Source organism: Thermobia domestica, chromosome 5 (genome assembly GCF_964235325.1).
Source record: "Thermobia domestica chromosome 5, izTheDome1.hap1.1, whole genome shotgun sequence".
Taxonomy (NCBI): domain Eukaryota; kingdom Metazoa; phylum Arthropoda; class Insecta; order Zygentoma; family Lepismatidae; genus Thermobia; species Thermobia domestica.
Genome location: NC_137458.1, coordinates 114,741,916 through 114,874,653, shown reverse-complemented (window position 1 = coordinate 114,874,653; position 132,738 = coordinate 114,741,916). Strand labels below are relative to the sequence as shown.

The window sequence follows — 132,738 nt, the reverse complement described above, 5'->3', positions numbered from 1 at the left end:
AAAGTAGGTATATACCCCTGCATTGATCAAGTATAACATTTTAGCTTATAAGTTTATTTGCTTTGGCTGTTCCGAGTGTAAAATATAAGTAAAAAGACATTAAGACCAAATAATAAAGAGGCAAAGTCTATCTAATGAATAGCAATAAGAAATGATATAAAAAACGGTGAGTTGATCAGTATGGGACTGTATACCTACTTTTGTGCCACCCTGTACATTTGCTATTCAAAAATTATAACTGTTTTATATTGGTGGCTTTGACATGTAGAGATGTATTTTTTGTCCAAATCTAACTGCTTTAGCGAACAGAATGGACTCGTAATATATCTGGTTTCATGGGACCTCATTCCTTATCAGACTTCAACACTTGTGAACCACAACGTAAGATATGCGTTAAGAATTTTGGTAGTGGGTGTGATAAGATAGATTATTGCAACCCAAAATTTACGTCACTGGCTTGATAACAAAATCAGTATATGATATTGAATATCAAACTAAAAACTAAAATTTTGTGTTGCGGTTACTCAAACCGCTATGGAACAAGCCTATGAACTCTGAATTCGAGCACGACTTGGTATTTGATTTGCTTGTGTTCGGTTTTCAGAAACAGATCGACACCTGCTTGTGGAAACAAGACCATACGTTATATAATATCCGTGATCTACGGAAGAAAGAGCATGGACATCGTGTCCTTTTCATAAGAACAACGGATTAGAAAGCAGCCTTTCTACATTGCCCACCCTCACGCTGTATTCGTTTTTGTGCTGAGAGTCATGAATTCGAATTCTTACAACTGAGTCCGAATTCAAAAGTATGTGCTCTATTCGCTGCGCGTGCCACAATTTTCTTTCAACGGTTCTGAATTCGTTTGGGACAGTACAGTTATTTTCTTTCTTATATCGTGTAAAGGCAAGACTACAGACCAGGTGAAAATACATATAGGGGTCAATCCATGCAAAGTGATCGAGAAAAAAGAAAAATTGCCGCTCCGCCTTCTCAAAAGAATCTAATTCTTTTATGAATGTTTATCCTATATCAGGGTACTTCAAAACCGCAATTAATTATTTTTTTACATCCCATCCCCATGCCGTAAACGTCGCCAACATCTAGTGGCCCACTTGCGGGTAAATGTCGATCGTCGATATAGCGACGCGTCGAAGGATTACCGCTAGTGTCCCACTGCCGGCAGGGTTTCGTCAAGTCGAAACAGATATCTCGAGTCGGGGTGTTGAAGTTACCACTGCGTAGCAGCGAGAACTTCGTTTTGGTCCGCGCTTCTTCGATACGTCGCGGAGAATCGCGAAGGGACCAACACGAACTATCGCCAGACATGTGCATTCGATTATTATTATGTATTATTTTTTCCTGACGAATTGTTTCTAAAGTGAGCTCCGGGGTCAAGAATAACATCTACCTCAACATCATGAAGTGAAAAATCTTGAGATACGTGCGACAATTGTATGAATTTAGATGGCAACTGTCGTCGATCATTAGAAAGAGAGTATGGGAGAACTATGAAATAAAGTAAATAGACACGAGTAATTTTGTAATAAAATTACATGGCGAACGCATTTTGTCTTTTCCTAAACAGTTACCGTCTAATATACATGGTTAAAGGAGCACTCTGATTGACCAAATTAAAAAGATCTCAACGATTTATCCCTTTACAAACGACGTTTCCTTCATCGCCTCCGTGGCGAAGTCGGAAGAACACCCACCTAGTAAAAGTTGCTGGTTCGAGCCCCGTTGGTACTTTTTTGAAGTGTTTTTTAGACTCACCTTAATGTAAACAAATCACACATATAGGCGATTTAACATATTTTGGGGGAGTAATTTTGTGGTTCATTGGCGTTCTGTTGCGTCTCTGCCGCTGGTGGTATAATTTTCAAAACGGAAGAGGGACCACCGCGGATCATCGCTGCGGGGCCGCCAATTTTTGGCGAGATATCGCTAGTTGCCCATCGGTGGTCCACTAACGCTTACGGCATGGAGATGGCGACGCAACGGTTCCCGCCATTTTGTGTTTTTTCTATTTTAGGCGTTTACGTTGTTTTGAGTATCTCATCATGTATTTGTCCTAACAAATTAAAAATTGCTGAACGTCTCCAATTCGTGCAGAGCTAAAACTTTGATCTCTTAACATTATTGCCTAAAACCATTTGAAGGGGGTGAAACAACTCATGTAAAGGTCTGAATTTGTGTGTGCATGTAGTCCGGGGACATAAGTTAATACACAAAAATTTACACACCTGTAGCTGCATCTCCAATGGGCCTGGATAAAAAAATCTGAAACTTTGAGAATAGTTAGTCCTTTAGTATACCATAACACAAAACAAAGCGCGTTTTGTGTTTTTGAGCAGAAGGGAGTCAAAGTATTAAGTAATGACGTCATACTTTAAAAGGTGTTTTGTTCATAAAATCTTTTTTGAACATTGAAAACATGTTTGGGAAGAGTCTGAATTTGTGAGCGCATGTAGTCTGGGGTCATAGGTTAATACACAAAAATTTACATACCTGTAGCTGCTCCCAAAGGCCTGAAAAAAGTTGTAAAGGGTGCATTTTGACTTTCCTCGCCTTCTGATGATAGCGGCATTCTTCACCAGTGCTGCTGTGGGTCTGATAAGACAGTGTTACAACTAGAGAAAAGAAACGAGCTTGAGAGCCTTGACTGGACTAACCATTCTCCTACTTTATTTTTCTTCACAACAAATTTCCAGTTGATTTTATGAACAAAACACCTAGAGTATGACGTCATTACTTAGCACTTCGACCCCCTTCTGCTCAAAAGCACAAAACACTCTTTGTTGTGTGTTATGGTATACTAAAGGACTAACTATTCCCAAACTTTCAGATTTTCTATCCAGGCCCATTGGAGATATGGGACAGTGAAATACGCTAAATTGGCATAATTCCCCAAATTTACGATTTTTTCCCCAGAACTTTGGGTGCAGCTACAGGTCTGTAAATTTTTGTATATTAACTTATGACCCCGGACTATACGCACTCACAAATTCAGACCTCTACCTAAGTTGTTTCCTCTTCCCAAACATGTTGTCAACGTCCAAAAAAGATTTTATGAACAAAACACCTAAAGTATGACGTTATTACTTAATACATTGACCCCCTTCTGCTCAAAAACACAAAACGCGCTTTGTTGTGTGTTATGGTATACTAAAGGACTAACTATTCCCAAAATTTCAGATTTATTTTACCCAGGCCCATTTTAGATATTGGACAGTGAAATATGCTAAATTGGCATAATTCCCCTGTAATGCCCCACCTTCGGTGATGTCATTACATATCTTAGATGCTCATTGGTTGTTAATAGTTATTTATTGTTATTATTATGTTTGAAAGTTGAATTACATAGTCTGAACGTATTTTACAAAATTACTGCTTGCCGACATATTCTAGATCTGCACGAAACGAAACATTCGATTTATTGGCAACAACAACCTTATTTTCTACGCCTGAAAGCAAAATTCTTAAGAAGAAAAAGAAGAAAAATACATAATTTGACTTATAACAAAATGTATTGAAGTGTAAGATCTAAATATGAGAGTTAATAATATGGAAGGTTAATCCAATAAACCCACTCTGGGTTCTCAAATGCTTGCCCATCCTTCCGATTTTAAGATTATGTTCTGATTTTGATTTCATCCACGTCAAAATTACAAGTGAATATGATGGATTATCTGTATGTATGCTGTTTAACGTTTGTCCATAGAACATCAACATGGCTGTGACTCCTGGTTATTGCTCACAAATAGGTAGTAAGAAGTTATTGAAAGTTGTGGATGCTCATTCATGTCCAGATTTACTTATCAGCTATTAGTGGAATATGTATGTATTATATTGAAGTTTATAGAAATGAACACTGGTACATGTTAATTTGAAATCAGCGTTGAGATTGGATATTCCCATTTGTTGATGCTACGGTTGAGGTATGGTTTCATTGATAAATATAATAAAGAATAATTATAATGAAATACAAAGGTAATTTAAAATACGAGTAATAATAATAATAATAAGAAAGATTAATGTCGAATTGTAAGTAATGCTACGGGAATAAAATAATAGATAAAATGAAATATTAAGTTATAAAATAAAGTTATAAAAATAAAGATATATGCAACTGTATACTCACCGAACATCCAACATAATTAATCATAACTGATTATAATATCCAAGTACTAGTATTCATTCTTATAGTCTAAATATAAATACATTCCGTTGAATTCAAATGCTCCAAATACAAATATGGAAAAAATATGCAATAACAGGAAGACATCAATCCACTACTATCTGTAATAACAACAGACTTACTTACTTTGGAAATATAATAAGGAAAGTACTAATCTGAAGACCAAGATACATCATCACCTCTGGAATGTCGAACTCGAGGATGAGAGAAAATAATATAAAATGTTATTTGATTATGTACAGATAATTTATTTATGTATGTTATAGTATATTATTTATTACCCTGTTTCATTTTTCAGTTTTGGGTCTATTAATATTTTAAATGCCAATTAACACCTTGTTTACTTTTATGATTATAGTAATTAGTTAAACTACCGTCCTCCATAAATATCGATTCCTTGAGTAGAATGTTTTTCCACTCCGAATCTGGAAAGCGTTATCTGTTTTGTGTTAATGTTTCTGGAGCTGCTCTCCAGATGGCGACCCATATATAGTACCGCGCAGAAGAAGAAAGAGATATAAAAGGGCTGTCTCAAAATGGCGAAACCCAGAAACCAGGATGTATGGTTAGAACATAAGTTATGAATAGAAAACTGACTGACTGTTGAAATGAAAAGAATTGTATCAACCTAGAGTGCTTAGACATTTGATACGAGGAATCGATAGGAGCTAAAAATAGAAAAGTTAAAATTTATTAGTCACAATGATAGTATTCTAAGAAAATTTGTTTGAATACATCGGAAGTTCATTGCAATTGAGAACCTAAATGGGTTTTATGATAAGTGGTATAATGACACGTGTGAAAATTACTGGACACTGAGAGTGAAAAGAAAAGAGAGAAGGAAAAGTGTAAATGCGGTGTCGATACAGAAAAGTGTACTGTCTTCAAAGTGTGTTTTGAAGGGAATGAATTCCCAGAAAAAGAGAAGCAGGCTAATTCGCCGACAGTGATGAAAGCTCTCGATAAATATGATTATCCAGTATTAGGAGAAGATCAGATAAAGCAAGCAGAAGAAGCCAAGACCAAACAATCCGAAGAAATAGATTTTAGAGACTTCTTTGAAATACTGTTGAAGGAATTCCAGCAAGTGACGGTGGATATAAAAAGATCAACAGAGGAAATGAAACAAGAATTCCGTAAATTTATCAACTACACAGACGAAGGGAACGGAAATGCTAGGAAGAGAATTAACATCGAAACTAGGGTTGATAGGACGATGGAAATCCTCGACAATTCTGAAACCGAAATCGAAACATCGGTAAAAGAAAATCATATTCGAAAAGATGACTTGGTTGATAATGAAGCAGATATCGACGAAATTAATAGAACTATGGTTGGTGTAGCAGGAAAATTAACAGAAGAAAACAAACTATTGTACGAAACTTCAATTCTTCATCGATGTGTAAAAGTGAAGAGTTCAGATACAGAGACGGAAGATATAGAGCATCAGTGCGAATAGAAGAATGTTTGGAAAGTAGTAAAACCAGACAATTCAGCTCCGAATGTTCAAAAGTATAACCAGTCAAAATGCATAAAATTCAAATCATATTGCAAAATGAGAATTGAATACTGTAGAGTATGTGGTGCAAAGCGAAAAGGACGCCATCGATGTTTTCCTAGACGAAGGGTAGACACGAAAGTACACAAGAAGATTAGAAATGTGCACCAAGAAGCATCTGTTGATAAACTGATTGAAAAGGAGTTAAGAAAGTTTGTATTAGAAGGGAAGAAAAAAAGAAGATCAGTAGGGACTGAAAATCAGAAGAAATTAATAAACAATCAATTTTACGAAGACACTATGGTCAATGAGAAAGTAGAATCTGAACCCCATCACGAGAAATCCTGGAGAGTAAATTCCACAAAAGAAGGTGATGATGTAAGGAAAAGTATTGTTAGCCTTCGTAAAGACGTTCTAACGATATTAGCAAATCGATTTCTCTATAGTCAATATATATTCTGGAAAAGAAGAAAAAAGAAACTTTTTGTGACATTGCCCCATGGAAAAGAGTCAACAGGACTAGGACCACATAAATATAGGACGAAGAAATCTAAACTCTGTTGGAAAAGAACGAGACGAAAAACAAGGGATCATGGAACAACAGTGAGTCTCCAAGAAGTGAAGACATTAAAAATATATGTGTATGGTAGAAAAAGAACTAAAGGACACAGAAAGAAAACAAGAAGAAAATTTGATATTGACCACAAGAACAAGGAATCAGAAATTGAGCAAAAAAATCACTGAGTCGATTCGAAATTGAAAAAAAAAAGAAAAAAATACTTAGAGATACAAGGTAATAATAAATTCAGTGTTCTGTTGTTAAAATAACGTTCGAGTTTATATATTGTTATCGCTGAAGTTATTTTACTGTTTATGTTATCACATCAGTGAAACAATACGTTGGTAAAGTTCTGAGATGGTTAAAAAAAATAGAGGCCCGTAGTTGGGACCCTATATTGTTAAAAAGTTCTAAAGAATTGTGTAGTGTGTGAATGTGCTCAAGTAATGTTTTAAAATTTTATCTTGCGATAAAATTTTCGCCACCACCGGCAAATTGTAATGCCCCACCTTCGGTGATGTCATTACATATCTTAGATGCTCATTGGTTGTTAATAGTTATTTATTGTTATTATTATGTTTGAAAGTTGAATTACATAGTCTGAACGTATTTTACAAAATTACTGCTTGCCGACATATTCTAGATCTGCACGAAACGAAACATTCGATTTATTGGCAACAACAACCTTATTTTCTACGCCTGAAAGCAAAATTCTTAAGAAGAAAAAGAAGAAAAATACATAATTTGACATAACAAAATGTATTGAAGTGTAAGATCTAAATATGAGAGTTAATAATATGGAAGGTTAATCCAATAAACCCACTCTGGGTTCTCAAATGCTTGCCCATCCTTCCGATTTTAAGATTATGTTCTGATTTTGATTTCATCCACGTCAAAATTACAAGTAAATATGATGGATTATCTGTATGTATGCTGTTTAACGTTTGTCCATAGAACATCAACATGGCTGTGACTCCTGGTTATTGCTCACAAATAGGTAGTAAGAAGTTATTGAAAGTTGTGGATGCTCATTCATGTCCAGATTTACTTATCAGCTATTAGTGGAATATGTATGTATTATATTGAAGTTTATAGAAATGAACACTGGTACATGTTAATTTGAAATCAGCGTTGAGATTGGATATTCCCATTTGTTGATGCTACGGTTGAGGTATGGTTTCATTGATAAATATAATAAAGAATAATTATAATGAAATACAAAGGTAATTTAAAATACGAGTAATAATAATAATAAGAAGAAAGATTAATGTCGAATTGTAAGTAATGCTACGGGAATAAAATAATAGATAAAATGAAATATTAAGTTATAAAATAAAGTTATAAAAATAAAGATATATGCAACTGTATACTCACCGAACATCCAACATAATTAATCATAACTGATTATAATATCCAAGTACTAGTATTCATTCTTATAGTCTAAATAAATACATTCCGTTGAATTCAAATGCTCCAAATACAAATATGGAAAAAATATGCAATAACAGGAAGACATCAATCCACTACTATCTCTAATAACAACAGACTTACTTACTTTGGAAATATAATAAGGAAAGTACTAATCTGAAGACCAAGATACATCATCACCTCTGGAATGTCGAACTCGAGGATGAGAGAAAATAATATAAAATGTTATTTGATTATGTATAGATAATTTATTTATGTATGTTATAGTATATTATTTATTACCCTGTTTCATTTTTCAGTTTTGGGTCTATTAATATTTTAAATGCCAATTAACACCTTGTTTACTTTTATGATTATAGTAATTAGTTAAACTACCGTCCTCCATAAATATCGATTCCTTGAGTAGAATGTTTTTCCACTCCGAATCTGGAAAGCGTTATCTGTTTTGTGTTAATGTTTCTGGAGCTGCTCTCCAGATGGCAACCCATATATAGTACCGCGCAGAAGAAGAAAGAGATATAAAAGGGCTGTCTCACCCCAACTTGACGATTTTTTTATTTCAGGCCTTTGGGAGCAGCTACAGATCTGTAAATTTTTGTATTAACTTATGTCCCCGGACTACATGTACAGACAAATTCAGACCTCTATTGTGTGTTTTAGATGTAAAGCATCACGGGCAGTAGCCAATGGTGCGCGATATTTTGCGCGGTGTTGCCGGATTGTGGACTCCCCTTTCCCTTCTCGCTCTTCCTCCAGTTGAAATTATGACACATACATTGTCAGCATTATCCACAATGTAAATATACTATTCCAGCAAACTCAAAAATTTTGACTGTGCATCTTAGAGGTAGGCTATATATAGCAATTAAATTACTTACCTGTTAACTTATTCCAGTTGAATGCTAAACGCTTGTCTTCAACACTAGTTTCACTATCGTCTATGTCAATTAATATTTCGTAATTGCCTGAATCTGAGTCTTGTAAATTTATTATTATGAGTTCCAAAAATTGTAAACACAAAAAATAATTCTTCGAGCTTGATTTCGTAGCCTAAAAAAAAAGAAAAAAAGAAAAAAAGAAAATTTCACACTTGTACTCGGTTTGCTTAAAGACATCGTCAACTATAATTTTGGAGAACAAACGAACTACCACGAAAGAAAGCAACCCAGACACTGATGAATTCTGTTTATGCTAGAAGAGAAGTTGGGTTCCTACACAACTAGCCCCTTTGTTTCCTTATCAGTTTTCATAAATAATTCTTGCGATTGGTCTAGGTCTCACAAAAACAACCCATCTGATTCCTAAGCAACTCGATATGATCAACTTTGTTTTGGGTTACGGTAATTTATGACACCTTACAGACGCCTGGTGCTTTTGAATCCCTTGTAGAGAAGAAAGGAAGAAATAAGTGGTCGCACATCATAAGGTAGTCAAGCGTGAAAGAAAAAATAGAAAACACTGCGTTTCTTCTGTCGAATAAGTAAGAATCTGTCATGAATTTCAAAACAATATTACAAACTTACCATACTTTCTGTTCTTAACGATGCTAGGCGTATATATACAATCTGATATATATATTAAATTGCAAAGGGTGTATGTAGCCACGGGGGAAAAGGGGTCCCTCTCTTTACAAACTATTTCCAGTCCCGAAATGAGGTTCGTCTAGTATATGTTTAATAAACTTAATGCAAATAAGATACATTTATAATAAAATATGAAAATTTTTAAAAAATCAAACATCATCAATACAGTTTCTGTACCTAATTAAAACAACTAAAATTAATATACTTTATATTCTCATTTCCCTAACTGGGCGCACACCGTGTGAACTCACTAGTATATTATTGCTTAACAATATCTGAGTTTATATTTTTTCAAGTTTTTTTTATCCTTTACTATTTTGACCCACATAAACACAAAGTCAGATAAACAGACTGCTATAAACAGCATTTGTTTTCTTATGAATAGGTTGTTAATTTATCTCTTACAATCCGGTTTTCAACTTTAGTACTATCAAGATCCGTCTTTTGATAAGGTAGCATCGTGAAAATATATGTGTATAGCATGTATGTATCTATGTATATATGTATGGTGAGTTAAAATGCTTTCATATTCTGAAAGAGATCTTTGTTCTGTTTTTAATGTGTGAAAAGCTTGCTTCCCCCTGAAAGTAATGATCTCCTAGAACAACCTGCTGGCTACACCCCTGATTATCCTATAATAAAAGTTGAGATCTATTTCCAAATTGAAGAAAAATTACTGAAAATTAGACGCAGGCTCAACGCCAGTTTTACTAATTGTTTTATATAGAAACCTTTAAAAGCGAGTATCATGACAACCAATTGACATAAAAAATGTAGTTTTCACGTATGTGTTCGTGATTCTTTTCTCTACTTCGTAAAGTAAACAGTTAATGTGCTAATTCAATATTTCTAAGTAGCACCTCTGGTATTGTCAAGATTCGCAGTAGCGCGAGAAGTCAGCGTGCAGAACTGCTTGTCGCGAATTGTCAACACCGCTCAAAGCCAATTGGACGTCGTGTGAAGCCAACTCAATGTCATGCCACTTGTCATCTGAAACGCACAGTACGTTAGTTCTTTCCTATTCCCAAACATGTTTACAATCAGGAGCGGTCTGGCATTTCTGGGGGCCCTCGGCTGCGGGAAGCTAGAGGTGCCCACCTTTTTTTTTAAATGTCCACTTGCGTATGTTACTAAATTCTATTATTATTGGCACATTTAAGTAAAGTTACCTACCGCATTTTTTATATAGGACTTTATTTTAATAGCAAATCTCTACAGTATGCTCACATGTTCTAATTACATAAATTTTACCATAATATTCTTTAAAAACAAATTTCCAATATCTTGATCAATGATATAAGGTAAGTAACCAATAAATACTACCAGGAATACTTTATTTTTTTCGTATTTTATTACATGAAGCTTACAATACGTAGGCTACTTCAAACTTCAAAATAGTGATTTTGCATAGGCGTATAAAAATCTACATAAAAATCCAATAAAATCAAAGAAATATATACAAATTGTGTACGTATTGTACTTAGATTCAGTGATAAAAAGAAAATTTCAAACTATCAACCTGTAAAATTATGTTTGAATATTAATGTTGTATTCTGTTGATAAAGAAGAATACGAGAATTGACATTTTATGAATACAATATTTACTAACAGAGAATCTCCTTCTACCTAGATTAGGTCTATAGGCCTAACGCCTAAATGCTTCATTAATAACTTTTTCCTAAGTTTTTCACTCGTTATTGCTGCTTCATCTATAATCAAATTTTTATCTACATTTAAAAACAATTCTCGTTCTATATTTGTAAAAAGTACCTTCGACATTAAATCTTGGTTTAGCGCAGAAATTCTATTCTAACCTATTCTTAACAATTTTAAGTTTTGAAAAGGTCCTTCCGTAGGTTAGCTGCGTTCAAAGCAGAGTTAATATAAACTTATAAACCGTATATAGACTGGTAAAAATTCCAGATTGTGACAGCACGAAAACAATGTTAAAGGTACATGCTATGTATCTTCACACTGAGCAGTTGATGTAGTTCTCTTCGCCTTTTTCTGACTGAACCGTCATTCGTCTTCATTTAAGTTATTCACATCAATTTCACCACTTTGATCCCACTGAGTCTAAGATCAACGTTGGTTAGGTGACGAATGGTGCGTAAGACCTCTGTTGGAAATTCTTCAATGCTATTTCAGGGATTTTTTTTTCTTTGAATGAAGCCATGAACTATCTTTCAAAATATCTGTTTGGATTAAATCTTTTTTCAATACTTGAAGTAGCACAATCGATAATACGGAAATAGATTTGTTTGAATTTCTGAACTGGAGCAACTTCTAAAACTTCATCTTTAGGTTTTTCACTAGGCATTTTTCTTTGAAATTCTCTTCTCATCGAAGTCCAGTGATACTTCTACATAATTCACATCCTCTAAGATACTATTCATGGCAATTGTACACTATGTTGATTTGTCAAGCAGAAATTCAAAGTGCTCTGAACTAATTTTAGCAGTTATTTCTTGTAACAAAGTTTGCACCAATTTCCAAGCTGTACAGCAATCCATTTCTTAGAGTACTTTGAAACGGGAGTTGTGATCAGAAAAATATCGAGCATGACAAAAGACATGAGAACATATTCGAATTTGGACTATTGCTTTATCATATGGAATTTGGACTATGGCCGCGAACTTTGATTTGCAATTCAAGCTTCCACTCAATATTTTATTTAAAACATTCAGCAAATGGGTCAACTTTGCTGAATTGGTATCACTTATCAAAAACTGTTTGTCAATAATTGATGAAAGTGCCGTATGCTTACTCCACCATTTTGTGGCACCAATTTTTTGGAGTCTATATAGTTTGGTGCTGGCACTGTTTCTTTTTAGTCTCTTTCTCCCAGACAGTCATTCTCTTGTAACAAGAACTTAAGAAAACAGCCGATTACTCTACTAAACCAAATAAATTTTCTGCTTTGAGCAAGTTTACTGTAGAATCAGCTATAGCCAAATTTAGTACGTGTCCCACGCAGTGTAAATTAAATACGGATTCTTCCTTTTGACCGTTGTAACAGCCCCTCATGTTACTCGCCCCATCAAAAGAACACGCAATAATATTGGAAATTTTAATACCATATCCAACTAGCTCTGACTTTATACATTCGTACAAAGGAAGTCCACTTGAATCATCAACAACTGTTAGATTTAACTTAGATTAGATAAAATTATTGACATAGGCCTATTCAGCAAGTCGTCGCAGATGCGCTACAGTTTGTGTCCAGCAAGTAATTTGTAAATGCAATGTGGCAGAACCTTGTCAGATGGATGCAAGAACAGCATAAAAAATGGTGTTGTAATATTAGACCAATATTTTACCAATTATTATTTTATATGTACTTCTTTGATTAGATTTTTTATGTTTACGGACGTTCAAGTATTGTAGGCCTCTTTTATATTCATATTATGTTTGAGACGCACGGAAGATGTTAACGATTTTGTGAACAATAAAAATATACTAATATACTGTAAAAAGCAACTCAAGATCTTTAATAAATGCTAAAGTTTGTTGATGCGTATTAAATTTACACGATAGTCAGTTGAAATTATATTGAAGTTTATTAGTCTAGTATAGGCTGTAATGTTTCTTAAACTATGTAGAATATTACATTTTAACGCAAAAATATGTCTTGAGAGCGGAGAGCCTGTGTTCAGCTTAGGTAACCTCATGGAAGTAATGTCACTTTTTTTTAAGGATAGTTACTGTATTACCTATTACCTATTACTTACTATATTATTTGTAACTATTTTCTCAAGCTACAAAGTATATAAAGGTACAAGGCAAAAATGTACAGTATATACAGGGTGTTTCAAAACAACACCGACAACGTTTGGGAGGTGATTCCTAACATGAAGATAAGACAAAAAGTATAGACCAACCTAGGTGCACAAATGCTTCCTTTCGGAGTAATAGGCTGCGGAAAATGATTTTCAAGGTCCATAGCTCAAAAACTATGCGACCTACCGTAGTTGGTTCAAGACGACTTAGGAACTAGTATGTGCTCTAACCAAATATCCAAGTTTCAAAATCCTGCGGTACTTCCCTTTTTATAGAGGGAGTTTGGCTACGTGCATATAATCTGAAGTACTCACGAACTACCTCTATAAAAATTGTTGTGGAAGTAACACGGGATTCTGAAACTTGGTCATATAGTAGTTCCTAAGTGAAGTCTTGACCCGACTACGGTAGCTCCCATAGTATTGGAGCTATGGACCTTCAAAGTTCCCTTTTTTCATGTTTTCGGCAGCCTATAACTCCGAAAGAAAGCATTTGTGCACCCAGGTTGGTCTATACTTTTTGTCTTATCTTGGTGTCAGGAATCACCTCCCAAACGTTGTCGGTGCTGTTTTGAAACACCCTGTATAAATCAATCAAAAAGTATTTATATGAAGTACTGCGTTTTTTAATTTTCTAATTGGATGTCCTTGCATAAGTAAACAACACTATTAATACATAGTTTTTAAATTATTGATCATTATCGCATTTCGTAGGAGAGGTTCGCTTTTCTCTTCTATCCCCCGAAAGAATAGTTAAAGTTTAATTTAAAACAACTTATTGGTGAGTTCTCCATATGATGTTTTCATGTTGATTAGCCGCGGTTGCCGCGCCACCCGATTCAGCGAATTATCGTGAGTACACAATATATTACACACACACACACACACACACACACACACACACACACACATATATATATATATATATATATATATATATATATATATATATATATATATATATATATATATATGGCTTATTTCATTTGCAAATATGGCCCCCGCAAACTCAGAACTCCCTACGTCCCTGAACAAGGTACTTCAAAATCACAATTATTTTTTACATCCCATGGTGACACAGGGGCTGGCGCCATTTTGCGTTTTTTTCGATTTTAGGCGTTTACGTTGTTTTGAATATCTCAGCATTAGTGCTCTCAACGGGTCGGGTCGGGTCCGGTTGAAGACCGACCCGACCCGACCAGTGATCCGATCCGATTGACCTGACCCGAATAACCCGACCCGAGCTGACCCGATTGACCCGACCCGAGTAGCCTGACCCGACAACCCGACCCGACCCGATCTGTAACCCGACCCGTTTGAGAGCACTATGGTCACGACACTGGGTGAACGCCAAAATGCACTCCCATTGGGAATTAAACCCGGACCACGTGTACCGAAGTCTTACACGTTAACCACTAGCTAGATCAAGCGGGGGATTTGTATATGCATCTTAATGAATATTTGGCACTTTTGAGGTTTGGTTATTTCTTTTTATAACTGATACCAGACCCGACGTGGGAGAAATTTATTTTTATGTTTTATTTATTTATTTGCTTTAGTTCTATGTGACGAAATTTTAATTCAAGGTCAGGGTTCTCACCTGCTCGGACGGCAGGGGATCTTCTCGGAAGGCAGTAGCAAGAGTCTTTTGGCGGAAACAAAAGGAAATCATTTAACTACAATGACAAGGGTTGAGGAAACGAAGGAACACCTGTGATTTTTTCCAACCCTTCAACTTTCATTCCAAAATAGGTTCTTATGATTCCGGGACCCGCGCCACTTTGATCTTTCTTTCTCGGTAATTAAAACGTATTTTACAGTATATATAGTTGCAAGTAAGAAGATACATAATATGAATTTTGTAATTTAAAATTTAAAAATACAGTATGATAATTAATTATAAAGTACTAATTTTATTTCATCACTTTCAGCCCAACAAATGAAATTCAAACAATTCACACCCTGGTCTTGGTCATCAATACTGCGTCTTATTCTTTGTCTTGCACAGTCAAGTCTTGGACCTGCATTTCATAGTATTGGTAGTCTTTCATGCTATACAAGAGCCAAGAATACTCGCCTTATCGGTACAAATGAAGACCAAGTGTGATTTTGATTATGGTCTTTCATACTATACGGAAAGCAAGAAAATATGCTCATCGCTACTTCGTGATCACCAAAACAAGGCCAAGAGCAAGATTACTGTGCACTTCGTCTTGCATATCCAATCTTTATCTTATTCCTGTATCGATGTTCTTGGGCTTGGTGAAATAAAGTGAAATATTCAGTTTAAGGTCCCTCGATTCTGCACCGAGGCTAAGGGATATGGTGACCATGAGAAATGAATGCAATGGTGGAATGAAGAAAGTGGGAGGAAACAGGAGAACCTCGAGAAAACCCACTACACGGCGTTTCTCCACCACAAAGCCCACTTTGCACAAGCTGGGATCGAACCATGGACATCATACACCAGAGATGAATTATCTACTACTGAGCTATCGCGGCCCTGCTTGGGCTTGGTCGTCCATATCCAATCCTTTCTTTTGGCCTTGCGTAAGCTGGATCGCTAGTCACCTTTAGGGTAAAACTTTCTCACTAGATGGCAGAGCTCATTGCGATACATGCGATGTTGCCACATGAGTTACGGATAGAAAAGTGTTTAGACACGGCCGCATTTTATACATGATTTATAACAAAGAGAAATGAGAGCTTTCATTTCGATTTTACTCAATACTGCCTGCGTTAAAATTTGAATTAATTATATTCTTTAATCAAAAGTGATTATTAACTTATGAAACGTTATGTGTATCTCTCAAACTAGATGTCTTTACGGTCCAGATTAAGAATGCCTATACTAATACAAAATCATTACATAAATTTCATCTTTTGGATAAAACAAACTCTCAGTACGCTCAAAAATGGTGTTTTATAAACCTAGTTATAATCCTTGGTGTAAAACTTATCTCTACTTTAGAAATTTAATATAGCATGGCTAAAATCCCTTGTTTTTTGGTCAAAGAGCAACTCAATTTGCATTTAGGGGGAATTATATCATTTCTATGGTAATAGTTTCTTAGAAAACGGCAGTTAAACGTTATACATTTATTTATAATTAGATGCCTCTACGGTGCAGGTTAAGGATACGTGAGTAGGTGGGGGATACCTGACACCCGGTAGCTGAAAAATCGCCTTTTTTTCCATGGTCTCCTGAGATCAAGGACTCAATTTTCCACTGTCTCACGATACGCTATGACCCACGCCCCGTCCACCCATGGTCTTTTACGACCTCCATGTTAGGGGTGAATTTGTTCCCTTTTATGAGCACTTTTAAGGGGGTGTACTCGTTCCCTTTTATGAGCATATTTTTCAACCCCACATAGCAGAGACAATGAACACACAGCAGAGCAGATAATACAAAACACAAGAGCATGGCTTATTTTCCAACCCCAGCAGAGACTATGAACACAGGGGTGTACTCGTTTCAACCCCTACGAACACATAGCAAGGTACGAACACATAGCAGAGCAGATAATAAACACAACCACCTCCCGTTTAGGGGTGTATTCATTCCCTTTTATGAGCATATTTTCCAACCCCTATTAAAACACAACACAGATTACATAGCAGATCTAATACGACTTATTTTCCAACCTTTATTAGAGACGGACATAGCACAGGGGGTGTATTCATTTTCTCCACCCCTAATTGAACATAAGATTCATTCCCTTTTTCAACCCCTACGAACATCAGACTACGTAACACACAGCAGAGCAGATAACAGATAAGAATACGTAACATAATAAGGGTGTATTCATTCTCTTTTATGAGCATATTTTCCACCCCTTATTTTAACATAGCAGGAGTGTACTCGTTATTTGAACATAGCATAAGTACTCGTTCTGTTAGAACCTTCCCTCCTCCTTTCTCATCCAGGGCTTGGGACCGGCAATGGCGGAGTTAAAAGGTTAGGTTATTCATTTTGTAGACATTTTAGCAGAGTTTAAAAAAAATAACGACGTCTGGTTATTCACACACATATAATCTCATGTCAACCACCATCACGCATACATGGTTTACGGAGAACTTAATCTCGCGCCAGTGACCATCACACATACATGGTTTACGGAGAACTTAATCTCGCGCCAGTGACCAAGGTTTACGGAGAACTTAATCTCGCGCCAGGGACCATCACACACTCGGTTTACGGAGAACTTAATCTCGCGCCAGTGACCATCTCATAAATGAATAGAGCATAATATCATTAGCATCAATAGTGGTAAGTGAAAATTTGTTTAAGAAATTGCGTAGTGAATAACCAGACGCACGGCATGTTAGATACAAAAAACAATAATGTCCACAAAATTGAGATAAATCACCTTGAATTCGTCTTTTATTCCATGTATAATACAGACAGTTTCGTTTTAAAAACCTTATATGATGATGTACATAAGGTGGAATACCATAGCTATCGAAATACTCCCCCACACGCATATTAGTTATATAAACAGCAACCCAATGTTCACCAGGCTTATCGCTAGAATCAGTGTTTATAATTATGGCTGCTGGAAATGTATGAATAAACAGTGGTAGCTCATCTGCAGCATATACTCCAATAAAATGGTTTTTAGGCAGATTTTGTTGTAGCGCCTCATAAAGTTCAAGTGTATTTAACATTTTTTTTTTGTTTAATTAATATATACTTTTCTCTGGAAATCAATTTCTAATTCTGAAGAGAATTCAGCATAAATAATTGTTGTTACAGGAGATGGCAGTGCTTCTTTAAAATGAACCTCTAGGCGTACACTTCCTTGCCGTTGTGGGCTAGTATGAAATCCAGCACTAGCACTAGAATCGGGAGTTAAATCAAACACCAGTAGAGTATAACCACTAGGATATTCGGCGAGTGAAATATTATTACCTTGATTAGAATAATAAATACCTGAACCTGTAAATAACGTGGAATATGCTTGTATATATAGCTTATTATCAAAATCAGGTTGTAGTGGTTTGGAAGGCACAGGCGTTCCATCAACATACAATGTAAAAAATGACATATTAAAATGTTGAAAATTGAACGGATTTGTCTGATAAGTACCATTAAAAGCAGTATTAGTAACAAAACCAATAATAATACGTTTAGGCACTAGGCCTGAAAATAGATCTGGAAGTGTACTATCCATAATTCCTTGTGGCAGCGTTTCAGTCTTCACTTGCACTTTTGTTATAGGATATTTTACTCTAAATTTAGGATTTTGTAATACTTTATTTTGCGCTATTTTAACGGCCGGTGATACATCAACCTTTTTCACAAGCAATGTTGCATCTGTAATTACAACTTTTCCATCAGCATCTGCGTCACCCATTAGACAGAATGTAGGTTTAGCTGGAATTAGTTTAATGCGCAGTTGTACACCATTCAGTAAAAATTTCTCCTGATTAAATATATCAGCATGAATATAACCCAATAATTCAAATGACTGACTTAAAGTAGTGAGAAGAAAACGTTGTTTAAATCCTACATTACTATCGGCCACACTGTCCATATGTCCTGCAGTATCTTTAAACCACATTGATGTTTGAAGATGCGTTGATTTAGCTTCAGCATTATAATTTAGTAGTTTTTCAATATACGCCCGATATGGATATGTGTGTGAAGAGTAGGAAATAAGTTGATTATTTAAATATAATTGCAATTCACTGAACATTGCATTGAGAAAATCATTTACAGGGCCGATTTTCTTATCGGCAGAAGTTAAATTAGAACCATCTGATTTAGTAATTTTACCTTTAATATAAAACATTGTGTGCGATAAGTCAATATAGTCATCCCCATGACCGGGGACAACAAATTCTATTGGTGCATTATCAGCTATCGAAGCCACAGGCTTATATGGAACTATTTTATTACCTATAATACTGGTTTGAGTGGGTAAACCAGCAAATAAATCTAATTCTGATTTCATACACTCACACTGCATTTTTCTCTCTATTATATTCACACATGGTAAAATTTATAATACCGTATTACGTTTGCGAAAATGTAATTTTACACATACACTGCCATGTTGGAAAGGAAGTGGATTACCTGTACTATCTCTTAAATCAATAATAATTTGATCAAATTGTTTACGTTGCACGGAGACATAGTGAGGATTGTCAAAAATATGTACATTATTAATACCATACTCTGTAATATTTGTATTTATAATACGTAACAATGGAGCTACTGTGTCACCCACCATTTGCGGTTCTACAATATCACTGTAAATATACATAAGTGTAGGTAGCGATTTTTGTAAATCAGGTGGATAACGAGCATGATGCACAACGGCAATATCTTCTTGTTGTATGTGATCAAAACCTAGTATTCTGGCTAGTTCAGGAGATAGACGTACTTCTATACGCCTCTCTTGATCTTTTATTACTCTACTGACTTCAATTCGTTTTACTGATGCTTTAACTTTTAATTGTAAATTTAATATATCACTTTTATGATTAATTTGAGATAGAATATCATCAACATTATAATAGTGTCCTGGTAAGATTTTAGTTATGTTCCAGCTTTCTGTATTCACGAGACGGTAATAAATATTATTAGTATATTTGGAGACATTCTGAAATGAATTTGTATAATGTACTTCAACAACTGCCGTCTCCCACTGACCTTTCTCTAGCACCAATGGATGATATAATTTGGTAGTATAACATGACAAAGTATTTTGTGGAAAATACTCCATAGAACTGTTACTCGGTAGTGTAAGATAAAAGCTAGTCTGTTCCATATTAATCGAAAATATCACTCTTCCTTTTCTTTTTACCACCAGTCGTCTTTGCAAAATGAACTTTTCTCCGTTTTCTTCTTCCAGATCCTACCAACACTTGATTTATTTTATTTTGAGCTTTAGTTTTTAAATTATTTTTAGCTTCTTGCCAACGTGATGTTAAAGCTTCGTCAATAGGTCTATTATCACCTAATACATCTCCAGCTACATTAATTCCTGTACGTAACAATTCTTTACCAACAGTTTTTGCTCCTTGTTTAATTAACGGAAATACACTTCGAAATAAACCACCTAAAAAACTTCCAATACCATAACCTTCTTGATATGGTGCACCTCTATACACGTTATAACCACCTCCTGCTTGGTGAGTATAGTATTTAAAGTATGGATCATTCATTTTCCTATATACACAAATATAACAGTCGTTTATAATATTGTATTGTGGCTAAATGTTTTTTAAATGTGACACAGGAATCCATGAATTAAACGAAGGGGGATATCCCCGCCAACGAACAAGTACACGTTTACCTTTAACTTCTAAAATATCGTCTATTTCATAAACTTTAGGCAGAGGCACTCCTTGTAATTCCTCCTCGTAAAATGTACCATCAATTACTTCCCCATTTAAGTCCTCCAACACATAAACCACTTTCTTTTCCTTATGTATCACCTGTTTTATTTTAAATATTTCTACAGTCCACTTTTCCTTGTACCCTTTTTCAAAATGCCGTTTTGCTTTAGTAATGCGCACAGTATCACCTTTTTTATATTTTGCAATGTTAGTATGTGGCATTGGTTTTATTAATTTATTCCAAACTTGTTGAAAAGTGTCCTGGTTCACACTGGCGGGTGGTAATTGATGAGCTCTATGTGGTCTAGAATTATATGCCTGAACAAGTTTCGATAGCACATCTATGTATCGGTAAGTCTTCTTGGCTGTAAAATATTTCCACATTCGTTCTTTAAGAGTTCGATTAAAACGTTCCACCACACTTGCTTTAATATCGGCGTTCTGTGTTGTGAAGAATTTAATATTTTGCTTTTTTAAGTATAACTGAAATGGTCTATTAACAAACTCTGTACCTTTATCTGTTTGTAGACGTAAGGGTCTACGATGTGTAGATGCAAATATTTGCTTAAATGCTTTTATAATGTTTTCACCAGTTTTTGTACGTACAGGCACAGCCCAGGCGTAACGACTAAACAAATCAATCACTGTTAAAATATACCTATTACCATCATTATACTTCTGCAGACTGTGCATATCGTTTAAATCAGCTTGCCACTGATCGTCGATATTGAACACTAAATAGGGATTACGTGGAAACTTTTTACGTACTGGCTTATGCAGAGTATAAGTCGACTGTTCTTTTACCCACTGTTGCACTTTGTGTAAAGGAATAGATTTCTTCACAGCTCTCCATAATGACGTTGCGGTTGAAAACGAGGCAGGGTGTGAAGGGTTATAATAAATATCGGCCAGCTTCTTCATATTTTATAATCACACCATCTGTTGACAACTTTACGTTTACGTGGTGGCTCCTCCTCCTCCTCTTCTTCTTCTTCCTGTTTTGGATCAGCAGCAGCGGCAGATGATGATGTCAGCTTACGAATATATTCTATACGCTGTGGGTTGCCTATATACTCTAAAGGTATATTGGATTTTGCTAACAGTTCAGCGAAGGGTTCCCAACCTGTAGGGGGAATATTTTTCTTGCGATACCTGACAAAATCTGCTATTAGATCTACTATATTAGCTCCAGGAATTAATTTATTATAAATATTAACATTACCATTGTCATCCCAATGAATGTTGGAATTTTGTTTTAATCTACGTAATAAAGGTCTTGCTTTACGCAGACAATTTTCGGGGAGAGTAGATAGTATTTCATCCTCTTCCTCCCCGTCCTCATCCTCCTCCTCCTTCCTAGTACCAACACTAGTTGATGTTGTTGCAGTAGGTTTTTGCACAATGTGTAAATATTTTTGTAACACCTCTTTATAGCGTATCCATTTTTCTTCAACACTCATATTTTTATTATTTAAAATATTTTTCATCTCATCGTCTAAATTAGATATAGTTTGATATTGGTGCAATTTTTCTGGTGCAATTAAAACAAGCTTTTGTGCATGCTGCATAATTATTTAATTAAAGTAGATAGTATACCTCCAATAATAGGTGCAAGCAAAGCAGTAAGAAACCCACCTTTTTGTACAATTATTCGTTTTTTCTTTTGTTTTAACGATGGCCCCTTTTTCGCTAAATACCTCAATTCCTTTCTATACCTTTTTAATCTATTTTTCTCTTTTTTATTTAACGGAACATTTCCTTGTAATACGTTATAGGAACATTCACAAATAGAACGAATTAATTCGGGATCAGCATTTTGTAAAATTGCTTGGCGTACTTTGGGTTTTGCCTTTGCTAAAAGTTTTAGTAAATGTGCACTCTCTTTGCTAATCATTTTTTTTCTTTTTGTAGCTATTATATTAAAATTGAGTATTAAAATATATCAGTTATTGAGATTATTTTTTTACCGGTACATAAACATAATTGTAAGAATCTGAGGGGAAAATTTTTGTTCGAACACGATGTTCGTCGGGAGTGTCCTGTTTTAAATCAAAAACCAAATAACTATGAGGATCTTGTGTTGCGTCCTGATAGGCTTCCTGTACAAATTTTGTGTTACCAGGATATAATTGGCGTGCTAGATAATTAATTTGAGCCTGGTCTCTGGGGTTTTTAAAACATATTATATAATGGCAATTTAATGATATGTCTCGCATACCTTTAGCTTGATGAAACATATTTTGTGTTATAAAAATAACACTTAAATCTCGGTGGTGGCTACCTTTAGTAAAAAAGTCAACAATTCGTGTATCACATTCTCGCATTAAATCGTCAATAATTACCAGATGGGGGCCAGCTTGTGCTGGAAAATCATCTATTTTGGGGAGCCCTTCTTTAAATGTACAACCTGAGGATAGAGTTTCATACAGAGGTTGCCACTCACCATAACACCATACTATATTTTTCCATTTTTCGGCATAATGTTTTAAAAACTCTTTTACAAAATATGATTTACCACACCCAGTGGGACCAGCTATAATACAAGTAAATGGGTGTTGAAACTCCATATTCTGTTACACCACAAAATAATTATGAATATAATAACATATTATTATTACGATTCAGACGGTAGATTGGTAGCAGTAGTAGTAGTAGTAAATTCAGGCATGTTTACAACTTTACATAATTGAGAACAAGTAATTATGCTCCGCTGAATGCACGGCAAATGAAGCTGGAGTTCTCGCCATGTACAAACACTGAAATTTACCTGACCATTACTATCGTCATCTGACGATTGAATAAAACACTGACGAATACCGTTAAGAGTATCTGACAATGATATTTTATAATTTTCACTAATGAAAAATTGTGTAGGCAATGAAGAATTTGTATCAGCATTAAAGTAGTTTTCAATATATGAATAATATGATAGAAAAGTATACCACTCATCAAGTGAAAGACGAATACGATCATAGTAATTATGTAAAATGATAATAACAGAAAATTCTCCCTCACCATCGTATGCTAGACCAACACATATCTCGATTTCATCGAAATAATAATAATAACGATTTAAAAATTGATTATCCATTTTTTTTTACTCTCTACTTAATTAAAAACTATCGTTTCTACTAATACTGTATTTACCCTATTCGTATAACACCATACTATATTTTTCCATTTTTCGGCATAATGTTTTAAAAAATCTTTTACAAAATATGATTTACCACACCCAGTGGGGCCTGCAATAATGCAAGTGAAAGGATGTCGAAACTCCATTTTCTCTCTCTTTTATATTTCTTCAAAAAAATAAAATATTTATCAATCACCCAATAACATAGAAACTAATTCTAGTTGAATACGATTTGCTGTGACAGTATCTTCAACAAAAGTAACTTTAGAAAATTTACCCTTCACAACACATTCATATAGATATTTACTTATTAGAGGAGCAAGTGTAGAACATGAAGAAATTGCTTCATCAATACATGGGAAATAGTAACATATTTTTTTCCATGTAGAAAAATCTATTTCAACTCTACTATTATCATCATTTGCACAAATATACATTAAATTATCATCGTCATTATTAGCGTCAAGTATTACTTTCGTTTTCTCACTTAGTGCGTATTCAGTTGCATTCTCACCTTCTCTAAAATAATCATTTATATACATGGAATATGATAAAAACCTGGACCATTCATTAATTGATAACACAATACATTCATTAACAATGCGTAATTTTACAAACACATAAAATTTATAATCACTACTATATTTCAAATATACACAAAGATCTGTGGAATTATCAATGAAGTAAAAAGAACTTAAAAGTTGTTTTTTATCCATTATTATCTATTTACACAACTTATTCTTTTTTACAATAGTCTATTTCTCTTAAAGCCATAAGGCACTGTATCATAACTTCCTTCAACTCTTTTGCGTTTTGTGTGTACCAATTGATAGGTTTTCGTTTCCTCTTTGCTGATAATTTTGATGTCTTTTGTGCGAGCAATTTTGCAAGGGTTTGACACACTTACAGGAGGGGCATCCTTCAGAACCATATTTCTAATTTGTTCGAAATTCACAATTTTCATTGTTTCACTATTTAGAGTAATTCCCCTCACCTTACAACAGGTCTTTGTTGTATCTCCGCTGAATACCTCGTACGCATAATTTTTGGTCCCGCCGCTACAAAATTCATTAATATATGCATTGGGACCTACATTATCTATTTCATTTTTTAACTCGCCGAAATAATCCCCAAGAGGTAATTTTATGCCTCCAGCTCTTACTATATAAATGAGACTATCCGTATCCATATATAACACATCTTTATCTAGCTTCTCTAAATAACTGTATAATTCTAAGCGACCATGCATAGTAGTATACGCAGCCAATATTACATTAGTATTTTTTAACGGAATAATTGCATCATCCAAAATCTTGTAATTTAATAATAATGCATCTTCATCAATTGGAATTACCTGTGTTACCTCAGCATTACTGTCGGTTAATTTATCATAAAATATGGCAGGTTCTCGAATAATTTGTGTGTGCGTCATATTATCATTCTGAGCAAATTTGCCCCATAAACAATTCAGTGCTAATTTGCAAATACTTTTTCGTGCTTTGTTTTTATTACCAATTTTCCCTTTGTCTAGTTGTACTCCTTCTCTTTCATAATAATCCTCAATATATTTACTTTTCTGTTCTTCACTTTTACACCATTTAGGCCAACCATGAGCTTCTGTTTTCATTTTCATGAACAAATTTATATAATTTGTAAATAAGCCACCTTCTTTTTTAACAGGATCATATTGCACTACTTTATATTCCCATACCTCATGCATTTCTAATATTTTATAACCTTTCTCTTGGGCTTTACGTACTTCGTCCACCACCCACGTCCCAGTGAGGGCCCTCTCCGCATCACTATGCTCACAGTCCTCTGTATTTAGAGTGTCCGCGCATCTGCGACACAGAGGGAACAGAAGTTTATGATTGCTGCGATACGGTAGGACGGGATGATACAAATCCCGGGGAGGAAGTACTGTACATTTTACGATACCCTCAAATTTATCTATTGCAGGACAATCGGCACCCACATAGATTTTTGGGTGCCCTATGGGATATTTTTTCACCTTGCAACAGTAGGGGTATAACGAAATGACGTCCACGTAGTGCACCTCCTCCCCGGGGGCAGTCTTATAGTAATATTTAACAGCGGAACATCGCCCCCCATATAGAGCATCTCTAGGTTTGATAGGATCTTTTCTACATAGGGGGTGATGTGCCACCAATTCTGCAATTTGCGGATTTTTACGTAGTTCATTCTTCCATTCACACCCCCACATTTCATGAACTACGTAGCCCAAGTTTTTTAAATGATTAATTTTTCTAATGGTGTTTTCATAGCGTATTTCAAGAGTGGTATGCGGATCATTATATATAGGTTTATCACGCCCTACTTTAAAACATTTAACACATCCATGATAGAAACAACCTTCATATTCCCATACATGGATCTGTTCATCTATACGTGCATAACCATCTACTTTTAAAACACCATTTAGAACCATTTCCTTTCCATTTGCTGCGTGCTTGATTGTAATACCTAATCTTTCTTGTTCGTAAACCAACCATTGAATCGCTTCGATGGACTGTTGATCTGACCAACGATAACCATTATGAGGAATAATACCTATAGTCTGTTCTTTGAGAAACTTGCGTCGAAATACCAGATTACAAGCCGAGGCTATACTAATTGCTTCGACTAGTGGATTAACATCAGTTATTTGCTGGAATTCTACTACGAATTTAATACATGCCTTCCGTAGAAGGTTAACATCCATGCGACAATAACGAATTAATTCTTCTTTAAAATTAAATGTCTGATTTGAGGATTTTTCATACCATTCCATAAACTGTTTTTGTTCTTTTTCCTTCATATACTGAAAACCATAGAATTTAGGGTCGGGCATAGGCCCTTCATAACTTTGATTATCTTTCGTATTAAAATAGTGTGGGAAATAACCTTTTGTTTCTTCTATGTCAAATGCATCAGATAATTTTGATAGAGCCATCGGAAAGAAATTAATACTATCAATAAATTTTAAATATTTACAATCAATACTCATTATTTTACACCCCTTCATTATGACGCTTGGAGTCCATCGTTTCGCTGATATCATTGCACGCAGGATAAAATGTGCATCATATCCTTTTGCATTATGTGCAATGCATATAACTTTATTAATATTGGATGGTTTACTGCATAAATACTCCAGAAAATCAGTAACACACTCTTCACCATAAAAAATGTTTTCTTTTCTGTTGCAAATAGTACATGAATTACCCTCGCTATTCTCAAGACAATGATAACATACTTGCTGTGTGATTACCAAATTAGGCACATGTTCACGGAATATTTCATCTTGCCTACACTCAATGTCATATAATATCATCATCCATTTCCCTACGTTTGAATATTTTCGTGATTGCATGTAACATAAATGACGGTGAGGCATCATATTGTCACAGTTTATACAGAATGTTTCCCCACACTGGTGAGGATTTCTATTTTTCTTGATAACATACGCTTTAAGACATATTTTACATACTTTTAACTGTGAGCACAAACCTGATTTTATATGATACGCCATATATTCGTTACCGTAAAAACATCTGTTACAATTATTACAATTTAATACTTCATCTGTCTTCTTACATGGAGGATTTTTTCTACATTTATTGCATAATGCCTTACAGTGCCCTATATGCTTTTCTTTCATATTATATCTCTTATGGCATGTTTCGCAAAAGTACCCACAGCTAAATGCAGCACATAAATTGGTAATAACATTGTAATGATTATTTATCAGGAGTAAATTAATTTTCTTCTCACCACCGATGCCCTCGAAAAATGTTTTCTCCCCCGTCAAATCGTCGTACACTGTAATCGTATAATCAGTTAAATATGATTGAATTAGTTTTAATTCAGGTATGCCACCACCATGCATCAAATTAACGCCAGAACTCTTACACAATAATTTAGCTTCTAAAGTCATAAAGTTCTTTTTTTGATTATAATAGGGTTGAGACGCATTTTTATTCCCTTTGTTATCAATGAGCCCTTTAGCAACTACAAGGGCGTGAGCAAGGCAACTACTATCTTTATTTTTAATAACGACTATACCATTGCATTTTTTCATATATTCTTCATCAGAGGAAAAATTTTGACTTTTCCTCCCTTCGCCTATAGGTAAAGCCACATGATGAAAATCAATAACAAAACGATCTTGTTCCATAAATTTTGCATTTGACTGAATGACTCGATTCAGAGCCTCCCAGACGAAGTCTTCACCGACATTCGCTGCTTCTCGAAATGAAAACCAAAACGATCTATCTGGATTATTCTGATTCCATAATGTCAGCCCTACCTGATGGTGGGAATCTACATCCTCCATCAACATATTCAATAGTTGAGCAATTCCACTTCGCAACCAGGTAATTGGGTTTTCCCCTTCAGGGGTTCTCGCAAGTTGTGCAGTTATCATTGTACCATTCATTCGGAATTTTTTGTACTTTCTAGTTATTTTGTTAATGATTGTAATTTTACTAGAACTTTCCATTTTTTTATTGCTTTATTCCGCTGTTTGATGCTTTTACTGTAATTGGGGCTGTTCCCACTATAGAACACCAAGAAGTGTTTTTTCCAATAACGTTTTAGTGATATTTTCTAAACCTGAAAATAGTATTCTACCAACTAGCAATTATTTACGAAAACCTATATCTCACGTATTTCTGCTGTTTGATGCTTTTACTGTAATTTGGGCTGTTCCCACTATAGTACACCAAGAAGTGTTTTTTCCAATAACGTATTCTTCCTAACGGTTTTGTGATATTTTCTAAACCTGAAAATAGAGAAAAGTATTTTGACCTTTGACCTCGGTGGACATTATTTTGGGACATGTGGTACCTGATGACCAATTACTAGATTTGGAAACAGCACCTGAGTATGTGGATCCATTTTCGAGTTATTAGGTTTTAAGTATGTTGACCTTTGACCTCGGTGGACATTATTTTGGGACATGTGGTACCTGATGACCAATTACTAGATTTGGAAACAGCACCTCAATATATGGCTCTAGTTTTGAGTTATTAGGTTCTAAGTATTTTGACCTTTGACCTCGATGACCACTATTTTTGGAACTTGTAGTAGTTGATGACCAATTACTAGATTTGGAAACTGCACCTCAATATGTGGCTCAGTTTTCGTGTTATTAGGTTTTAAGTATGTTGACCTTTGACCTCGATGATCATTATTTTGGAACTTGTAGTACCTGATGACCAATTACTAGATTTGGAAACAGCACTTCAATATGTGTCTCAGTTGTCGAGTTATCTGGTTTTAGGTATGTTGACCTTTGACCTCGATGGTCATTATTTTGGAACTTGTAGTACCTGATGACCTATTGCTAAATTTGGAAACAGCACCTGAGTATATGGATCCATTTTCGAGTAATTAGGTTTTAAGTATGTTGACCTTTGACCTCGATGGTCATTATTTTGGGGCATGTAGTACCTGATGACCAATTACTAGATTTGGAAACAACATCTCAATATGTGGCCCCGTTTTCGAGTGATTAGGTTTTAAGTATGTTGACCTTTGACCTTGATGGTCATTATTTTTGAACTTGTAGTACCTGATGACCAATTACTAGATTTGGAAACTACACCTCAATATGTGGCTCAGTTTTCGCGTTATTAGGTTTTAAGTATGTTGACCTTTGACCTCGATGATCATTATTTTGGAACTTGTAATAGTTGATGACCAGTTAATAGATTTGGAAACAGCACTTCAATATGTGTCTCAGTTGTCGAGTTATTTGGTTTTAAGTACGTTGACCTTTGACCTCGATGGTCATTATTTTGGAACTTGTAGTACCTGATGACCAATTGCTAGATTTGTAAACACCATCTCAATAAGTGGATCCGTTTACGAGTGATTGGGTTTTAATTGTCATAGAAAGGGCGTATGCCACATAAACTATAGGACCCAGGTAAAAATAAGTATGATATTTGTAATCAGAATGGTCGAAAACCCCCATAAGCCGAGTTTCATCCAAATTGGATAAAATTGTCATAGGAAGGGCGTATCCCACATAAACTATAAGACCTAGGTAAAAATAGGTATGATATTCGTAATCCGCATGTCAGAAAACCCACATATGCCGAGTTTCATCCAAATCGGTTAGAATTGACATAGAAAGGGCGTATCCCACATAAACTATAAAACCAAGGTAAAAATAAGTATGATATTCGTAATCAGCATGCTCGAAAACCCCCATATGCCGAGTTTCATCCAAATCGGTTAAAATTGTCATAGAAAGGGCGTATGCCACATAAACTATAGGACCCAGATAAAAATAAGTATGATATTTGTAATCAGCATGCTCGAAAACCCCCATATGCCGAGTTTCATCCAAATCGGTTAAAATTGTCATAGAAAGGGCGTATGCCACATAAACTATAGGACCCAGGTAAAAATAAGTATGATATTTGTAATCAGAATGGTCGAAAACCCCCATAAGCCGAGTTTCATCCAAATTGGATAAAATTGTCATAGGAAGGGCGTATCCCACATAAACTATAAGACCTAGGTAAAAATAGGTATGATATTCGTAATCCGCATGTCAGAAAACCCACATATGCCGAGTTTCATCCAAATCGGTTAGGTTGTTGTGTTTATTATCTGCTCTGCTATGTGTTCATAGTCTCAGTGTAATTTCTGGTATGTTAAAATAGGGGTTGGAAAATAAGCCATGCTCTTTTATTAGCTGTGCTATGTATTATCTGTTCTACTGTGTTAAAATAACACCTCTGCTTTGTGTTCGTAAGGGTTGGAAAATATGCTCATAAAAGAGAACGAGTCCACCCCTAAAATGGAGGTTGTTATGTGTTATGTAGTCTTATGCTCTGCTGTGTGTTCATAGTCTCAGTGTAATTTCTGCTATGTTAAAATAAGGGTTGAAAAAATATGCTCATAAAAGGGAACGAGTACACCCTTGCTATGTTACGTAGTCTTATGTTCTGCTATGTTAAAATAGTGCTATGTGTTATCAACTCTTCTATGTGTTCGTAATCGTATGTGTTATCTCCTATGTTAAAATAGGGGTTGAAAAATATGCTCATAAAAGAGAACGAGTACACCCTTGTTATGTTATGTGTTATCTGATCTGCTGTGTGTTACGTACTCTTATGTGTTATCTGTTCTTCTATGTGTTCGTAATCGTATGTATTATCTGCTATGTTAAAATAGGGGTTCAAAAATATGCTCATAAAAAGGGAACGAGTACACCCTTGTTATGTTACGTACTCTTATCTGTTATCTGCTCTGCTGTGTGTTACGTAGGGGTTGGAAAAGTGATCATAAAAGGGAACGAGTACACCCCCTAAAATGTGCTCATAAAAGGGAACGAGTACACCCCCTTAAAAGTGCTCATAAAAGGGAACAAATACACCCCTAACATGGAGGTCGTAAAAGATCATGGGTGGACGGGGCGTGGGTCATAGCGTATCGTGAGACAGTGGAAAATTGAGTCCTTGCTCTCAGGAGACCATGAAAAAAAAGGCGATTTTTCAGCTACCGGGTGTCAGGTATCCCCCACCTACTTACGTGTACAAATACAAAATCATTACCTAGGTAGATAGGACAAAACATATTCTTAGTAGGTTCAAAAATGTTATTTTATAGGCGAAGTTGCAATCCTTGGAGCTGCTTTACTTTAGGGGCTTAAATATCATGGCTAACATACCAGCGTTTTTTGGGCAAAATTCGACTCAAACTGCATTTAGGGGTAACGAAAACTACTTACATGGTAAAATTTTCTTTGCAAATTACAGATATACGTTTATCTATAACTAGATATCCAAATACAATAATAAGTATCCAAATACAAAACCATTAAACAAATCCGATCTTTTCAACAAAACAGACTTAGTTCCTTCAAGCGTGGTATTCTGTCAGTTGTATTCCCTTGCAGGTATTTTGTAAGTTGTGTTCCCCAGTGCATATATTTTGTAAGTTGAATGCCTTAGTGTAACTTTACTTTAGATGGCATAATCATCAGGCCCGTATCCAGGGGGTCTAGGTGGGCCGGCCCCCCCTAAATTTTTCACCGTGGGCTTGCAAATGAACTATAATATTGTTGGATCGAGCCCCCTCTAACTTCAGCCGAGCCCTCTTACAATTTTGGAGTGGCTACCGGGATGATAATCATTGGCTAAAATTCCAGAGTTTTCTGGACCAAACATGGCTACGTTAAATGAAAACTATCACCAACTTTTACTAGGTTGCTTACTTACATACAGATTTGTTTCACAATCCAGGTGGAATGAGAAAATTGAGATAGGGCTTTATGCAGAGTCGTTTTGACGTATGATTAGCGTCATACTAAAGACCTGACTACTGCAGGAAACATGTGTTAGTCGAACTCTTTAGTAATCACGCGTCAGAATGACTCTGCATAAGTTCTCGCAGCGAGTAAAACTACGCGATTAGCACCCATGTTAAGGTGCCGAAGGCGCTATTTGAAATTTTCCAGTTTAATATTCTACGATTATAGTCTGAATCTAAAAGGAGCAGTGATGATGATTATCGAAATGGTGGACTGGATGAAGTGGGAAAACACCGAGAAAATCCACGCACACTATGGGTCCTACAGAAAGTCTTCCTAGAGAAAAGTGGGATCGAACCAGCGATCTCGTGCGCCAGAGGTGATCTACCTACAAAGCTATTTACAGCTAATTTTATTAAAATCTACTAGTATATTTAACCTACTTCATTTCTCCATGTGTTTTGCAAGTATATGCTTTTGAACCTTGATTGTACTTCATATATCACATGATCTTCAACAATAATAAGCTCAAGTATGAATTCTGTGATTCTTGTTTATAGTGGCATATATTCAAAACAATTTCACGCTATCTTTTAGTACTGGTTCATACTTGATACTATGCACACCTGAAGATAATAACAGTTCCGAATAAGAACACTTTTATCCAGAAACACCCGCAGGATTTTCCCAAGGCCGGGGAAGGGGCAAAAGCCCGACATACATTGATGCGCATAACGCATGATGCAAAACAGTTATTATTCAGGCATATTGCATATCTTTGTGGACTACATTAAATAGGTCTATATTAAACATTCTAGTAGGTGTAACCAAATATAATGTTCCTTCATGTGTGTTTCTGGATAAAAGCGTTTTGAAACAACCAAACACCTTTCGAAAATGCAGGGTAAAGCGGTTGTCCCCTTGCCTCCACTGCATACGCCCATAGTCTGATCGTTGACAGAGCATACAGGTCTATTGTTTTACTCAATGGTGTCATTCACCTAGTTCGCCCGAACCGGTTGTTAAAATCGCATCTCCACTTCCATATCCGGTACTTACGGAAACAATTTTCTAGTGTTACGAGGTGTCAAAAAATCTTTAAAACTTAAAAAAAGGGAAATATTGAGAGAGCATGGAACAAATGAATTTCATTTTTCTACATAATCCACTCTACGCTCAATATGTTTCCCATTACTTCCAAAGTGTCCCAATGCCTCTAAAGATCTTTTTTATTTATTTATTTATTTTTATTTTTATTGGATACGAAATCAGTCATACACCATTCGCTGCACCTCTTCATCAGATTGCAACTTCTTTATCTTTAGTGCCTTTCACCACTGAGGCGAGATTTGGTACGAAAGGAGGATGAAATGAAGATTTTCAATGATCGCAGTCATTGCACAGGCAGTAGTATGAGGGCGAGTAGTGTTATGTTTGTTTTGTTTTCAGAAGTCCGTATTACTTCGTATAGTGAGTTTAGGACCTTTTTGGAGATCGGAATACAAGATATTATTGACTATGAAAATGAAATGAAATCTTTGAGTTTTACGTCCCACGGTTATGCCGGTTAGGCTAAAGGAGACGGTGATAATGAGAGATGAGTGAAATGGTGGAATGAAGAAAGTGGGAGGAAACGGGAGAACTCCGAGAAAACCCACGAGCACGGTGTTTGTCCACCACAAAGTTCACTTGGCGGGGGCTGGGATCGAACCCGGGACCCCAAGCACCAGAGGTGAACGCTCTACCACTGAGCCACCGCGCCCCCCATTATTGACTATGCGTTCCCTGTAACGCTCCGAATGTCACCCTTTTGGTCCCAGAAGAAACTACTAACTTCCCTGTAGATGGTTGTGTCCGATAATGGATACTGCCATTGCATGCTCGCTTTCTTACTTCCGGAATGTAGTAGTGCACCCATGTTTCATACCCAGTAACGAATCTCTTCTGAAACTCACTACCTTCTCGTTTACGGCGTAGCAAAATCTCGTGACACATCAACACATCGCTGCTTCAGTTCGTCTATCAACTGTCGTGATACCATTCTGGCACGCACATTCCGAAATCTGAGTACAGCGTGGATAATATTACAGATTGAACTGTGACTTATGCCAATGATTGTAGCTACTTCATCCAGTCATTCTGCATTGCTCCTTATCACACTTCCAATTTACATAGAGCAAAACGGTAAGCGATAACAAGAAATTATTTGTTGATATAGATTCAGCGTCCCAAGCATGGGTTCCATCTCCGCTCCTTATTCTTATGTTGAAACCGCAAGCGGTAAACGTATCACTTACAAATCGGAATTCACGGACAATATTCGTCAGAATATTGGATCAAGAAGAGCTAGACATAGATCACTCCCTTCTGGTGGGTCAGGTTTTTGGCTGGATCCCAGCTCGCGCTAAGTGAGCTTTGAGGTGAACAAACCATGAGTAGAGTTTCTTCCGGGTCCGTCCCTTTCTTTCATTCAACTATTTCAGTCGTTGTCATCATCACCTTCTATCTTTCCTTCGACGCACAATGATAGGACTTACAGAAAAAAAAAAAAAACATTCATGTCTCTCAGTTATGCCATATAGGTTAAACGAGACGGTGATGATAAGAATGAATTAAATGGTAGAATGAGAAAGTAGGAGCACGAAGAGAAACTCTGAGAAAATTCACACACACGCATGGTATGTGTCCACCAAAAAGCTCACCTGGCTAAACTGGGATCGAACCAGTGACCCCGCATACAAGATGTCAATGCTCTACCACGGAGTCACTGCAGCTCCGGAGTAGAAGAAGGATTTCTACATGAGTGGTTGCGTTTCTCAAGTGAAGCTATAAGGTCTGAATACTTTCTTTTCATCATAGAAAAAAAAATCAATTCAAGCTTTACAGTTTTATGAATTTTTAAGTACTAACTAGAGAAGGTCGCGGGATATTACTCTGACTTCGTTTCGATATTATGCTCAGTCGACGCCTTTTTACATATGAAACAGTTAGGCAACCGGAGAAATCCTCGATCGCAAGCGTGTTCGAATTATGAGCGTTAAAAGTTCAAAATTGAACAGATTTTGCAGGAAGTTTGAAGAACCATTTCTTGAGATAGACTCTTCAGTTTTGATATCAGGGAGTTCTCCTGGATACCCAACACAGTAGTAAGTTCAAAACGTATGTATTTTGCAAGGTAAAGGCAATTATTTGGAATGGTGTGAAGGATAATGGTGTCTTACACCATGCAAATTGCCTCCCATTTGACATACTGGGCCAACCAGTGGTAAAAGTAGATCTGAAAGGATGGGAGGACGGTAGGTAGCGGCATGACGCCACGCCGTTCCCCTGCCTATCTATACCCATTATAGTTTTCTCGGAACTGGGGGATGCCTTAACTTTTTTTTTCGAGGTGGGGGTACGACGTCCGCGCATTCTCCTTCACTTTTACCCCTGGGGCCAGTAGGCTAATAAAATGTATTTCATACTCCTATTCGCAAGGTTGAAAAAAACATTTTTTTAAAAAATAAGCGTTTTTTATGTTTAAAACATGTTTTGTTGTTTAAAACGTTTTTAACGTTTAAAACAAAGTACTTTGTTTTAAACAAAAGAAACATGTTTAAAATGTTTATTTTGTTTAAAACAATAATCTAAATAGGCATTTATATTACATTTTTGCACTCTTAGGTATTGCTTGCCATCTATATTCAACAGCTAGATCAAATTTCGGGAACTTCCCTAATCTCGATCCGCCCAAATGTTCAATTCCGAAGAAAGAAATCGGAATTTTCCTGATCTCCGTTCACAAAATATGTAGTTTAGTTTCTTTGTGTTATGTCTGCATTCTTAATCTTTAAACGCCCATTGACGTAACTGCTGTTTCATGGCTTTAAACATCAATGGCTCAGTCTCAAACCTCAAATTAAGGCTAGAAGATGGCTTTAGTACTAATTCATTCCTGAAAGATGCAGCTTTGTTGGTGTCCATTTTATGTATCTGGGAGAAGGGTAAATATCGTGTTTTTTATCAAGTTTTTTTTTTGGGGGGGGCATTCCCCCTCTTGGGGGATAGATTCAAAAAAATTGTTAAGTGAAACGATGAAGTAGGCCACTACATGGTAATATCGTGTATTTGTACTTCTTGCTTATATGGGGGAGCAGGGAGGGGGCAAAGTTAGCCAATTTTTGGAGTTTAAGTATTTTGACGTAAATTACATTTATTTTTACAACAAACATCAATAGCTCAGTCCTTAGTTAAGCTAGAAAGATGATTTGGTACCAAAGTATTTTTGAGGGATGAAGCTTTCCGTCAGTTGCACTTTTATGTATATAGGAGGTACGTGTGTACGGACGAGAGAGGGAGGATGAAGTTGTATTTTTTAAAACTTTTTTCATCAAGTTTTGGCGGTATTCCTCCCCCTTTGTGGTACATCCATAAAAATTGGTATGTGAAGCAATGAAGTAGTCTCCTACATTATAGTAACCTGTATGTGTACTTGTTGTTTATAGAGGAAAAGGGGGTCAAATTTGGTTAAGGCGGCAGACTACTAAATATTTTTGAAAAACTAATAATTTTTCTTTTGCCCGTTTTTCGTAAGTGGAAAGAGGTAATAAAATGTAACTTACCACAATAATAGATAATGTTATTCTACACCCGAAAATACGAATCGGAAGAATTTTCAGTGTTGCCATCCATAGAAATTACAGTGTGACCAAAATTTGAATTACTCAAAAATCTAGGTAAAGGCAGCGACTAGAATAATGAACTCAATGGTAATTGATGACTTATAATGCTTTCTTGTTTACTACTTTTTAAATAATATTTCTGCTTATTTTATAAAACATACATAAATTATTACAAAATAAATAGGTTATTACAAAATAAATAGAAACATTATTTAAAAAGTAGTAAACAAGGAACGTAGACAGTATGATAAGTCATCAATTACCGTTGAGCTCATTTTTCTGGTCGCTCCCTTTACCTAGATTTTTGAGTAATTCAAATTCTGGTCACACTGTAATTTCTATGGATGGCAACACTGAAAATTCTTCCGATTCATATTTTCGGGTGTAGAATAACATTATCTATTATTGTGGTAAGTTACATTTTATTACCTCTTTCCACTTACGAAAAACGGGCAAAAGAAAAATTATTAGTTTTTCAAAAATATTCAGTAGTCTGCCCCCTTAATTTACATTTTTTTTTCGGAACGGTCCCATATAACACAAGATCCATTTCACTGAAGTGGTCTAGAAGCATAATTCTTGTTTGTGTACATGATGTGTGCACCAAAAATGATCTGCATATGGACGTGGTACTATAGTGGGGGAGGAGAGAGAGAATGTCTAATTGAATGAATGTTTTTCTGTGCATATTTTTTAAAAAATATTTCCTACATAAAACAATATTTCCTTCTAGTTTTGTTCTAAATCCAGACTCCATATTGGCGTAGATATTAATATTACAGTCGATTGGTAAAATCAATCTTCCACACTTTAAAATTAAAGCACACACAAGTACAAAAATAAGCATTTACCATAAAAACACTAGCTGCAAGTGTTCAAAATAGATTTATGGCTTCTATAAAATCAATTGAAAATTGCTATTTTTAATTAGGCAGCTAGTGAAAAACAGCAGCTTTCGACTCCAGCCGAGTTTAAGCTCAACCTAAACTCAGTTGACCAAAGTGAACTGACCCGAGTCGAGTTGACCCAATTGACCCGAGTCGAGCTGACCCAATTGACCCGACCCGAATAACCCGATCCAAGCTGACCCGACCCGAGTAGCCTGACCCGACAACCCCACCCGAGCTGACCCGACAACCCGATCCGACCCGTAACCCTACTCGAGCTGACCCGACCCCAGTTGACCCGACCCGTAACCCGACAATTTTACTGTCCTTCCCGTTTTATAATTCCGTTTTTCACATTGGAAGCGATATTGCTTGCTGTTTGTGATTGCATCACTGGAAAACGGTTGGACATTTTGAAATGAGTTTCTGAACATAGTTAATACGAGGGGGAGTCAAATGAAAACCATAATTATTTTTTAAAATATTATTTATTGGTCACACAGGGTACAGAAGTAAATCACTTTTCAACATAGTCCCCTCCTCGTTCAATGCAAGTCCGCCAGCGCTTCGGAAGAGCCTGAATACCTGCAGAAAAAGTCTTTTCGGCGACGGCGCAACCACTCGTGCACCGCGTTGCGTACCTCTTCATCGGAGTGGAACTTCCTGCCGCCCATTGCTTCTTTGAGCGGACCAAACAGATGGAAATCGCTCGGTGCGAGGTCTGATGGTAATGCACCCATGTTTCGTCACCAGTGACGATTCGTGACAGGAAGGCATTACCGTCACGTTCAGCACGCCACAAAAGGTCTTCGCACGCATCAACACGTCGCTGTTTCAGTTCAGGCGTCAGTTGTCGGGGCACCCATCTTGCAGACACCTTATGAAACTGGAGAACATCATTCACAATATGATGTGCCGATCCATGACTCATGTGTACACATGCTGCAATTTCGTCTATTGTCACACGTCGGTTTTCCAAAACGATGGCTTCAACGGCTGCAATGGTCTCTGGAGTCACTATGCGCCTGGCCGGGGCGTGAAGCATCGGCCACAGACGTAACACCATTTGCAAATTTCCGGCACCATTCATAGATTTGTGGCTGTGACAAACACGCATCTCCATCCTGAACCTTCATTCGCCTAAAAATGTCAATCGGTTTCACACCTTCACTTCGCAAAAACCGAATCACAGAACGCCGCTCCTCGCTGGTGCATGTGGCTAGTGGGGCTGCCATTTTGGAACTGTTCTTGTACCGGTGTTTGTGCATCTGCCGGCTGCTGCCACCTAGGAGACATCCGCCTGAAGATGATAATTAATCAATATGGTCAAAAACTTCAATTACATTAAATTGATTTTTTTAAATATATGTATTTGTTTTTTTATTTTGTCACCTAGGAACGTATCCCCTATAATTCCATATAAATTACCATTCCGTATTCACGATTTCTGTATTCGCGGCATATTTATGGAACATGTACCCCGCGAATAAAGAGCTTTTATTGTAATTTACGTGCACAAATTGCATTTCAGACAAGAGAAATTTCTCTCTTGGACTTGATGATCAAATGACTAAAAACTAATTGACTAAGTCAAGGCAAAGGAGAGATCATTCAGGGTGGCCACTCAAGGAGCAAAATAAAATTCACGCATATTTCCAGGTTTTCGAGCATCATCATAACACTTTTCAAGGACTTTTGTACGGAAGTTATTTCATAAATTCCACAGTACTCTAGAGTCTGAACAGGTATATCTATCTATCTGTTTGCTGACGATGCAAGTCTACCCATTACTGAATACACCGACAGTAAAATGCAAGTTAGTATCAAACCAGGGGCAGATCCAGGACCGACTTCTGGGGGGCGGTGGGTTGTCATACTGCTACTTTTAAGGGCTCCAAACTTTGGTATGGGTTTTATTTATATATATAAAATAAGAAAGTTTCGTCCTCTGGGGGGGGGGACAATCGCCCCCTGTATCGAACAAACAGAAGAATTAAACTCATGGCCTGAAAATAATAAATTAAAATTAAATACTGATAAAACTACAGTAATAAACTTCCATCACTCTCGAAATACAAGTGTAAATAACCGAATCATATCTATTAAAAATAAAGTATAGATAACTTTAAAGCAACGAAATTTCTAGACTCTGAGTAAGTGATACACTAACGTGGGATAGGCACGTATCTGTACTACAAAATAAACTTTGTAAGGTGCATTATGCCTTAAAAAGTGTGAGAACTTCATTTTAGGGATGGCCTTTTTCGAAAACTCTGTTTTTCGATTTTCGGAAATTTCATTTTTCGTTTTTTCGTTTTTCGCTTTTTAGAAAAAAATTTTCGTTTTTCGTTTTCCGTTTTCCGAAAAAAAATATCGTTTTTCGTTTTTTAGAAAAAAAATTTCGTTTTTCGTTTTTTCGAAAGATTTTTCGTTTTTCGAAAAAAATTCGTTTTTCGTTTTATCGAAAAAATCGTTTTCCGTTTTATCGAAAAAATCGTTTTCCGTTTTTCGATGATTTTTCGTTTCTCGAAAAGCTTTCGGAATTCGTGAAATGATAATGTGGGAGGAAATGGGAGTACCCCTGGAAAACACATGGACAGGATGTTGTCTGCCACGAACTTACTTGACCTGGGATCCCATGCACAAAAGGTAAGCGTTCTAACACAGCTACCGTGCCCCCTTGGATTTGGATTTAATGAAAGGATAACGTATAATGCCTAGGGGAAGTGCTTAAATATGGAATACCGTTCCATTTTTGGGCAACTGTAGCTCACCTTACATGATTCTACATATGATAAAATGTGTGTGCATTCTGTACACACATGGTAATAACTTCTTGCATTTAAAGTCATTCAATAACAAAAAAGAGACCCCAGAAATAAATGAAAATCAAAACAAAACAAAATTGGTACTCGAAAAAAGTGCTCTAAATATGGAATACCTAAACAGCTCTCATGAAATATACCAGAATGATTTACATGCTTCGAATATAGGTATGCTAAGTAAAACAAAGGAAGTTGCCAATACAAATATTTTAATTACATGATATAAAGATGTAAATATTCCGAAGATTGTTTGAAAAATGCAAAACTGTAGTAAATGAGCTGTAAAGTTACAAAAAGAAACATAGAAGCAAAGAAGCAAAATATGCAAGGAGACATTTATATCTTAGAGTTGTAAAGTTAGGTAAAAGAAAAATTATTAGATATGCTGTCTAATATTAGATATGCTGCAAAATGTCCAATGAGAAATCTATGTCTATTCACAGAACTCACAGATATAAACACCTTTGTCATATCCAGCACATTCATTGTGAACCCAGAATTGGCAAATCATACACATCGCCCACTTTTTACCGCCTTTATCTTCAGAAAATTTTGAGCAGAAGAGGCACTCAGCATCTTCTCCTGTCTCTGGTTGATCATTATCGGGAATGTTACTAAACGTTGATGATTGATCATCATATGCGCTAATAGACATAGATGTTTCGGAATCTGAAGTTTCACTTTGGGGACGACTGTCATCACATTTGTTTCGTATTTTCGAGCATTTCTTAGTTAATTTTACCTTTTCTTCTGTTGCATTCTTCTGTTTCTTATCCTTGTTTTTTGCACTGTTCTTCATTTTTAATGGTTTTCCACTACCGACAGCTTTCACAAACTTCTCTAACTGATTTTTGTAAGGTGATGAAGTAATTATGACTGCAGAGGCAGCCCTCTTCTTCACTGCGGGCATTGGTGATATTTGCCTTGGAGTTATACTGCTGCCAGATGATCCACTTGCTGAAGCTTCAATGGCGATTGGACAAGCAGAGATAAAAGAAAGGTTGTCTGAAGTATATGGGAGAGAATTGTTTGAGGGAAAGAGAAATCTAGTGAAGGTTCAAAGAACAGGTACTGATCTATATTGTTGTGCGTGCTTTGCTTGAAGAAAGTCACTATCATTGAAAATGTGGGGATTGAGGGGCCAAATTCCCGTCACTCTAAAACCATTAATGGCATTTGAAGCAGTTTGTGCTTCCACGTACGCTTCTCCAAAGAGTTCTGCTACCTCAAATGCAGAGAGAGGCCGCACACAACCGTCTTCTGTCCTAACAGTTCTCATCCAAATCCTGATCTCTTCACTGTAGTACGTTTTTAAGGAACTCATGAAGGTTCTGCCAAGAGGCTGTAGTTTGTGCGACGAATGTGGAGGAATACAAAATATGGAGACATTATTGCTTCTCTCCAAGTATAAAACTTCTCAATTCCTTGAGTGGGCATAATGGCCATCAAGAATGAGCAACAATACAGATTCTTCAAATGGCCTTGTGTATTTAACAAAATGTCTGAAGCATTCAGTGAAGAGATTACTCTGTATCCACCCAGAAGGATGACACGCTCCAATAGATCCTTCAGGAGCACTGTGTATGAGGTGATTTGACCACTTTTTCCTTGGAAATATTAGCATGGGAGGAACATAAGTACCCGTGGTACTCATACACGTTATTACGGTCACTAAAGAGCCTCGTTTTGCAGAACTAATTGCGCCTACTTGACGTTTTCCTTTGTGTACAAGAACTTAAGGAACTTTTGATTGAACGACAGTCAGGCCTGTCTCATCAATGTTAAATATGCGGTCATCAGAAATGATCTTATTATCAATCTCCGATCGCAAAAGGTCAAAGAAGTGAGTCACTTTTTCTTTACAAAAGCCAACGGTTCGATTGTATGGCGTTTGTGTCGGTTTTCTGAAAGGTTTTCCCTTGTGTCTCTTCATAAACAATTTCAGCCAGGTCTTTCTTGTAAACTCATAGCACTTTGAAAACGAGTGTGTAAGTCCATTTTGTTTGGTCAATTGATATGCCATTATTCGCACATCACTCCGAGTAAGACCAAAAAATCTGTCTTCCATAATTAACAGGTACTGGACCAGTTCCTCTTCCATTTCCGGTGTTAGAATTGGTTTTCTTCCTAGATTCTTCACAACAGCTTCTTCAGGACTCAATTTAGATGTCGCCAAGCGAAAAAGTATTGTCCGAGGTACATTATATATTTTGGCCGCCTTCAAAAATCCTATTTTCTTCTTCCTCACATCGTGAATTGCACTCCTCATTGCGTTGCGGCCCCAAGTCTTCCGCTGTTGATTCATCTGGGAAACGAAACAAAAAGATTGCTTAAGACTCTAAATATGGAATACTATTCCATATTTAAAACCTTATGGTATTCATATTGCAAGCCTCGCCATTTGTTTTCATAACTACAAAAATGGTACTTAGCCTAGGTACAAAATAATCTAACTTGCATAGTCTATAGCTAGAAAACACCAACTTTCCGCGTGATTCACTGTCAATAATTTCAAATTACAATGTGACTAAGAAAATTACTTCTGAAACACTCACCTCCGATAATCAACAATTGCGAACATCCACTCCTTGAAGTATTACGTGCAACAAACTGCTTACTTCACCACAAACTGACCAGAAACGCATGACAGGGTACATAGTCAAGCGTCTCCGGGCACCTTCACGAGAGTGCACTTAGTATGGTTATGGACTGCGATGTAGGCTATTTAGTACACACATTAAATATTATGGTGTTTGGGACTTTGGTTCTAGAGTTATTGCTAATCAAATTTGTGTTTTGTTAATGATATCAAGAAATTTCGCTAAGACGTATTTGATTAAACTCAAATGATCTTGACGAAAGTTGGTAGGATCGTAAATATTGACAAGCTTGGTATGGATGGAAGCTCAGTATAAAATATTATGGTGTACAGACTTTTTGTTCCTCAGTTATTAGCTATCAATGTTGGGTTTGGAATCAGTGAAATCAAGAAATTTCATTAAAGCGCGAAAGATGGAACTCATCCAATTTTTACCAAACTTGGCAAGGTGGTAGATCTCTACGAGCTTAGTAACTATAAAGGTAAACAAGAAAGATCTGTCTTTTTCACCCAACACTTTCAAACATCAATATGTATACTCTGTTCGCTATCCTCTTATACAGTTTCAGAAACTCAAAGGCATGGTTCCTTTCCCCCAAAAAAAACCGCAAGGCAGCACTCAAATAACGTCAACGGACAACTCTCCCGCTGGTAAAACCGATCCATCAATGTTTGTACGACGTTGCCATATGTCTTTTTAAATTGTCAAGAAAGGGATGGTCAGTGACTATTTTTCCTTCTTCCTTTTTTCGGTATTTTTTTTTTTTTTTTTAATTCACAACACACCTTTCTTTTACTTTCCCGTAACCTCAGATAAAGTAAACATTTTCCTGGAAACTAGAGCAATGTAACACAATAAGCATAAACATCCCTCTTGAACACTGATTAAATACTATAGTAATAGAATATAAGCGTCATATAAATAGTAACTATTGACTGTAGAAAACCTAAGGAACGTACTGTAATAGACGCACTCTCGAATTTTGATAAACACTAAAGTCTATTGTATAACATAGGTCGAATACTATTACCAATATAATAATAAATGCGTCTGATATAGTGGTGTTCACGAGTCGACACGAGAAATAGGGTTTCCTTATATAAATTTTGTAAGTCACATCTCGTCTCTCTTCTCGAAGATTTTTTTTTCCTCTAGTTTCGATTATCGAAAAAGATGTCCTCGTCTCGTTTAATTTTGTAAATTCACATACAAAATTTATGACCTGATTTTTTAGATTTTCAAACTATGCTATGCATAAGTGTCGGAAGTCTTACAGAACGGGTTTGTCCGTCCGTTCGTCTGTCGTCAGTTATCACAGCCAAAACAATAGGAGATATCGACATGCGGATTTTGCAATCGATTCAGCACCCCAGAAACAGGTTCTGTCTTCTCCATTAACCCTCTATTCAAACCAGAAGTAATTAAAAATAATCATTTCGGGTTTCAATATTTATCGCCATAGAACAAAAATAGTATATATATATATATATATATATATATATATATATATATATATATATATATATATATATATATATATATATATATAATCACAACCTGCAACACTCTATCGAAACCGGAAGTAGTTCAATCTATAGTATTTCTGGTTTCAATACTGATTTTCATAGAGCAAGAACTGGAAAATATATTGAGAAGCACTTCTTTTGCAATCTATTCAGCGTCCCAAGAATAGATTTTATACCCTCCTTTAATCCTCTATTCAAACTGGAAATGATCCAAATTAACGATTTTTGGTTTCAACATTTCGCCACTGAACAAAACCAGTAAGGAATAGTGATAAATGTTTTATATATATGGACTCAGGAACAGGTTCTTTCTTTGATATTATTCCTCTATTGCATGTAGTAGTTGTAGATGTAGCCGACTACTTCGAAGTTTTAAGTAATGTATTCAGATGGTTTGGAAGTATTACATATTTGGTCTAGGAATTAATTCGTGCGGTTAATACGCACACATTGAAGCTGTAGTACAAACACAAAATACATAAATACCTTAAGAAAAATATTGTCCATCGCTAGCCACCACTTTCGCCCATCTGTCAGGCAATGTACGGATTCCGTGGCGAAAGAAGTCCTCATCCTTGGAAGCGATCCAGTCAGAGACCCATGTTTCGATATCTTCTGAAGAAGTAAACCGCTGTCCAATCAAATCGTTGTTCATGCAATCGAACAAGTGGTAGTCCGAAGGAGCAACGTCTGGTGAATACGGCGGGTGGGGTAAAACTTCCCATCCGACATTTTCTAAATAGGTTTTGACCGGTTTTGCGACATGTGGGCGAGCGTTATCATGTTGAACAATAAGTTTATCATGTCTTTTCTCCCATTCTGGTCGTGTTCTGGCCAGAGCTTGCTTCAAACGCATTAATTGTCGTCGATAACGTTCTCCATTCATAGTTTCACCCGGTTGCAGCAGCTCATAGTACACCACACCTTTCATATCCCACCATATGCACAGCATAACCTTTGCACAGTGAATATCTCGTTTTGGTTGTGATGGACCTGGTTCACCTGGTTTCACCCAGGCCTTTTTTCGTTTAGGGTTCTCGTAATGGATCCACTTCTCATCACCCGTAATAATTCGATGCAGAAACCCCTTTCTGCTCTGTCGTTGAAGCAGCAATTCGCAAATGGTTTTTCGTCTTTCAACGTCTCTGTCTTTCAATTCATGTGGAACCCAATGTGACATCTTTTGAATCATTCCCATGGCTTTCAAGCGTTTGGAGACTGTTGTTTGATCAACGCCTAATGCTGCTGCAAGTTGTTCCTGCGTTTGACACGAATCCTGCTCGAGCAATGCTGTCAATTCTTCGTCTTGAAATTTTTTTGGCTGTCCAGCTCGCTCTTGGTCTGCCAAGCCGAAATCACCACTTCTAAACCGTGCAAACCACTTCTGACACGTTCGCTCAGCTAGAGCATGGTCACCATACACTTCCACCAAAATACGATGACTTTCAGTCGCACTTTTCTGCATGCTAAAGTAATGCAGCAGGACACCCCGCAAAAACACTTTATCAGGCACAAATTGCGCCATGTTCACTTAACTACAAACTGGTGTTGTTGACGCTTTAATCCACTGCCCTATACTACGAACGATACGCGATGACAGGGGTTTGCAACACATGTGTGGATACACGGAACTGTGGGGCGCTCCGTTCGTTGCGCCATCTCTTGTCCACCCGCACGAATTAATTCCTAGACCAAATAGTTTCAACTGTGAAACAACATTTACTTGTCTTAATTTCGTCTAGAAGTTACCAGAATCCTTAAGCGTAACGAGAGGTTCATGAAGGGAGTGATATAACACTTACACCATATTTATCATTGGAGTATATGGCGTAAGACTTGCGTATCTTTATAAAAATTATAAATGTTCTTCACTGTGTTCGTACAATCATTCTATCAACTTATGATTTTATGTTATGATTCATGTATCAATAAAACAAAGTTTGAGAACTAAGATTGAGATAAACTAGAGTTGCCCGCCAGACTCGTGAAATTTATCGTCTCGTCTCGATTCTAGTCTCGAAAATCAGACAAGAATGGTCATTTTTCTAATCTCGTCTCAAATTTAAAAGATATTTCTCATCTCGGGAGCAATACTAGTCTAATACTATATATCCTAACAATAAATTACACTTAATTACCCGTGTAGGAACGACGTAGAATTAAAGCAACACTAGGAAAAACTCTAGGAACTAGTGAAAAAATATAAAATAGAAAAGTTCCAATAGCCTAAGACATACCTGGAAGATCAAAAATAGTCTCCAACAGCATCGACGACCTTCTGTCAACATTCTGGAAAGCCATAGATTCCATCGCGGTAGAACTTCGTGGGCCGTGAAGCGAAGAAGGTATCAAGTGCATTTTGCACCTCTACTAAGGATCTGAACTGGCGTCCTCTAAGCTGATTGTCCAAGGAATGGAACAGGTGATAATCGGACGGTGCAATATCTGGGGAGTATGGCGGATGCAATAGTGTTTCCCATCCAAAGTGTAGAATGGTGTTCCGGGTCATCCTAGCCACGTGGGGCTTAGCGTTGTCCTGTAACAGGAGGAATCCTTTGCGATTCAGAAGTGTTGGCTCCAGAGACTTGAGTTTTTTCTTGAATACGGCTCAACTGCTGACAGTACACAGTTGCATTGATGCTCTGACTAGCTGGTAGCAGTACTTTTTTTCTCAAAATACTATCCAGAAAATTTGGACTTGAACTTAGTAAAATCAAGAAATTTCATTAAAACGCGTTAAACTCATCCGATATTGGCCAAAATTGATATAGTCATAGACTTTAACGAGTCTAGTACGCGTGCGAGCTCAGCACAAAATATTATGATGCACAGACCTTTGGTTTTCGGTTCATGAGGGATATAAATTAGAAATAATAATTCACAAAGGTAAACAGTGTAAAATGTATATATTACAAAATATTTAAAGTAACTATTTACTAATAGTGATTATTAATGTGTTATCGACAATATGGCATTACTGCTGCATCACCGGACCAATTTGAATATCGTAAAAATGGAGCAAAATATACTGCATTAGTACTGTAAAATATACTGTACTGTATACTATAAAATATACTGTAAAATATATCCAACCAAATATAACTAACAGTAAAATATACTGTTAGTTATATTTGGTTGGATTACATTAAGTTACGTTAGATTATGTTATTAGGTGCGCAGTTTTACTATACGGATCCATAGTATAAGTAGTAGTAGTAGGAGGAGTAGGGGTAATAGTAGAAGTAGTAGTAGTAGGAACGGGTTATTGCTACAAGTATTTTAAAAGTTTACTCACCTACATACCTATCGAACTGTTACTATCATTTTTTTTTCTTAGTTGTTGTTACCGGATGTTAAATTTTATAAAACCTGGTATGTACGTCAGATGTCTCCTTTAAAATACACGATTTCTTTCATACATTTTTGAATACTATTCAACTAAGGATTTAGGGGTAGCTTTCTGTCTGCTTTGGAAACGTCGAACTAGAGTACAAATGGTCAGCCATCCTGGCTGAGGCTCTTACTGGAGTTCCTCAGTCTCGCCAGGCGATTGCCGGGATGATACCATCTGTAAGGCCAGGGCCGCTGCCTTTCTACGTCACTGCCCATTCCCTATCTTAGCCTCGAGTTAGTTCTTTAAACGCATATATTTTATTTTTTCATAACTTCATCTATGTCTTTCGTAACAAATGGAGCATGAAAGGTATTGTTTTCGAATTGTCTGGCATAAATAATACTTCTATGTGTAATTAGCAAAACTGCATTTATCTTTGTATAGGAATAACACTACAGGTAAGTGCATTGTCAATATTTTTACAGGTTACATTTCGTCAAATTTGAGGATGGGTAAAGTGGAAGAGAAGGAGATGGAGAGAAAATCAACCAAGTATCGTCAGCAAAAACACTTAGCAGCGGAACGCCAAAGAAAAAGAAGGACAAGAATGACGGTGGAAGAATGGGAAAATAAGAGGAAGAAAGACAGAGAACTGTATCGTAGAAGAAAACGGGAAAACAAAGTAAAATCAATTGATCAGCTAACTCCGAGGGGACAAAGGAAAAAGAGTGGAGAACTGCTAGTAAAAAATACAGACAGAAGCGACGACAGTTGCATAACATAATGAACATCTCACCTCCCCGGTCAGACGAAGAAGTACAGCCTGCATCACATCAATCACAGTAGCGTAACTAGAATTTTTCTCAGGGGGGGCCAATGAAGGGCCCAAGAAAATTTTGAGGGGGCCATCTCCAATAAATGAATTTTTTCATATATATATATATATATATATATATATATATATATATATATATATATATATATATATATATGCGTGTGTGTGTTGTTCAAGGTGAATGTTTTCATCTTTGTTGTTCATAATTTTACTCTTTTACGGTGAAAATGTATGAATGTACTACTTCAAACAACTAGGATACATTGATTACCAATATAAGTAAGTAGTAATTTAATCGCAGCATTTAAAATGTGTATGGCTGGTTGATTTAAGTGGAAGTAGAGAAATACACTTTTACAGATCAAGAAAATAACTTAGAGGGTCATGCCTCTACTTAAAAGAGGATATTTCTATTCTTGTGGGCAGCAGCAAACTTATCAACAACTTCTTCTAGATCTGATTTAGCAATTTTCTTCAATATAAAGTTATTCTAAGTTTTTCAACCTATCATCAGTCATTGAATTGCCTATATGTCTTTAATCTTTTCAAAGATGAGAATGACCTTTCACAAGTAGTACTAGAAACTGATAAAGTCACAGAGATGATATCTATTTTGTAGGTTTCAAGGAACGCGTTTTTGTAGACGCAAAGATCAACGAAATTCACCAAGGAATCAAATTTGTTTTTCTCTCGTCTTCATACAACTTAATTGTGTTTGGGACGATTTTGAGTTTACATTTAAATATTTCCAGATCACTTTCATAATACTGGGCCATATGCTCCACAATGTTGTAATTTAGAAAGTTTTCACCTTTTGGATGTAGAGTGGTGATTGATCTAATGATTTTGCTACATGATCCAAAGCGTTTTTCCGTCTCAGTGATTGTTTTATCAATAGTAGGAAGAAAAATATCTCTTAGTATATTATCTTTAGAAAATTCGTTTTCTGTCTCCAATGAAGGAAGAGATTTATCCAAAATGAATTTGTGATATTTCGATGGCAAATGTCTAGTTCATTTCCACGAGGAACCCCTATATTCTATCTGTTTCCGGCTCTGGAATTTCAGGACCATTTTCTTTGCATATCCACAAATATTCTTGATAAATTTGTTCGAATGTTGTTCCTTGAGAGTCATATCCTCCAGACCACATTTTCGACAGCGTTGGAACTAGTGAATCTACAAGAATCAAACCTTCCGACATGTCTGCATCTACTTAAACTAAGGCGAAGCTCAAAGTTACAACATGGCAGCAGTCATATTAAATTTTACCCGAAAACATTCCATCTCGTATAGATCACATTTATTTCCCGGATGGAGTAATGGAAATAAATAAATATCACAAGTTCCAGATTTGGTTTAATACCGCATAATAATATAAATGGTTGTTTGGTAGATAAACTGTATTATTATTATTAGTAGTAGTAGTAAAATGTGATGTACGAGGACAAAAGTGCTTACGAGACAAACGTCGCACAAAAACAGGAACTGAACTCTAACAGGACAGTGATTTTCCGTTCCACCCCACTTTAAATTATAAGCCTTGCTCTTGAAGCTTAAGTTTCACTTTAAAGTAAACTGCCAATAATTATCATGTATTCTTAATATTTCAGAAAAATGTCAAAATTTCACGCTCTAAAAAATGGTAGCCTAATCAGTGACGAAACTAAACATTTGGTGCCCAAGGCAAATTTTGCGATTAGTACCCCTTTCATCTATGTACTACCATGAGCAAAATAAATGACGCGTCTCTTTATTTTGAAGTTTTTTTGAAAATATCTCCGTTTTCTTTATATGTTCGAAATTTCGGAAGGTTTCCCCAGCAGGACAGGTTAATAACAAACCCGTTTTTAATATTTGTGTTAGATATTAGCTTAAAATAAAGAAATTAGAAGCAAAAAACATTAAATCGACAGAAATCTCGAGAATTACCAACTCTGCTAAAGTGGGAAATTTTCAAGAACACGAGGGAATTCTGCATTTCAACACGAAGCAGCGACATCTATGTCATTGAGAGAAATGTGGATTAAATCTACAAACTAAACTTTTAACGAATATTTCTAGTATGTCTTATTATATGCATTATCTGCAAACTCCAAATATATGAATATATGCTAAGTATTAACATAAAGATAGAGCAAATAGTGGAAATTATCTATGGAAAAGGACGAATTGGTAGGGCGATCGTAATGAAATACCGTCTTTACCGGAACAGGCTCAGTTCACGTAAAAAAACAAATAGCTCAGTTAGTTAAAGCAATGAGTCTGTATGCTGAAGGTAGCGGGTTCGATCCCATGGAAGTGCCGTTGTCATTTTTATCTCTACACTACGGTTATTTTATTTATTTTTTTATGTGGGAAAGAATTAAATTGTAACGTATGTGTAAAATTCATGACGATACCAAAAAAAGAAAAAATGCCGTTGTCGCACTTGCATTAGCGTCCCTAATTTTGTTTGCAAACAGTTTCGTAATTATTTCCCCTGTGCTCACTGTTCACCATATGCTCGCTGGCGCATAAGGAATGTTTCCCAGTAAATGTTAATTCTAATTTGGATAATTTTATAAAGTTTTACAATATTTCTCACTAGATACTCTTCTATCTACGTGTTTGGATATTTTGATAACAGATGTCCCTATTAAATGTTTAATTTTCCCTAGATGTTTAATTACGGAAAAGTTTTACAATGTATTTGTATTGAATTGAAATTGTTTTGAATTTACTACATAAGGTAAGTAGACCGAAGGAGGAGAACTCAAGTAATTGATATTCTACGTAAAAGCAACCTATTGTAGAATGATGATGCTTCTTACCTTCAGCACATAATCTTTACGTTAGAGAGTCAGACAGAGAAAAATCCTGGTTTTTCCTCCTCTATGACCACCCATCTTAAACCTCTACATATCATTGTTCGTCTCACAAAATTTCGGTGCTCCAAAAACATTCAAATAATAATAATAATAATAATAATAATAATAATAATAATAATAATAATAATAATAATAATAATAATAATAATAATAATAATAATAATAATCCTGAATATGCCATCCTTACATAATGTAAGGATATCTTAGTTTCCTAGTTTAAATCTTAAATATCTTAGTTTAAAATGCTTTCTTTAGTACTTATTTAAGCAACCATGTAGGAGGGGGTACGACTTTTTATTTTGCCCCTCTCATTTCAGTACCCTTCCAACAGAAAGTAATTTTTGATAAGCAGGACAGACAAAATGAATAAGAAATATATTTACAGCATCCTCTCCCCTTTCATGATTGGAATATCACGTAATATTTTTTATTCTACGAAAGATGGCCCTGTGCGGTTAGGGGTAGGTAACTAAAAAAATACCTAATATATAGCGCCCCTTGATTGTAATATTACCGCTTCTTTATTTGTACGAGGGAGCCCCTACACAATCAAGGGTGACAAAAAGAATAGGAAGAGTGTCTATTGATTCCAGTGGTGGATCCAGCACGAACTCCTGGGGGAGGGAAGTTGAAGTGAAACATTCTTTTGATGATGTGAAGCTGTCACAAATTACCACTTAACTAAACTAAACAATAGTGGGGGGAACCGGAACCCAGTCAGTTTAAATTGATGTAAAAGTTTAATTTTTGGCTTCATATTAAAAGTTGTGGTTTCAAATGAGAATTTCAGTCCAAGTGGTCAATCATCAAATCTCGTGGGGCTCTTCAGTGTAGGCTAATACGGCCCCCTTATGAGAAAAGGCAAAATTATTAACATGTTTATAACTTTCGAATTTTTCGTCTATTTTAAAGAAATATTTTGCTTCGTATTAAAGTGTTGGTTCCAAATGACAAATTCAGTCCGAGTGGACAATGATCAAATCTCCGGGGGGGGGGGGCTCTTCAGTATAGGGGGCTACGGCTCCCTTATAAGAAAAGGCAAAAATATGAAAATGCTTATAACTTCCGAATTTTCCGTCTATTTTAAAGAAATTATTGGCTTCATATTAAAGCCTTGGCTTCAAATGACAATTTCAGTCCGTGTGGACAATGATCAAATCTCGGAGGGCTCTTCGGTGTAGGGGTTTCGGCTTCTTTATGGGACAAGATTCACGTAGTTGATATTGCAAAATTGTTTTGTATATATAAGTGGAAACTTGCACCATTTGGTTAATTTTACCTCTTATGTTTTGCAGATTCATATTCCAAGCAATAGTTACTTCGCAGAGCTAAAAGAAGGCACTTACTAGTTTCATTAAAATGAAATGTCTTTTATGAGAAGTTCTCATGGAGCCGACGAACGAATAGGCATCCAAACGTTGGTTAAGTCGAACGGTTGAAACCCGTTGAGCTCGCTACAATTATTATTATTATTATTATTATTATTATTATTATTATTATTATTATTATTAATAATAATAATAATAATAATAATAATAATAATAATAATAGAGCATTCACCTTTGGTGCATGGGGTCCGTGGCTCGATTCCACTTCGCGCCAAGTGAAATTTGAGGTGGACAAATACCGTGTGCATGGGTATGTGTTTTCTTGAGATTTTCCATTTTCCTCCCACTTTCTTCATTTCACCATTTCATTCATCATCATTCTCCCTTAGCGTAGGTGCACAATCGACCAACGTTAAACTAGATATTGCAATTTCAATAATAATAATAATAAAAATTAATTCAACTGAAAGGACTGTAATTTATGTGGACAGCAATTATCATAAATATGCAACCATTATAAAAATAATGCTTTGAGTAGAAAGATAATCCTTTCCAAGTGTTAACGAATGCGCACAAGATAAGACATGTCTCGAGAAAGAGACAAGACGCGCTTTGTGACATCCAAGATAATACGAGGCAAATGTTTTGGACACGAGATAGCTTGTAAAATGTCTCGTCTTGTCTGGAATGTCTCGAAAACAAAAGTCTAAGTTTTAATATTATCTTTCAAGATCTATTCTCTCAGAAGTAGTTCTCTGCCTTAAAATTAATAACGACATTTGTGATTTAAAAAAAGATAAACAATGCCTAAAGTTAATAGTTAACTTTTCGAAAAGAAGCTTCATTAAGGGTGAACCTGAAAGATGTCCACAAACTTCGGGAGGTGATTCGTGACATCAAAAGGAGACAAATGGTCCTCTTGCAGTTTTCGAATTCAGCTTCGTTGTCGAGATACAGGGTTGCCAACTGGTCGTGTTTGAGAAACTCACTGAGAATAAATTCAAGTCCAAGAATAAACTACTACTCATATATTTTTCAGGTCAATTGACTTATACCATGTTGTAAGGTCAAATATTTATTTATGAAGTGTGTACAAAATTCGCCAGGGTCTTTTCTGAGAAAATCGTCGAGAAAAAGTCACCTCCAAGAATAAACTACCCCTTGTAAATTTTTCTAAGAGAAATATCTGATACTGCAATATAGGGTTGTTAATTAAATATTGATTAATGAAAAATAAACAAAATTGTTAAAACCATTTTTGAGAAAATAGCGTTTTTCGATTTTCGGCTGTTTGTAAACCACACTTATTTTAGGTGGTAGGAAAAAATGGAAAAGCTCCTGTAAGAATACTAAGTAAACCCTAAGTTTAAAATTTGGTGTAGATAAGTTGAACGGTATGGCCTCTAGGCGAGTGCATATAAAAGTGTGCCGAACGGACGGACCGGAAGGACGGGTGTCGAAAAGTCACATTTTCGGTATGTAGACGCCATGAAACATGTAAATCCGTTGAAATCTGAATTTGATATTATTTTCACAATCACTATATTTTCTTCTCTCTTTTGTCGCTCGAAAAAGAAAAGCCTAAGTTTACCACAAAAAGCTAGGGAGTTTCTCAAAAAATATTCAATTACAGGGCCACTGCACTAAACTTTTTCAATTCAATTTCTTAACTGTGTTAGGCCGCAGTTGTTACTGAAGTGTGTATTTGGATAATACGAATAAAGTTATCGTATTATTCAAATACATCGAATGTCAGATTATCGAATAAAAAACTTCGATTGAAGAAAATCCACACTACAAAACTAACTCACACTTTGAGCACATTTTCATTAGACATATAATAGACCAATTAATGCAATCATTGTTTATGAAATATGAAAAAAATCAAATGAGTCACTTTGGGAAAGTCGTTCAAAAAGAACACGTCAAGAGTAACCTACCTCTTGTGAATTGTTTCGAACAATGAGTTAAGATATACTTTTGGTTATTAATGAAATATTTATTTGCGAAATTTGAACAAACTCGCCTGTCGTTCGAGAAAATTGTCGGGGAAATAACCTTGACCCCAAAAATAAACTATCCGTTGTAATTGTTTTTCATAGAAATGACTTATACTAAAATATAGGGTTATTAATGAAATACTTATTTATGAATTATAAATAAAATTGTCCGAGTAATTTTTGAGAAAATCGTGAGGGAAAAATAACTCCCGGAATAAACTATCTCTTGAGGATTCTTTCAGGGTAAGCGAGTTATTCCATATTACTAGGTTTTTAATGAAATATTTATTTCTGAGTACGAACAAAATTGCTTGACTCATTTTTGAGAAAACCGTGGAGGAAAAACACCCTCAAGAGTAAACTACCCCTCGCATATTTTTTCAGGACAAATGAGTTTTGCCATATTGTTCGGTTATTAACGAAATATTTATTTTTGAAATATGAATAAACTCTTTTGAGTCGTTTTTGAGAAAATCGCCCAGACAACACTCCACCAAGAATAAACTACCCCTCGCATTTTTTTAGGACAAACGAGTTATGCCATATTGATAAGTTATTAATGAAATCTTTATTTATGAAATATGAACGAAAACATTTGAGTCTATTTTGAGAAAATCACTGAGAAAAAACTCACCCCCTTAGTATAAACTACCCCTTGTAGATTTTTCTCAGATAAATGCCTTATACCACAAAATAGGGTTGCTAATTAAATATTGATTTATAAAAAAAGAAAGAAAACAAGATCGTTAGAGCCAGTTATGAGAAAATATCTTTTTTCTATTTTCATCGTACAGGAAACTACCCTTGTTTTGGGAGTAGGAGGGAAATAAAAAAAACTATAGGAAATACTATGAAAATCTTAAACTAAAATTTGGTGCAGATAAGTTGAACGGTATGGCCTCTAGGCGAGTGCACAGAAAAGTGTAGCGAACGGACGGACGAACAGATAGACATGTATCGAAAAATAACTTTTTCGGTGTTAGGGGCTATAATACGTGTAAATTCGTTGAAATCTCAAATTTGATTTTTTTTCCGAACACCATACTTTCTTCTCTCATTTGTCACTTCAAAGTAAAAGGAACTCAGAACTACAGATAAAAGACACCTACTTTTACACATAGGCATTATTTATTGATTTAAAACTGTTTTAGTTTGTGTCATTTCACTTCCAATTGAAAGGTTTTACAATGATTAACGGCATACCAATGACGAGACGGAAGTTTTCAGGAAGTAAATGCATTCAGAAGTCTAGATTGCATTACAACTATCAGTCTGTTTTTATTTCTGCAATTGTTAACAGCTGTAATTTCGTCCAAACGCTACATGAAATAATTTTTGGTTGACGTCATTGTGTTACTATTTTAGTATTGTTCTCTTCAGACTTGGTTGAAGTTTTGACTTAACGGTTATACATTTTTTTCTTATTTCATCGTTACACATAAGAATAAAATGTTGTGGTGACTGGATAGATTCGAACCTACGAACATTGAGTTTTTATTCTTCAAACAATTTACCAATGGACCAAGCTTTGTCCTCACGTTAACGTACGGTTACAGGGTTTATTACGATTTAAATAAAATGGCTGGCTGTTAGAGTTTCCTGCCCAAATATTTCGATAAAAAATTTTCATTGCTTCGTACATTGTTTAGATACACATTTTAGGAGAGTGAATTTTGGTGTATATAATAATTTCATGCCAGATAAAAGCTGGATAAGTTTTAATAACATGTTTCATATGTAGTTCTCAATAATAGACTTGTTCGGGATGACGTTCCAAGGTTTAGCATTGACTAGCAGTTTTTGCTATTAATATCCCTTCTAGCAATATTGGCAGTAGACAAAAGTTAGCCCGTGTTAAAGCTTTTTGCTCCTAATTTAGTTATTTTACTTTATTATTTAACGAATATATTGAAAATTGTCAGAGACACGTATGCAGTAATTTATTTCGGGAAGGGTCCGACTTCAATATTAGGATAAATTATAATAAAATTTTAAAAGATAATCCCCAAAATTAGGCTAAATTTACAGAAAAGTTGGGTTTCAGAGGGGGTCCGGACCCCCTAGACCCACCCCTAAATGCGTTCTTGTTTGTCAGTAACATTTCCTCATTTTGAAACCCTCAAAAACTTCGGATAGACTATATAAAGGAAAACGAGTTATTTTCGATGAAATATCACTTCAAGGAGACGCGTCAGTTTTATTGCACAGTGTGGTATCCCACGTTCACAAGGGCAAGAATTCATTAATTTTGATTCTCTGTCATTGTGCTCTATCGAAAGGTTAGGTTTGTAACATATTACTCCTACGAACAAGCATGACTGGCAGATAGGAATACTGAACACAACTCCAGAGAAATGAATGCTGGAACTTACGTTTATAGCTACGCTTTGGTGATTTGCCCTCAAGGTCAATCGAGTGGTAATTCAGTTCCGTCTCTGTTCTTAAGCCATGTTCGTATTACTTCGAACAGTTTTGATAATGAAAAGCATGCCTCTTAATATAACAGACTTCTTTCGCGTAAGAAATCGAAACTCAGTTGGTCAGAGCAACTAGTCTGTAAGAATTAGGTTGTTAGTTAGTTAGGAGCCCAGTACGAGTAAGGGTTTTTATTACTATTGTTTTTATCTTTTTTATGTGAGGAAAAATCAAATTGTGACATCGCGATGTGTATTTGATTAGGTAGCTTTGTCTTACCTAAACTTTAAACATCAGTAACCGTCGAAATTATTTCACTAACCGATCACTTACTGAACATTTCAAACACGTCAAACCAGTGGCATAACATGAAGGTTAACCTCTCCTCTGCAGTCCTTAGTTATGCGTCCGTACTTTCAAGGGCGGACTAAGGGCCGGCCGACTGCCCGGGGTGCCAGAGAAAGAGGGGCACCAAAACGAGCCTCAAAAAGTAAATTTTACAATGTGCTTTCTACTGACGTTTTTGGTTTATATTCTTGTAAAGTAGTGGCAATTATATGATCTTTTTACATTTCACTATGGAAGAAGAGAGTTTCATAGTACTAAGGGGGCTGTATCGAAAAATTGAGAGATGGCATGTAGAATAAAGAGTGCCGGGAATTAAGTATTGTTTGTTTGTTTGCTTGAGTTTAGCGTTCCACGGTTATGCCTTAATGGGCAAGGGAGATGTGGATACTAATTATAGTGGAATCCGAACCACTTTTATCGTTCAACAGTAATCCACCGGGAATTGGACCCGGTACAGAGGGCAGGCGTGCTAGCCACTAGACCAGAGGGGGTGGAGTTGGTATTGTTTATAGCGGGCCATATTCTTTGTGAAGTTTTCCTAGGTAATGGATTTCTTTTTGAAAATGGGTTTAAAACAGGGGCGTCATTTAGGGAGGGCAGGGAGGGGCATTTGCCCCCCCTGAGTTTGAGATGTATATAGATTTTATCATTAGAATAGTAGTAAATCAGTGAAAAACGCGAAATTTTACTTATATCAAGAGGTCTTGCCCCCCCCCCCAAAGCAAAATCTGAAATGACGCTCCTGGTTTAAACTATTAAAAACACTATGATAAAATGTAAAATATAGGCTACTACTAGGGGAAGGGCACCAAAAAGTCACTTGGCCCGTGTGAAAATTTGGCCTGCTCCGCCCCGGCGTACTTTCTGTATATTTTTTGGCCTTGCAGCTTGTGCGGTCCCCACGCCACATTGTTGCGGGGGCGCTATTTACGCCTAGCTTTCGAACGTAATTCAATAACTGTTTAAGAAATTCTACCATCAGCGTGGAAACGGGAATATATTTTTCTAATAGTCCCATAGAACTTTCACTCAGAACGCCAGATGCAATTTTTCAGAGTGGGCTCTGGCTCATATTCAGGAATAATAATAATAATAATAATATTAAATATGAATGTCTTTGGAGAGCCGAAATTATGTGACACGAATCATTATAGATAGAGCTTTAAGATGAGTGGTCATAGGGGAGGAAAAACAGGATTTTTCTCTCTCTGACTCTCTAACGTTAAGATTATGTGCTGAAGGTAAGAAGCATCATCATTCTACAATAGGTTGCTTTTACGTAGAATATCTATTACTTGAGCTCTCCTCCTTCGGGCAATTTTGCTTATGTAGTAAATTCAAAACAATTTCAATTTAAGACAAATATTTATAGAGAAAATTAAACATTTAATAGGGAAATCTGTTATCAAAATATCCAAACTTTTTTTTTTTTTTTGGTATCGTCATGAGTTTTACACATATGTTACATTTTGATTCTTTCCCAAATAAAAAATAAATAAAATAACCTTAGTGATAAAAATGACAACAGTACTTCCACGGGATTCGAACCGTCTACCCTCGGTATACAAACTCGTTGCTTTATCTAACTGAGCTATTTGCTTTCTTACGTAAGCTGAACCTGTTCTACAGTAAAGACGATTTTTCATTACGATTGGGCTAACAATTCGTCTTTTTCCATAGGTAATTTCCACTATTTGCACTATCTATACGTTAATACTTAGCATAGATTCATATATTTGGAGTTCGCTGATAATGCATATAATAAGACATACTAGAAATATTTCGTTAAAATTTTCGTTTGTAGATCTAATCCACGCTTCTCTCAATGACATAGATGTCGCTGCTTCGTGTTGAACTGCAGAATTCCCTCGCGTTCTTGAAAATTTCCCACTTTAGCAGAGTTGGTAATTCTCGAGATTTCTGTCGATTTAATGTTTTTTGCTTCTAATTTCTTTATTTTAAGCTAATATCTAACACAAATATTAAAAACGGGTTTGTTATTAACCTGTCCTGCTGGGGAAACCTTCCGAAATTTCGAACATATAAAGAAAACGGAGATATTTTCAAAAAACTTCAAAATAAAGAGACGCGTCATTTATTTTGCTCATAGTAGTACATCTACACCAATAAACACACATTAATTTGCTGGTGCCCGGGCAACTCCCCCTATTCCAGAATCTTGTTTTGATCTGGCCGTAGTTCAATTACTTTTGGTTACTTTTACCCTTGAGCTCTAAAACTGAGTAATGAATGCGCCTTTACGTTAATGAAGTGAGTACTCTTTGAAGCAAAATGAGGAAATATGTCTTTCTTTCCCTAATATCAAACAGTGTTAGAACAGACATTTAAATCGGGACTCCTTACAGCAAAAGTATATGTGGTCTTTTCCTTTCTTTCGTTTGTTTACCTTCACTACGTTTTAGAATTTGACGTGAATTCAAATACACAAACACTTCACACCCACACTGAATGGCGAAAGCTCAGCGGTAGAACATCAGCTTAAGATTCGGAAGATGGTATGATTGATCCCTCGTGGATAAATATTTCAACTGAGGAGATTACAAAGATTCTTCCTCGGTGGCCCTATTGACTAATTTCCCTTATTTCTATCCTCTGAGTCTCGGATGTTTCAAAACCTTAAAATAAATTCAAATGTAGTTGAAATAAGGCTACTATCCTGTATTCGATGCTAAATTAGTATCGTAAGTTTTGAGATTAGATTTGAAGGAGGGGCATGGACTAATCGATGGACATTAATTACTTAGTGTACGAAGACTTCTTTCGTCCAACACGAGTGTAAAGTTTTACTGCAGTGCATGCTATTTGTAAGTAAGCATCTCTTATTTTAGTATGACTTTCAACATTGAAGCAAATCAGAATGCAGACTGATTTTGCTTTTTTTTTCTTTGTCGAAAAGAAAGAAGACAACCAGATAAGGGACAGAGGTTAAAAGGAACGTTCAGATGCTGAGATGCATGCACCTTACAGATTTCGATTAATTAGATCTTGCTGTACTACAAACAAAAAGGAGCCTGAAGATTTTTGCTTGGAACGCAGACTATTGCAACATATAATACGATATTCTGCAGTTGGTAACTTTGTTGTCGAGATATGCTTCGGTAGTAGTTTCACTTGCGGCCACTATTAACTCACCGTTTGTCGACCTATAGCAGTATTACTCTGTGTGTGTGTGTGGGGGAGCGCTAGGGGGGCCAAGATTTTGAGCAAGGGGGCCTGGCCCCCCAGGCCCACCCTTAGCTCTGCCACTGATCAATCAACGCAGCGTAAACGAGGAATAACTGCAGTTCATCGTAATCCTTCCAAAGCATACAAATTACTAAAAAAGCAAAAGAAGATAATAACTAAGCTGAAGAAGAAAGTGGAAAAGTACAAGCTTCATAAAACGCTCCAGCTTCAGAAAAACATAAAAAAGCTCCAATATCTCCCGCATCTTCTAAAAAAGTGAATCAACTTCTAAAAGGCGTTGGAGTGTCGACACCCGTTAAGACAGTTGCTGTTGGGTTACATTCTGGAGGAACAATTTGAACAAGTGAAATATTTCGTTCCTCAAAGTAAAAATAGACAAATAACAAGTTCAGCTATCGGAAACGATTTAATAAGAAAATGCCGGCTTCAACGCCGGGTTCAAAAGATTTCTTCATACAGGTTAAATCCCATGTTGAAAGTAAGAGGTAAAAATATTATCTTAAACTACCAGCGCAAGAAAAGGTGTCACATTTCCGAACCAATAAGGAAAACAGTATAGAGATTCTTTAAAGATGAGTGTTAGTCGCATGACAGCAGAGAAAAAGGACTTTGTTAAGAAACATACAATAACGAAACAAAGAAGAATTCTACGCGACAATGAAAAAAACTTATTTACTCGATTTCGTAGTGAAAATTCAAATATAAATATTTCATATGCGAGTTTCTGGAGGCTGAAACCATTTTGGGTTACACCACCACGATATGAAGATAGGGAAACTTGTATGTGCGTAAAACATAGTAATATTGAGTTTGTAGTAGAAGCATTAAGGAAGGAGTATGTAATTAAAGAAACCACACTAAATGAAGTGATTAATGCAACTGTTTGTTCAGCCGCAAATGAACAGTGTATGTTCGGTAAATGTCTTCAATGTCACCACAAGCAAGTCAAATATCAATACGAAGCAAGACAAAGAAATTCAATACTCAAGATGGGAATACGTTACGGAAACGAAAATTATAAAAGGAACAACAAAGAAGATTAGAAAGGTAGTGAAACAAAAGAAATCATGTGCCATAAGTGAACTAATTAAAATATTCGAAATAGACACTGTCGATGTTAAAAAGCATATTTTCCAAATGAATCATCAAGCTAGAATATTCAAAGCCCGAAAATCAAATCTAACAAAGAACGAACTTGTTTTACACGTGGATGTTGTTGATGGGGTTGGGGGATCGGTTAAAAGTATTGCTGACAGTATTGTGTTGCATAGAAATGATGTTTGTGATGCCAGGGATTTTGTTCGTCTGTTTGAAGAGTTAAGTGCAGTTGAAATTTTGTGTGTTCCAGATTCAAGCTTCCATGAAACTAAAAGTCTTCTGGCTGGAACCAATGCACCAGTAATTCCGTCTATTGCAAATGCTCATCAAATAGTGTGTACTGAAAAAACTCTCAGAATAAGACGATTATCTTGCTTTTTATGACCACCACAGGATCAACTAATTAAAATATTCGAAACAGACTTTGTCGATGTTGAAAAGCATATTTTCCAAATGAATCATCAAGCTAGAGTATTCAAAGCCCGAAAATCAAATCTAAAAAAGAACGAACTTGTTTTACAGTGGACTTTGCAGAGAACTATGTAACTAAATATTCAGAACAAATTCAAGCAACTCATCACGGAGCATCAAGAAAACAAATTTCACTGCATACTGTGATATTATATTACGTATCAGAAGAGAACATTGTTTCTTCCAAATCATTTGGCAATTTCAGATATACTGGACCATCAAGCTCATAGCGTATGGGCTCACTTGAAGCCTGTTTTGGCAATAATAGGAGATAACTTTCCTGAAACTAGTACAATAGCACATGGGCTCACTTGAAGCCTGTTTTGGCAATAATAGGAGATAATTTTCCTTAAACTAGTAGAATAGATTTTTCAGTGACTGTCCTTCTTCACAATATCGTAACAAAAATAATATTGCGTTAATGAAAAATATACCGACAATATTTCCGAAAGTTCACCAAATGTCATGGAATTATTCTGAGGTAGGACATGGGAAAGGAGCTGTTGATAGGGTTGGGGGATTGGTTAAAAGTATTGCTGACAGTTTTGTGTTGCATGGAAATGATGTTTGTGATGCCAGGGATTTTGTTCGTCTGTTTTAAAAGTCAAGTGCAGTTGAAATTTTATATGTTCCAGATTCAAGCTTCCATGAAACTTGAACCGGTACTTGGCTGGAACCGATGTACCAGTAATTCCGTCTATTGCAAATGCTCATCAAATAGTGTGTACTGAAAAAACTCTCAGAATAAGACGATTATCTTGCTTTTTATGTCCACCACATGATGAACTAATTAAAATATTCGAAACAGACTTTGTCGATGTTGAAAAGCATATTTTCCAAATGAATCATCAAGCTAGAGTATTCAAAGCCCGAAAACCAAATCTAAAAACGAACGAACTTGTTTTACACGTGGACTTTGCAGAGAACTATGTAACTAAATATTCAGAACAAATTCAAGCAACACATTACGGAGCATCAAGAAAACAAATTTCACTGCATACTGTGATATTATATTACGTATCAGAAGAGAACATTGTTTCTTCCAAATCATTTGGCAGTTTCAGATATACTGGACCATCAAGCTCATAGCGTATGGGTTCACTTGAAGCCTGTTTTGGCAATAATAGGAGATAACTTTCCTGAAACTAGTAGAATAGATTTTTTCAGTGATAGTCCTTCTTCACAATATCGTAACAAAAATAATATTGCGTTAATGAAAAACAAAGTACCGACAATATTTCCGAAAGTTCACCAAATGTCATGGAATTATTCTGAGGTAGGACATGGGAAAGGAGCTGTTGATGGGGTTGGGAGATTGGTTAAAAGTACTGCTGACAGTTTTGTATTGCATGGAAATGATGTTTGTGATGCCAGGGATTTTGTTCGTCTGTTTGAAGAGTCAAGTGCAGTTGAAATTTTATATGTTCCAGATTCAAGCTTCCATGAAACTTGAACCGGTACTGGCTGGAACCGATGCACCAGTAATTCCGTCTCTTGCAAATGCTCATCAAATAGTGTGTACTGAAAAAACTCTCAGAACAAGACGATTATCTTGCTTTTTGTGTCCACCACATGAAATATGTATCCACTATCATCCTGCAACTGTTCACGATGTCTCTAAAAGGGGCAAGATACCTTACACGAAAAGCCTTAAGAATATTTCAACTAAGAAACGCCTTCACGTTCATGAAGTTTATACTTCAGAATCTGATTCTGATGACGTAATTGTGAATGTGAAAAAACAACTTTATATTCCTGTTAAGAGGTTTACAGATGTAAATGTAGGTAATTGTGTTATTGTAGGATTTGATGTAAAAAAGACAGGAAAGCAAAACTAATTGGGTATATGTACAAGTATTCCTGAAGGAGATGATGTTGAGGTTCAATTCTTAAATCAAACACGTGAGGGAAGCTCTTTGTTTACCCTGAATGAGCAAAATGTTTCTTTCTTTGTAAGCATAAATCAAATAGTGGACATTGTTCAAGAATGTAAAATTGAAAAAAAGAGGTAAACGGAGGTTTTTAGTTTCAGAAGATGTGGCGAGAAATCTGTTGTAAAGCAACTTGATGTATTTAGTAAAGACTTTTCATTTAGCTCCTTGAAAGGCTGTCGTATTTTAACAAACAATGTTTGTGAATTTTTCCAAAATTACTTAAGAATTTTGATTTCCTTGTTCATACTAAGGTAAACTTTGTATGAGAGTAACATTTAAGTTTTACTTTGAATATATCTCCTGAAAAATACTTATTGAAACTGATCTGGTACAAATCTACCAGTTTCCTATATTTGAAATATTACAAACTTTTAAGATAGTTCAGTTTCATGATTAAAAATGATTTTGTTTTAAAGAAAAGTACTTAGAATGTGTTTCTCAATCTTATGCTACTGTATGTAAAAGTATGCCTTATCTAAAACAATAACTACTTTCTGGAAGTACATTAAAACGTTATTGGTATAATGTATTACTCTTATTATTGCTGTTATTCCTATATAATTCTACATGTATTACGAAAAATAGGCATTGATGTAATGGTGTTCAAGTTAATGTATTGCTCTGGCTTCAGTTTGGAAAAAAAAAATCGAATAAAATGTTAAGTTGATACATATTTATTTGTCTGAAGTTTCAAATATCCATTTGGCCACAGCATCGTCATTTCGGTCACGAGTGATAACAAGTCTGTAGATACCGTAAAAATTATTTTTTAATGTTAAAATCTTGTGATTGTATGGAAATAAATCTATGTTTTACTTCAATGGTATTATATAAATGAAAAGCTAAAGATTTTAAAATATATTCGAAATTATGTGTGTGCAAAAATAGAAAATAATAACAAATGATGAAGTTTTAATATATTATTTAGTTTACAAATTTCAATTTAATTTATCTTAATCTTATATGAAAGTTTTTAAAATAAGGAGCGTCGAATGAACTTGATTCTGTCTATTTAAAACATTAATTTCAGGTTTTAAAAATTCATTAAAAACGTGACCGAGATGACGTAGAGCAACACTTTCAATTAGTTATTTTATCATAATTTAGAAAAAAAAATGACCAATCAGCGCGGCCACTTCTGTGATGAATGCGAGAAACCTGCCAGAGGTAGTTCCTGGTTTAAAAAATAGCAAAGGAAGAGTTTCATTCTCGCGAACAATATAACTCGAATTTATACCACTTCGTGAAATCGACCCATATATATATAAACATCAAGCGAATATGTAGATTCAACAATTTAATTAACCACTAGAATGTTCTGTCACACATACACACAAAGTTATTTCATAAATCCCACATTACTATGAGGTCTAGGGCAATACTTACGAAGATTTTTCTCCTTCTTTTCATGGGAAGATTTACCTCCCGAAATGTGTCGGCTGATTTTTTTGACACCCGATATATCATGCCTATTTACAGTCTGATGATATGCTCGTAGTTACACCAAAAGATTAATGTTTAATTTTCCACAATTTAAACAAAACGAAACGAAACAAACAAATACTAAATATTAAAAGATTGTTTTGAGTGTTCATATACTACGGTCGTTCAAGGTTGACCGGCGTTTTCGTACGTAAATTATCGATGAATAGCCGGACCATGATGAAACTTGCGGGTGACGTAATGTATTCCTTCTCGAGTAACTAGCACCTGGCATGACGTATTTGGCGCATGCTCAGCAGTTACAGCGAACATGGCGGCAAGCAGTGTGTCTGTGGAGCAGCGGTGTGTAATCAAATTTCTTGTGAAGGAGAAAGTTAAAACAGCTGAAATTTTCAGATTGCAAGCACAGTATGGTGAACAAACGATGTCACGGACAAAAGTGTACGAATCGTGTGAACAGTTTCGCCAAGGACGGGAGCTGGCGACAAATGAAGCGCACGGACACATTCGCCCGACTGCAGTCACACCAGTGAATATCGCACGTGTTGAGCAAATGATTCTTGAGAACCGGCGAGTAACAGTGCGGGATATTGCTGCCGAGGTGAATATCAGTGTCGGGTGCGTTGAAACAATTACTCACGGCCACTTACGCTTCTGCAAAATCTGTGCAAGGTGGGTTCCCGCCAGCTGATATTTGATCAGAAGTGGACACGCATGGCGGTCTCTGAACAGCTTCTGAATTAGTTTCGAGCCTAAGGTGATAATTATTGCAAACCATCATCACGTGTGATGAAACATGCACCCCTTAAAGACTATCTGAGAGGGACGAAATTCACGAAAGATGACGCACTGCGGAACAATGTCCTCCAGTGGCTACGACAACATCTAAGTTATTTCTAGTCCAAAGGAATCGGGGAGCTGCCACAACGATTGCAACAATGCCTCGACGCGCATAGAGAATACTTTGAAAAGCTCACATAGTTTGGTGCTTCTTGTGCAGTCTGTTTCCTCTGAAGAAATAAACGTCCCGGTCAACCTTGAACGACCCTTGTACCTAACTTTATCATATGCACAGATAAAAAATAAAAAAAAGAAAGAAAAAAAGAAAAGAAAGTAAGTAAGTAAGTAAGTACATACATACATTCATTCATTCATTCATACATACATACATACACACATACACACACACACACACTCACACTCACTCACTCACTCTCTTTGACTGATCCATACACCAAAAAATCCTGTTACGTGAGTTTTGAATAGGCCTTTTCAAGTTCGTTGTCAATATCACTTTTAGCTTTCCTTGCATCATCTTCTATCTTAGCCTTTTTACTTTCTAGCTCTTTGATTAACAACTTTATTCTTTTCCTGTTCATATCTTTTTCATCTTCACGTTCCTTCTTTCTTTTCTCATCCAAAGCAGCTTGATAATTATGTCTTATCAGAACGGGCAGCATTCAGAAGAGATTTTGTGATTTTTACGTTGCTGACTTCCTCATTGTATCTGATAGTGTCATACTCCGTGCAACAGAAGTAGATTTTGCCATGTTCTCAACAATGCACTCTGTATTTACGGAAAGCCTCTTCCCACATTTACATTTCCGTGAGAGTATTAGTGTAGAATGGAGAAACTTCACCAAGGCATCTGTCTCACCTTTGTGAGCAGAAATGACATTAGACCACAACCTGTCAAGTCTGTGAACTTTTCATCAAGAGATTCAAGACGCGTTCTGAGCCTCAACCGGAAATGCAGTGTTTGTAAAAAATTCTAAAATATTAATAAAGCTTCAAATTTGTAACTTAGTTTGTTTTTTTAAAATTCAAGGATCTATAGATAAATTCACGCACTTTTCCAGGCTTTTTCAAGGCCTTAAAAATCCACGCATAATTCCCGCTTTCCCGAAATTCCCGACACGTGGCCACCCTGTCATTCCGATGAAAGTAGAATTGTTCAAACGATGGAAAAGTTCCATGTTTTCTTGGAAGACTTATCTAAATCCAATCTTCATGCACTTGCAACAATGGACATGACAACGTCCGACAAATTAGGTCAAGATAAAATGTTAGAAAAAGACTAATATTACCAAAAGAAAAATCCTCTCGCGAGTTTCTATTCTCCACTAAAGAAGACCAAATCACTAACGTTTGCTTCTCTTTATAACGTTAAACAACGTAAAATTAAGAACGTTGTCTTAAAAAATAGATAGAAGTATTTTGCATTGCTTAATTATGGCGTATTGAGCAGAAGTGTAGTGGATCTGAATAAAATATTATAACATGAATTATTGCCAGTGCTTATTTCCATCGCAGAATTAAATGAAAATAAGGCAGCTCTTGCAGATATATAAACAAGTTATACAACCTGCTTGCCAAATGTGATTTAGAACGCAACTTGTGTCTTATGGTCTAACTTCTTTGATAAGTATACGGAAATCGAGTACTGCCAAAACTACTGTACTTTTTTTCTAAGTTCAACCCCATCGGCACAGTTTCGACAGAATTGACATTGCATTTGACCGTTATAGATCACAATTCATAAAAGAAAGAGGGATATTCCATGTGAAACCAACCAATGAAATGACAAAATCTGACCTGACCATCTTATATTTTTGTAAAAATTGGTGCACATCTTTTTTACAGTGAGAGATGAAAAAATCCTAAATATTACCTCTCTCCTCCTGAGTGTCCCCATACAGGGTGTTCAAAAATTTCAGAAAAGGGCATTTTTTCCGTTACAGTGATAATCAAAAATTGTCTTAAAATGGTTAATATGTGCACTAGAGACACGGAACAAACACCATTGAAAAGCTTAAAGATTGCTCTACAAGTTCTGCTGTATTGAAAAAACCCGTACAATAAAAAATAATACTTCAAAAATTTAAAGTAAAATTTGAATTTTGCACAGAAATGTCTCTGTGAATTAGTTTATAATTGTCCAGATTGTAGTCTCATATGTGTACTAAAGCACTACGAAATTGCACTTGGGGCACTCAATGGGATCCGATTCAAAATTCAACATAAACCAAACATTGCAAGATATTGATCATGTGAATATCTGGGTTCAGATCGATAACTATTTGCCTGTAGCTATTTACCTGCAGCATCAAAGGAATTTATATTCAATTTCAATTGTTTCTTGATGTATTCATTTAAATTTACAGAACTATTCACCTTTCGAGCTATTTAGACGGGTATTACGTTTCCGAACAGTACTCAATACAGGTCATTGTACTTGTTAGTTAGTATGGAGTATGGATGTTTCTAAGTTTAAATTGTCAACATTGATACATGTTATTTTCATTCCTTTGTTTCAGGATTGCTGTTACAGACATATGAAAGTGCATCATTGAAATAGAAAAAAAGAATTTACTGACTAATTGATTGTACTGAAAATGTGTAAACTGATTGTGAACAGTGCCATAGTGTTTCATAACACATTTGATACAAATATTGTGAAAGGAAGGGAATCCTCCCTTTCATAGTAAGTTCTTTTTCCTGTTTCAATGGAAGACGGAAAACTTGGGCCAAGATTATTGTCCTTACCTTCAATACCAATTTCCTGTATAGAAATAATTGCATATAGCTGTTCTACTGGATGTAAATCTAATAGTTGCAGTGCAAGAAAGGAAAATTGAAGTGTACTTCAATATGTAAATGTAGATTTACTGAAAGTGATTGTATGAATGATTAAGTAGATCTTCGAGCATTAAATTAATTTGTAACGGTAGTTATAGATTGAAAGTGTTAAGGCGTAATGGAATGTTTGTGCATTAAATAACTTATTAACAGTCAATGGCTGTAACAGTTTTTATCTTCATAATCTAAAATATACCTGCAGTATATCTACTCTGAAAATTTTGCATATTGAAAAACCTTATTCCTATACTAATTACAATGTAAAGAATAACTACATAATTAACGTAATAACGTTGTTTTGGATAAATCGTAAGTAATTAAGTTCTTCATATGCACACAGAATAAAATTTCACATTTTAGCCGCCATCTTGTTTTTCTCACCACATCATGAAAACGAGCGTGGTAAACAACATATTCCAGTTGAATACACCAAAATCTATTTAAAAAAGCACTTTACCTGCTTTTCATCATAAATGCCTCCTATTTCCAACTTTCCACAAAATAGCACTAGTCTATTTATGCCCCTTAACACTAGAACGGCGATGTTTTTGATACTCCCTAGAACGGCGGGAGTGGGTCAAAAATGACCCATTCCAATTTTATTAAATATTTGTATTCTAAACCACTAACATTTATTGCATAATAAAACGTGACTTTCATTCAATAAAACAAAAAACTTCTTTGAACTCTAGCTTAACATTTATTGATCAATGTGTTTTTTGCCAATAATACAAATTTAAGAAACATGCTATTTTCTATGAATATAATATTATTAGAATGATATTATTGAATGTATTATATACAATGTCAGTTTATTATATAGTAATGTTATATATCATTCTAATTCCTACATAGTTATTATTCTTAGATAGTTTGTTCAAGCGCATGACCTAACTGAACTAAACTAACCTAATCTGCACACATCTAAACTTGCAGTCTTACACAGAACAAAGTTCAGTCACTCCTCTACAAGGAGAAGGGTGATACAAAAACATTGTTCACAAATAAAAACGTGACGTATTACACAAAAAAATATTTTACTAATATGGTTGTAATACACATCTATACATTTCTATAACTTTCCTCTCCCTATTTAGCATTTGTGGAAACACATAACCTAAAGTAGCATACACAGTCGTAAACTTGCAGTAGTTCAAACCAGAAAAAATCAGCATTTAGTGATTGTTTTATAAATAGGATATGCTAGGTTCTAATCATGAAAACTCTGACATGAAAAGAATGGTAAACTACCTGTTCTTTCGAACAACTCCGTTAGAGATTCTACTTCTTTGGTTGAAATATAATTTATCGAAACATACAAGAAAGTAAGTGGTCTCCCATTTAGACCTCTAAATTTTTTGGTTTCGGTAGCTTCGAAATTTCGTGTTACGCCACAGGCTAGTAGTCTAAGAATTCTTGGCAGTGCCGGAAATTGAACTCGGGATCCCTCAATCCGTACTCAGCCACGTTCACCACTAGACCAGCGGGGCGGTCATATAGTGGCGATCACAGTGAGAACTTCGGCTTTCTTCTCCCAACCCGTCTGGTATATAAGAACCTTGTCCCAACCCGTCTGGTCAGCGTGGGAGCAGTAGACCAAGTCCTCCCTCCGGGGAGAGGCCTCATCCAATAGTGGGTCGAATATGGCTGTGGTTTATTTATTATTATTTATTTGTGCTATAAACGTTTTCTCATGAAACATTTCAACATAGTGATACCAGAAAAAAAAACACTAGCTATATATTTTCACAATAGCATGCAAATTGCTTGCAATTTTTGTGTTAAAATGATTGAAATTAGTATGAATATTTTGTTACGATGTAAGACATATAATTTGTGTTTAACAATAATAATAATAATAATAATAATAATAATAATAATAATAATAATAATAATAATAGTCACCTATTTTACGACGCTTATTTCCAGAAGTATGTCACTCTTATTTCTTCCTCTTTCAATATTTCATCCGAACATATTCGTTGTTATTCGGCAGGTACTCTTCATCTGAAGAAATATCAAGGCATTCAGCGTCAGAGTCGGCCTCACTTATGTCATTGAAATTTGCAAGTATTTCGTCCAGTGTCATCAGTTTCTTGCTCATAATGAGTGTTTGAAATAGCACATCAGTCCGAAAATAATGAGATTCTCCTAATCAACAGACTTTCTAAAGTATTACTAACTCCAACTAAACTGACAAAATTGCTGAGAAGCTGGTCTTGAACACGAGGTGGATTGGGAGAATATTATGAGAAAGAGTAGATAAAGATGCTAGCCAGCAGTGTTGCTACAATGCAACAAAATATCACTAACAAAAGAGTTGGGTCAAAATTGACCCACGCCGCCGTTCTAGTATAATTGTTTATTATTTCGAAAGGCAAAGTGTGGATAAGAGTGATACTTAGTACAAATATTTCTTCAAGAGAACGAGTAAAAGTCACAAAAATTCGACCCGATTCGTAAGAAAATAGAAAAGTTGTTAAAACGTAAATTTCGAAATGGGTCAAAAATGACCCAGCCGCCGTTCTAGTGTTAATTCAACTCTTTGCTTGGATATCACTTTATTAAGCCCTCTCCTTCGTGACTCCTCTGCTATTAACAAGAAATTTGTATCAATTATCTACGGCTATATTTTGACATGTTTGCTTGTGCGTTTCCCGCTATAGTAGTGAACGATAATTACATTTCCTTCATAGCAATTGGTTCTTTTAATGTGTCATGTCTATCAAGGCAGTTTTTCTCATCATACTTCGAACGATTTCAAAGGCATAAAAAAACATTTGAAACAAAAGAATCTTATTTTCCTTTATGATAACACTAGTCAACAAGTTTAAACATTTTGTCTGCCACATTGACGACAGTAGGTCATTTTAACTAAATCGGCCCTCCCTGAACATGAGAATGGCAATAAAAAGTTTCTAACACAAAATGTTTTTGTTTGACAGAAGCGAGTTGGATTGAAGCAAAAACTACAAATTAATTAATTTTCTTAATACACAATTTTAATTATGTCACTACTATACTTATATGCAGAATCTGATTAGAAAATTCATTCATTTTGCAGATAACACAGAATGTTTTTTTTAAAAAAAATAATGTTGCTTTTGCAAAATTAGACTTAGACTTGAATACGACTCAATAAATATCTCTATTTTTGACAGTTCCTTAAATTTGATTTATAGTGCAGGAACATATGTAGTAATATCCTAGTTATTTCCTTTTACGCGTCATACACTGTCAGAATCATCATCATAATTTCAGTACATAGATCTAACACACATTTTATCATCAACTATTATTTATTTAACAATCACCAGATACAGCTCAGAGGGCATTTTACACTGGATATCTAACAACAACAATAACAATGGAAAGAATTTGGGAAGTTATCGGCCAGGGTCTGTTTAAGTAGGTACCATTCCGGCATTTGACTAATAGGACATGAAAACCCTAGTCAGGATGGTCGGCAGCGAGAATCGAACCCGCGGCCTCCGGAATACGAAGCAAACGCTCTACCACTTGAGCTACTTCGCTCGCTTCGATCTTAATAAATCCGACAATGCAATGAATAACTATCTTTTCATCTTCATCTATTATCACACTGACACTAAAGCACAAGTTCTTATGGGCCAATTAAATCTGAACTAACATTTTCACAAACCAAACATCCTAACATGTAAGAGGTCCAATTTTGTCATAAACTCATGGTAAAGATTTCAGTGACACTACGTTTATCATTTCTTGACTCATAAATGATCTTAAACTCGCTAGAGAATTCTTAATAAATACAAATAACGCAGCGATGAACAATGTCTTCCATTGGAAACACTATAGACAATGATCTCCAATATGTAACTTTAGCCATTTCTTTCTTTAAGTGAATAAAAAAAAAGTGTGAAGTTCTCAAGACTTTGATGGAGGCGAGAGCTTTTGCAGTAAAGGTATAGCAATAAGTTTATGATAGAATTGATGATCGATAATCAGTTCCGCAATATCTCTGAAATAAACACTAATCAACATAGTATTATAAAATTTATTTATTTACATGAAAGACTAATTCATACATCACTTATTGGAACCTGTAAGCACATCTGAAGCTACATGCATAATTTACAGCTATTGTCCTTCGCATGCCGCCATCTGTGATTAAAGTATGAGCAATCGTATTGAGCTCCAAAGAATTCTTCACTTCACGATATCCATGTTTGAAACAAGGCTTCCCACATAAACAATACTCAGCCGAATCCAAATACTGTAATAATGTTCGAGGAAGCATTTCTGGAGTAAGCGAGATCCTGTGGTTAACAAGAAAGATGGTCACCAAATTATAGAAAAACATTACACTTACATCAGAAATACTTTTTCTCCTTTCTTTGTTAGTAAGCAGTCAAAAAGTTAAGTATTAAAAGTCTACTTTTGTATAGTTTAATATACCTAGGAACTTACAGCAAGCTCTCTAAAAGTACTGGAAGGTTTAAGTAATGCTTTCGGGTCTCATTCTGAGTGAAGAGAAAATCCCAACCTACACTTCCTCGTGGGAGAATGTGGGCAACGTAGGTGGCATACCTACCTACCAGGTACAAACGGCCTTCTCGGAGAAGGGAGAGGGATAAGCGAGTAGAGCTCAGGAGACCACTTTCTTGTTCTTAGAAGGGAAAATGTCCTAAGAGGTGAATGAACCACAATATGGCGGCAGCTCTGTTATTCCGTGGGGTGCAATATCCTGGTTTTTAGTGGTTCCTAAGATGACGCTTACTTATCACATCACTGTCCGTGGTTATATTGCCATTTTAGGGGACCATGTGCACCCTATAATCCAGATGTTGTTTCGAGACAATGTCGCCATATCCCAGGATGATAATGCACCCATTTACACAGTTGGAACTGTTTCGGCGTGATTTGAGAAATCTCAAAATGAAGTTGAACACCTCTTCTGGCCTGTCCAATACCCGGACCTGAACATAATTAAACATCTGTGGTCGTTTTGGAGACATGAATCTGGTACAGATTTCCGCCTCCATCCTTTCCCACAGAATGAAATTATGCTTTGCACATGGAGTGGTCTAATATTCCACTTGCTAACATTCAGAACCTCTGTGACTTCATTCCATGTCGCATAAGAGCTATTCTGAGAGCGAAAAGTGGTTCAATGCCACAGTGATCTGGTAAGCAGCTTTTTTTCTTTTTCTTTTAAGGTTTTTGTTAAATTGAACGTTTACAGAACGTTTCAATTATTCAATATTTACAGGGAGATCATTAGCAAGGTAAGGTATGCGGGTGACACAGTTACTATAGCTAGAACCAAGGAAAAACTATAGAAGATGGATAGAATAATTGTTATAGAACAAAGAAAGCTTGAAGAGTTCGATTATGTCAAATATATGGGAAATATTTTGACGAGAGACGCTTACATCTACCAAAGAGATCAAGAATGCCGTAGCCAAAGATACATTTAACAATAAAATACTACTCTCAACTTTCAGGTTTAACATGGAACTAAGGAAGCAGCTGAGCTGATCAAGTGCCATAAATGGAGTATGTGATTGTATGATATGGAAGTTAGACAGGTTACGGTATTGAAGGAAGGTAGAGAAGATAAAATAGACAGAGAGAGTAACAAACGAAGATATTTTACAACGGTTAGAAGGAAAAGGACGCTTTTAACCAGGATCCTTCGTAAGAATGCCAATTGGAATAAACACATCTTGTGAAGAAATTGCCTTATCCATAACGCCATAGATGAAAAGATGGAAGCTGAAGATCAAAAAACGTGTAAGAAAATTTCCAGACACTAACCTAAAGAGTCAAAAAAGCAAAATTCTGATAGTTCCAGGACCTGGCAACAGACAGAATACTTAATACGAACAATAGTAATTACAGCAAATAGTTAAGGTTCATAATAATACGCTTACTTAAAATATCAGTAACTTCTGCCAGGAATCTGGCTTGCCCATACTAAAGAGCTAGAATGAGTATCGAAGAAATACATATGATTGACATATGCAAGTGAAAATCTGCAATATGAAATCATAATAGTTAAATTTTTTTATATACAGAGAAGACTATTTATATTGAAACGCACTTGTGATTTTTAATAAAGTAATACATAAAATTCAATGCAATTTTGTAACATACAAATATCAACAGGGGACATTGATATACTTTGCAATACTACCTGATTGGCAGTGTAGGTAATCCAACAAAGTTATTTAATATATATATATTTAAATGGGACCACATCAACCTATTATTTGTGTCAAATCTACAATGTTAAACAGAAACTTACATTATTATTCACAATTGGAAACTAAGGAAGCCATAGCACCACAAACACCCGCAAACACCTAAATTTTGGAGGTCTCTACAACAGTAATAATGCAAGTAAGACGGACATGTCAATATACATTGGAAGCAACTTAGCGTCGAATACTATGTCCACGATATGACATATTTCTAAGAAGTAGGAACAAAGTTATAAGGGATTGAAAATTTTACTTTTTACAAAAGGTTTTATTTCGAAAAAAGAAAAAAAAAAGCTTAGATAAGTAATACTTTTAATCACATAGATGGTCTCAAATAAACGTAGAGATCATCATACCGTTTCAGATACAAAAAAGAGTTGAGATTGCTACTGCTTAAAATGACGTAGTTACGGAAAATTGCTTTAAAAATGTTGCTTTCGTCTGCTTCTGTAACATTACAACAATAGGTTTTAGTAGTTGTAATTACAAGTTCTCGCAATTTCATAATTGTAAGCAGTGCTGTAAATATTATAATGTTCATCATATCCCCAGAACGGTTTGAGACGCCACATTCTGTCTACATTAAGGAATTCAAGATGCTATTTATTGCTCAACTGATTTCAGTCAAGAACCTAACCACAAATTGTTGCACAACACACCTTGATATAACTTAATGCATCTGTAACTTATTATTCTATATTGTGTTGCATGATCTCTAAATCTCAAATAACCTTATTACTTCAAAATTATAGAGAACGACTACTTTCTTTCCCTGACATTAAAGAACATCTCAGTAATTTTCGCGACATTAAAGAACTTTTCATTAATTTCTTTGATTTTTTCTAACAAAAATCAGACTCCCTTACATTTCCTGATTTTCCAGGTCTGTGGAACCCTAGAAAAGCAAAATTTTGAATTCCTTTGATTACTACTCATCAGAAGGAGATCATATCATGGTCATAGTATTTGTTACTTAAGTACTTCCGATGAGCATTGACACATTTGCGTTATTACTACTGCAGAAGCGTCCAAAATTCGGACGTTTACGAACGTTTGTGATGTTGTAACGTTCTCAGTTTGTAAACTGGTTAATAAATGTGATACCGTAAGTTTCAGTTTAACATGCAGATTTGAAATATAATAATCTGACATAACATCATCTAAAAAAATATATAACTGTTTGGTTGGCAACACTGTTAGTCGGGTAATATTGCGGAGTACGTCAAACAATGTCCTTCTGTTCATATTTGCAAGTTACAAAATTTAATTCAATAATTCTCAATATATTCCTTTATATCAGGTCTCTAAGTCTCCTGTGAACAATAGTAGCAAGAAACAAAATAGCCACCTAACTATTCTTCATCTTGCTTAGTATTCCCCCCCCCCTTCTCCCCAGGCTAAAAGAAAAAGGACTAAAACTTATTCATAGGAGACTCGCAACAAGTAGTAATCGAGGTAAAAAGTAAAGAATCATGAAATAACCTTTGTTCATGGAATACACCTTTTTAATCTATACAGTTTTTAGTTGCGGGTATCATCGTAATTACTAGGTTAAGAATTTTTTTTTCAGGTTAGATATCTTTCAGCATCACACCAATTTTTGATATAATGATTTATTTACATAAAATTTCTTTAAACACAAAAATTTGAACGGAAAAACGATCTACGATAGAAATAACATTGTTCCTTGAGACATATGATACAGTTACCACAACAGCACTAGAATGCAGGCTATAAATTTATTTACTCATATAGATAAGCTTTCTACTAATTAGTTAAGATGTTATTTAAGCAGAAATATAAATAATTGCTATGTCGTGACGTAAAATCATTTATATCTGGGGAGTTGCGATGTGTCGAAGATAACTGGAAAATCATTTCTTAATCATCTTCGACGATGTTAGGAGCGTATAACGAATATATGGAATAAAACTACTGTCTTCTGGAAAGGAGATAGAAATCATGTTATTTTAAAATTTGCTTACGTACAATTGAAAAGCAATCTACACTAAGAAGTTAGCGTACGTAACCCAATTATTTTCGTGTATAAAAAGTTCGTATGTATCCTTCTATTCATATTTTCTAAGTATTTCTGGCAATTAAGACATATTCTCTTCTGTAGTCTTTAAATTATATTCCTTTCCATTTAAACGGATTCCTGAAATTAAATATAATGGTGCACGGTATCTAAAAATCAATGAGCTGACAAAAAAAAAAAAAAAAAAAAAAAAAAAAAATTTCTGTTGATTTTGGTCTAGCTTTCCCTTAATTGACTCAAACTTTCTACAACCAACCAAGTAAGAAAGAACACTGTTTATCAAGCTTGTTGTAGGTACCTGTGTTCGAAGAATATTCTTTTAACTGAATTTACATTTAAATACAACTCTCATTTTTAATGATAAACTCACCTCCTCTGCACAACTAGTAGTTTTCTAGCAGCCCATTCCAACAGCGATGGAACAGTTGGTTTCTCGAAACTAGGCGGAAAAGAAAATCCACAAAATGGATTCTCCGAGAGATCCAAATGGTTTAGCCGGAGATTCTTCATGTTTGCCGGAAGATAATCTATACTGTTGTTATTTAAAGACATATATCTGAAACGTAAAAATTGTAGAGAACGTAATTAGTGGAATTGTTTCCTCAATTTGCTAAATTCTTCAAAACTATATTCCTTGATTCTCCAGAGCAAAATATATGATTCATCAAGTTAGTAATGCTGTAAGCTTTTATTTCTAAATATTGACATTTTATAAAAGGTAAGTTCATTTTTTCACTTCATTTTCTACTCGTTCTACTTCTCTACACACCCACTATATTACAAGGTTTCATTACAAGCCTGTGTGTGTGTATATACGAAAATACTTACATTAGTGATTCTAACAAATACGGATAGTTCAATGTAACGATGTTATCCAAATTTTAGTATAAAATATCGGAAAACTATGAACAGAAAACGAACTAATTTGTCATATGCTTTCGTACAATAGTATGTAGAGATAAGAGGCGGTATTCTGAAAGGATTAACTTAATTTGGAGTTCAACGTCCTTTTCAGCACGGAAGCTATATACAATGGATCTACAGCTTAATATGGAATCCAAACTAATGAGCTCCCACCGGGAATCGAACCCGGGTGTCCCACGCCAAGAGTTAATTTGACTTAGTTACCAGTTCAGATAATGACGGTGTGTATTTAACACATAAAACCTATCTTTAACGAAATCGGACCATATTATTCTTTATTTCTCTCGTTACTATGTTAGTGATTTTAGTGCAAATTTAACTACGTAGTATTTAAAAATCACTGAACAGAAAAATCGCATGTTCAAGAGATTTCTTTCAGGATACCTTGAGCTTAGTTTTTTCTTCCCCTTTTTCAAAGCAATATTTTAATATTGCCTTCTCTATCCTGTCAAAGCTGCTAAAGAAGGTTGATCCGTTTATGTGTGTCCAATTTTAAACCTTCATCCCTGCTCAGAGAATAGACCGATTCGAATTATTCAAACAACAGGAGAAAGTCAAATGCCTTTAGTATCGCGCCAAATTCGCGTGGGTATATCATGGCTCCCAAGGTGAGTCGGTTTTGGGAAGGCTATGTTGTAGCACTTTTCCACACCAAGTTTTCCGTGACAGATTCAAAAATAGTGCAGGGAAAATGGATGTGTTTTGGGGTCAACGACAATCAAGAACATAATTAGTCTACATAACCACCACGCCGTTCCAGCACTTCGTTCACCCAGTAAGGGGAGTAGAAAGCGACCGTCTACTACGGTGACTCCACCTGTAGCTCGGAAGTTGCGCCGAATGGTCCTGCAGGAAAACTCGCCTAGACAACGTGTGATGGCAAGATGTGGCACAGTCAACTGTTAACCGCAACCTACGTGCGAAGTTAAAACTCCGGATGGTGTTTACAAGTCAGGGACATGTCCTTATTGTGGCCCATCGGAGAGAGAGAAAGACCCAATGCAGGTGTCACTGCGAACGCCATCTATCCTAGGGAAAGCTGAAGTTTGTTGCCACACCGATGAAGTATTGATTTATCAATTAGATTGTGGTAAAATTCGAGCCGTAATACATCCCACGAGACGCAAAAAAAGCCCTGACTTCATCCGTCAGTGCAAAGCAAGTTCCTCGAAGGGATTTCTGGTTGTCGCGAGATACTGTTATGAAGGCAACTTAATAAATCGGCAGATGCCTAAAACTGCAAAATCAACTCCGCATTTTATCAGCTACATATCCTCACACCAATTTATGAAAAGATCTGTCCCATCTGTATGGAAATGCAATAAATCAAGTCCGTGTGCATATGAATAAGGCCTCATCACATACATCCATTTATACACAGAATTTCTCCAACAGATGATGACAGACACCGGCAACAAGGCTATTCCCTCCCAGGACATACCAGTTCCATAGAATTTTGCGGGTTTGGCCTATTGAAAAGAGCACTTGCATCTTGTCGTATCAGCACTGTTCGTGCCTCTGCAAAGCTTGCCAGAAGTGACTCAGTAGTCCTATTTTTGTATTTCAACGGAGTTTCCTATAATGAAAGTTACGGTGCAGGGCTATTGCCAAGACATGGATCAACTTTCTGTATTTATGAGCATAAACTAGCTAGGTAGATCACATGAGTATAAATATTAAAGAAAAAATAACAATTAAAAAATGGAAGACTACAAACGTGTGGTGTGTTAAATATGAGAACATGTCAGGGCACGTACGTGTTTTATGATAGTACATATACCGAGTAGAAGATAGTGAAATTATAAGACTGTTGATCATTGTGACGCAGGCGTGCTATATTTAAGAGAGTTGTTCGGTGGAATTAAGTTTTATACAGAATTAAGTGTATAAGCAATGGTGTTGGGCAGTTGTGTGAGAGAAATATGTATAACATGGTGATATGAATAAAGAAGATAATGTAACAAATGGACGTAGTAATTGTAGCGAGATATGAAACAATTCAGTATTTTCAGTAGCAACATGGCGGACTCCTCGAGATTCGCTTCTTGTTATTGCTGAAATGACGCTTATAAATGAAATCAAATTATTGTTTTGGCGGAAAAAAAAATTTACTAAAATTGAAGAACTGATTTTACTTGTTCAAAATTCCAATGATATAGTTCTATGATTCATTTCAACTGCCTCTATCATTTTATGAATTTAACTCTTAAGAAAAAGCCATTTCTTTTTCTTATTTATAAACAGTAAATCCCTTCTATCTAATTTACCCACACAACTTCTGTTCCTACCCAATTTTTGGGTCGACAAAGAAGTCTATATAAAGCACTGAAATATTTCCCAAACAAAAGAAGAAAAATGGATTTTAAAGTCATGTATTCCAAAAGTGAAAATACCTGATCAGTTTGACGTTTAGTAAAGTACATCAACAACATGTTTCTGCTGCTGCAGATTAAATTCGTTGAACAGAGTTTCTTTGTAGCTGCAGAAGTTTTTATTGTATCGGACTAAATAATGAATAGATATCGTTGCGTATAGCAACCTTCATTTTCTGGAGTTTGTCTGGAAATATTATGCACATATTAGGTTATTATTATATTACTCACCATAAATACATATACAATTCGTTATTTGTTTCCAGAATATACTCTACTTTCCAGGAAACTACTTTTACGGGGCTAACTTAAGTTAATCTGACATTTTATATATACATACTGACAAAGAATTGAAAGTTTTAGGAAAGCGGACTCATTTCACTCAATTCCTGACCATCCCCTAGCTACAGGTTTGATTCATCTCCGTGACAAAGTAAGTATTTGGAATTTTGATTTCTTATTTCTTTGCTGTACATTACACCTCATGTTTATGCTCTTTAGAGTAAATGGAGCAATCAAAATCAATATGATAATAGTAGGTACTATAACAAGTTATATACCCATCCCTTTCCTGCTTTTTTTCTCTATAGTCCAATAGCCAGAATATGTGCATTTCGTGCACAAGATCTGTGGATCGATTCTCACTGGAAGAGAGGGTTTGTCCTATATATCCTCGCTGCTAACAAAGGATTTAAATACATACATCAACCAAACCCGTTCCATGGCAAGCGGAACTTCAACCTGCAACTTTGTCTTGCGTTCACCAGCTAGCGCCTAAGAGCACTCGACTACACAAGTTGCAGTTCTTATATATATATATATATATATATATATATATATAAAATATCTTTTTATCCATGGAAACATAATAAAATGAGCAAAAGCTTTTACTTAGCACAATGACTCGAACTTCTTTTGATTACTGGCGACCCGCCCCCACGACATCGAAACACACAGAATGGGTACTATACTATTGATTGATTAATATTATATATATATATATCGAACTCAGGGTCTTCAGAATTTATTTCAACTTATTATTAAAGACTTAATGATAAAAATAAAATGTATTGTATACAGTCTAGACTAATAGGCGTCCTGTACGATGCAAATTTTTGACCCTAAAATTTCGTGACACATTTGTTGGAATCATGAAATAAAGAATTGTAATCATCTTGACATAATTCCCCCACTAAATTGGTATCAATCACTAATTGTTTATCTCTGTATCAGATTCCTTAGGCAGTTGTATGTTCTGATCAGAGACTTTTCAACCTTCATCGACGCTAGAAAGTGACATTTCATTCGCACCAATTCATGGTCTTTCCAGGAGAAAAAAGAAAGGAAACACAATATTTGAAAAAAAATAATAATCGGCATCAAATTCTCTCTCTCTCTCTCTCTCTCTCTCTCTCTCTCTCTCTCTCTCTCTCTATATATATATATATATATATATATATATATATATATATATTAAAATTTATTATTGATATGATGGGCCCACTTCAAAGTGCGCAAAAACTTTTCTACGCATTCCGCAAAACTAATGAGACGTAAAATACATTGTGTATACAACAATCTATTACAAAATCGCATTAAAATTTTAATGGTTTTCGTTCGATTTGATTAATGTAGTTCGTCCTATTTACGATAGCCAAAATTTCTTTAATTCTTTTATAACTAATGTAACATACAATCTGAAATTTTGGAAAAAAGCAGTACAAAGTTTACGATAAATCTGAGTGGTTTCGATTCGGGCAACTTCAATCTGCCCAGATCTCTCTCTTGACTTTACCGCCAAAACTAATATATCATACAATCTGAAATCCAGGCACAAAATTCCTACATGAAGTAACCCAAAATACATTATTTTCCCTTTTCCGCCAAAAAAATACAGCGTGTATCAAAAAGAATAATCCGGTTTTAAACAATAATATCTATTCTGTTTTTTTCAGAGATATGAGTGAACAACGTACTATTGGAAAGAGGAACATCTCTAGTTGTACATGGTTTCCGCTACGTAGCAGCAGTGTGCTTGAGTGAACGCTTACTACGGTTCTGGTTAAAATGGCATCTGGACAACAGAAAGCGTTTTGTGTACTACGTTTTGCGGAGTGCAAATCAGTGATAACTGTTCAGCGTGACTTTCGTACTAAGTATGGTGTGGATCCTCCTACTGCACAGAGCATTAGACGATGGCATGAACAATTCCGAACAACAGGTTGTTTGTGTAAGGGAAAATCACCGGGACGTCCTCGAGTACCCGACGCAGACGTGGAGCTTGTCCGTTAATGTTTTACACGCAGTCCGCAGAAATCCGTTCGTCGTGCAGCTCGACAGCTCAACATGCCTTTGAGGTCCGTCTGGCGTGTGTTGCATCGTCGTTTACACATGAAACCATACAGAATTCAGCTACTGCAAGCTCTTTGTGAAGGTGACAAAGAACGACGTATGGAGTTTTGTAATTTCATTCTTGGCAAGATTGCAGAGGACGACAGTTTTGTTCAACGCTTAGTGTTTAGTGACGAGGCAACCTGCCATTTGAATGGAAATGTGAACCGCCATAATGTGCGAATATGGGGAAAGGAACACCCACATGAAGTTGTACAACATGAGAGGGACTCGCCAAAAGTTAATGTGCTTAGTGCAGTTTTCCGAAAAAAAGTGTACGGTCCATTTTTCTTTACCGTGAACACTGTGACGGGGATAACCTACCTTGATATGCTTTCCCCACAGTTGGAGACTGATTCGAATGATTTCATCTACCAACAGGATGGGGCACCGCCACACTGGCATGGGAAAGTGATGGATTTTTAAATCGAACGATGCCACAACGATGGATCGGTCGCACTGGACCAAATGATGCAGCGTTACATTACTGGCCTCCAAGGTCACCTGACCTTACTGTATGTGATTATTTCTTGTGGGGGTTTATAAAAGACTCCGTTTATGTGCCTCCGTTACCAAGCACATTGAATGAACTGCGACATCGCATAACGGCAGCTGTGGAAGCTGTAACTGAAGACATGCTAGCTGCACTTTGGGACGAATTTGAATACCGCATGGACATCTCAGGGGGGGGGGGGAGGACACATTGAACACCTATGAACAGGTGCAATAAAAACTTTTTGAGTTTCACTACCATGCAAAACAAAAACTATTTGTATATGTTTATTAGTTTCAGAAATACAGACTTGTCAAAGTGGATGAATCTTTTGGTACACCCTGTATTGTAGCAGAATATCTGGAAGTCGGACACAAAATCAGCACTAAATACCAAAATGGTTCTCATTTAATTTGGCTGAGGCTGTTAAGGTAGCTATAAGGTGTGGTGTCATCATTTCCCCACCAAAATTAACGCGGTAGAAAGTTCAAAATTCGAACACAAAACAGCAGTTTGGTTGGTGGGTTAAATTACAGTTAATGTTTCTTTCACCACCGAAGCTATATGAATCGCTGACCATTCGGAGCTTAAGTAGGATTCGAATATGAGCTTCCACCGGGAATCGAACCCGAGTCGCCCACGCCAAAGACAATTCTTGAATATTTTTAATAATTTACTAAAGGGGATGGAACACTTTACGAATCTGCTACACAATTTCGAACCACTGTTGCTCTAATTATATTAATTTTACACACACACACACACACACACACACACATATATATATATATATATATATATATACAGATGATGATCCGAAAAATGGAAACACCTGTAGTTGGCAACACGTCAGATGTATGGGTTGGGTTGGCACTGGTGTCGTGGCGCCCGCAGCGCCGGACCGCTGGTGGTGGTGTGTTAGGTCGGTCTTCATACTACGTCAGGCGCAGTGGAACAGCAGTGTCCAGTGGCTGCAGCAGACGGAGCTAGTGTAAAATGGGAGACCTCTCAGATTTTCAAAGAGGGCAAATTGTTGGTGCGCGATTATGTGGAGTGAGTGTGACGCCAGTGGCTACTGTGTTAGGTGTGTCGCGTGGGACAGTGTCGAAGGTGATGGCGGCCTACACAACACACGGGAAAACCACATCGGGGAAGCGGAACAGTGGGCGGAAGAAAACCATGAGTGACAGGTCACGCCGGGTATCAAAGCGCATTGTCACTCAGAACCGTCGTGCCACTGCGGAGCAAGTGACGGAGGAACTCAATCAGCACCTCCCCCACCCTGTTTCGACAATCACAGTCCGCCGCGAATTATGTGACATGAATTTACAGGGTCGTGTTGCACGGGCCAAACCGCTCATCAGGGACCATAACGCTTTCGCACGCCGCAAATGGTGCCGCGACCATGCAACTTGGACCGTTGAGGACTGGAAACGTGTGATATAGTCGGATGAGTCATCCTTCACCCTATTCCCAACCACGGGCCGTGTTGATGTATGGAGAACGCCAAAAGAAGCTTATGATCTGCAGTGTCTCCGCCCAACTGTGAAACATGGCGGCGGCTCGGTGATGCTGTGGGCCGCCATATCATGGTTTTCATTGGGTCTTGTGGTCACACTTAGCGGACGATTATGTCGCAATTTTAGGAGACCACTTGCATCCTATGGTCCGGATGTTGTTTCCGGACAATGACGCCATCTTCCAGGATGATAATGCACCCATTCACACAGCTGGCGTTGTCGCAGCGTGGTTTGAGGAACATCGGGGTGAAGTTCAACACCTCCCCTTGCCCGCCCAATAATTAGATCTCAACATAATTGAACATCTGTGGTCCGTCTTGGAAACACGACCCCGGCGACGATTTCCAAATCCATCCTCTCTCACAGAACTGGCCGACGCCCTACAGGAGGAATGGTGTAAAATTCCACTTGCTACCATTCACGACCTCTATGCCTCCATCCCACGTCGCATCAAGGCTGTTCTGAAGGCGAAAGGTGGCCCGACACCATATTAATCTGGTAATCAGCAATTTCGTTCAGGTGTTTCCATTTTTCTGATCACCATCTGGATATATATATATATATATATATATATATATATATATATATATATATATATATATATATATATATATATATATATATATCGGGTGTTGCAAAATAAGTGTTACAACGCTTGGGAGGTGACTCCTGCCACTGAGACAAGAAAAAAGTTCTCTTGAATTTTCGGCTATCGGACATAGTTTCGGATCTACAAGAGGCCGAAAGCATGGGAAAATGACTGACTTTCGGACGCCAATAGTTCGGAAACTATCCAACGTAAAGAGGGCGGGTAAAAAATTCACTGAAGAAGTCACATCTGCTATATTGAATTTTGCATGTTTCACAATCCTACCATTCACGCGCTAGGGATTCCCCAAACGAGCGTAGGGAGTCCCGGATAATCTGCCAAATGAAATTTGGTCTAAATGGATATGAATTGATAAGGTTTCTACCAGGTAACAATAATTCGTTTGCATTAAGTCCATATCTGGAACAAATACAAAATGGCGGATACCTTCATTCCCATTGTGTGTGGTTGCATAATCGCCAGGTACGGATGCTGGCCAACAGTGACGTTCTGAGTATTAAGTGTAGCGAATTTGTACTCAAATGCTCTAGAAAGACATCTTGAGTGTCCGTAGAGCACAACAGATGAAGCAGGGTGATTCACATGTGTGGAAACACTTAACGAAAAATACCCAGAAATGCACTCGTACTCAGTAAACGTGAGTTCAAAATGTCGGAAATGTGAGGATTAGCATCAAGAACATGAAAACCATTGCCAATTCCCCAATAATATTCCCTCAAACCGATGCAATATGATGTGCTCGGTTGCATATCAAAGGAATGCAACTACTGAGGCCAAGTTGAAATTCTGCAAGGAGACTCACTACGAAACTGGGTAAACTAAATGAATGTCACTAGTGGGATCGCATGATCGATATTGAAATGTGGCCAATGTGTGTGTTGATATCGACATGTAGCTAATGGACAAATGTCAACATATCCCACTACTGCTGGGACACCGTCCCACGTGCGAAAAATAGGAAAATAACTACTCGGGTCTTGAATCTGAGGCCGTGGGCTCCCAGTAGGATTGGAAACCGCGACCACCCGAGCGAAAGCGAGCGCTCTAGCCCTGAGGCTCGAGGGAGCCTCACTTTCTCTGCATTCATTTCTTTGAGGAGTACCCACTTTGCTTGGCAAGCGCTCTTGCACAGACAGCTTCCCGACATGTTTGTGTGTTTCATTTTGTTACTCCTACTGCACTGTTGTAAACAATCAGAGCTTTAAGACGATTCTTCCTATCTCTCATGTCGTTTTATTTTCCATATGTATGGTGTTCCAGCTGTAGTGTTACTTGTAAATAAAAATAGTTCATTTTCGTCTTTGTCTTGGCATGTGCACTGTGTGTAAGATACAAATTTCTGGAGCTATTTTAATATATTTCGAGTACGTCATATGTCCCAGAAGACGTGTGAAATAATACAAGTTCGTTATTTTCACTCTCTATCAGAATTTGAACCATGGATTAAGAAATTTCTTTTCATATGTGTCGACTGTGGGACAATGTCCCATACAAAGAAGGACATTGATACAATCGTGTTCTAGTTACGTTCTACCAAAAAGTGAACCAGATGTAAAAGCAGAATGTACAACGTTATTTTCCTATTTTTCGCACGTAGGACGATGTCCCAGCAGTAGTGGAACATGTTGACATTTGTCCATTAGCTATATGTCGATATCAAGACACACATTGGCCACATTTCAATATCGATCATGCGATCCCACTAGTGACATTCATTTAGTTTACCCAGTTTCTTAGTGAGTCTCTTCTACAATTTCAACTTGGCCTCAGTTGTAGCGTTCGTTTGGTATGCAACCGTACACATCATATTGTATCGGTTTGAGGGAATATTATTGGTGAATTGGCAATGGTTTTCATGTTCTTGACGCTAATCCTTACATTTCCGACACTTTGAACTCACGTTTACTGAGTACGAGTGCATTTCTGGGCATTTTTTGTTAAGTGTTTCCACACATGTGAATCACCCTGCTTCATCTGTTGTGCTCTACGGATACTCAAGATGTCTTTCTAGAGCATTTGAGTACAAATTCGCTACACTTAATACTCAGAACGTCACTGTTGGCTAGCATCCGTACCTGGCGATTATGCAACCACACACAACGGGCATGAAGGTGTCCGCCATTTTGTATTTGTTCCAGATATGGACTTAATGCAAACGAATTATTGTCACCTGGTAGAAACTCTATCAATTCATAAACATTTAGACCAATTTTCATTTGGCAGATTATCAGGGACTTCCTACGAACCTTTGGGGAATCCCTTGCGCGTGAATGGTAGGATTGTGAAACATGCAAAATTCAATACCCCACGTGTGACTTCTTCAGTGAATTTTTTACCCGCCCCCTTTACGTTGGATAGTTTCCGAACTAATGGCGTCCGAAAGCCATTTTCCCACGCATTCGGCACCTTGTAGATCCTAAACTATGTCCGATAGCCGAAAATTTACAAGAACTTTTTTCTTGTCTCCGTGGCAGGAGTCACCTCCCAAGAGTGACACCTGATATATATACAGATGATGATCAGAAAAATGGAAACACCTGAACGAAATTGCAACTTACCAGATTAATATGGTGTCGGGCCACCTTTCGCCTTCAGAACAGCCTTGATGCGACGTGGGATAGAGGCATAGAGGTCGTGAATGGTAGCAAGTGGAATTTTACACCATTTCTCGTGCAGGGCATCGGCCAGTTCTGTGAGAGAGGATGGAGGTGGAAATCGTCGCCGGAGTCGTGTTTCCAAGACGGACCACAGATGTTCAATTATGTTGAGATCTGGGGATTGGGCGGGCCAGGGAAGGTGTTGAACTTCATCCCGATGTTCCTCAAACCACATTGCAACAACGTCAGCTGTTCGTTGGCAGTGATTCGTCCGCTAAGTGTGACCACAGGACCCAATGAAAACCATGATATGGCGGCCCACAGCATCACCGAGCCGCCGCCATGTTTCACAGTTGGGCGGAGACACTGCAGATCATAAGCTTCTTTTGGCGTTCTCCATACATCAACACGGCCCGTGGTTGGGAATAGGGTGAAAGATGACTCATCCGACCACATCACACGTTTCCAGTCCTCAACGGTCCAAGTTGCATGGTCGCGGCACCATTTGCGGCGTGCGAAAGCGTTATGGTCCCTGATGAGCGGTTTGGCCCGTGCAACACGACCCCGTAAGTTCATGTCATGTAATTCGCGGCGGACTGTGATTGTCGAAACAGGGTGGGGGAGGTGCTGATTGAGTTCCTCCGTCTCTTGCTCCGCAGTGGCACGACGGTTCTGTGTGACAATGTGCTTTAATACCCGGCGTGACCTGTCACTCATGATTTTCTTCCCCCCACTGTCCCGCTTCCCCGATGTGGTTTTCCCGTGTGTTGTGTAGGCCGCCATCACCTTCGACACTGTCCCACGCGACACACCTAACACAGTAGCCACTGCGTCGGACTCACTCCACAAAACCGCGCACCAACAATTTGCCCTCTTTGAAAATCTGAGAGGTCTCCCATTTTATACTACCTCCGTCTGCTGCAGCCACTGGACACTGCTGTTCCACTGCGCCTGACGTAGTATGAAGACCGACCTAACACACCACCACCAGCGGTCCGGCGCTGCGGGCGCCACGACACCACTGCCAACCCATACATCTGACGTGTTGCCAACTACAGGTGTTTCCATTTTTCTGATCACCATCTGTATATATATATATATATATATATATATATATATATATATAGTTTGAGTTTAGTGTTCTTTCGAAGAGCGTAGTCTTACGTGAGTTTCGAATACAGTAATACTTAAAAATCCAATATTTTCTGGTGGAATATTTTATCATCTAGATATCAGACCTCATTGAAAAATTGTGAAAAATGGAAATTCCGAAAATAATTGTCATTCTGATTAGTACTGATCCATTTTCAAAATGATGCATTAATCCAATAAGAAAATCATGGCAAAATAAATCGGCTATAAAATACGAATAAATAAAGTTATAATCATGATTGTTGTCGTAACATCCTAAGCAATATACTTCCTACAATTCACAGTTATTGTAACAAACCAGAAGTTTTTGGTATATACTGTATATTATTTTTAGCTGAAGCGCACTTCCCTATCACAATGTAAGCAACGTCACTATAAGAGCATTTATCGAAGTATGAGCAACGCAGAAGGTCGTCGATTCGGCTGCTGCATAAAATAGACCCAGAATATTTTGTTTCTCTGCTTTGAGAACACATTAACCTCATTTAACTTTATTCGCTTTCAATTTAATCTTAACTTCGCACTACCTTATGGTCTTCGAACCTTACGTATTGATAATGATGTTAGATTTAGACCAAGCCTATAGCCATCTCTGGTAAAATGTGACGAAATACACAAAATAATGAGTTTGCTATCACTGACAACAGTATATTATTTACATGCTTTTCCTTTTCGGTACATATTCTTACCTGAGTGACTTACTGATTCCTACTGCACTAGGAAGTTTTTTAATGTAGTTATAATCGAGCTTAAGAACCACAAGTTCTTCCATTCTAAATAATCGTGGAGGTACATGTTGAATCTATAATTAAAAGAAAATATTTAGAAGTTAAGCTTAGTACCACATATCATAGTGTTTTGGAAATAGGTTTACATTCAGAATTAAATAATTTCTATACTCAACATTATCTCAATATGTATACGCTGAAGTTCACACGAAATTTTTATTTAAAATGTCTAGCCATAACTTGTTCCTCCTCCCCCTCCCCTTCAAATTTGGAATTGTTGACATATTTTTAACAAACAGATTGTGTACTGAAGAGCATTTTCCAACTTAAACAAATCCCAATATTGTGCAGTTTCTGAATAACGAAAGAGAAATTTGAACATTTTAGAAATCTTTTCCTTTTCTTCCTTAGGAATGGAGTGCGAAAATCTGGAACATATACCCTTATCTTTAACTAAGAGTTATATATACCGAATTTTACACCTTCAAGTTAAGTATTCTTAGATTGAGCATTTTCTGAATAAAGAAAGGAAATCTGGATACTATAGAAATGATCTCCTTTCCACCCTTATAGACGGAATTTTTAGAAAAATTGAAACACTTTTTTTTTTTTTTAATTAGTAGTTTATTTACCTCCATCTGAAAGAAATCCTTAAATTCGGAACTTTCAAAATAAAGAAAACGGAGTGAAATTTCATTTCGGAGACGCTGAATAGCCTCCACGCTCGCCTGATTGATCACCATGCGACTTTTTTTTTTTTTCTATGGAGCTGTCTGAAAGATATGATCTACAGCCATAGATCTTATACTATAAAGGAATCACAATAAAAAAAAATCATTTGCAACAGGTTCCTGCAAAATTCACTACGCTGATTCAAATCATAAGGAAGACGTTGTTGCTCTATTTTAATTTTAAAGGGACGGAAATACTCATATAAAATGAGTAGAACATTCTAGGAGTTACGATGAGGAGGTCAAATGCCTACGAGTAAAATGATGAGGACTACGCTGAAAAGCTTGTGCCACTCTGCGTATACATCGAATTGGAATTTTTATCACGTAACTTTGATTAAAACGCGTATCCTAAGGGGAAAGAAGGGAGTTTAAATGTATGCCAGAACAGCTCATGAGCTCTCATATTTGAGTTGAAACTTGAAGAACGAACCCTTATAGGGCAGGAATTTTGTGGAAAAAGAAAAATCATACAAGCAAGGAACATTCACAGTAGTAGAACTTGACCTCCTTATCAACATACTAAAAGTCTCCTAAGATTGACCTTGAGTTTTAACCGCCGATAACTCGAAAATGAGCCGAGCTAGCGCAAACTATAGACTGATGATATGCAGAGAATGAAAAACCACGCATTTTGGTGTATAATACATCTCTCTAGCTTTATTCGTTTAGGAGATACGAAGTTTTGAGTCATGAGAACTTTGTTATTTTGTGCAGATAGTACGGTTTCTCTGGCAGAATTCGATCACTACAGATTGCATACTTACTCAAATTGTGCACTGAAATGATTTCACTACCCTTAAACTGAAATGAAGAAACAAAGTTACCTCTCTGGCATCAGTGAATGCAGGAATAAAAATCCGAGACATTAATGTTATTAGAGGTAATAGCCAAGAATTATTCCATAGAACTATCTGTGATGTAAAAGGAACTGATCAGTTTAAAGATTGCTTCCGATATGAGCTTTCCCCAAAACCATTTTCATTATTTGATTACATCTCAATGAGAAAGGGCACCAAGTAATCTTTAGTTTTAGCTTTTAAATGTGCAGGAAGCAACTTCAAAGTACCAACGAATGCTGTTCATGTTTTAGATGAAGAGCTATTCCGCATTCTGTTGTATGGCCAAGACCAGCGGCATACGGTGGTATTCTTGATTGCTACGTGTACATAGTATCCCATTACGGTGAAAATTGCATCGTTGTTTTTAATGGATATCCTGAACAGCAAACGACTAAAGGAGTCGAGCAACAGAGAACAACACATACAACGTCGGCAACAATTCACTTTCAAGAAAACTGTTACGATCTGTCTCAAGCTGAATTTTTTAGAAATCGCAACAATAAAATTAATGCCAATGCTCGTTGTTTGAAGTCCAATGTAAAGGTTTGTCAAGCAGAAGCTGATGCTGATATTTCAATCGTTAATGTAGCCTTGGAAAATGCAAAATGTCAAGTGCCTATTGTTATTGTCGGTCAGGACACTGATCTTTTGATTCTGTTGACAGCATTAACAAAGGAAAAGTGTGATTTGTGGTTTCCAAGGCCTGCCTCTGTGACTAAGAAACAGAAAACTATATTTAATATTTACCAGCAATAGTTATTATTTGGGGAAGAAATATGTCATGTATTGTTGTTTCGGCATGCATCAACAGGTTGTGATATATCTAAAGGGTAAACTTCAAGCCATGCGTCTTCTCTAGAAACATAAAGATTTGAAGACATCAGTTTTAGTGTGCAATGATCCATTGTCTACCAAAAAAACAATAACCGAGGCTGGTGAAAGATTTCTGCTTTAACTCTATTGTGCCAAGAAAAGCCAGAGCCTTGATGAGTATTGTTATTATGGATACAATTTTCTCATCGGCAAGCAAACATAAAGTTTCAGATTTGATCTCGCACTGCTACCCCTAACAAATGCAGCCGCAAAGCAACATTTTTTTCTGTGTATATCATGAAGTGCAGGAATGGAAGGGGAGTTCTTCACAGCCTACAAATTGGGGATGGACACAATCTAACAAATCGATGCCGGTTTACTCAGAACTGGAACCTTCTCTTTCTGAGTTATTGCACAAAATATTTTGAGGGTGTAAATATAATTTTAAGAAGAATTGTGTTTGTTTCAACGCTGGGCTGCCTTGTTCGTCCATGTACGGTTATTGCCAGAGTGTTTCGTGTGATAACTACCCAAATGTTCCTACTTTGCAAGAAAATGAGGGTGAATTATATAAAATTTAAATCACATAAACGAAAGAAAAAACTTGAAAACATATTTTTAATAATAATTTTCAGTATAAATTCTTGTATTCAAACGTATTTTAGCATCCTTAGATATAAAAACGTAGTGGCACCTTTGAAAATAAAACATAAAATTTCATATCTCCTGAACAAATCAAGATGAAGATACGTATTATACACCAAAATACGTGGTTTTTCATTCTCTACATATTATCACTGTTTATAGTTTACGGTATCTCTGCTCGTTTTAAAGTTATCAGCGAAAAACTGAAAATCGGCGGCCATTTTCCAATATGGCGGCCGAAGCTCAAGGTCAATCTTAGGGGAGTTTTAGTATGTTGATAAGGAGGTCAAGTACTACAACTGTGCAAAGTTCCTTGCTTGTATGATTTTTTTTTTCATAAACCTCTAATTTTGACCTAAAATTCCTGTACCATTATTAAAAGTAAGTGGATATGTCCAGCGTTTCGTAAACTCCTCTTTTAAGGAAAAGGAGAGATGGGGTAAGTTCCTATAATACTTTTCTCAATATATAAGAATAATATCGACGCTATTTCTCTCACTAACACGGGAAAGCGTTTGAACTGTTTCAGATGAATTTTGGAAAGCAGTTAGCACTTAGACTGAGCTGGGTAATTTTATTTTAATTCAAATACGAATCCTAACGGGAAGAACAGGAGTTCAATTCTATTCTTTTCGTGCAAATAACAAGTATTCCAGCTATTCTTTCTATATTGCTTTCTGGTCAAGGGTATACATGAGAGAGAGTAGCAATTTTGTTTAGGAAATATGTATGTTCAAAAGTACTATATTTCATAGTCGTGATTTATTTTACAATATTTATATCTAATTAGCTTTTTTGTCCTAATGATAGCAAAGCGAAACTTTTTCTCAAATTTTGCTCTTATTAATTCCATTATTTTGTAAATTTTTTACGCATTTCCTTCACTCTCTTTTGTAGTTTACCAGTTCACATTTCTTATTTATTCTTTCTTTATTTTGTTGATGGTATGGATTTCAATTTCTTTTCTAAATAATATTACCAGATGGTTACTCTACTTGCTCGTTAGAATGTCATCACTGCAAATATACCACATATAAAATTACAAAAAGGTGAGTGATTTAGAAAAAAAAAAGGTTGCTCGTTAGAAAATAAAATATACTTCCATCAAGTGTACTCCTGCTGTAGCACGGGGAACACTGAGCTATTCGACAGCTTGAGTCAGATTCATACCGTCATATTCAACAGGACCAGTGAGTTACTCACCAATTGTTTGACTGCAATGCTCTATGCGTAACGCTCTATGGTTTATGAATGCGTGGGCTGTGGGCTACGCGAATAGGCATTCGCAGTGAATTGTCTGTTAGCAGTTTTCCCTGAGGACATATACGTACCTCGAAAGTACATATAGTTCTACGAAAACTAAAGCAAATAGCAGTTTCTACTGTTTATATATGACAAACCTGACGCAAAGAAGTTATTCAATTTATCCCCTTCAATAATATTAGACATTTACAAAAGAACTCAGCTTGCGTCAAAGACTTAGCTAGATTACGTCTTGAGGGTTTATTCTATTGCTTTCGGGAGCCCTATTTGGGAAAATTATTTCTTAAAAGAGATGAATTAAAGCATCTTATTTAGTTTTTGTGTAAAAAATACTTTAGATATTTTCTTCTTATATATACTTTACTAGCTGAATTGCCCGTTTTTTCAAGAAATCGAAAGGTTTATGGAAATTATTCGAGTGGTATATTTACGTCTCCCCGTTCCTTTACAATATGCATTAGAATCAAAGTGAAATGATAAAATCCCAGAGCGACTCAAGTGTTAAATATGATCAAAAAAATCGTTTTAAAAAATCTAGCACCTTTCTACGAACATCGTAGCAGCTAGCATCTTGATGTTAGCATAATTGTAAAATCTAGCACAATTTTTGCTTCCGTGATGTTTGTTTCCTCGTGTTGGGACGTAAATAGTTGATTGACCCAAGGCGAATTAATGTGGAAGCTCCTTAGACTAAAGCCGAGAAATAAATCTGAGGGAGGCTACACAATAAAAAGATAAAATCCACCGGTCTTTATTCCAGCCAGAAATATTTCTACCATACTGACGTCCGAAGGAGGCTTCTGGAAAATTTCGGGGCTTTCGATCACTCTGTGCGTCTTCCATAGTTTATTCTTTCTAAAAATGTACTATTTTTTTATTTTTTCATTTTTTGTTTGCGGAGAACTCAAAACACTTAAACATCCTAGCTTAAAATCTCGGTAGTCGACATCATTTAACCGACTGGACATTAAAGAAAAAGAACAGCACCTTCTCACTCTGAATGCGGTTCTTTAAAAAAAATCTCTATCTGGTTCGTCATATTACGATCGCAATATTATTATTATTATTATTATTATTAATAATAATAATAATAATAATAATAATAATAATAATAATAATAATAATAATAAATATATACCCAAGGTTTCTCTATCAAACTCTCTTCCAGGCTCATTTATCCCGGAAGAAGAGTATCATTATTATATTAAAAAGGAAGAGTTTCTATCAGTTAAGAAAGCTGTCCAAAAAGTTTAGCAGAAAAGATAATAACACTAATTCAAATAAAAAGTAGACTTCCTTATAGTAGGAATCCACAAAAAACTTTATATTTTATCCTAACTAAAAATATATTAGTTATTATATTTTAATTTAGAAGATTAAAAAAATATTGATAGGATATGTCTCAGAGCCGGCTATTCATTCTTAAGTTCGAGAGGTAAAGACTTCATCCTTGTGTCCCTCAGGAAGTGCAGAGGGGTAGGGATCTTTGGGACATACGTAATAGGCAATAGTCAAGAAGAGAGTGATCCCCTCCCACAAATATACCGTATTTATACGCTCGGCCTCCCAACTCACCAAGCGATCACAGGTTCCAAAGAATAAAAAAATCTCATGCCACTTTAGATTAAAGAAAAAATATCTTTGGCTATTTCTTCTGACTAAGGAGAAAATCAACTAAAGCACAAAACAATATATCCGAAAAATAAGCAAAAACAATAAAAATTAAAATTTCAGAACATTTAATAAAACCTATATACTAGCATTACTTATTTAAATATACAAAAATGAATGTGATTTTATAATCAACACATATTAACCTTGCCTAAAAAGAGAGAAAGAAAAAAAGCTTTTAAAAAGAAACCTGTTATAAGCTTTCAATGTTTTTTTTTTTCAAATTCCGTTGAGGGTTTTTTTTTGTCCTGTGAAATTAAAAAGTTCAGTTTTTATATGATTTATTCCACTATACACACTCGCACACGGACAAAAAATTTCACTCCACTTTGAAAAGTTACTCCTCCTTTAGTTTAGAAACAATGGTTTCTTCCCAGCCTATGTTCCTTCCAGGAGTCGGGGTTGTTGTGATGCTCTCTGTATATGTTGATAAATAATCGTCATCCTCTTCTTTTATCACAAGCGCTTGCTCCGTCTTTATCATTTTCACTTCAGGTTCCACCTTCTTTCTTCTTCCTTTTCCTTTTTTCCCCGTAATTTTTCAATTTGCTGCACAAGATTAAGGGGAAGGTTCCAGGCTTTAATTTCTGAATTCGACGATTCTCCTTTTTTCGGATGGTACTCTTCCCACCTTCTTCGTTTGTATCTGTCTTCGCTCTGTCCAGCTGGAATAGGAGCTCAATGTCTAGACTCAGATAGGCTTTGGGGCTGGCTGATGCATAATACAGTTCAGCGACTCGTTGGTGGTTTAAAATACGTATTCAAAGCGAAGAAAAAACTGCGGTCACTCAAAACTGCAGAATTAGCACTGAATGAGGAATTTAGAATATTCGTTCTTATATCCACTTTTGTCTACCCAGTTTTCATCCGAAGATATATAATAAATCTTCATAATATGTGTGGAAACTACTTCCACAAAAAAGCCTAAGAGAGAAGTCTGTGACAAATCTTCAATTTCATTTTAATACACCACTTGACATAGGGTAAGAAAAAAAATCTCTTTGTCTCTTATTACTCGGAGTTTTTGTCCCTTAACAGATTCAGTCTCATGAAAAGGTTTCCCTTTAAAAATGTATTACGATTAAAGATATTCTTCTCTGGACAGAAGTCTTACACTTCTTCCTTCAGTTCTTCGGCTTTTTTTTTTTTCCTTCTCAGTAATTATAATTAACTCTCTTCTCCACAAATAGGGATTACAAAGGATTAGGAAAGAAAAAAGAAAGTATGGATCGCAGGTAAGTTGATCGCAGTTTACCTTTAGCACAGTTTTTAAACTAAGTCTTCACTTCGTAGCTATTATGAGCGATCTTGTTCTTAATGATAAAGGCCCAGTTCGCATTGCTAATAAACCTGCTGTCTCCCTCTTTGCAGCACACAACACTCTTACAGCCTTTAACCAAACTTTATCTCCGACGTTATAATGATTTTCTTTCCTCTTAACATTATATTTTCTTTCTTGTTCTTCGTGAGTCCTTTCTTGTACTTTTAACGCTAGCTTTCTTGCTTCAGCTATTCTTTTAGCTGTGTCCCTTACATAATTTAATATGCTATTATCATTCTCCTTTACTTGCATTTCACTAGATACTAGTAAACCAAAAGGATTCCTCATTTCTCTACCAAAATATAAAAAACTTGGCGCGAATGAAGTGCCAGAACAAATATCATTATTTATAGCTAACTCAATTTCTTTTATATTATTCGGCCACTGAGAATGGGCTTTACAATACATCGTTAAAAGCTGTTTAGCTTTCTTCCAATATACTTCGTTTTTATTCCCACACGGCCTATATCTAACGGTGTGTACTTCCTTAGCTTTCAGTAGCTTCAGAGTATCAGACCACCATCATGAAAACTTTTGAGAAAACACAATGTACAGTGTCTGTTTTCGTATGTTTTGCTCATGTGCTACACGTGTTACGTGTAAATGGTTTGGAACAGAAACAGGCAGTTATCCGGGAAATAACACCTGTTTTTGAATGTAATAATTCTTGTCCTGACATGAAATCACATGTGTGCACTGTACATTGACTTACCAGTACCTGTGCGACGCGTATGTACATGCAATATTCAGAAGAAAATGTTGCGGGCTGCAGACGTGTGCAGATCAGCGAATGTAAGTTCATGTGTAGCACGTGGTATTTAGTGAAAACGTGTCTGCGTATGTAACGGTACCAACGCATACACTGTACTCCACCGATATTGTAAACATGTACATTTGCGTTCCAGGCCAGCCGGAATTTTACATGTTGAACGAAAATTTTCTGCACATTACATATAATGTGTTCCGTTTTTTAATGTGATTTTCAGCTATGCTGAATTTCAAAAGAAATCTGCTGTGAACATGAGCTGTTTTTTCCTTGTATTGCCGAATGTTCATGCAGGTTCCAGAGAATTGTTCATCTAGCAGGAGTTTGTCGTTTACATGTCTGGTACATGGTATGTTTTTAATACGGAAAATAGGATTTCCAGATGGTTTGTTTTAGCAGAAAAGGGTTGTATAAACATGAACTGTACATAGTATGTAGTGACAGCATGTATTTGCAGGTTACAGAGAAATATTACACTGTCTGAAATATAAAAGAAACATGCCCGGTAGACAGAATGTTTTAAATCCGAGAAAAGGCCATTTTCAGATGGGTTTCTCATAATAATAATAATAATAAAAAAAAAAACTGTTTTGTTATTAGGTGTATGTTCTTGTATCAACATCATGTACATGCAGTCCAGCTACATGTTGCTTTCGAATGAATTCTTGAATTTCCAGCAAAACAGACTAATCTCGACAATATTGGAAGGCTTACTGTGTGAGTAGAAATTTGCAGGTGCGAATTTATATTTTCCTGGACCAGCAGCAGATACAGCACCTGCACTGTTCTAGTGAACAGTATAGGTTTCTCATTTACTACAGGCAATGTACAGGGGACCTGTGCATTCAGTGTTAACTAATCGAAAAATGTAGTGTTCGTATCGTCTGAAGCGCCTATTTCCAGTTCCCCTTTCACTGCATGTTTGCGATCTCTGTACATTGCATGTTCAGTGCTCTCGAACAATACTAGAATAGCACTGGTCTTCTTCCTTTTACATGCAATGTTCAGCGGATGATCAGCTGCTGTTGAAGAGAAAACACGTTAAGATCAGTTGCAAAACATGCAGTCCACAGATGTTACGTTCGGTTATAGGTACAAAACATGTTTTCCAGGTACAAACCAGGTGTTCACTTCTTCCTTGTTTACCTGTGTTTTTCCGTTTCCAGGGACTGAACACGCAATGTTTTTAAAAAGCATGAGCACATGATCAGGCGTAAAACAGTGATCCAATTTCAAGGGTTTCCCAGGCGCATGTTGTACATGCGCATGTACGGTACGTATTTTTTTCTGCTGGGCAAAGCTTATTTCGAAAAATAGAATGATTATCCGAAAACAGAATTTGATTCAACCCACTTTGACAAAATATTGTCATTATGTAGTCGCATATATTTTGGGCCGAGATCTTTTTCAACGAAAAAATTCTAGTAAACCTAGAAAAAGAATTCCATTCCTACAAAGGTATACATAAATCCTCCTGTCCCTTTGACTATTTGTTCCAATATGTCTACATATAACATATGACCGGATTTGGTTATTAAAGTACTGCTCATAAACCCAGTATTTTTACTTGTAGGCGATTTAAATTTGCACATGTCTCACAAACCAAACAACAGCGTGTTATGTCTTGATTCATTCCTATCAAACTAAACTTGATATTAGTTGAATTTTAAGAATTGTTCCCTTAATCCAGGGTGTCCAGAATAAACAGAACTATGTACAGCTTTAATACCTTATGCCTTAATTTACTAGGAACCCATATAACAAATCTGGAATCATTGGTTACTTTACCCTTAGCTATTTTCTTAAGAGGCCATCGACATCAAGAACTGACATTTCAGCTAATCGCTTAATTCGGCTATCCTGCTTTCTCTCTAAAACTAGCACTTTTCCACTAAAAGGCTTTATTATTTTACCCAGTTAGAAATCTTCTCCCTGGGTTTTCTTAAATTTTTCTATATTAGCAATTTACAGGCTTTTCTTCTCCGTGTGAATCTTCTTTTCTTCTCAAGAAAAGGTAATTCTTCAAATCCTCTTTTTATTTCTCCTAAATCAAATTTTTGTAAAATACATCTGCTCGGTATACTACTATCTTTCTTCTTTTTTCTTTCTTCGTTCAAACTACTGCTATTACAAAAAGCAGTTACATTGGCTTCTTCTCTAGTCAGCTCCTGAAAGTCAATCAATTTTCCATCACTCATTTCGAGTTTCAAGAATCCTTTGTATTCGACGTCCTCTAAAGAATAATACTCATTCAGCAAATCATTTCCCTCGTATATCTCGGGGTTGTATAATTATCCTGTATGCGACTCAAATAGTCCACATACAGGGCCTTCCCCTTTAAATGTCTCAAAACAAAGGACATTTACTAATTCTATTTATCCATCTGAAACCACTATAGGTACTTCGGAAGCTTTCAAAAGAGGTAATAACGAAATGCGATCTACGTATTTTACGGGTGCTTAATTTGAAAAGTATTTTCAAAGAAAGCTGTGTCGTCAAAGTGAGATTCTTGGGATGTTTCTCAAGGGTAGAACGGGTCCTGGAACCGGACGACACCCGTCTGATTTTATAAGAAATAAAAATAAGAATTTTAGCTTTTTTTGGAGATAGAGAGAGAATAGGTAGGTGAGAGGTGAGGAAGAGAAAGGAAGAAATCTGACGTCACAGTACCTGAAGCTTCATCTTCTCTGCTGGGCTTCCTCCTGTTGTTCGTCTGGTGTTCAATATATCGAAAACCGAATTATAGACTGTTCGGTTTGTTTTCCAAGTTACTCCCGAAGTGCTCGATTGACTGCCGTGCACTCCTCGGACCGACTCCGATGATTGTCTTTTGATAACTTCGCGACTAAAGACCTCGATAACCGACTTCAAAGTCTCCAAGTGACTTCGAAGGCTCCGTGTGACTCCAAAGGCTCCGTGTGACTCCCTGTTTCCGGGATGGAGGGAGTATTTAAAGACGAAGATCTTCTGGTAATCCTGCTGACTCCAGACACGTGTAGATGAGATGTTTTCATCCCAACAGGTACTCATGACGTCAGAGATGGACAGATAGTTAGGAAAGGAGCTCTCTCAGCTTTATTACATAAAATACACATTGACATAATACATTATATAACATAAACAAACACTTCCACGATTTAGCCACGAAAACACAAAATTACGGAAGAGAAACGTAGACTAAATTCTCAGACATACATGAATTTCATAAACTAAGACATCCGAATAACTAGCGTTCTTCGACACATAAGAGATAGCTTTATGTAATTAGGAAGAAAAGGAAAAAAAAGGAATAGTCTCACAACACCGAAGATAAGTCTTAAAGAATAAATGATTTTGTGGGAGATCAACGAAAGTCAATAAATATTAGTCTCTTCACACTCCCACCGCTAACCTTAGACATGCGGTTTTAAAGAAAACACGCATCGTCGTCACTACTATTTTGAAAATAGACTGTATATATTGTTTTGATTAACGTCACTATACGATAAATAAAATACATGAAGTACACTGTAGCAACAAACAAAAACAAGGAAAAAAAATGACTGAATATCAGTTTTTCAGTATCTCATTTTTTTTAAAGGAAAATACATCTCACACAAAAGAAATCGACGATAATCAATAAATCGTTAACCAAACACTGCACATAAACACACAAAGCACTAAAAAGCATTCTATGTTTCCGATGTAACTAATAAGACTTGATCTCAACAAAAACATATGGAAAAGCTCGTGTAGTTGTTTAGTGAACTTGAAAAACACTTTGGTCAGCAGAATTGAACATCTTCACTGGGTCAGTGTTCTGAAGATAAGACAATTCCTGGAATGTACGTGGCCTTGTTGTATGAGAGGTATCGCTGGCAAGGTGGCCGCAAGATGGCAGCACTAATCAAACTTCTTGAGATACGTTGACTGAGAGGGAGGAGGGAAAATGACGCTGACAGCCATCTTGAAGAATTGTCCATCTTCTTTAGAGTGGAGGAACGATGATATTTTTCGTTTACTTTTGCTTTCGTGTTTGTGAGTTGGAGAAAAAAAAAAAAAAATAAAAAAATAAAATAAGGAATATCAGCATGGTTATGGAGCTGACGTATTGGCTGATAAATCAGGTGAGAAAACTGGAGATTATAGTTAAAACTGGTGGGCGGGTCTGACGCTAAGTGTTGTCATGTTGAAAAGTTCTTGGTCCGGGTCCATCCAAATTGCAGTATGGAGAAGAATTGGTGTCCTCTTCTTCTCGTCATAAAGTTGTGGAATCTTCTTGGCTTGAAACAAGCTGCGTACTGTGAGGGTTGAAGGGGTATAATTGTTAAGAATAAGGAGGTTATGGATGTGAGTAGGACCATGAGGGGGTGGAAATTTGAAATGTTAAGATTTAAAATTAGGGTTCATTTGGTACAGGGTGATTGAAATATAACGAGGAAGAGTTATCAAAATATACAGCAGAAGTGTGGTGGGTAAAAAGAGAGAGAAAAACATGAAAATTTAATGGTGGGAAAAAACGAAAAGAAAAATTTCTAAGATGGCGGCTGAGCGTTGATGCCAGAAAACGTAAGGTATTATGGGCTTAAAGATGGCGACGACCATGAAAGTGCAAAGGTAAATACAAGAACCGGTAAATTAATGTAGGTAGGATCTAGGAAGGGGGGAGGGCGTAGAAAAAGAAGAGAAAAACTCGAGCAGATATAAATACACATAAGTAAAACGATAAACCTAGTGCCCAAACTCTTGAATCATACAACTATTTATGATAATGACAAAACTCTAATTTTGGGGGGGCTCATTATTTCCAACATAAACCTAACCCATTTCTTGATTAGGTTGGGAACTTAAGGTAACTAGAGGTTGGATTGGGTTTTATCGCCCAATACTCGATTGTGTTAGTAAAATTATGTTGGAAATAAAAGTTGGGGGGGGGGGGGGAAGAAGGTCTCTAAATTCATAAAATAGGTATGTGCGGTAATGATTCTCAATTTTATATGGTCGTGCGTATATACGTTCTAATATCTTCTTCTAGATGCTGTTTCACAAAATGCGTGAATTGCTCAACATCTCAGTTTCCGTATCCACTTTTAAGAATACACTATATAGTTGGAAATGTACGAAGATTTTACGTTAGAATTCGTTAATTCCAAGACGGTAGAAGGCGGCACTATGATCTCTGTACCAAAACTTCCGTCACTAACTATCAATTCTTCCGGAGGAGGAGGTAAACTCAATTCTGACACTGAATGTGCATCCTCATTTCTGTTCGAAGTGGTGAACTTTTCTGGGGTCACTTCAGGTTCATGATCTCTTTCTTCAGATCTCTCGTTACATTTATTTTCAAAACTCTTCGTCTGCAGTGGCGTATCATCACCAATTTTTTTCATTAAACTTTTCATTACTCTATAGAGCAAAATTAGACTTACAATTGCAATAACGGTTTGCACAATGTCTAAAAAGTAGCTCAATTCTTGCAAAGAAAATTCCGTAGACGCACTACATTTTCTACAAAACCATATAAAATTGAAAATCCCATGTTCCCTTAGCAAATAAATAAGTAGAAGAGTGATGATGATATTCCAAATAATAATAATTCCTGGTATAAAATACTCATGCTTATAGATAGGCAACTTAATGGGCGTCTGGTCAATTATCGTAAATGCTGATATATTCATATGTCGGATCGAAGAACTCCAAACATCGTTAAGTAAAAATGAAACATTAAAAAATTCATTCCTTTTATACGTAGATCGTAATAGCATCAGATCATTAGAGACTAGCTGGCTCGGAAAAAGATGTAAAAATACAGGTTCTGTAAGATCATTGTCGAGACACGGAAAATCCGATCTGACGAAAAGATTTCTCTCCACAATTAATTTAGTATTGCATGGTATTCGAATTTTAAGGGCTCCGTATAATCTAGCTTCTTCTGGAACTCGAATAGTTGACACATTTTCCCTAGTCTTCAAAGTTAGAAATTCTGGCGGGTGTGTTAAAACAAACTCATGCGATCCAATGTCTATAATCTGTGCCTCTTTCGAATCATAGCACATATGGTCACAATTGTGTAATATTTCCCTGACTGTACTGGCAACGAAAGCTGCGTGAGCACAGTTTATTAAACGAGATCGTGTCACAGTGTGTGTAGGTATCTTACATAACTTTGATTGGCTATAATGACAAGTAAGTAGGCTTGTTCCTGTTATTGGTATAAGATCTTTTTTATCTTGAACTACCATAACTAAAGGCTGGATATCAACGGTACAAGTTTGGTTGTATACAGCAAACGGAAGTGGCTGCACATCATATAACTCAAACGAAGGCTGTATTTCAACGATCGGAATTTTCATCTGTAGGTAAATGTACGTGTCGGTGATTGAACAAGTCAAAACATTAATTGAATAATACATCTCCAATAACGACTTATCTATGGCTAACTTATATCCATTTTTCAAAATGATATTCTCAAATTCAGATAAATGTGCGTGCAACACTTTATAAGGAATAATATTAGGGTTCAGCCTAGCATCTGTACACATCTGGATTGTCAGATCATATTTAAAACTTTGTAGAAACTGTACAAACTGCGTTGAAATCGAATAAAACTCTTGAATGAACGAAATGACCTCTTTATGTACACGATTTGCAAGCTTATTAAGATGATCTCCCAGATCATGTTCTTGATCCAATATTTTTGCCGAAAAGTTTCTAATTTTATGAAAATTATCCTGTATCTGATCTTGAAAACTTAAAAATTCTGAAGTTGTGTTCTGAATATATAAATTGTTTTTCAACAATTGTTTTTGTAAACCCAGTACTGTCTGTTCCAAATGAAATTCCTTCTTGTTTATCGAATCAATAGATGAACTGTCAGCTACGTCACAACACCAATTCAATGCTTTCCCAATGAACCCTAGCAATGCACGCGGAGATCTGGTTGATAATCGATGAAATCGTGGATTTGGAGGCTTTAAAAAATAATCGTTAATATGGACTTGCAGATTATGTAGGTCTTTCGCAGCTTCGCAGACATCTGGAGCTAGAGTGTCATTTTCGTTGCAAAGCAGAGATTCAAAAAGAGAAGAAACCTTAACATCATGCGGAAAGGAAAATGTCAAATTAAAAGATATCGGTAAAGAGTGTTGGTACAAAATAACATTAGGGAGTTTACGGAAAAATAAACCAGATGTTATTTGGAACTCGGTGTTATTAGACGTCACATGTGGGAAAGAGAAAGATAGGATAATGCAGCTTAAAACAAAATAGGTTATCTGAAACACAAATTAAATATAATGAGAAATTTAGAATTTTCACATGTTCTATTGATTATTATCTCTGCTAGCCTAAGTATATATGTTATTGTCAAATTGCGTTACTTATTTCAATGTTTCTTTTTTCTTTTCTTTTTCTAGGTAAGTGGAGAATCTGAAATTCCCAAAAAATGATAATAGGAGACGGATATGATGACGAGAGCAAAAGAAAACTGCATAGCACTGATGATGAATAACTATATCCTTTCCCATATTCTAAATATATTGCTAGCGTTAAGATAGCTCTAAGTCAATTAACCAGTAACATACTAATACTTTTTTCTTTCAGCTATTTTATATAGGAAAATAGAGGTGCATAAGTTGTTCATAGATTTTTTGATTCTCTTTGTCATACTGCACGAACACTATTCTTTCGATAGAGTCAAGATGTTCTTCCAGGAAAAGACGTACTGTTTGTAAAGCAACGCGACAAGCATCTTCTTTAGGAAAACCAAAAACTCCTGTAGAGATGTTGGGGAACGCAATGGATGTTATATCGTTGTCTACTGCTAATTGCAACGTTTTTTCGTAACACATCTTTAACTTCTTAGGATTTCGATCATCAGGTGCGCTAACATGAATCACAAAATCCACGGGCAGATTGTAACCCTGTGTAATGCATACGTTACCCTGGGAAAGGTGGAATATTTTACGACACTCGTCTTGCATTTCTTCTCCTGCAAGACTTTGAATTGCTTTGTCCACGCCTCCTCGTGGCTCTAGAAAGGAATTGGACGAGTTTACTATACAATCACCAGCTAACGTCGTGATTGAACCGTAATAAAGCGCAACTTTCTTATTAATGTCGTGGTTGACGGCAAACTTAGGTCTATCCAAACCTTCCACTGAACTTGTTTTCGGACCCACCTGATCCCAAGATGGTAGATCGGACATGAAAACAACTTTCCTTATAAACAACGATTCTAATTGCGTTTCGTTATCTGGATCTTGGAATTCCATCAAGAAGGAATTTACCTTATCCACTTCTTGGAGATTTTTATCCGGTACTCCCTCTCCTACTACATCAATCTCAGATGTTTCTAATTTACGCAGATTTTTAGGCAGTCCTTCTGGAGGAGGATAATACTTTTTTAACCTGTCGATCGCTATAGAATCAATCTTTATTTGACCTCGAGGAGTTGGGTATTGCACTGACATAAACAACTGTAGGTGCAAGGATCTTAAGTCACCTACGAACGTACGCTGTCCGTTGAGTTTCTTCACTAAAATAATCCTTCTCTTCCATGGAAACGTTCCTTCCGGATAGGGCGGTTTGTTGACAGGCGTGCTGTTGGAAGCTCGTATCTCATGCTCAAAACCACGGGCGAGTCCCACATCGTCTTCCGACCAACTCCAAACATCGGCAAACTGGTGAATTAGGTCATAAAAACGCTCCCGGTCTTTTGGAGACAAATCTGGGTTGACATCTACTCTTTGCGGGTCACACATCTTTCTAGACTGTTCCAACTTCTCTGGAGACGGTAAAGATTCTTCTGACGCTGTCAATGTCCTTTTTTCTGGATCATCGGGTACTTCCTCGAACTCCTCTGCATCGCCTATCTTCGTTCCTTGGCGCAACTTCACGGTGTTGACGGTGGGATTCGTTACAAACACCACTGGGGACTCACAATCTACTATTACCCTCGGGATAAAAATTCCCAACATTTCCTCTATACGCTGAGATGGTAACAGTAACGCCTTTTTCCCCGTAATGTCCCAACAGGAACGTAACTTCACTAAAGTGTGCGAACGAGGTGGTAAAACAGTATTCTCTAAGACTCTAAAAATAGCTCTAGATTCCCGAGCGATTCTCGCTGTTAATACTTCAGATAAATTGACCTCTAAATTTCTAGGTGGTAACTTCCTGGGCGGAGGACGTCCAAAACGATACAAAGTCAAATTTTGCTTATCATAACTTAAGATGGCTCTATGTTTTTCTAAGAAGTCCGCACCAACCAAAGGACCATAATCAAAATTCGGGATTATCCTAAAAACGTGAGTAAAACACCTGTTGCCAAGGAAAAATTTCAACAAGGCAATTTCGGATACTTGAATGCTTTTTCCCGTAACTCCCTTCAATCTGGTGTTAAGACGAAAACGTCTTGCGTTCTTCGGAACGAGTTTCTCCCCGAGACAACCTATTTGGCTACCAGAATCTATCATGATCTTAACTTGCTGACCATCTAAAAGGGCCGAAACATGTGGTAAGTCGTTAGAAGATACAATGGGGACTATAACGCACCTCCGAGCAGATTCGTCCCTGTCATCTACTCTGTTTTTGAGTTTAAAGACGCCCTACAGTACCGTGCAATATGGTTAGGCATGTTACATTTATAACAGACAATAGGACCCTTACTAGGAGTCGAACCCTGGGTCTGTGAAGAGGATTGCGTGGAAAAACCTGAATTGTTTTTATTATTGTTGTTATTATTGTTTCTACGGTTTTGACGATTATCACTTCTCTCGTTATTACCCTGACCTACATTCCTTTGCTGACTTTTCTTATTTTGTGCATAATCGCTACCTTGATTGTCATCATTTGAGGTTAACGCGGATATCTGAAGAGTCATTTTAGCTAATTGCTGTTGCAAATCATTCATTTGATCACTAATTGCCTTAGTCTGTTCTTTCTGAGCTGTAGCTGACTGAACAAAATTCTCTTGCCTGTACAGCGGACTTTGGACTGCTGACTCCGCACTTCTATATAACTGACTATCAACTTGGCTTGGCGGAAGCACTGACGAATGCAAGACCGCAGAATTCTTTTTAAAGAATTTTTCCAACTCTTTTCTCTTGAGTAATAGCCGAGTCTTTTCTTCCACTACTAAATCACCCAATAACGCAGCTACGGTATTATATTCTTTACGAATGACGACCTTGAAAAAGTAGGGCAATAACCCTTCGATGATCAGTTGTATTTGTTTTCTCTCAGGCGCGTTAGGATCTGCTCTCAGAATGAGATCCTGTTTTGCATATACATAATCAACGACTGACTCATCATCGCCCTGTTCCCGTCCTCGCATTTGGGCCTCTGTCAACTGAGGAACCAAATTATCCTTAAACGCTGTTATTAACGCCTGCTTAAATTGCTCATAAGACAGCTGAGCAAAATCCGGCTTTCTCTCCATAGATGTAAACCATGATTCAGCTGGACCCCTAAGCAAATTCCCAAGTACAAGCTTCCGTCTCATCCCATCCCAACCATTAATGTCAGCAATAGATTCATATTTACGCACAAAACGTTCCACGTCTTCCCCTAACCTAGCGTAGAAAGGCTCTGGTCTTACTATGGTATTAAAAATAGGCAATGGTTGGTTATCGCCTCCTGACGCCATGTCTAAACTGGGCTTCTCAACGGTGACTTCTAAAGAATCGGGAGTAATATCGGATAAGATCTCAGAAAATTCTAACTTTTTCCGAAGCTGGTCTAAATAATTTCTGGTAAACTTAGCCGATACAGGGGACGAACAAGCCGCGGGATCGAAATAAATCGTGTCACTAAGATTTAAGAAGTCATTACCCGGTACTAAAAATTCGTCAACAAGACGTCGCAACATATACACAAAAAATGAACTAAAATGGGCACTAGTTTAACGAAATACACAGTGTACATATATAACTACTTAAGTCTAAATAACACATGCAAAAACTTAGAGGGAGGAAGAGAGATAACAGAATGTCTTAAAGTACAAGAGGTATTTGGGGTTTCTCCACCACTCTTCAAAGGATTGAAGAGAAAAGAAAAAAAAAAAATCTTGCGAATAAGAAAGAAAATAAACTAATAGCGTTTTGAGAAGCGTAATACAGAGAGGGTGGGGGAGGGGTAGCGGTGGTGAAAATGATTAGAAAAAGACTTAATTGAAAAATTGTAAAGAAGAAACCAGTATATCCACCATTTTACGGGGGGGATAAAGGAACAATTACTGATAAAAGATCAGCATCTCCGCCATTTTACGGGGGGGGGGGGGGGGGAGAGAATAAAGTAGAAATTACTAAGAAAGAGCCAGCATCTCTACCATTTTACGGGTGCTTAATTTGAAAAGTATTTTCAAAGAAAGCTGTGTCGTCAAAGTGAGATTCTTGGGATGTTTCTCAAGGGTAGAACGGGTCCTGGAACCGGACGACACCCGTCTGATTTTATAAGAAATAAAAATAAGAATTTTAGCTTTTTTGGAGATAGAGAGAGAATGGGTAGGTGAGAGGTGAGGAAGAGAAAGGAAGAAATCTGACGTCACAGTACCTGAAGCTTCATCTTCTCTGCTGGGCTTCCTCCTGTTGTTCGTCTGGTGTTCAATATATCGAAAACCGAATTATAGACTGTTCGGTTTGTTTTCCAAGTTACTCCCGAAGTGCTCGATTGACTGCCGTGCACTCCTCGGACCGACTCCGATGATTGTCTTTTGATAACTTCGCGACTAAAGACCTCGATAACCGACTTCAAAGTCTCCAAGTGACTTCGAAGGCTCCGTGTGACTCCAAAGGCTCCGTGTGACTCCAAAGGCTCCGTGTGACTCCCTGTTTCCGGGATGGAGGGAGTATTTAAAGACGAAGATCTTCTGGTAATCCTGCTGACTCTAGACACGTGTAGATGAGATGTTTTCGTCCCAACAGGTACTCATGACGTCAGAGATAGACAGATAGTTAGGAAAGGAGCTCTCTCAGCTTTATTACATAAAATACACATTGACATAATACATTATATAACATAAACAAACACTTCCACGATTTAGCCACGAAAACACAAAATTACGGAAAAGAAACGTAGACTAAATTCTCAGACATACATGAATTTCATAAACTAAGACATCCGAATAACTAGCGTTCTTCGACACATAAGAGATAGCTTTATGTAATTAGGAAGAAAAGAAAAAAAAAAAAGGAATAGTCTCACAACACCGAAGATAAGTCTTAAAGAATAAATGATTTTGTGGGAGATCAACGAAAGTCAATAAATATTAGTCTCTTCACACGTATACGAAGACCGTAGATGTGCATTCAGCAAATATTTCTCAAATCTCTCTATAGAAATTAAAATTTCAAGAAGTTTCTTCATGACAATATCATACTTTCGATGCGAATCTGTCAGCTTCTTAGATCCATAAGCGATGACTCTTAACTTATTTCCGTCTACCTTCTGTTAAATTACAAACCCGTCGCTATATCCGATGTATCCACGAATAGATAAAACTCCTTATTTAAATCAGGTAAAAGCAACTTCGGATCACTTTCGAGAATTTGTTGCAGTTTCATTAGCGCGTTTTCACATTCAACTGTCAATTTGAACTTCTCATTTCTTCGCAAAAGTTGAGATAGAGGAGCAGTAATGTTTGCCATGTTTGGTATAGCTGACCTAAAATAATTACAAAAACCTAGAACCCTTTGTAAATATTTGGTACCCCTAGGTCCTGTCTGGCCATCCTAATCTTTTTAAGATCACATGATACACTCCTGTTCTCTATATTTTTCGATCAAATTCTAAAATTAAATTATCCGGGAAATCACTATCAAATAAACAAATTAGCTAATTATTTCCTCGCAATACCATCCTCCTCTTGAAAGATCTATTATAATTCTCATCTTTGAAATGAACTCTCTTCTTATTAGAATTTCCTTCAAAAGTGTCTCGAAAATGAAAAACTTGTGTTTAACAGCGAAGTCATAAAATTTTACTGTCGCTGTAATTTCTCCACACGCAACTGTAGTTCCACGGGCTACTCTTAAGAGTCAATAAATTTTCTTTTATTTGTCCACTATTTTGTATCCATTTATCTGCGAGTTCTTTCGAACAAACGGAAATCGAAGCTAAAGTATCAAGCAACATTTTCGACTTTACGCCAAAGACAGTAGCTCTACTCTTGCTAAAGACACTTGTTTTTTCTTTCCCTGACTATCCTCGCCGGCCGCGAAAATTTTTTTTTTGAAACCACTGTATTAAAATTTCTTATTTCATTAAATTAGGATAAATGTCGTACTCTGTTCTCCTAAAATGCTTTCTCTCTTTCAAATTTTCTATCGTGTTTTCCACTTGAAAATTCCTGTCAGCTACTCTATGTTCTTTCGTTATTCTCTCTTCTTTTCTATGGATGCGCCCCATGCTTTTTCTATCAACCGATCTTATCATTCCTGTTGATTTGTTGAAGGGAAATTTTCTATTTTCGTCTTCAAATGTCGACGAATTCTACGAAATTAATAAAATCAATCTCATTTCGCTTATTAAATCTTTATCAAGTCGTGAGCAATGTCTCTTAAAACATGCAATTTTGCACGAGTTTTCCTTCCTTTCATGTAAATGTTAACATACATGACAACAACAGTTTCTGTTTCTCCCTCAGCCATCTGTAATTTTATTTTTTCTTCATCTTTGCCCTCTTCGATATAAGTTTCTCCGCTAGGGATAAATTTATTAATGAAAGAAGATACTTCCACTGTCAGCATATAATTCAATATTTTCTCCCCAAGTCTTACAGGGAATAAACGGTTCTTTTTACTAGTTATTGTCTTTATGAACTTTATTTTCAGAAGGTTATGTTTTCTTATGAACAAGAGAGCTCTCTTTCTTATTTTCTATTTTGTTTCTACAAAATTTCTAACATGACCTCTTTCGTGACAAAAATCACAGAAGAATAACTTGTTTTCACGGCTAGAATTCGAGACGGTTTCCTTGTGGCTATTTTGTCTACATTTAAAGCAGGATCAGAGCTGACGGTAATAAATTACTTCCCCGTCCCATTTCTGTTCTTTCTTGAGCTCCGATCAGATTGCATGTTTTAGGTGCCTCTCGTTCGGGTAGATATAATAAATTACTCAAATGAAGATCTTCAAACTTTTGCTTTCTAGCTGTTTTAGAGTTACAATTTCCTTGTTATATAACAACTGTCTAAATCTTAGATGAGAACGCTCCATAATGAAATCGACCCGAGATATTTCATCTGGTGGATCTTCTAACCTGCTGAACATAAGCGCAACATGTCTTGTGTACGAAGCTAAAGATTCATCAGACTTTTGGAAGCTATTTCTCAATTGCTGCTTAATCTCTTGCTCGTAATTGAAACTAAAGTATTCTTTCAAGAACGAATTTTTGAATTCCTTGTAACTAGCGAAAGGTTGTTTAAAAGCAAACCAAACTTTCCCGCTCTTCTTCAATGTCCGAGGGACAACTAATTCTTCATCACTTAATTTCTTAGTTTTCTTAAATTCTTCTGACTCGTCTGGATATGCAAATGGATCCTACCAAGGAATGTCTCCTGTAAACTCAAGGAGATTTAAGCTAATTTCATCTACCCACTTACTTTGACTACTATTTGATTCCACTTCATTATCTTCAGCAGAATTACTTCCTTCTTCACGCTTATTCTCTTCCCTTCTTAATTCCTGTATCTTTGAAATTATTTCCTCTGAGCTAACTTAATTTCCATATTCTAGCCCAAATGCTTCACAAATGATTCTTTTATCTAGTCCCGCTGTCATGTTTAAAACTTTCCCGAACGCAATTTCATAAATTAATGCTTCTCTTAAAAAATACCTCCTTTCACATAGTTTCTATTCAAAAAATAATTTTCACTACGTCCTTTGTATCGGGCACCAACTTTTATGTGTCGTTTAAAGTAAATTATGTAATATTAAAAATAATATAAACTTTACTCTCTAAAATGTGTATATTCAACAATATCTCTCTTTAAGTGAAAATTTTAAATCTTGCTTCGCTCCTTTCCAGTCTCATCCCGGGATAGCATTTAAACTTAACGGCTTCCATGAATAGAGAAAGACAGTCCCAGACACTGAAGTGGGGAATCCCCATTTTCCAGCTCTCACCTCACCGTTCGTACGTAAGCCCTACGTCACACGTCATCGTACATACGTCTGTGTCACTTTGCACTGCTCCTACCATGTCTGCCTTGTGACTCCCCTTGCACAGTTCCCTCTGCGCCATTCGGTTTGCACCATCGTTTCCCTTGGGTCTGATTTTCATTCTTTTGTTTTGGACCGACGTCAATATCTTTCTCGTTCGAGAGATATTCTACTTCGCCGACGTTCTGCGGCGCTCTTTCGCCAGGTTCCTGCTAGATTACGCCGACTTTGTCGATCTATGTTTATATGGGCCTGTTTCCTTGTGTTCAGCTGTGGAATCACCTTTCGACGTGTCTTCCCTCCACGTCATATACACCACTTCATTGTTGGTCACCTGGTGGTTATGCAACGACACATAGCAGATATGACTGTGTCCACCATTTCGTATCTGTTTGAGATCTCGACATGGCACACACGATTTATGATTGTCAGGTGGGAAACCTATCCATTCACGCTTATTTTGACGTCTCTTTCCTTGACATATTCTCCGGGAATCCCTACGCACCTGTAGGGAATCCCTTTCGCACAGATTTGACGATTGTAACACAAGCATTTTTGCATAGAGCAGGTTCTGATACTTTGAGAGGACCCTGCCGCCTTAGCTCTAACACTCACGCTCGTGGCGCTATAGCGGTCTAAAGTTCCTTTTCCCCCGTTTTCGGCGGCCTATAACTCCGTAACTAAGTACTTTTGAGCCCAGGTTCATATGAACGTTTCTTCTTATTTTGATGTGAGGAATCACCTCCCGAAGTTTTTCGGTGGAGTTCCCAACCATTCTATATATACAGGGTGACCCATTTTAATCTTTCCATGGAAATATCTCGAAAATGGCTAAAGATAAATGAACCAAACAAAAACTCAAATAAGAAATACCATGGGACAAATCGAATGGTATTGTCACTGTACCATCCGAGACCGCCCTTTATGGGAAGCCAGGGCCCAACTTCGAAAGTTTAAATGGAAACATGGGGTGAGTGATATCTCGTTTGATAGATCTTTAAAAACTAAAGAGCACTGTGGCAAAAGATTTTTCATATCGGTCATCAGTTTCAAAATGGCTGCCAAGACATAATGCCTGTATCAGATAAAATGTCAAGTACCACTAAAATAAAAACTAAGATAACTAACATAATAATTAATATAATGTATTATTAAAACCTTTGCTTCGCATTTCAGTTGTTTTTCCCCCATCAAATCACACTTTGCAATACAAATGGATGCTACCCTTCAAAACGAATTTAACTTTTTTTTTTTTTTTTTTTAATTACAGTACCAGACACTTGTACACAACAATGTTTTACACAAACCATACCTATTGCAAGCAAAAGTGGGGTTCTAATTTAAGATTTTACCATTCATTACCGCTTCACCCACTTACGGAGGGAGGTCAGAAAGATAGTTTTCTAAGAATTACATTTCCTCCTTTGCATTATGTCACTTTTACTTTAATCATCTTTTTCTCTGTTGCATCATTCTCGAGCTGTGGAATGATAAATACCCTCTGTGATTTCCTATACGAGTTTTATTCTGTTCATTTATCTCCAACCGTTTTCATATTAGAGAACTGGACGTTTTATCTGATACATGCACCATGTCTTGGCGGTCATTTTGAAATTTTTCGCCACAACGCTGTTTAGGGTTTGAAAATCTATCGAACGAGGTTATCATTCGACCACTCAACCCATGTTTCCATTGAAAATTTCGAAGTTGGGCACTGGGCCCCCATGAAAGGCGGCTCTGAGGGGGTACCGATACAACATCATTCGACGTTCCCCATGCCATTTTCCCGTTTCAATTTTTGTTCTGTTCATTTATCTCCAACCGTTTTTATATCAGTGGTACTGGACGTTTTTTACAGGCACCATGTCTTTGCAGCCATTTTGAAAACGGTAACCGATATGAAACATCTTTTGCTAGAGTGATCTTTAGTTTTTAAAGATCTATTGAACGAGATATCACTCGCCCCATGTTTCCATTTAAACTTTTGAAGTTGAGCCCTTGGTTCCTATGAACGGCGGCTCTGGAGAGCACCGCGATAATACCATTCGACGTGTTCCATGGCATTTCCTATTTGAGTTGTTGTTTGGTTCATTTATCTTCAACCGCTTTCGAGACATTTCCGTGGAAAGATTGAAATAGGCCACCCTGTATACATACATACATATATATATATACAAAAACTTTATATTTTATCCTAACTAGAAAAATATATTAGTTATATTTTAATTTAGAGGATTAAAAAAATATTGATAGGGTATGTCTCAGAGTTGGCTACCCATGGTAAAGGTCTGGATGAAAGTAAAAACTTCATTACTGCGTCCCTTCATTATAAGAGGCATAGAGGGGTAAGGACTTTGGGAGATGTGTAATAGGCAGTGGTCAAGAAGAAAGTGATCCTCCTTCACAAACATGGTCTATATTTATACGCTCAGCCTCCCAACTCACCAAGCAACCATACGTTCCAGAGAATAAATAAATAAATAAATAAATAAAAAATCATACCATTTTAGACTAAAGAAAAAAGTATCTTTGGCTACTTCTTCTGACTAAGGAGAAAAGCAACTAAAGCACAAAATACTATATGCGAAAAATACACAAAAACAATAAAAAAATTAGAATTTTAGAGCATTTAGTAAAACGTATATACTAGCATTACTTATTTAAAAATACAAAAAAATAAAATGTGTGATTTTTTAATCAGCACAGTACTATGTTCCTGTTGGAATGCATGAAAAAAAAAAAAAAATACACGAATACATGTGCTGACTTTTCCTACATTATATAAGTTCTTCTTTGATTGAAGTTTTAGGTCAGTGGATCCGGACCTGGGAAACGTGAAAAGCGAGCAAAGGCGGCGCAAGCTACTTTAGAAGCTTTAGCAAACTTCACGGATGCTACATGTTTGACATTTTTTCTTCCCTATTCTTATTCAAGACTTCTAGGTTATAGATAATTATGCAAATTAAAATGCTTTACAAAATTATCAAAAGATCAGTACAAAGTTACTTCAGTGTACAACATGACTTCAAAAACTTAACAAATAAGAGCAAATTATTATTATTATTGAAAATTTTAGAATTCAATGCTACATCTGAAATCGAAGAGGTTATGAAAAGCACGTACAGTAAAACCTCTCAATAGCGGACACCAATGGGACATGTAGTTTTGTCCGTTATAGAGAGGTTACAAAAGTTTAATTTCTCATAACGGTAATTGTATGCTGTAATATATAGTAAATACATTTTGTATTAGCGTAAATACGTAAAATTCAATATGAAAATACTCTTATTTAGTACACATTTGAATTACTGGGAGGGATGAAGGAGAAATTCATTTCTGTTAAATCATATTATTGCTGGGCAATGTTTAACGAAAAAGGCATGCTTTTTTCTCTACAACGGTAATAAAACTCATTAGCAAGTGTCCTCTAAAAATCCTCAGTACGATTCCAGAAGAAATATGTGTGTGTGTGTGTGTGTGTGTTTGTGTACTGGCGCGGCATCTTCGTTGACAAAATGGATGAAAAGGTAAGCTATTGGGGGTGCATATGTTTATCGACCCAGGCCCAATCACAAAGAATATCCTTTTAGAGAAAATGAAAAAGGCAGCCGGGAAATCTCCAACCCACACTTGTTCCAGTATCATGAGTAAAAGAAAAACGTTTCTTTTCCGAAAAAGTAAGAGAGGAATCATTGCTCGTTGAAAATGTTATTGTAAAAGAAACAATGTTTGTTTTGTTATCTATGAAACTGTCGGTAAAGATGCAAGGTCCAGACAAGGATTAAATTTGTTAGGGAAGGGAAGATCTTTCGCATAGAATTCCTGGCCTTACGACTAACCCTGCATAAGTGTTATTGCTTATTCAAAATTTTCTAGGATTTCCGCCAGAAAGCAGTTTATTGCGGAAAAAAAAAATGCAAGTTCAGCTGTTTTGTTTGATGGTTCACTCATGATAGATACACTTATGGAGAAAAGACTGTAATATATCGCAGAACCGAGAACAATTCCTGTCCGTTATGAAGAGGTTATTGAAACGTTTGGGAAAAAAAGGACTGTCCGTATGTGAGAGTGTCCGTAAAAGGGAGGGTTTTGTTCCGTAAGAGAACATATATTTTTGCCGGGACAAAAAAATCTGTCCGTATTATAGAGGTGTCCGTTACTGAGAAGTGTCCGTTAAGGGAGGTTTCACTGTATTATCAACAAGCGGGAAAGAGGGGCGTCAAATATGTAGGGTTTAAGAAGGTAAACATGGTTGGGAACCACTGTCGAGGCTACTGGAAGAACACCTACAAAATTAAAATCATGAATCAGACAGGTTATGGAGTGAAACTACAAGAATGTTACGAAACAGAAATATTAATACTTGGAATGTTAGACTTTTCAAAAAATCTACATATATATAGTAACTGTACACATACATCAAGGTTTTGTGTAATTTTAATCGATACATTCACATGCTTGCATTAAAATGTAAATCTTACCTGGTTATTGTTTAAATCCAGCAGACGTAGTGTTTTACTAATCTTTCCACCAAGCCACCACCAAGGGTCCCTAGGATTTTTTCCTAATTCATTACTGCCTAAATGAAGTTCCATTAGTGACGGCAAATCGTTCATAGATTCAGGAATCTGAGTTAATTGATTATGACTTAAATCCAGGATTCGTAAACAATGAAGACGTAATATGCGAGCGTCAAATTTCTTCAGTTCTACGTTGTTTACCTGCAAATTTAATTCTAATGTACTTAAGAAGTCATTCATTAAAACTGCACATGATTCAAAGGAATGCTGAATAAAAATAATTCATAGTTAAATTTTTTTTTTCAAAACTTGCCAGAACAATTTCAAGACGAAAGTGAATTGTCTACTGAGTACTGATCGGATGACATTAGCCATCTGTGCATTTAACTTTGTTCCAAACTTTTGTATATATCAGAGCAAAATGTCAGGTAGAAAGTTGTGATCTTTCTCCAAAATAGTACTAATATCACGAAAGCGATTTTCCAAACTTCACTTTTTTTTTTCTTTCTTAAATCACAACTTTCTACTCCATATTTTGTAATTATCCTTCGCAATTTGAAAGAGCAATATAATATGTTTGGGTACCTGATAACGCTTCCCTCTCTAAGATTACTATAAATATACAGAATATACTGAAATCTGTAACATTTTAATACACAGAACTTACTCCCAAAACTGTTGAACGACAACGAGTCATCTATTGGATATTGTTCGGAAAGCATAAATAAATTTTGCAGTTTTGTTTGTATCTGTAAATTACAGATACAGATAGCTTTACGTCTTTCGCTAAATCTAATTCTTCAACAAGATCTTAGATCATGTCCAACATAATGAAAAGATGGAATTAAAGAAGATGTAGAATATTCACACTTACCTGTAAAAGGTACATGTAATCCTGAAGATTGCCACAGAAAAATAAGTGGCTGAAATGTATCGGGTCTACTGAATGCTCAACTACATAACAGATCTCTTATTTCGTACGATATCTGATTTTGTCAAAATGTGAATTAGTGAGTTTTGGAAATATTTTCTTCGTTATTCTGGACACTACGTTACGAAATCCCTAGATAGTGTCCAAGAATACTTAAAAAGAGTTCCGCCCTGTTTTTTATATAGAAATATTGACATGACATAACTCACAGTCTCGTTTACTTCACTGAAACTATGAAATACATTAGTTTACTTCTAATTAACTTATTTTATATCTAGAAAAAAAAAAAAAAAAAAAAAGAGAGAGAGAGAAAAAAAGAAATACAATGCAAATATTACTGTCTCGGAAATCGGGGTTCCTTTTGGAACATTATTATTTATACTACGTTCATAATGTTCATGTTATACGGCCACGAAGGAATGTTATGTATCAGATGGACAATTAAAAAAGAAATTTCCTGGCAAATTATGATTTTTAACTTAATGAATTTTGGAAAAGAGATCTTAAATTGCTTAACAAATTTTGTAAAGTGCACATCTGTCACATTTGAAGCTGTAATTTTGCATCTACACTGGGAAGTTGAAGGTGGTTCGAAGAAACCATTTGTAGCTTCCTACAAATTTTTGGGACGCTCAGCGGTAAGTGTTTAATTACCTATATAATATGCGTCCAATACCATTTTTAAACCACTTTGTCTCAAAAATACAATCAAAGGATGAAGTTACTTTTGTATACATAAAACAGTTTTAATTTGACGAATTGTTTTATCACTGACGCTTCCAAATCAACATTTGTAATACAGTAGAACATGCATTTATTTAGAAAGTAGATATTGAATGTATATTCAAATAATTGAAAAACTCACCTATAAGCGTTCTATAATATTATAGACAGCGACAAATTATTTCGACCAACTACTATCATCTTCGTTAGTGTAGATTGAGAACAAAAACTTAAGCTGCTGAACTCTTGTGAAGTTGCTTCCAACTATTGGATGCTGGAAAACACTATACAGATGAATGTTACATGTGTTTGAATATTCGTCCACTCCATCTGTATACAGTTTTCCATCATTCACGAGCTGGAGGCAACTTCACGATTATATTATCGTTTAGTAGTTACAGAGTTCAGCGGCTCAATACTTTTGTTTTCAATATATACTAATGAAGATTATGTTTGTTCATTGAAACAGTTTACCACTGTCTAGAGTACTACAGGGTGCTTAGGCTACAGGTGATTTTTTTTTCCTCTATGCGTTTGTCTTTTTTAATTGATTTATTTATTTTTATTTCTTTCATTTTTTTTTTTAATTTTTTACTATTAAACGAAGTACAACAGAAAGTTAGGCTTAGCACTAGAATATATGAAACTTGTGATACAATTATAAAACATATAAGTAACCCTTTAGAAATCATTTGCGTTCTTTTTTTTTTTTTTTCTTTCCCGAACTTCTTGTATGCGCAGTTACATAGTTTATAGAGATCAGAATGAATGAAAACTAATTAATCAATGTAAATTTTTGTAAGACTTATAAATTCAAAACATTCATACATAGTTGAAATAAATTTCTCAAAATTATCTCCTTGAGCCCTAATAAACCAAGACTGCCAGCACGATCCTTACCTGAAGTTTCTTTAGTGTTCTTGGAAAGCCTTGAAGAGTAGGGTATTCTGCTCTTGAAGTAACAATCAGGTCTGTTTTGGGGGCCTCTATTTTAGACGTATGGCTCTGTGCAGTTAAAAGAGGTAAACTATCTACAGGCCCTTTGGCACATAATGCCATTCTGAGCACATTAAAGAAACTTTTCAATTGCAGTGGATCACCTTTGATTGATAAATCATGTGGTGGGCTCTTAAAACGGATAGTTGCTTTTCCTTCTTTCAAAAACTTCACGAAGACTTGTTGCAGATTATCTTTCACCTGCAAGAAAATTAAATGCTTTTAATTATTTAATGCCACTATTTGCACGTGTATATTATAATTGGTGACAAACACATGACAACTAAATGCTTATCTTGAAAGGAATAGTACGAACTTCTTATCGTAGTTCTTGAATTCAGGAAGCGTACCAGATTCAGTTCCATACTACTCACGATATTTTTAGATCTTTCAACGTTCAATTCAAATTATAGTTTCCAAAATACAGGATAGGCCATAAGTTGTTAAAAATGCATCTGAAATTAATTCTTTATCAACTACGAGTCTACGAAATTATTACAACTTGTATCATAACATTAAATAAGGTTACCTAAATCAAGTGTTCAAAGTGTTCTCCGTCACTTTCAATGCATAAATTACATTTGAACTACAAACACATAGAAGCACGAACACGCGTTCAGCCTTTAATAATTTTGTATTCATTGTGAACTTAATTACAAATCTTACACAATCACCTCCTATAACATTATTCACGAATCACACAATAATGAACTGCTTACGTCAATTACCCTTCTGCTACTCTACTCAACTGAGAATTGACTAACTGTTAGTGTCAAGCGACTTATGGTCCATAATGTGTAATTTTTGTGCTCTTCCTGTTCCTGAAGGGCATGCGTCGTACTTGCTAATCTATATGCGTAAGTAAAACTGAAGTAATTAGGGTTTTATGACAGCATCACATAAAGACAGCTGAGGAGATTCTTATAATTTTCAGTGTGATAATACACCTAAGGCCATTGATGATTTTCATATTTTCTTTGATGTTCAAATCATCATCAAGTGGTATAACTGACCAAGAAAGTGTCCAACAAATTCCAATAAAAATAGTGCAGTAGTAGTAAAAATGAGCATACCACAACTTCGTTTATTTTCCTTTTATTTAGTGACTTATAAAACAAACCAATGACTGACAAAACCCGTTGAAGCAACTATTGTCTCTGGAAATTTTCACTGGGGCCGAATCTCTCTACCATTTGTTCTATCCGAGTCTACTACTCCTTTCAAGCGAAAAGTTTCTTGTTAGATTTTCGTTTTTAATGACAATTAAACATAAACAGTAATTGTTGCTAGATATATTTAAAAGTCTAAATAAATAAACTTTACTTTTATTAATATGGAGCATCCTTGGTATACGTATATCATTTAGTAATTGCCATCTTTCTCAGTGACGTTTTCTTAAAGCATTTACTGCAAACTTATCACATCATATGATATCAATTGTTGTGATATAAAAGAACCAAACAAAAATTTTCTTCTAGTAATAAAAATGTACACAAATACATAAGCTACACTCTTAAATATTTGAATCATCACAGAATCACTCTGCAACCTTGCTTGATATTAACCAAAACTTTCCTGAATGATGCAGATGTGTTTATAGTTTGGAGGTGTGATTGTAACCTCAAACTATAAACAGTGTTAATTTTGTCTTTTCTTCTTCTGCTGCTGCTTTTGGTTTGCCATATGTATGGTTTGTCTAAATACAATCGATTTATTGCTGCCGCATTGGACAATGAAGGGGATTTAAATTATCAGTTTACAGCCAATTCTTAGAGGATGATACACCTGGAAACTTAGAATTCACTTTTCTTGTGTCTGTTCTGCTATTAGTGATAAGAGAATGCATACACACCTGCTAAGAATAGATGGTAATAAAGATTATTACAAGATTCAATACCAAGTTGCAATCCATTTAAACAAGCTTTTTGTTTTTTCTTCTTGCTTTTTCCTTCAATATTAAATAATTAAATATCTGCATCTTTCCACCTTTAACGATAAAACACTTGCTTATAATAAGTGCAAGACTAGTTTTCATATCAAAATTGTGATAAATAACTAATTGTAGCAGATGTTCACTTGTTCGGTGTACAAGTTATATGACAGAATTTTTATAAAGAAAATGCATTCTGTTGTGTATCATCAATTTTGTGCGCCAGTCCTAAAGGACATGCTTGCATATGCATGGCAGAAATGTGGGTACGTAACAGCAGCAATAGTTGGTTCATTTACAAATGTTCTGGAGACTAGTAGAAAATAGTGTCTGTGGTCATGAAGATTGTGACAAAAGTGCATTTTTAAGTGTTAGCACTACTCCATGATACTGTGTGCTAATCATTTCGTTTTGGATCTCCATCATCACAGCTGAAGAGCAAAAGGTTAGTAGGTTAATATTTGCTTATGTGCACCAGTTTATATTATTTTTCTAATAATTTTTCTATTAATTTTCTAATAACTTCAAGACACATTCTTGTAAAGTCATATGTGCCGTTGCACCTCACTTACATTACAGCATTTAATTGCTATGCATAACCGCAACACACAGACATATATATAGCACACTTTAAATAGGTATAATTTGTTACAGTGCTGCTATTCCATTTTTCACTACAGGCATTTCAATTTAATTAACGATTTCTCTCATTAGTCTCAAGATCTGATTGGTATAGTGGTTATTGTAGATCAAATGACTATTACTGCATTAGTTAAAACCCTGCAAGTGTTCGCACGACCGCATTTCGTAACACAAATTTTACTTGCTCGGTTTTTATATGTTCCTGTGAGCGAGAGAGCTCTTAACTCTGAAGTGAAAACAGATATCTAAACTTTGGTTACGGAAATAGATTCAGGAGAAAATTCCAGTGTTATTTGATATCCCACATGACCCCTTGTCATTTATCATATTTGACTGCGATTCAATATGGCGATCATGCACTGGGAGTACTCCCACATATAGATGCTCTACCTTGGTTTACAATACTGAAGTCAGATTTATTAAAAGCTTTTTCATTTGTGTGCCAAAAGGGTATTCTTGGACATTGCCTACTGGATTTCAAGATGGCGTCGGTGTAGCAGCTCAACAAAGCGTTTGCGCATCGAGTGACTATTACTACGTTACTTAGCAACTCGAACTGAATCTTGTCACAAATTTTCATCAAAATACACCTCTCACGGTTTATGGACCATCCTCGTCAGTCGAATTCACTGCTTTCATGGTTTTTATACAAAGCTCTCTCGTAGGTAAGCGGTTAGCGTACGCGTCTTTGGCGTGGGAGACCGGGGTTCGATTCACGGCGGGACCTCACGTGGTTCGGATTTCACGTTAGCTGTATGTTCACGCCTCATACAGTCTCGCTGCTGAAAGAGACGCTAAATTCAAAATCACATCACATCACGTTTTTCATGGTCCAAAATTTTTCAATTTCACGGCTGAATGTTTACCCTTTACTGATAACACAACGATCATAAAAACCAACCGGTGCGGTTGGTGATCAAGGTTTTTTTTTTTTTTTTTTTTTTTATTAGTTTGAATTTTTTCTAGATTTTCAAGATTTGATGACGAAATCCACTGCTTATTGCAGTTATTTTCATGTTATACGAAACCTACGACTTATTCACGGTTGGGCGGGCACTTGAGAAGGCAATGAATTTAACTTTCACCGCCATCAGCAACATTTAGGAAATATGCTTCACGTTTTCAGAATCCCTACTGCTTAGGATTGAAATCAGTTAATTGTGCGCATCTTCCTACTCCTTCGCTATTTTACCCTAACTTCAAGATCATGCTAGGGTAAAGCGAAGAGAATCTTTAATTTAAAAAAGATAACTTTTACTCGCTTCCACAATGCATGGAATCACCAGTGTCTTATTACAAAGAACTTACCTTGTACTTTGTTCCTTGTTTATTTTTCATAGTTTGATGCAACACAAAGATTTCATTTGATTTAGGTGTTCTGCCTAAGCTCAACGTTGATCTGCTAAATGGAAATGAAGACCTTAGATTATGTTCCGGTAAAGCTCGATTGCTTAACTGAACATCACAAGTCACTTTCATTGTTTTGCCTGTAAAAGTAAAGACAAAAAAGTTTTATAAATATGTAATAATCAGGGTTGGTTGGTTTAAACCAAGGTGGTTTAAACCAGCTGGTTTTTTCAAAAAAACCAATTGGTTTAAACCAAAAAACAAAAAAATGTTCGTAAAAGTGTGTTTGTAAAATCTTGATGAACACATATTTGTGGGTTATCACGTTTCACTCCCGTATATTATTCGTATTATATTCAGACCTAAATTCCCCATTCATTACTCAAAAAGATTAAACTATAAAAGCAACTTTTTTTTTTATAAGTTTAAAAATGTTTATTTTGTGATTTTTTCTAGTTGTTGTTATTGTTATGTAATTGCAATCGAAGAAAAATTCTAAATATTGTTTCGTTTCAATGTTTACTATTGATAAAATACATCGAAAATGCCGTACTTTTTGTGTGTGGGGGGATCATACAGACCCCACGAGAGGCATTTAGTGAAATAAGTATCTTTGGTATCTATGTCTAAATTAGTCCGAGCCAAAGTGGACTCAAATAATTCGTATCTTTATTCACTTTTCTTATTGATATGCAAATTAAGTCGGTGTATTTCTTTAATTTGGACCAATAAAAGTCGTTGTTAACTAACCTGAACTAAATTAGTTCTTCTGTACTCCGTAGTACTTTGAAATTGTTCATATGTAATTCTGTGTAATGGTTTCACTTGTGCAACTGTTTATCTTTTTGTCCTTCTGAAATGACTCTTGACAGTTATATTAAGAAGCATGTAAAGATCAGTACAACGTATTTTTTTTATCAGGATTTCTTCGTGAGTGAGTCGGCAGACGTATCGCATTTGTGGCCAATTAGTCCTGGTTCCGAGTTCAAATGGAGGACAATTTCTCTCGGATGTAACTCGAGAAGCGGTTTTTATTCCGCTTTAAGCTTATGTGACCCCTTCCAGCATAACCCGGTTGTTGCATAATAACAAGGCGAAACAAACTTATTTCTGTCCATATATGATATGAATATATAGAGCAAATTATTTAAACCAAAAAAACCTGGTTTAAACAAAAAAAACGTTTTTTTTTTTTTTTTTTTTGTTTTTTTAATAAAAACCATGGTTTTTGCCAACCCTGGTAATAATTATACCAGCATATGCAGCTGGTAAAAGTTCATACTACTTTTGGGGAGTAAGTCAGTCAACTTAAAGAATTGAAATTTTAATTATTATTATAGACATAAGATCTTATTATTTTGTACTATCTTCCTAGCATATTATGATATTGCACTGAGACATTCAAAGGTGTTTCTTAATACAAATTAATAGAGGTGCAAAAAAAGCCGGCTTTTTTGAATCGATGGTTTTATGCACATAAAAAGCCGGCCTTCTTGGGGGAAAAAAACGAGAATTTTGAATTTTTCATTTTCATGATTTCTCTGTTTAAATAGCTTTCTTATAATATACTCTAAAGTTAAATAAGATTCCATGACCTAAATGCATATTTCGCTCAGGAATTCACCATCATGATGGATGGAGCACATGGTTTATGAATTAAAGTAAACATAAAGTACGTAGTATTTTAGGGCAATTTTAGAAGCTATTTAACTTTATTTTAACTTCTGACTTAACCACATTTTTTTCTTCTCTAGATCATTTCTTTTTAGTCATCCATGTTCCACTTCTTACAGCTTAGTACTCTACGTTCTAGCACATAATTAAACTTATGTTTTTCAATATATCTGTCAGAGCGTACTTCCACATTTCCGTTATACTGTAGCTGTGCAATGATTTAATAATCATCTTCGGATACAACCTTGAATACCATTTGATAGAAATAACCAGTATCGGATATAAAAAATATTTGGGGGGGGGGGGTTCTGAATAATGTTTGGTTTTTCTACAAATTCCTAACTTTTATTTAAGAGGAGCTTGAGTTTATGAGTACAGGCATAACAAATATTTCGTTTCGCTTGTATATTCTGCTATAATCTTCCAGATATAACCTTGAAGACCATTTTATACTGATAATCAGTGGTGGATTTAAAAAAGTATTTTGGGAGAGGCTTTTCTTATTAATGCTTAGTTTTTCTAAAAATTCCTAATTTTTTATTTGAGAACAGCTTGAAGTTTAAGAATAAAGGCAAAACTAATATTGAGTTTGTTTTAGAAATTCCGTAATTTCGGGGTAGAGGCTTCAATCCGAAAGACATCCCCACTCTAATCCTTTTCGCAAATCCATCACTGCTGGTAATTAGTAACAACAAAGATTTAAAAACGATTTTCGGGGTAGAGGCTTCAATCCGAAAGACATCCCCACTCTAATCCTTTTCGCAAATCCATCACTGCTGGTAATTAGTAACAACAAAGATTTAAAAACGATTAGAAAGCAAGTCGGCCAGGACTCACAGTACACGCACTATCTCTAAATTCACAGATGGAATTAAGAAAAACTTTTGTCAAAATGGTCGAATGCGGGGTTGAATCCCGGACTTCACGATAGAAGCGCAATAGCTAACCACTCACTCATGTTTGTTGTGCTTAACTGTATTCTCTCTCTCTCTATGGCCACAAAAGCTCTCCATTGACTTCTGTCCTTATCCAAATCAATCCGGTTTCTATTCTGTATTCCTATTTCTGCTAGATCCATTTTAATATTGTCCTCCCATCTGGGCCTAGGTTTTCCTAATGGACGTTTCCCGATTGGACTTCCAGTTAAAACTTTGAAAGCGTTCCTACTTTTTTCTTTCTGGCTATATGACCTGCCCACCTGATGACTAACAATGTTTGGTAAACCGTATAAATTATATAGTTCCTTCTTATGAAGTTTCCGCCATTCCCCATTTCCGTTCCTCTTAGCTCCAAATATTCGTCTCAGATTTTATTCTCAAATAATTTCAGTCTGCGTTCTTCCCTCAGCGTAAGCGACCATGTTTCACAACCATAAAGCATAGCAGGCACGATTATCATTTTATATATTTTAAGCTTTAAATTCCTTGACAGAATTCGCGACAACAAAATATTTTGAACTGAATAATAAGAATTTCCTGATTTCAGTCGACATTTAATTTCCTTGTGGGTATGATTTTGGTCTGGTAATACTGATCCAAGATATTTGAAAGTATCCACTGTGTCGAAAATATTAATTGATATTTTAACGCATTCATAATTTGCCGTATTACTATCCTTGTGAACTTCCTTGTATTTAGATTTCTCTGCATTTACTCATGTCCCTGCAAGCGTTTAATAAGACCTCTGCATTTCTTTTGATTATTCTCCTAACCGATTTACATAATCAGCATACACCATAACCTGGTGAATACCATTCAACTCTAGGCCCTGGTTCCTATCTTTGATCTTTCTTATAGCGTAGTCCGGAACAAAGCTGAATAATAACGGCGATAACGCATATACTTGTTTCAGGCCAATCTCGACGTGGAAGCGCGCATTTTTCTACTCGGACTTTACTCTGGGATTTATTTAAACACTTAATAAGTCTAGCTTTTTCGGTATTCCAAATTCTGTACGAATGTTGTACAATGTTTCCCTCCTAACCGAGTTGTAAGCCTTTCTAAAATCAATAAACAGTTGATGTACTGGGTAATATATTCCCATTTCTTTTCGAGTATTTGTCGAATGGTAAATATCGCTCGATTTCGACTAAAATCCACACTGATAATTTCCAATAATTTCATCTGCGTATGGGGTCAATCTTATTAATAGAATGTTAAGAGAAATGCCTCGATCATTATTACAATCAATTTTGTCGTTTTTCTTGTGAATTGGAACAGTGATTGATTCTTCCACTCTTTTTAAATGTATTCCATAGTTTTTGTATTTAAAAAAAAAATCGTAACGATATGTTGAATTTTGTTGTAAAAAATTCAGAAACCTTCAGGACTGGGTAAACCGTGATGGTGGTTATATATTCTACAGCCTAGGAAACCATACGCTCAGATGAACCGTCTATTACGTATATGATCCATGAAGAGAAAATTCCATACTTTCCCGATTCTGAACAAGCTTAAGGAGCAGTCAGTGCATTACAGAATTTGGAGCTTCACCGATTTTGCAGATCCGAAGCACCTGATAGATGGTAACAGATTATTACGTATGTGATTAATCAGTGAAAAATTTGTTCGAAATATTCATACAATGTATATGAAAATTAAAACTTAAATGAAAAATGTCAAGAATGTACAGAACCACCTAAAACGAAGCTCTTGATGTGCAGATTCCTCTCATGTTTTTCTTTATTTTGCTTCAAAAAGAGGGTTTATATTTTGAAGTAAAAATATTACATACAATTTTGCTAGTTATTTGTGTATCATTTTTTTAACGTACTTATTATATATAAGAGGCTAAAATATTATTACATATTGGTTAACCCTTTGGAATTTATAATGTAAATATGTTAAGAATTTAAAAAAATCTTTTTGAAATTCATGGTTTATTTTCGAAATTTCATATTATTATCTGTATCAACCACTAATTAAATTAGTTTTTTTTGTTGTAGAGAAGCGAAACAAAGTCTTATTTATCAGTTTAAAGCAAAATTTTCAAAAAAGCCCAAAATTTCCCAAGCAAAAAAGCGAAGCAGAAAAAACCGAGTTTTTTTAAAAATCAAAAAAGACGGTTTTTTCCCGAGCCCTTGCATCTCTGCAAATTAATAATTTGAATCTTCGTTTCGTATTGAATTTATGTTTTCAAAGTAATTCTTCCAAATTGCTGTTGCATTATATTTTATTTTTAATATCTTTATGGCTGAGCTTTTCAAATTTTACAGTTTCAACAACTCAACGTTGCCTTCATCAGACACGCAATAAAAAACACATCAAACCATGACATCATACAATATATCATCATACATCATTACAAAATCAACCAATCACAACGCTCAAAACAATGAACCATCACAGAAGTATTCTAACAACTCACTCTCAACCAAGACAAAACACATCATTTCGAAGTACATATGAACTTGTGACATACATACATAAATAACTACAGGACGAGATTTCACTTTAGGCAATTTACTCAAAAATTCAACCAATTAAGAATACATTTAATGGTGATTTGGTGCCAAAGTAGTTTGTGGGACCACATATTTGTAAATTTCAAGAGAGTAATGTATAAGTAATCAAATACTGATATCCGATTTTTTAAAAACATAATCCAAAGTGTAGTTTTTAACCACGTAATATTATATGAGGAAGCCGTGATGAACTGAATGGATTATGTTAAGTCATGATCCATAACAAGAGAAGTGCACAAGTCACGCATCTAATAACATGAGAAATGTAGTGTGTAACACTTTCTCGCGTATTTCCACCGTCGTTAACGCGCCTGCTCCCTACGGACCCATCAATTTCGTCTTGCTCTTACGCGGGTTAGATATAATGCTTGCTTTAGTGGTCACGAAACACAGGATGCTTGGTCACGAAACACAGGATGCATTTTGTGGTTAAGAGTACATGCCTAACTAAAAAATTCATGTAGGGTCACATAAATTGTTTGTACCGGCGAATTTATTATTATAATGCAATTGAACCTAAATTAACCATATGCTCGACTACGATTTATAAATGAACTGAATAAAGTAAAATCTTAAACATGTTTTAGAGAAATCGACATGGTTTTATTTAATTTTTTAGTCGGTGTCAGCGTAAGGATTCTGATTCGTTACATTTTCACGATAGAATTTTAAGGTTCAATTTTGCATTATCACTAACGTTACAAATAACTATGGCCTGTGTTTAGGGGCCAGTCTTTTCTTCGAAAAAAAAAGTAACAATTTCGCTAATTTCTGTTAATATCACGTTAGGTTAGGGCTAACTACTTGCATCATTGTATTCATATTTCCTGAAGTGCGCCTCCGGTAAGAACATATATTCTTTATAGTATGTTATTTCTGTATGTACTTCTATTCCATTCTTAAATGAGACAAAACTGAATTACGTTTCCCTTATTTCAAATCATTTCACCTGTCAACATAGCTCATAACTACTTACTTACTTGCATACCCAATGTTGTTAACGAACATACTCATACGGTTCCCTTTCCCCACTTTTATGCAGTGCACTCCAGCTTCGCAATGCCTGAACAGGAATAGATAAAAATCTACCTTTTAGTGATACCTAGCACGCGTTGTTTTGCACGAAACCGACTGGTAATACTAATGTAAACTAATCTCCTTATTCTTAATTATTGTCCCTGTATGTATCAGATTTGAAGAATATCGAACTTTTAAAAAAGAGGGAGCAATGGATAATGTTATTGTAATTTTAACACATGTTAACTTACCGCAAAATTATGAAAACTTTTGCTTTTACATATAATACGAATCCTTCAGTTGGAACAGAAATAGTAACATTGTACTCCTTACAAATGGGACATTTCAATAGAATTCAATAACTCTCAAATATTCCGCCAAAACTCCATGTATGATGAACACTGTTGCTAATTCTTATTGGCAAAATGTTGCTAAATTCAACTCCGAAAGTCACTAGAAAGTCGTTTGAACGGCATTTGTCGAATTTAAGCCTGAAAACTAAGTTTCCTTTCTTTTCCTAAAGATCATAAATATATATAACATACGTAAACATAATCCGAGTTCCCTGGTGGCTAAGCGATTAGCGTAAGAGCATTTGGCGTGGTAGATCCCGGTTCGATTCCTGGTGCGACCTCATAATGTTCAGATTCCACTTTAAGCTATAGCTCCACGTCCTATATAATGAAAGGGACGTTAAGCTCAAAATCAAATTAACGTAAACATAATCAGTAAAAACAGAAACCACATAAAACAGTTATCTATTCGCCAAGAAACACTGTTTGCTCTTCTTGGAGTTTACTTACGCTTAATTTTAAAAATACGACGTTTGTAAGGGGAATAAAGAAAACATGGTCACACACTTCAGTCACTTTCATTTAGTTACATAGCAATGTGCACCACACATACATTGTAACTAGATATACTCAATAATTCATTCCAAATGCCCTAGTTCAGTGAAGGGTAAACTACAGCCCGCGAGCCAGATGTAGTCTCGTGGAAGGTTCTGTCTAACCCGTTTCATGATACTTAATCTGACGAACAAAATTATTGCAGTTTCTGAAAGAGTTGTATTAGAAACAGACGAACAGATGAACATTTAACTTCACGTCTGACAAGGGACATCGGAAAGTCCGGCTCCGATTTCAATGTTTTTTTTTTTTTTTTTTTTTTTTTTTTTTTGATATAGGACATGTAGGCCTATACATTATTTGTGATGACAGAACTTTTTGGTAGGTATGACCTTGACGGTAGACATCTTGAAATCCGCCATTTAGAATTAAGGTCAAGTTTTTTTTAAATGGGAATAGGGTAATATGATACATAATTTCGGACTGGAATTTAATCAGGAAGACAATGGTGAAGTTAGTTTTAAGATACGCCCATTTGGGGAAAAGTTACAGGCATATTGTTTATACTTACTATGTGCGTAAGTCCCTTACCACCGCTTCTAACCCGCGTATTAATGATCATAAATGGATAAAAGCTTCGATCATACATATTATGTCTAGAGGGAAGTGATACGGTAAGGGTATTCTTGACGGCAGCCATCTTGAAATCCGCCATTTTGAATTAAAGTGAAGATTTGAAAAATGAAAACCATAGCATGTGACACCTCATTTTAATAGCAAATTTTCCCCAAAAGCCAATGGTATGCTTATTTTTGTTCTATAGTTTACCAGTATGAATTTAGGACTGCTTCTAATGTACACCAAACGTCCATTATTCGATCTTTCAAATTGGCAACACTCCTAATTTTCACCGTATGTTTTAAGATTCCAACTGGCACTTTACAATTGTTGCCATGGCTCATGTTTTCTAAATTTATTACATTTTTTTAAGAGTTGGGATTTGTCAGTTCATGAATAGTGTTGGGATAAGCATCCAGCAATCTTTCTGAATTTTGAAGACTTGTCATGTAATTATTTATTTCCTATACCATGAGGTAATTATTTATTTCCTATACCTGCCCTTAAAAGACCTCGTTTACTGAAATGAATCATCGCACAACGA

At 36.1% G+C, this 132,738-nt stretch overlaps 2 protein-coding genes across 3 annotated transcripts; both read right to left on the bottom strand.

The window, feature by feature from the left end:
* Window positions 1-41,914: 41,914 nt before the first annotated feature.
* On the bottom strand, window positions 41,915-42,448 carry LOC145685219 (uncharacterized). The gene has a single exon (XM_081757578.1). It carries the CDS (start codon window positions 42,446-42,448, stop codon window positions 41,915-41,917), a length of 534 nt encoding a protein of 177 aa, XP_081613704.1.
* Window positions 42,449-73,245: 30,797 nt separating this feature from the next.
* Window positions 73,246-131,147, bottom strand: Lrr47 (Leucine-rich repeat 47). 2 transcript variants are annotated; one of them, XM_081758931.1, is made up of 7 exons: window positions 130,980-131,147; window positions 124,536-124,714; window positions 120,560-120,856; window positions 117,967-118,206; window positions 90,255-90,367; window positions 77,877-78,062; window positions 73,246-73,521 (listed from the first exon to the last, which is right to left on the bottom strand). In XM_081758931.1, exons 2-7 carry the CDS (start codon window positions 124,704-124,706, stop codon window positions 73,296-73,298), a joined length of 1,233 nt encoding a protein of 410 aa, XP_081615057.1. In that variant the 5' UTR covers window positions 124,707-124,714; window positions 130,980-131,147; the 3' UTR covers window positions 73,246-73,295. The 2 variants fall into 2 exon arrangements, with proteins under 2 accessions (XP_081615057.1, XP_081615056.1); XM_081758930.1 differs by lacking the exon at window positions 130,980-131,147 and adding an exon at window positions 130,692-130,839.
* Between the last annotated feature and the right edge of the window lie 1,591 nt (window positions 131,148-132,738).

Excerpts from the sequence above, each read along its gene's own strand:
- LOC145685219 (XM_081757578.1), bottom strand. The coding sequence starts at position 42,448 with ATGAGGAGTGCAATTCACGATGTGAGGAAGAAGAAAATAGGATTTTTG.
- Lrr47 (XM_081758930.1), bottom strand. The coding sequence starts at position 130,725 with ATGAGTATGTTCGTTAACAACATTGGGTATGCAA. Across the intron at positions 118,207-120,559 it reads GAACACTAAAGAAACTTCAG|GTAAACAACGTAGAACTGAA; the intron begins GTAAGGATCGTG and ends TTAAATTTGCAG. Across the intron at positions 90,368-117,966 it reads TGGATTTAAACAATAACCAG|ATTCAACATGTACCTCCACG; the intron begins GTAAGATTTACA and ends TTTTAATTATAG.